The 135,497-nt window shown below is 37.5% G+C and overlaps 1 protein-coding gene and 1 pseudogene across 3 annotated transcripts; one reads left to right on the top strand and one right to left on the bottom strand.

The window, feature by feature from the left end:
* The first annotated feature begins 2,721 nt into the window (after window positions 1-2,721).
* LOC118851124 lies at window positions 2,722-8,753 on the top strand (annotated as a pseudogene).
* A 66,039-nt stretch (window positions 8,754-74,792) lies between these two features.
* On the bottom strand, window positions 74,793-121,257 carry AEBP2 (AE binding protein 2). Of its 3 annotated transcripts, XM_036760286.1 has the most exons (10): window positions 120,529-121,235; window positions 103,169-103,376; window positions 93,876-93,983; window positions 86,214-86,400; window positions 82,459-82,583; window positions 80,022-80,089; window positions 78,810-78,923; window positions 78,483-78,549; window positions 76,838-76,864; window positions 74,793-76,304 (listed from the first exon to the last, which is right to left on the bottom strand). In XM_036760286.1, exons 1-8 carry the CDS (start codon window positions 121,230-121,232, stop codon window positions 78,495-78,497), a joined length of 1,569 nt encoding a protein of 522 aa, XP_036616181.1. In that variant the 5' UTR covers window positions 121,233-121,235; the 3' UTR covers window positions 74,793-76,304; window positions 76,838-76,864; window positions 78,483-78,494. The 3 variants fall into 3 exon arrangements, with proteins under 3 accessions (XP_036616181.1, XP_036616182.1, XP_036616180.1); XM_036760287.1 differs by lacking the exon at window positions 78,483-78,549 and having other exon boundaries at window positions 120,529-121,257; XM_036760285.1 differs by having other exon boundaries at window positions 74,793-76,864; window positions 120,529-121,251.
* Between the last annotated feature and the right edge of the window lie 14,240 nt (window positions 121,258-135,497).

The raw sequence follows: 135,497 nt of genomic DNA on the forward strand, positions 1-135,497 counted from the left end.
ACGTTTGTAGGGAGTATAGAATCACACAAACTCACTGTCAGAAGCAACCTCAAAGGGCATTGAGAACAAGTGAAACCTGAGTAATTATTCCTCTATTACATCCTTAACAAGTAGGCAGGCAGATTTCACTTTAATGAGAAGGAACTTACTGCCTCCAAGGCAGTCCATTGTACTTATGAACAGGTCTAATTGTTGGGAAGTTTTTCCCTACATCAGGTTGACATATCTGTGCCTGTACAACTTCCACCTATGGCTCCTGGTTCTGCCCTGCAAGGCAAAGTAAAACAAGTCTCTTACACAACAACCTTTCAAATCCATGAAGATTGTGTACATTCTAAATCTCTTCTCCAGGCTAAATATTCTCCTCATTTTCTTTAATCAGTCATTATATGACAAGATCCCAAAGCCTTTCACCATTAGATATTCTCCAGCTTATCACTATCCTTCTTAAAATGTAGCTATCAGACCTGAATGCAGGACTCCAGATATAGTCTGATGAGAACAGAGTAGAATGAGACTATCGCCTTCCTTATTCTGGTTACTCTTTCACTAACACAGCCTAGATCTGTATCACCTTTTTTAGCTGCCATATCACATTGATGATTCATATTGAGCTAGCAGTCCACTAAAATCCCAAAATCTTTTCTCGGAACTGCTTACGAAGCCCAATCCTTTTAACTTGTACTTACAGAGTTGATTTTTTGAACCCAAGTATAATACTTTACACTTATTCCTCTGAAATTTCATCTTGCCTGTCAAAAGAGAGTATAGATCTAGAGATTGAAGGGCTCTCAGAAATTATCCAATCCAACCCTCTTGTTTTACAGATGAAGAAACTGAGGTCCATATAGGCTAAATACCTTGCCCCACATTGTATGCTTAATAAGGAAGTTTTAAGTATGGGTCCTGTCTCCAAATCTGGCACTCTCTCCCCTGTGCCACGATACTTCCCAAGATCTGTTTGCATCCTATCATTAAATCGTGTTAGCTATGCTCCCAGCTTTGTACTAAGTTTGGTAAGGATGTAATCTCTGGGGGCAGCTAGGTGGCACAGTGGGTAGAGCACCAGCCCTGGAGTCAGGAGGACCTGAGTTCAAATCTGGCCTCAGACACTTGACGCACTTACTAGCTGTGTGACCTTGGGCAAGTCACTTAACCACAGTTGCCCTGCCTCCACCCCTCAGAAACAAAAAATAAAATAAAATAAAAGTATGTAATCTCTGACTTCTTATAAGTCACTGACAAAAACTACAAGTGTGAACATGCTGCTCCCTCACTTAAGAAACATCAGTAGACTCCCAGAAAAAAAATACCTGTTCCTCTCTCTGGCTTTTAAAGTCCTTCATGATATGTTCCTAACTTGCTTTTCCCAAGTAAAACACATTACTCCCTGTCACACACTGTCTCTGGAGTCAGAGGACCTAAATTCAAACCTTGCTTCTGATGCTTACTACTATGTGACCCTGGGTAAGTTACTTAACTTTCCTAGGTTGCAACTTTTTCATCTGTAAATCGAAGGGATTAAACTAAATTTCTAACAGGTCAGTTTTTAATCAGAAGATCATATCCTATGACCTTATGATCATATGAACTTTGTGATCAAAAATGGCCTATCTGCTGTTGCCTGTATGTGACATTCTCCAGCCTCCAGTCCTTTCCTCCGTCTGTCTCCCAAACCTGGAACTCTCCTTTTTTCATGTCCACCTCACAAAAATTCTAGCTTCCTTCAAAGCATAGCTCAGGCACCACCTCTTACCAAATGCCTTTCCTGACTTCCCCAGTTGTTAGTGTTCTCTATTATGGATTTGGGATCTTTTGGATTTACCCAATTTATAGTTTTTGCTTATTTTTTTTGCTTCAGTAAATAAAGCATAGAAGAATGAGGATTTTTTTTGCAAATAGTTTCCATATGCCAACAATTCTGAAAGTAAATTAAACACTACAATCCATGAAAACAGCATATTTTGAACATAGTATTCCAGTTGTAAAAATTGTCCAAACATAACCCTCATGTTTACAGTAATTTAAAGATGTGTTTAATGGTATATATTCATTTAGTTTAAAGAATAAAGAAAGAAAAAAAGAGACAGCAGAAAATAAAAACAAAAGTTTGCAGAATGTGGAAGAGGTCTGGAATTGGATCATACATCTGTGTTTCCTTAAATACCTAATACCCTAATTCCAATGTGTTTAGACAGGTACACCATTCCAGCATGAAATCAACACATCTGGGCAACAGAGAATTTCAGTTTCTGCGGCTATAATCTTCTGCTTTTTCTGCACCAAAACTGTAGGAATTACAAGAATCCACATGGCTTATGCCAGACTGATTCAAAAGTCATTTATTCTAATGTCCTGGCATGAGAGCCAGGAGTTAGAGTTCCAGACATATGGATTTTTTGATTCTGGAACCACCTAACAAGAGTTTTCCTCCAGGCCTTCTCAATCATCCCAGTAACCATTAAACTTATTCAGAGAAGAACAAATTCTTCATTTATTCCTAGGGTGTTCATATTGATTTAAGAATTTGAAAACAGCTCATATGTTTCCATGCTCACACATCCAGTCCTCTTTCTGCCATCTTATAGCACCACCACCATGGTGTACATGAATGCCCTGGCAGACACCCTCAAAAGCTTCACCAATGGAGAGAAGTGAGGAAAATGCCAGGTTCTCATTAGGTCACACTTTAAAGCAATTATCTGGCTCTTAACTGTGATGATGAAGCATGGTTACATTGGCAAATTCGAAATCATTGATGGTCATAGAGCAGGAAAAATTGTCATGAACCTCCCAGGCAGATTAAACAAGTGTGATGTAATCAGGCCCAGATTTAATGTTCAATTAAAAGATCTGGGAAAATGGCAGAATAATGTGCTACCACCCTGTCACTTCAGGTTGCAACCCTAGCTGGCGCTGTGGAGTATGGGAAAGCAAAATGAAAACATACAGGGGGAAAACATCCCGCAATTCTTTTTCTAAGGGTATAAATATCCATACAAATAAAATGCTCCACTGGGGGAAAAATAGAATTTAAAAATAATTATCATCGTGGGAAGTCAATCCCTGCAATACAAATAACAACAGTAGCTATCATTTACACAGCACTTTGAGGTTTGTAAAGCTCTTTAAATATGTGAGTCCCAACCCCACACTAGCACAGGAAGGAGTCCTTCATCCTATACCACCTAGGCATCAGTAGAAAAGGGTAGTAGGAGTCTCCTTTCCTATTGCCAAAGTCATAGAGACCAAGCAGCCAGTGGGGCTGTCAACAGCCATTTATTAAGCACTTACTGTATGCCAGGCACTATCAAGTACTGGAGTTACCAAAAAAAAAAAAGGCAAAAACAATCTCTTCCCTCAAGGAATATACATTCTAATGGGAGAGATATAAGGTAAACAACCAGATATATAGAAACTATACACAAAGCAGGCAGAAGGTAGTCAGGAAAGACCTGTTCCTAACATCCCAAATTAGAACTCTGAACACATTTTCCCATAGAAACAATAGTTTCAATAGAAACAACTTCTAGGCGCCTGTGAAATTCTGCCCCTTTGAGTTCCCTACTCCCCTTTCAGAAAGTGGGTCAAGTAGCCAGAACAGACAACAAGACTGAACTAAAACCAAAAGGCTGCTGGTCACCTCGTCAAATGGAAAGAGAAAGCAAAATGAAACAAAAGAGTACAGAAAGACTATCTTAAATCCCTACCCACCACTGCTGGTCAATTGAGGCTGCATTCGCCTACATTCCTTTTGGCTATAATCCAAGGTTTCTTGTTAGTTCCCCCTTCAAAAGGAAGTAATATCTTATGTATATTTCAAGCTCTGCCAGTGAGTCAGTTTTTAACTGAAAGAGATCTGAAATAAAGTGAAATCCATTTCCTTCGATGAAGTCCACATGACATATTGTGAAATCACAGTTCTGAATCAAGTGAAATCTACGTCATTCTTAAAAGAAAGTCACATCCTCAATGTGTGATCCCCTGAGAATCCTCCCTGAACTTAACAGAGCCAAGTGACAATGGGGCAGATTTTTCTTAATCTTCTTTCCCTTTTTAAAAGGATGTCCATTGTTAACTAAGATACTGCCAAAGGCAGCAGAGCTAAGGAGGCCTCATTAAAAAGAGTAGGGGGGAAATAGAAAGTATCATTTCTTTAACAGATTGTGACTATCCACTGAAAATGTCTTTGAGTTGAGGTGGAGGAGATATTAGTGGGTACTATCCTATAATAAACCCCAATTTATGTCTTCCTTTGAAAAATTTACATAAGCAGGAAAGAATAAAGTCTGGAATTTTTTTCATTGACTTTGGTATCTTCTCCTTTTTTGAGAATTGATTCCTCAACACCCTCAAAATTGTGGTTGGATAGTTAACCTATAGAACATATTCATCAGCACATAAATCTTGACTAGGCACTATAACAGACGATTGAACTGGGCTCAAAATTTAACAGAGAAAACTGGGCTTGGTTGCCTTTGGGAAACTGCACAGTTGTTTTAGTGACCCCAAACTTCTCCCTGAAAACAAAGGTCCATCACTTTAACCCCTATATTGTTGTGGAATACTACTATAGTCTATGAAAAATTGATGTTGAAGATCACTGAAAGGGCAACAGAAAGGCATGTTGTGAGCGCACACAGACTGCGATGTATTACAAATGAGGAATTACTCAGGAGACACAGTATAAAGGATAGCACTGGAGAAATGAAATCCCAGAGAGGGAAAAGGATCACATAGCAAAAATAAGGGACAATTGATGAACAGCCTCAGTGCTCCATTAGTATTTTTACAATGTGAAGAGTTAGAAAAAGGGCCCCAGAATGTTAGGTCCCCATGGCACACTTAGGATAAGACACATGAGCTGCATAGGCCAGGCATGTGTGAATGGGTTACAATCTGTACTGGTAGAGAAAGTACCTGTATCAGTGCATTTGTGTAGGCCATGTATTATTATTGGGGAGATAATATTGGAATCATATAATGCTTGGACTAAAAAGGAGCTTAGAAATAATCCAGTTCCTTCACAGATCAGCCCAAGACAAATGGAAATGGTTTGACCATAGCAAGTTACTTATAGAACTCTGGTCTACTTACTGTAATAAGCTACTTGACTTTGATCAATATTAAACTCTAATTTGTTTTTTTTAAATGTGGACTATGATCAGAGTGAGCCAAAATGAACAAAATGTTGGAATATAACAGCCAAAGGAAAGGGCTAAAAATCCATGACAACATTTCCTGAACAATGTTATAATCATATGTTTTCTCCTTCACCGTCCCTCTATGGATTTATTAGTTGAACAGAATAAGGTAAATTCATGTGAAGCTATCATAGAGATAATTTTAGAAAATTTATGATGTAAGTGGTCCTGTTTTAAAAAAAATAAGGTCAAAGCATATCATTTGCTGATATGGTGTGCTTGAGGGGCAGAACTAAATGATTAATCCATCAGAATTTAAAACTTTGAAAAACCCATCTTGATTTTGGGTTTTTCAAGAAGAAGAAAAAATGCTTCTATTGCTGTGTCCTTCAAGAAAATAATTTGTGAGCTTCCTTCAGTGGGTTACAGTCTTCTGATTGCATTTGTTTCCGTAACAGACTCATTTCAGAAAGGAAGTCACAGGAAAAGTGGCACTTGTACTATTATTGAACTATCTATTTCCACTCAGAGTCTTACATTTTGCAATTCTTGGCTTGCTCATTAAAAGCAATCATGCTGAGAAGAAGAAACTGTAAGGACCACTTTAGGCTCCTTAGTGCTTCCTGGGCTATTTAGAAGCTGAGATGAAGGAATTTAAAGGCAGTTCTTGCTGGTATTATAGAAAACAGAGTTATAGAATCTTAGAATTGGAAGTAACCTGAAAATTATGTAGTTTAACCCTCTCATCACAAAGATAATCAAACTGAGGCCTAGAAAAGAGTAATAATCATATAACTAGCATTTATGTATATCTTAAATATATAATCTCATTTAAGTCTATAACAACTTTATAAAGTAAGAAAATCATGCCAATTTTACAGATGAGAAGATTGAATCTCAGAGGCAATACATGATTTTCTCATGGTATATGGCTAGTAACTGTCAGAGGAAGATTCAAACTCAAATCTTCCTAACTCTAAGTCTAATGGGGAGAGAAGAATGAAGTGGAATGGAGCAGAAAAGAGAAAAGAAAAGATGGGAAGGGGAGAAGAAGGAAGGCTGGTTAAAAAAAAAAACACTAGAGGTCAAATAAAGTGAGGTTAGTTATTCTGTGAGGGAACTGGATTATTTCTAAGCTCCTTTTTAGTCCAAGCATTATATAATTCCAATATTATCTCCTCAATAATAATAATGATAATAATAAAGAAAATCAAAGAAAGGATAGAGCCACTGCTTGAAGTGGATGGGACTATATTAACTGACAATAGAGAGAAGGCAGAGCTAATCAACTCTGATTTTGTTTGTTTTCCCTGCCAGTGAAAATGATCTTTTATCTTTAGGGAAAGATAGAGAGACATGAACTAGATGAAAATACAATTAGATGGAGTCAGAACAAACTGAATGACTAGACTCAAAGAGTAGACAGTCCTTAATAAATCATTGTTAGTATGGCAGAAGGTCTCTAGTCAAGTGCCCTAGAGATGGATCTGTGCTTGGCTCAGTGCTGTTTAACATTTTTATCAATGCCTTAGGTGAAGGAGTGGATGGTGTTCCCATCAGATTGGCAGACGACAATGTATTGTTATAAGTCAGGATTCAAAAACATTGACAGCCTAGAGCATTGTGCCAAAATTAACAAGATGAAACTCAATAAGGATAAATTTAAAATCATGCTTGGGTTTTAAAAAAATCCTCATAAATATAGAATAAAAAGTCATAGATAAATGACTTCATGTATATATTGGTCATTTTCCTCTTTGGGAAGGTATAGTATGGGATAGACATAATGTAAACAACCAGGCACACAGAAGCTAAACACAATGTATAGTATTATATGTATATTTATATATATACACATATTTTATATGTGTATATAACTACACATACCTATGTATACATATATGCAGGTATGTGGGTAGGTATAGTTATATATATACATATACATATACATTTTTACATATGTGTGTCTGTGCATCTTTTTACCTCCATAAGTATTTGTAGGATTTTATCACTTCTACCTAAGAATACAGTTATGCCTTCCACATTGAGACTTGTCCCATCATAATTTCAATAGATCCTGGGTCAGCATAAAAAATTAAATGGGAATTTTGGGAGATTTTTGCAAAATCCACAGATGACATTTGAAGGCCACCAGATGACACAGAGCCTATGACCAAATTTTGCAATAAGATACTGTAAACATACTGCAAAAGAAAAAGAAAAAATTCAGACTTCTGTGGTACAAAGGGAAGGCCAAAAAATTTTACACGGATTTTTACAAATCAAGGGGTGCCATGCCTCAAACTACCACCACCACCCCCACTTCCACCCTACCACCCCCCAGTCTCCCCACTCCCACCCCCACCTTGGTGATGTGGAAGGGATAACTGTATTGAAATGGCCTCCTTATTGGTCTCCCTGTCTTTATCAAGTCTCTGTCTTAATAGAGGAAAAATTAGGGGCCAGCCTTCAGCCAGCCAGGGAAGGTGGGAGGGTGGCCGGGAGTAAACCTTGGACCCAGGTACTCAGGTTAAGGGCAGGCTCCTGTTGCTGCTGCTGCTGCTGCTGCTGCTGCTGCTGGCACCAAGTCCCAGACTGCTGAAGAGCCTATGTGCTCAACAGATGAGTGACATACCTTGGCTTTCAGTGACAGGGAGGATGGAATTTAAATTCTCCTGTGCCACTGGAGGGGAATCCTGCCCTGCTCCCCAGACCCCCGAGCCCTATAGCTAGCCAGGAAGTCAGCAGGAGCACCAGCAAGCCCCAAGTCTTGGGAAGCTAGCCCCATCTCCAGGCTTTTGCAAACCCAGTGACGAGTAGGATATAATTTTTCCTCTGAGGACTGCTTTAGCTGTATCCCAGAAATTTTGCTTGATTGCAACTCCTGTGTTTTTGGATTCATCTGATTCATGATTTCGTATCTGATTGGTCTCCCATGCATGACTCTGCTGTTAATGGACATCTCCTTTCTCTAAAGATACTCATCAGTCAGGGATATGGTGTAAACCTCATTACAGCTGATAGTGTCTCCACTTCATGAAGCTTGCCTAGGGGGCCACTCGACTTGTGCCGGTGTTGTGTTGAAGCATGGGGCTCAGGTGGATGGAGTGACTGTTGATTGGCACATGCCTCTGTACCATGCCTGTGTTAACAGAAGCCAGGACTGTGTGAACGTACTGTTAGAACATGGAGTGAATCCCCACCCTGTGTGTGATCTTGCATCTCCCAATCTACTAAGCTGCCAAAAGAGATCACCTGGGGTGTATAGAATCCCTTGTATCTCATGGAGCAAATATAAATGAAAATATCAGACACACTGGCACTCCATTTTATGTGGCTTGTGAAAACCAGCAGACAGCCTGTGCCAAGAGGATCCTTGAATCAGGAGCAAATGCTAATCAAGGCAAAGAGCTGGATTCTCCTCTTCCTGTGGCAACCAGGAACTCCAGTTTGGACCTGGTTCATTTGCTGATAGACTTTGCAGCAGAGCCACACTTAAAGAATGCAGAAGGCAATGGGCCAGTGGATTTGGATCCCCCGAATATCACCCTAGCACAAGTATTCTCCCAGAAAGAAGGTGCTCCTGCTTTGTTCCAATCTAGGCCCTAATACACTTAGAAGCTTCTGTGCTGTATACACTGAGAGGAAATCCTTTTATTTCTATAAAAGACAGTTCTTCATGCCTCTTGCGGGGTGAAAGTATAACTGATTTAAATATTAACCTGAATTCATGTTCAGGTTACCAGTCACCAGTGCAGCTAGCTTCACTGGTGATTCCATACTTACACTCAGCCTGGGCATCCTGCATGGGCTGGGACCCCAGGCAGGTGGTACAATGGAGACCCTGAGGGTATCATAGCCTTAGGATGACCATGGGAGTGGGCAACTAGTTCTCCATGGTCATAGGTGGGGGAAGAATCATGCACTCCCAGATGTTGGTGCTTAGGACAAAACCCATGTCAAACTAGTCTCTTCCTCAAGGTCTTCATTACAGACAATAATTATGTACAAACATTAGTTTAATAGAATTCTGAGTAATAGACTGTCAGGTGACGATAGAGACAGGATGGTATAGTGAAATAAATGAGCAGGCACTTGGAGCCAAACATTCATAGGCTTAAATATTCAGAGCTAGGAAGAACTTGGAAAGCTCATCTAATCCAATCCCTTCATTTTACTTATGAGGAAACTAAGACTGAAATATATTAATGATCTGCTTAAGTCAAGAGACCTGCATTTAACCCTTGGCTCTTGAACATTTACTTGCTCTGTGACTTTGGGCCAATTATTTAATCTCTCTGAGCCTCAGTTTTCTATAAAATGGGAATAATACTTTCACTACTGACTTTGAAGGATTATTTTGTATGCCTTCAGACTTATAAAAAGTTGAGTATTCTAGGAACCGAAGTGAATTCTAAGAAGCCCAGTGGGAAAGGACTGTTCCTTCTCAGGATGAACCTGACCTAATAATGCCATTTCAACCCCTATCCCATGGTTATTTCTCTTACCCGAAAGTAGAGTAACAAGTTTAGCCACAGACAGAATTGTAAAGGGACCTGAATTTCTTCAGCATTTTCTTCATCCCCTCCACACCTCCATCTGCCTTTTCAACGCCTTTCTTTTTTCCCCTTTTGTCACCCTCTTCTGTCCGTTCTCCCTAGGTACTGGTGCCCAATCATTGTCTCCTGGCTGCCATGGGTCTAGCCATTGTAACACTCTACGTAGTCCTGCATTAGCAAATCTTGCTTGTTTTGCATCCCATTCCCTCAAAGCTCTGCTTTACAGCAGGGGTTCTTAACCTTTTTTGTGTGTTTGTTTCATGGACTTCTTGGATACTCTGGCAACGCTTCTTAAAAAAAAAAGTTTTTAAATACCTAAAATACGTAGAAACCAATTATATTGAAATAGTCATCAAAATATTTTTAAAAGAAATTTCATTAGTGCCTAGGTTAAGAACTCCTCATTTACAGGGTTTCAATTAACAAATCCAACAGACTAACTGATTTGTGCTAATGAGTCCATAATGTACTAATGAATTAATTTATTTTTCCCAGGTAAAATGCTTGCTTTACTAGCATTAAGTCTTCTTCATATAGTTATTAAATCTTGTTTCATTAAAAAAAAGGAAAAAAATCTAACCCTTAATCTTTCTCAAGTCTTATCCCTATAAAATCTCAATGCTTTCTCCATTTTACTATATCCTCCAGAAAGCTATCAAAATTATTTTTCTTAACTCACATCTGACCATGTACTCTCCTACTCAGTAAACTCCAATAGTTCTTCATTGGCTCTAGGATCAAATTAAACTCCTTTGTTTGGATTTTAAAACACACCCTTTACATCCTATCTCAGTGTGTGTGTGTGTGTGTGTGTGTGCGCGCGCGCCGTGTGTGCGCGCATACACGCGCACACACAAAAGGCATCAATAAAAATGTTTATTTTTTAAAATTTATTTTATTTTCAACTCATGGAACAAAACAAAACCTAACCTATCTTTCCAGTTCGTTGCACATTATTTAACTTTCCCATAGTCTACAATCTAGCCAGACTGGTCTTCTCTCTGTTCTTCACACATAGCATTCTCTCATTGCCATGTGCCTGCTACTCCCTTATAGCTAGCTGGAATGCATTCTTCATTTCCACCTCACAGAACAACAATTACCTTGCATTAATTTTATATTTAATCTCTAAATACTTAGATATGAACATTTGTTTCCCCTGATAGAATAGCAGTTCCTTAAAAGCATAAAGATTTCATTTTTTTTTTGTATCCTCATCGCTTAGCATAATGCCTGGTACTTCGTGGGTATTTAATAAATACTTGTTGATTGATTGATTGATAGGTAGAATTGCCCTCTTTTTGGTGCCTTGTCTCATCCCATTCCAACTGAGCTCATTCTCTATTAGAAAATAAGCTACATGAAGGCAAGAACATTTGTCATATCTAAATTTAGTATCATCTTCAATGCCTAACACAGTGCTTTGCATACAGTAATAATAAGTCATATTTGTATGGTACTTTTAGGATTATAAAGTGCTTTCTTCAAAATAATCCTGTATAAAGTACAAATATCATTATTCCCATATTACAGATAAGGAAACAGACTTAACAAGGTTAAGTATAGACAGTTCTCCCATTATGTGAATTCACATTACACAAATTGAACTTTATATAAAGAATTCTGAAAGGCATGGGAAAATTTAATGGAAACATGTACAAAGAAAGTTTGGGGAGAAATGTGCCCACAGTTTGTTCCCAGTTTTTGTGGATTTCACAAAGATGAAACCATCAAAGAAGTGAATAACAAGATTGAAAAATTAGCACAAGAATTGGAGCTAAAAGTAGATGAGAATGATGCGGTGAAGTCTCATGTTGAAGAACTGTCAAATGAGGATCTGATTGAGCTGCTAACTGCAAAGATTGCAAAAGAAAGGGAAGCTTTAGAAGCCGAGATCAAACCAAAAAGGTTCACAACAAAACAATTGGCAGGAGCATTTAATCATTTGAGTCAATTTTTTTTTCTTGTATTGAAAAGATGGCTCCAAATACTTCGAGATTTTTAAAAGCTCAATGACTAGTTGAGGATAATATTGCTTGCTATCAGCAGATGCAAGGAAAAAAAGAGAGTCACTGTCCAAATATCTCTCAATAGCTTTTTTTTAAAAAGTTATGCAGCCAAACACTAATGATAAAGACAAGGTACAGTGGGTGTGGAAGAGGCAACATACTGTACACTATGTTAATTTTACTGTACAGTACTATTCATACTTTATCATTAACTTTACCTTTCATTTCATAACTCTGTCTATTATCATGGTACAGCACTTAATGTCTGCAATTTAGTACATATTATGACTTGTGTAAAGGTGTTATTTTGTGTGTTCCTTTGTTATTCAGGCTAAGGATAGTGGGTAGGTAAGGGTACATTTGCATTGTGTAAAAATTGTTTTATGTAAAAATTTGTGGAATGGTCCACTTTCATAAAGCAAGAGCTCTGTAATTGGTAGAATGAATTGAAATTCAAACCCAAGACCTTCCCAAATCCAACTAGTCTAAAGGTTTAGCAAACATTTGCTAAATTAAAGATTTGGTCACTTCCATCTTACAGCATATATATATATATATATATATATATATATATATATATATATATATATATATATATATACATACATATGTAGATATATGTATGCATATATATGTGCATATATATATACCTACATACATATTCTATATAACTGGACAGTAATAATGAAGTTGATGCATGCATTGCCAGAGCTAGCTCAGTGCTTGGGAAGCTCCAAAGGAAAGTATGGGAGAGAAGAGGTGTTAGACCGACTACTAAACTGAAGGTTTACAGAGCTGTGGTGCTGACCTCATTGCTATATGCCTGTGAAACCTGGACAGTCTACCAGTGCCAGGAAACTGAATTGCTTCCATTTGAATTGTCTTAGGAAGATTCTGAAGATCACCTGGCAGGATAAAGTACCAGATGCTGAAGTCCATACTCAAACTAAACTGCCAAGCATTCAAACTCTGCTTCAGAGAGTGTAACTCTGCTTCAGAAAGCGTAACCCTGCTTCAGAGAGCACAACTCTGATGGACTGGCCATGTTGTTCGAATGCAAAACATATGCTTGCCAAAAAGACTATTTTATGGAGAACTCACACAAGGCAAGCGTTCACATGGTGGTCGGAAGAAGTGATACAAGGACATTCTCAAGGTCTTTCTCAAGAACTTTGGAATCGATTGTGTGACATGGTAGATACTGGCACAGGACCACTCACCATGGAGTTCCCACATCAGAGAAGGTGCTGTGCTCTATGAGCAAAGCAGAATTGAAACAGTTCAAAAGAAATGCAGGATGTGAAGATTTAGAATATCCACCCCAAATGTTCACATGGACTATTTGTGCCCAACCTGCGGTAGAGCATTCCAAGTTCATACTGGTACAATCAACCACAGTCAGACACATTGAAACTTGACTCTAGCAGAATGGTGTCATTTTGGTCCTCTTTGAGAACAAAAGACAACAACCAAAACTGGACAGTAAAGTTTTTATAGACTACTTTTAGTCAAATTTGTACATTCTTTAACACCTTATAAAAAACAAATATTCAAATGTTTATTGTGAATTCAAATCTTTCCTAATTCCAATTTTTTTAAAGCAGGTAGCTTATCTTAAATTATTAGCATAATTTGCATAACCCTCCACTTCAGAAGGCCTATGTAAACATCAATTTTGCTCTCCATAGTCCCTTCATGAGTTGTATTTGGGGAGATTTTTTGCCTCCCACTCAGTCTTTTTCACTTTAGACTCTGTCTTTCCATGTTAATCACTTACAGTAACCATAAAGGTCCCTTTCCCTTTCTTGGAAACGCATTTTACTTGCAACTTAGAGGTTTTGCCCTTAATGTGTCACACCACTGTTTATCACCAATGAGGAGGAAGTAAGGGTGAAAAAAAATATAAAACTGAACTGGAACCATGTGAAGTTTGAATTTCATTTTGTCTCAACAAAACATGACCTAATAGATAATGTATTAGAAAAATAGATCACTGTCTTTAAAAAAAAAACATGAATTTTTGTGAGTAAAAATGAATATGGGGAGCAGCTAGGTGGTGCAGTGAGTAGAGCACCAGCCCGGGGGTCAGGACCCAAGTTCAAATCCAACCTCAGACACTTGACATGTGTACTAGCTGTGTGACCTTGGGCAAGTCACTTAACCTCAATTGCCCTGCCTTCCCCCCTCCAAAAAAAACAAAAAAAATTAATATGAAACTTGTATTAACATTTTCATAATATATATATGAATTAATGGATAAAATATTTAATAAAACACACATTGGTTTTTGTTGAATATTTGAGGCAGTTTAAGATTACTCATGCTCAACTGAAAACATTACCAAGAACTCTTGGCTTCTATAAAGAAGAAAATACTTCCCACTACTAGCGAAAAATCAATAAAATGAGCACAATAACAGGTTTTTAAATCCATAGTTTCAGAAAACAAAAATTTATAAAGCAACAAACATATACATCCCTTTATAGGAGGTAAAACAATCAAATAAGACATTTTTCCCATCTTTGTAGAGTTTACAGTCTACTATGGTTGTGATATGTACATGTGACACTTGCTAGTACTTTTTTGGTAGAGACTTGCTTGTGTGGCTTAAGTACTGTCATGCTAAAGCAAATAGGAAAAAAATTACATCCCTGCAAGTGACATGGACAATATCTGAGCAATACACTCACCAGTGGGAGGACCACTCGAGGCCCCAGACCAGTGGCTATATGGGGTTTCTGTCACATGCATTGGTAGCCTCCCTAAAAACTGCATTATTATCCCTGTTGGTCAACAGAGGTAACTGATCCCCTATAGCAAAGCCCATGCATCCATAGCTCTCAGCAATATGGTTTTGCTTCCAATTTCTAGGTCTGGAATTAATCTCTGTGACAAAATATAATATTAATATAAAATAGTGAATCTAGTGTCTGTACCCAATTCATGATCTCCTACTCTATATGGTCTCTCCTTATTCAGATTCAGGGATTCAAAGGTTTAGCACACTCTGTTCATATAGTTTATTTTACATAAAGTGTCAGTCAGTTGGTCAATAAGCATTTACTATGTACCTACTATGTACCAGGTACTATGCTAAGTGCTAGGGATACAAAGAAAGCAAAAGATAATTCCTATTCTCAAGGAGCTCACAGTCTGATGGGGGAGAAAAACAAGGAAACAACTATGTACAAACAAGAGGTAGACAGGATAAACTGGAGAAAATCAACAGATGAAAGGGACTAGCATTGTGGGGAATCAGGAAAGACATCATGTAGAAGGTGGGGATTTAAAGGAAGGCAGGGAAGCCAGGAGTAGGAGATGAGGAGAGAGAGCATTCTAGGCATAGGGCACAGTCAGAGAAAATGCCCAGAGTCACGAAATAGACCATCTTGTACAAGGAACAGCAAGGAACGGTGTCCCCGGATTGAAGAGTAAATGGGGTTAAGGTGTCCATTTGGTGGATACTTGGGTCTCTAGCCCCAGCAGAAGTGACAGCAGGGACTGCAACCACCCTCACAGCAGCCAGGAAGTTCGAATCCAGGATCAGGAGAAGGAAAGCAAGAAGTGAATTCTGGATGCTTCAGCACATAGATCCAGGCCCCCTAGTCCAGTTACATGACTTCTTGTCTATTATAAGTGGGTTCTATATGCTACATACTCCTCCCCCCCGCAAAAAAAGGGGAGAGACATAATCACTCTCATGTGTCAAAATCATTAGAGGCCATTCTGCCAGTCACTCTCGATCACCATCATCGCAGAATAAAGGGAAAATAATAATTCAAAGAGATAAGGCAAGGCAGGCGCACAGACTGTATACACAATATATATATATATGTATATATATAATACAAAATAAGTGGCACAACAGACCGAGAGTTTCCCTGACACTCTTGCTTAATTAAAACAATTCTGTTCTCTCAAGGTTAAACTACTCCAGTTTCTGTAAGCTATTTCTTATAAACATGTATATACAGTTATATAATAAATGTGATCCTGAAAAGCTTCATGGAAATCCTATTGATTTATACATTCAGAGAATGTCCAAAAAAAGGAAATTATGTCATTCAGTAATCTTAATGATTACTTGTAATGATAGCTACTTCCCTTTCTAAAGAATTAGAAATCATCCTTTTTATTTGTTCTCAAATTTTGCCAGGAATAGAAGATAACCCCACAACCTCCATTCTAATGCCACAGAACAATTATACTGTGAAAGATTTTTCTTAATCGTTGCCTCAATATTTCTTCCATTCCTTCTTGCCCTCAATGGAGGTCTAGAAAATATCATCAGTCATAACCATATATTAAGACTTCATATTCAATAAAATCTCATTTAGGCTACTTGGGGTAAGCCAATATGAATCATTAACAAGTATAAATTATAACATGAAGAAAGAAAGATTTTTTATTACTTTTTAAGTGCCTAAACTGTCTACTTTTTTTAAATGTCAAGTAGAGTTCCTTTCCATTCTACTTTCATGTACAATATAATTCATGTGTAATCAACATATTAATCTTCTATGTAGAAACAATGCTATTCAAATGTTTGGAGAGTTTGTTCTATTAAGTAGGTTAAGCACTTCTCTTGCAATTTTATATGTACTCTTAATGGGCTCAGATGAGATCATAGATATAAAGTGTTTTGCAAATATCAATTGTGATCATAGTTTGTTTCTACCTTCACAGCATTTCTCACATACATCTTCTTCCATGCACATAGACAAAACACTGGCGAACATCCTCATCACTTCATGCTTGGAATTGCAACAGCCTGCCAAAGTGCTCTTTCTAATGCACATATCTGACCATGTCACTCCCTCACCCAATAAACTTCAGTGGCTCCCTATCACCACCAGGATCAAATGTAAAATCCTCTGTTTAGCATTTCAAAGCCCTTCACAACCTGGCTCCTTCCTACATTTCCAGTCTTCTTACACTTTACTCTCCTCCATGTTCTGTTTAATCCAGTGACACTGACATTCTTGCTCTTCCTTGAACCCAACTCTATGCCTTTTCATTGAATGCCCCCATGCCTAGACTGCTCTCACTCCTCATTTCCTCCTGACTACCTTGGCTTGCTTTTAAGACTCATCTCAAATCCCACATCCTGTAAGAGGCCTTTTCTAGTCCTCGACGCTGCTTGCTAGTGTGCCTTTCCTCTGAGATTTCTCTCTCTCCCTTTCCCTCTCTTTCTCTTTCTCTCTCTCTCTCAAGAGAGGGAGGGAGAGAATGTACATAGTTTTTTGCATTTGGCACTGTGAAGAGAGTGCAGGTCTTTGAGTAAAAGAGACTTAAATTCAAATCCTGCCTCAGATTCTGACTAGTTCTATGGCCCTGAGCAAGTCTCCTCGCCTCTCTCAGCTTTACTTTCCTCCTCTGTAAAATAGAGATAAAAATAGAACCTACCTCCTGGGGTTAGGGTGAAGATCAAATGAAATAACATATGCAAAGTGCTTTGCAAACTTTAAAGTGCTATAGAAATGCTGATTATTATTATCAGAATCATTATTATTGTATCCCTTACCAGAAAGTAAGTTTCTTGTGCCTTTCTTTGCACCCCAGGGGCTTAATCCAGTGACAAGCACATAATAAATGGTAGTGCACTGGCTGAATATCTAACCCCAAGGGCACTAAACCAAGCTGTCCATTTGTAACAGGGTCTGGGAAGGTGTAAGCAGAGCGCTAGGAAACTGCTTCCAGAAGAATCACCTTGAGGTGAGTAACTGAAGACAATAGGCCTTTTTGTGCCACCAGACCCAAAGAGTCTCCTTTTCCCCACATTGTTAGCCAACCAGAAGCAATTACTGAATATATCCATACATGCTCCAATAACTTCAAGGCATTTCCTTATACAATTCTCCTGAAAGCAACTTCCTAGACTCCTCTATGTGGAGAAAACCCAAATGAGCAGGCTGGTGGGGCCTGCAGATGCACCAGACCCCCATTACATTTTCTTTGTATCTTTCTTCATCAGAACAACTGGTTGCTGGTCACTCATTAGCTCTGCCTCCTGACTGCTATACCTGGTTCTAGCAACTGTAGTGTATACATTTATGTCCTACCATTAAATCGCCTAAGGATCAACCAATACTCAGCTCCTACCTACTTGGCAACTTCCTTTTCTGGCTGTTGCTGGCATGTGCTTTATCAAATCACCTTCACCAAAGTTCCTATTATGGAAATAATTTAATTAGAACAATGGAAAAAAAGCATATTAATGGAAAGCATCCGATCTATGACCCTCATTCAGTCCCCACTCCAACCCCAGAATGCAAGGAAAGCTGGACCCTGGAAGTTCAGTTCCCAGTTGCTCCCAGACACAGAAGGAATTGGGCAAAGGTTAATTCACATAGCAGCAATCACTCAGACCAAGGAGATATAGGCGAAAGTGTGCCCCAACATGTTCTCCCCCTCTCACTCCCCAAGTTAATACTTGTGGTTCTGCTGGGGAGTTTTACAGTAAATATCCCTTTGTAAAAGTTCATTGATGCTAATTTATTCCATAGAACTGAGGTACTAATCACTGGAAGTTAACAGTGAGGGGAACAACTAGGAATAGGGGCTGAAGCCAATAGCATTAGAGAAAACTCCCCCCTGTACCTCAGCGGCACCCTAGAACCAGTGTGTGCTGGTAAATTTTTAACTGCTCTTCAGAGGGTGGAGGAAAGTACACACAACACATTTTTCAGTCTAATCTGCAATATTAATATTTTTTCCATCACTTTAAGTCTAGACAATCAACAAAACAATAAATCAAGCCCTTATTTGTAGTGTTTGCTGATTTTCAAAGCATAAATGTTCATACTGAAAATTTAACCATTGGTTCTCCCAAGCTGTCTCCAACATAACCTAACCTAGAACCCTGAAGAAATGTTGCAGCCAGCCTCAGACCGGAATATAAAAACCAGAGTCTTGCTACATCTACACCTGTCCCTTTAGTACTTGCACAAAGTATTGGATTCCTCCCCCAAGGGAATGAGTGCTGCCAGCTAGCGTTGTCCCTCCTAAGGCAAAAGCCTGGAAGGAGACCCTGGTTTCTCTCTCTTGGTTCTTGCGGTGTTATCTTTGGAACACTTGCCCCCGTGTCTGTCATCACCCACCCAAGTATGCTCTGGCCCTGGGTCTGCTTGTCACCAAGCAGCAGCACAACCATTACATGATTATACTTAACCAATCTTTCACTCAGAAAGTTTTTCATTTCAACCCTTGTCAAACAGTCACAAATCCTAAGCTAGAAGAATCTAAATGAATGAATTAATTCTTCTAAATTCATATTAATGTACTAAAAAAAACTCTCAGTCTTTTTGAGACTAATTATTAGGATTTCAATTATTTTGGTTGTTCTCTTGGCATCTTCAAGTTTCCTCATAACCAAACACAGTATTCTAACAATGAATAGCCAAGGGGAAAAAATCAATTTACTTTCATGTGGAATTCCAGTTGAAACAAAGAAATGGCCAAGTAGTAGCTTAGAAATCAGTGGGAATTTGGTATGCCTCTGTCATGTAACTTTCCTTTTCCTGTGGATCCTACACATGAATTATTAGAGCAGATAATAGAGGCAGAGATTGTTAGCAAGGGGGCTTAACATTTGTCTAGTTCCTAAAATATGGCCAAAACCTTGAACTTCCAGCTTCAAGAACTACTCTGTATCAGTGTTGGTACTACAATGTGTGTGTGTATGTGTGTGTGTGTGGACAGATGGATGGATGGATAATGGATAGATGGATGGATGGGTGGATGGATATATATATAATATACACACATATACTTATATGTATATATGTGTGGAGAGACAGAGAGATAAAAGCATACACACACACATTTTAAAGCAGTAGATAACAGAGATTCACTGTCCCATATCTAATACTCCTTTTCGTTCTTTAAATATGGACTTGTTCATTTCTGTTAATGAACAAATGGATGAATTGATGAAAATGTATTTACATTTATTGTTTGTTTTGTGCAAAGTACTATGTTATGTTTGGGGATATAAATAGAAAAGTCAGATGTTCCTGGCTCTCAAGGAGCTTACATTCTAATGGAGAAGATAACACATAGAAGGTTTCAGCTGCAAATCAGATGGGAAAGTACCGGGTTCTCAGGGTAAAGTAGCAAATGGCAATGCCTCCGCTTTAACATCATTTCCACCAGTAAAATCATATCAGTTCCTGATGTGGTAGTGAGATTTTTTTCCGGTTCCATAATAGCTCTGGGTACAGTACCAAAGAAGCAATAGCCAGGCTGCATCTCCATAGGAGTTTCATCCTGGGGTGATGGCTATGGGAGATGACCTGGAATTAGAACAAGTGCTCTGGGGGTGCTGCCACTCCCAGAGTTCTTGGGTTTACCTGGTACCATCTATTGTGTTTGGTTAGTAGTCAGTAATGGTAACAGCAAAGAAGGTGGGTCCCGTCTCCACAGTGATTACTGGCCTCAGTAATGGCTGTGGGTCTAGAGTGGAAAACAATACCAATATTCTGCAAATGGAACCACTGTTTTCAAGTCTCTTGGATTTGGGGTCCTAGACTATCTCCACTGGGTGTGGTCCTGGGCTATCTCCGTTGGGTCACAGGGTTGGTGGTAGTTGAGATGGTATTGGTGGCTTGATCTGCCTGTCACATGTCACCTTCTATCTTTCCTTTCAAGGTGCCTTTGTTATTTGTCAAGTTCATAGTAAAAAAAAAAATTTAATGACTTTGTTGTATTCACCAAAAACACATCACCTACATATCCTGTCTTTATCTGAAGCCTTAAATAGGCTCTGCTATTTATGGCAGTCAAACATCCCAAGAATAAAAGTGATGTAGTTCTTACTTCTGAAGGTGACAGAACACCTAATTGCTATCTTTAGATTAATTCAAGATGATTCAGGTTAATTAAGACCACAAAATGTCTCAGTTTCATGCAAAAACTTCCTCAGGAAGGTCCGTATCTCTCCTAGAAGTGCCTTCTTGTACAGTCCCAGTTTCTCTTTCAGTTTAGAAATAACTGCCACTTTGAGTGCAATTTCATTTTGTTTCCAGCCAAAGTTGGTCTTTTGTTCCGCCCACATGAACAAGAGGAATAGACCATTTTCTTTAAATCTTCTTCACAAATCCTGTTATCAATTTCCCATTCAAGATGGCCTTGAGTCTTCTTGGTATAACACTATATGTGTATGTGTTTTCTCTCCAGTACACAGGGACTCTTTTGCTTTTCTCTTTGTATCCCAAGTATTAGGAGAGAGCTAAGCCTGTAATAAAAGCTTAATAAATGTTGTTTGATTGATGATTAAATTGAGTTTGCAAAATTGTCTCTTTTCTCAAGCATACATTACTGTCCTTCCTGTTGAAGTTGTTCCTCTCATTTCAGGATCCTCCTTCCTAGACCTTGTAACTCCTCCTCTCTTTCTATATCTCAAGAAACTCTTATCCAAGACTGACATCTTCTGTCAACAAGAAACCTCCTCCTTAGCTCCTACCCCATCAGTCTCTATCATGATTCAGGAAAATGGTTCCATACCATCATCAAGACATATACAAGTTGTCACTGACATAATCATGTCTTCAGGTGTGGATAAGAATAGCTTCACAATATATATTCGCATGCAAACACATACTTATTACAAACTGCCTGCCAGTGCTCATCTTGGAAATAATAGCCCTTCCCACCTCAGAAACAGCCTTTCAGTACCTGAGTATTTAAGTAATAGGCATATAGGAAGAATATTTAAGTAATAGAACAGAAGAAGAAGCAGCTTGGTGGCACAGTAGATAGAGTGCTGGGCCTGGAGTTGGGAAAATCTCAGTTCAAATCCGTGTTCAGACACTTGGCAGCTGTGGAACTCTGGGCAAGTCACTTAACATCTTTTTGCTTTGGTGTCTTCAACTGCAAAATAACAATGAAAATAACACCACCTACATCCCAGGGTTATTGTAAGGATTAAATAAGATAGATTTCTAAAGTACTTAGCAGCGTGCCTGGCACATAGTAGATGCTAGCTAGTTATTATGATTAACCATTATTATCAAATAGTACTGTTACTTTACAGTGTCCCCAAGGAATCACATTTAACTATTAGAAAGTGTCCTGAATCCCCAGTCAGATCTGGAATTCATCATAAATCTAAAAATGAGCCATTTATTTTTGATGGACTGCAGATTTCTGTTTACGCTTAGTTCCAAGGACAGAGACAAACTTGATTTGCTTAGTTCTCCTTCAGGCAACTTTGCTTCCAGAAGCCCCAAAACTTTGTTTTGGATAATGTTCAAAAACTTGGTCAAGTTTAATTCTTTTACTGTTAAGTCTGTGTCGTCTCCTCCCCACAGAGGTCACAAGCAAAAGAGTGCCCTATTCCAACCCCCTAGTCAGCCTTCCAAAAGCCAAAGACTAAAGAGCAGAAACTATTTTGATTCCAAGCAAATGAGGGGTGAGGGAGGTGGAGCTGACGTAAATGTGCAGAGATAACAATTTCTTCTTATTCTACAAAGAACAAATGATATGGTTGGGTCAAGCAAAAAGGGCTGAGATGGAAACAGTGCATATTAAGGAGAGTCCACAGCATGATAAAATGGAATAAGCAGGAAATTTTTTTTCATGCTGAGAGACTGTGGTTGATTGTTTTTTGAGCTTCCTAAGTAGTGCTTAGTGCGGGTGAAAGTAAAGAGCCAGGACTGGATGTGGTAACTACGTAAGCTCAGTCCTTAAAAAGAGCCTCCAATAGAAGCTGGCTGTTTGATTGGTGCCTTGTTTGGTTTGCCTCTGAGTCCTGGACTCTTTTACCATTCTCCTGTGTGTTCATGCTTGTCATGCTGTACTCCATCCCAAGGATATTGTACTGCAATGAAAAGGCAACATGAACTGTCTCATCTGGGGACTGTGAGGACTACTTCATGTTTCAAGAGTTCTTTTTAAAGTTCATATACACGTCGGTCTTGAGATAAAATGGATATACAATTTAGAAAATCTTTTTTTTTTTTGCCTTTTCTTCCACTGCCCCCAGAAAAAAAAAAATCTTGCAGCCAGATTTGTTTATAAGGATTCCATTCAAAGTGAGTGATTAGGTGACTCTTACTTTCAGATTTTATATTTGTATGAGGCCACATTTTCTTTAGAAGGGATATTTACAAGGATATATCCACCCAAAAAATTACAGCAGCACTTTTTATAGTACTAAGAATGAGAACCAAAAGAAATGCCCACCAATTAGGGAAAGACTAAACAAGCAGTGATACACGGATGTAATGAACTGTGCCATAAGAAATGGTGACTATGATGGCTACAGAGAAGCAAGGGTAGACTTGGATAAACTGACAAAAAGTAAAGTAAGCAGAACTAGGAAAACAATCTATACCCAATGACTGTACCAATGGAAATGGAAATAACAAAACAAACAAAATAACAAAACAAACAAAGCAAAAAAAATGGAAACAACAGAACAAACAAAATAGAAATTTTAATAAAAAATCTTCATTCCAAAGAAGAGATATGAGAAGATATTTTCCTACTCTTTATTCTTTATAGATGTGGGAGATTATGGGTATAAGACACTGCATATAATGTCAGACTTTTTAGATATGTTAATCTTGCAGAATTCTTTTCCCCCCATCCTCTCTTTTTTTCTTTTTTCTCTGTTTTTTAAGGTTTGGCTCTTTGAAAAGGGGGAAAACAAGCAGGAGGGGAAAAGATACATTAGGAATTATAGGAGCTATGAAACAAAATACAGTCATAAAAACTTACTTTTTAAAAAAACTTACTTTAAAAAAAATACAAAAAAATAGTGCAAAGGCTTAACCTATGGCTGTGCTAGAAAAGAGAAGATACTCAACAATTACTACTTTTAGGAATTCAGATTCTAGCCTTCGGTCATTTTGATTTACAAGTTACTTTGCTGCTTTAATTAGACAGTATTTTATGCCCGAACTTTTTGGTCACAGGGAAACAAATCTTTGTTTCTTAGCATTAGAATCATAAATATTCTTTCCTGAAGCATGGAAAATATGATTATTACACTTAAAACCATGTTTACTGCCCAGCAAACAGGCATGCACCAGGATCCTGGAACAGAAATCAAAAGCATTTCATTGCATCAATTGCCTGCAGCTGGAGTCCCCTTCCAGGCAAATGAGGAGGTGGAAAAATATGGAAGGACCTCAAGCTGCATTCTGCTGACACAAAGCAAGTTGGTTTGTGATTAGTTATTAAAATTATCGTGCATCACTCCACAAGTAAGCATAAGGCAAGGTCTTCTTCCGTGGGCCAAAGTCTATCACTAACTGGACCAGCAATCTCTCAAACGCTCAATGCCAACCCCTCCCTCCACTCCCACCCCCAAATAATTAATGGGCCTTTGTGTTCAAATAAAAGATGGAATGAAAAATACTGAGAGCTTGCGGTCCTCTGGGGATTATTGTCTCAAATGTTTGACAAGGAATTATTTCCATGCTTTCAGAGAAAAGTTATGAAGCCTAATGGTTACTCTGAATGTCATTTATACTGTTTTTACACTGAGCAGGCGAGTCTTGGTTTTCTTTTTTCTTCTGATTGTTTGCCCCTTTCATTTCTTTGTAAAACTCCTTCCTTCCTGAAGACAATAAATGACATGAGCTTCCTTATCATTCACTGGAGTCACAAAAATTGATTCAATGATAAAGGATTTGAAAGTTAAAAAAAATCATAGAGCCTCCATTTTCAGGACAGGAGTAGAAAGATTCTCCCAACAAATTGTTCTTTCCTCCAGATCCCTACAACTCTCTTTGCTAGACTTTGATTCACAAATACTTCAACCCTAATGCCAGGATATTCCAAGGAAGTGCCCAATTCAGGAAAAGAAACTGTACTTTTAATGATACTTTACAAAAGGAGTAGCTATGGGTACTAATTTTTGGTTGAGAAAATATGCTGGCCATATTCAAAAAGGATGTATAGGCTAAGGTTATGTCATGGGAAAGATATGGGGGTTTTTCTGTTAGTTTTTTTTTAAGAGTACCTCCCCTATCTCACCGAAGCTAGAAGTACAGGGGCTACTCACCAGCCTGGTCCTACTCTAATCAGAATGGGAGCTTTGACTGGCTCGATTTCCAACCCGAGCAGGTTCACCCATACCTAGGCAGCCTAGCGGCCACCCCACCTGATACACACATCTGTGGGCAAACCATAGTGATGACAGACTTCATATTGATAACAAATTGGCCTACCTACTACAGCTCAGAACTCCAGACGTTTACCAACCTCAGCCTTCCAGATAACACAGATTACAAGTATGCACCACTACACCTAACAAGAGATATGTTTTTAAGAGAAGTTGCTAGCATTTGGACCTTATTTTGTGGACTACCAAAACAAGTAAATCAGACAGAAAATATTAAGCCTTCTCCCAGATGATAATCACAACCACAGTGGTTATGGCTTATCTTTGCTCCCTCGTTGGATGATTAGGAAATTAGTTTCAATTATCAAATTGAGAGTCTTGTATTGGGGAAGTATAGATTGAATCAGATGGCCACTGAGATCTCTTCCAACTCTGAAATTCTATGATTCTGTGAATCAGTGGTGGTAGTGAAGAAAATTACAACCAGGTGCTTATGAAAGAGTTCCAGCCCCAGCTTTTTCTCAAGAGGCAAAGGAAAATTTTCTATCATTATTAACTGTCAGTTAGGCTTAGCAACTCTCTCTGTGAGAAAAGCCAGAAGTGTGCTTTTAAAAAAAAAAGTCTATTTTCAGCTTGTAATATCAAACTAAATATTGGGATGAGAGATCACCAAGTCAGTCCTGCTCTGATTGCCTTGGACCTAATCAATCCAAATAACTGCAGCGGTGACAGGTGCCCCTTAGCTGGGAAACAAAACCAAAAGCTACGCCTTTAATTCAGACACCACACAATAATAAAGTAACTCAGAAATAGCTAAGGACACAAGAGATGTATCTTTTGGTCTGCCAATTAAATTTTTCACTAACCAATATGCTAAAAATCATTTTATTCACACTGATTTTTTTTCTCTATCCATAAACAGCTAAATTTTCAACCTGAGCTATCCAAGGATTTGGGGGGGGGGGGCAGGAAGAGAGAACCTGAGCACGTTTCTCTGATAAAGGTCTTATTTCCAACATATAAGCAACCTATTCAAATTTATAAGAATAAGAGCTATTCCTCAACTGATAAGTGGTAAAAAAAAAAAAAGACTAGGAATAGTCAGTTTTCAAAGGAAGATGATCCATCCCAAGCTATCAACAGCTATGTGAAAAAATGCACCAAATCTCTAAGAATGTAAACTAAAGCAACTCTGAGGTTCCATGTCATACTTACCAGATTGGCAAAGTTGACAAAAGAGGAAAATGATAAATGTTGGGGAGGCTTTAAGAAAACAGGCACACATCAATGTACTATCAGTGGAGCTATGAATTGGTCCAATCGTTCTGGAAAGCAATTTGGAACTGTGGCCCAAAAGCCACTAAACTATGCATACCCCTTGACCCAATGATACCATCCCCAGACCTATATCCCCAAAAAGATCAAAGAAAGAGAAAAAGAACCAATATGTATAAAAATATTCATAGCAGCTTTTCTTATAGTAGCAAAGAACTGGAAACTAAGATGGTGGTCATCACTTGGGGAATGGCTAAGCGAATTATGGTATATGAATATAATGGGATTTTTGTGTGTGTGTGTGCCATAAGAAATGATAAAGTAGATAGTTTCAAAGAAACCTTGGAAGACTTATGTAAAATAATGTAGAATGAAATGGGCAGAACTAGGACAGTTTATAAAATAACACCATAAAGACAAACAACTTTGGAAAACTGAAGAACTCTGATCAGTGCAGTGACTAACCATGATTCCAAGAGACTGATGATGCTACCCACTTTCTGACAGAGAAATGATAATAGACTCAAGATGCGGAATGGGACATATATTTTTGGATATGCCTAATGTGAGAATTCATTTTTATTGACTATGCATATTTGTTACAAGTGAAAGTGGGAGAGAAAATAAAAGCTCGTTAATTGAAAAAAAGCACTAAAATTAAAAAGTGGTTTTGTTAATTAGAAATTAAACATTTAATTAAATAAATTAAAGACACAATTTTAGAGAAATGTATCTAAACAGTCCCTAATTTAGAGTTCTATCTTTCCTCACCAATTATCCTATTCCAATTCTGTTGTTCTTATGGCAGTGTTTAAATATATAACTTACTCTGGTTCTTCATTCAGTTACCCAGTGAGAAGGATTTCCTGTTACTGTCATACTGGTCAAAAGAGGCAGATGCTTGTAAAACACTTTGCAAACTTTGAAGCACTATATAACTTCTCATTATTATTATTATTATTCGATTATTTCAGTCTCACAGATTTTTGTTTTTCACTCAGGAAACTGACTCCTCCCCCTAGGGATATGCTGGAGCCAGCTCAAACCTGCTCAGAAAAGCTGATTGTTAAAACTTCAGCGTGAGCATTTATACCCCCTAGAAATTGACAAACACTACAAATCAGAGATTCACTTATCGTCTTGTTGATTTCTAGACCTGAGGAAGTAATGGAGAAAATGTTGGTAAACTTAAAAACATGTTCTGCGCACATTTTCCCCCACAGAGCAAGTGGTTAAACATTAACCAGCACACTCCCAGATAGAAGGGACTCTATCATCTTGACTGTCTCCTTTAGTGTACAAGTGATAACTCAGACCTCCAACAGCATGACTCACCCAAGATTATACAGGTAGTTTTTGACCAAACTGTGATTCAAAGACAGACTTGCCCAATGTGTTAAGAGCAATATCTAACCACCCACCTCTGAAAGTTCGTTCACTTTTTCCTTAAAAGATATTGAAACTATCCTTGAGACTTAGTCCCCTTGGCTCAGAGGACTAATGGCTTAAGCAGCTCACTTCACTTTCAAGTTGCGTGAGTAAAAAGAACCACAAGATTTTCAATCTGGATTTTAAGTCTAACTGGCCACTTACCATGGTAGTGAAATAAAAGTCAGAGGAGCCTCATTCAGCTGAATCAAATAGCTGCATCCTCAAAACATAACCCCTGCTATGGCTAAGTGACTCTCTTTTTGTTAACTATTGAATGACCTAATAATGTTTCATTTCATTCAAATATTAGCTACCAGGACCATATGAACAACCCACCCATTTACATGTCATAATCTCCACTTTGTTTTACCTTTATTGGTTGGGTAGATCTCTTTTGAGTGACCCAGGATCCCCAGGGAAAGGGTGCTGATGGTGATGATGGTGGTGGTTTGATTGTACTGATGTACATGGCACATGCTGCCTTCTGTTTCTCCTTAAAGGCATCTTGCTACTTCAGCTAGGCTGACTTGTCTACATATAGGTGGCCACTGCTGAGAATGATCCATTCGTTCTCCACAGGAATTGTTCCCTTAGTGATGGCTTCAGAGACTGGGCTGGAAGTAAAGCTGGTGGTCTGGGGGATACTAATATTTCCAACACTCTTGAGTTCAGTGTCCTGGATTGTCTCCTTCAAAGACCAAAAAGAGAAGGTCATCAAGGTGGTGGTGGTGATTTATTTAGCCTGGCCCATGCTTCCTCCTCTCTCTCCCTTCAAGGTGCCTTGCCGCGTCAGAGAAAATTAGAGACAAAACAAAAAACAAATAGCTAGAACATCTATCAGATCAAAAGCAAAACATACTAAGAGCAAAAAAACCCAAGTCTCTGCAAACCAAAGTAGATGACCTATAAGGTTCAGCAGGATAATTTGAGAATTACTGGCCTCTTCCAAAATAATGATAATGATGATCATGGTAATAATAGCTAGCATTTCTATAGCACCACATTTCAGGCATTCTGCTAAATTATTATTATTATCTTGTAAGACAGATAACACTAGCATACAGGATGACTGCTAGCACTTTCACTCTTGATCTGGTCAGACAGGAAAGACAGCTTCAGAGGAGTTAATAATCTTACTTTATTCTAGTCGAGTCTTCTCACAAGAGGGTTGCTATAATAGGAGCACAACTACAAGCATTCCCTAATCTCCCTTCTCACAGGGGCCAGCAAGAAGGGGAGGGCGGGGGAAATTACCCTATGTCTGGATGGGGTCTGGATGGGGTTGATCGTTCGAGGCAGGCACAGCTTGTGCATTCCCCTAAATCCCCTCAAGCCTCAATGGGGGCCAGCTGAGGCAAATACAGATTCCCCCCAAGCCTTGATGGGGACTGATCAAGACACACACAGCATTCCAGCTTGTGCATTCAACCCTAAAGGTTCCCCAACTCACTGACCAGTGCCCACCCGCTTTATAGGGCAACAGACAAAGAAGGCATATTGCCAGCAATAGCCTCACAAGTTTACATCACCTCATCCCTATATCTCACTGCATAGTTGCAGTAGATATTTACAATTTAAGCACAAATGTTCATATTATTTATCATTATATAATGCTGTGCAAGCATGGTGGAGATGTTCTGAACCATAATCGTGAGAACTCACATCTAATACCTGGGAACAAGAGATTGCTATGGCTATGGATCCTGGGGAACTGAACTCTAAGAAATAGTAACAAAAATCCACTTTACACACACTAAAATCCACCTTATATATCTCATTTGATTATTATTATCTCATTTGATCCTTGCAACAACCCTGAAAGATAGACGTCATTATTATCCCCATTTTACAGCTGAGGAAACTGAGCAAACAGAGGTTGAATGACTTGCCCACATGTAACCAGAGTGACCTTTGTTTTCTTTGAGTGACTCAGCTTACCTCATTAAGCCTCGCTGGACGCTGGGGCTTCACTTCTGGGGCAGGAAGCCCAGAAACCATGCCAGGAAGAAGAGAACTTCCTGTGTGATGAGTCATGGGGCTGGCTGAGGGGAGGTGTTGACTCCAGAGCCACGCCCTATCGGGTGTTAACCTAGTCTACGCTAGGGGGAGGGGCCAAGTCAAGAACCAATCTGCCCTGGTCATTCAGCAGGCGCTTGATGATGTCAAAAACTCTATAAGAGGGGAGAGGACAGCTTGAAGAGCTCTCTTTCCTTTTCCAGTTGGCGCGGCAGCGGTGGGGAGCATGACTCTGGGCCAGCCCTTGCTGTCAGGCCGAGCCCAGATGTTGGTAACTATGAATTGTATTGGGTCTGTCTGTTGACATTTGTAATTTGTTTGTATTTTGGTTTTGAGGTTTGTAGTGCTGGTTCTTTTCCCCTGAACTAAATGAATGTTCTGAACCTCAGGGTGCTGGTTTTTTCCCCTGAAGTATGTCTCTTGATGCTTGTGTGTATGCTCCCCTGAACTAACTGAATGCTAACTGAATGCTGGCGTTTTTCCCCTGAACTAAATGAATGTTGTCTGTATGCTAACTGAATGCTGGATTAAAGTAAGCTGGTCAACCCCTTCACCGTGCTTTCCTTGTTTAAGCAGATAAAAAGAACCTGTGCTTTCCCGGCATCCCGGCAGCCTCCTGGGTGCTGGCTGTGGCGGGGGGGGGGGGGGCGATCTTATGCCCCACAGAAGCTGCTAGCCGATTATTAAAACACCACAGTCACATAGCTAGTAATGGTCTGAGGCCACATTTGAACTCAGACCTACCTGACTCTAAGCCTAGCCCTCTATCCACTGTGGCATCTAGAAACAAAAATCCAGAATGCTATGCTTCAGGAAATCAAACGATAAAATGGCATGTATAGAACAACAGAGAGCAAAGTGAAAATTGATACAATCTACACATTTAACCAAAAATATCATTGCCAGTTCTGGAGGATCAACGCCAAGAGGAAGATTTTATCTAATCACATGTCACTGAACACTAGTTTAAAGCATACCTGATCACTCAATGGCAAGGAGAAATGAAGCAAAAGCCAGAACATTGTAAAATGCAAGGGAAATCATTATACCACACCCCAAATAACATTCTAAAAAAACTAACAGCTGTCTGTGAAAAAAGTGAATCTTCAAGAGTATCAGTGGCTTTTAATTATTCCTCTAAAGAATGGGCAGCCGAAAAGCATGTTTTAACCATTTCGTTGTTGAGGCTTTAGGTGTTGAAGAGCATGACCCCTGGCTGCTACAGGTGTGTATGTGTGTGCGTGTATACATAGGTGTGTATATGTGTATGTATATAATTATGTATACATATATGTGTGTGTATATATACATATACATGTATGACCATAACACATGTGGGTGTGGGTACGGGTGTACATGTGTGTATACATATACACATGTATGTGTGTGCACACATGTGTTGTACATATACACGTATATGCACATACGTGTATATACATTGTGTGCATGTATGTGTGCATATACTTATATGCATACACATGTGCTTATACATGTGTGTGTACATATATGCGTGTACGTGTGTGTGCCTATATGTGTATATACACATATACATGTGTGTGTGTTTTCATATATACACATGTGTGTATATGTGTTGGCACTACCATTAGAATGTAGATTTGAGAGCAGAAGTTGTTTCATTTGTGTATTTTTATCTTTGGGGCTTAGCACAGGACTTTGCACCTAGTAAATGCTCAACACATGCTTTTCAGTCGTGTCTGACTCTTCATGACCCCATTTGGGATTTTCTTGGCAAAGATACTGGAGTGATTTGCCATTTCCATCTCCAGATGAGGAAACTGAGGCAAACAGAGTTAGGTGGCTTGCCCAGGGTCACAGAGGTAGTAAGTGTCTGAGGTCAGATTTGAACTCAGGAAGTTGAGTCTTCCAGACTCCAGGCCCAGGACTCTTACCTACTGCACCACCCAGCTGCTCTAGGTTTTGCATATTATTAGGTCCTAAATAAATGCTTATCAAATTGAATTAGATAGAATATTTGAAGATCACCAAGAGAACATCTATGAACTAATCCTCGCTGAAGACAAGATAGGGGAAAGGAAAGAAATGAATTATTATTTTCTGAACTTATAAATGACAGTCAATCAAAACAAAGAAGTCAGACAGTGGGAGAAAGCTCCTAAAGCACACACTTATATTGGCTGCACAAAGAAAGTGTAAAAATATATGTGAGTGAAAGCAGGATCAAGAAATCTGGGTCTTGATTTAGGAGGAGGAAAGTGGGAGAGAGAGGAAATATTTCTCTCTTCCAGGGTAGAATCTGGGATCAGATCTTTTCAAGCAAAACCAATTGTAGGCAGCTAGGGCTGTTCAGTTGTTGTTTTTTTTAAGGGTCATATCCAAGTATCTGGGTCTGGGCTGAGCAGGGCATGGGAAGGAGAGAAGGCAATGCATGTGGGTAGAGACTGGAATAGGATTCCTTCAAGCAAAACAAGCTGTAGATACCTAGGGCTGTTTTGTTTTTTAAGGTAATAAAACAGGGCTTGATGAAAGAAAAAAGAAAACTAAAGAGGCTTAAACACTTAAAACAGAAAAGGATTGCAGAAGGATTAGAAAACAGAATTCAACAATTTGCTACATGCAAGAAACACACTGAGAATATAAAAGCATAGAGGCAAAATGGGGGGTTGGATTAAAATGTTATTAACTCAAAAAAATCAAGAATGAAACCATAATTTTAAATTAGGAATTATTTAATATAAAAGAGAGTTCAATTGGAAATGGGAATGAGTTAGTGAAAAGTGACAGCAAGGTATAAAAAAAGAAAATTACATGATTAAAAATCGTTTTCTTAAATCAACCAGAAAATTAAAAAATAAGCTTAGATCAGAATTGTACACTAGTTACCACAGTAAATTCCAAATGATAAGTGATTTGAATTTTAAAAGTCACTCTAGAAAAAAATTAAAAGACTATATCTTTCAAAACTGAGAGGACCTTTTTTTTTTCAAATCAAAGCAAAAGAATTTAATGAAATAAAATTTTTGTATCTTCCCCTACCATCTAGCACAATTCCTTGCATAAAAGTTATCATTTACTTTTGCTGAATTAATGAATGCTCTGCAAACAACCCAAATAAGAAATAAGCATTTGAAAGAGGAAGCAAGCAATTATATGCCTACCATGTGCTAAGCACAGTTGACAATTTAAAATCCCCAAACATAATTTATTGTGCTTAATGCATGAACCACATCTAGTAACTATGAGATTTAATATCTTTTATCTTAATTGGCTATGCTTTATATATGTTCTGACTGCTTCCACAAAGAATCATTTATAGTATGTAATTATGATGGGTTTTTTCTTTAAAAAAAAATTGGTTGTATGTGGCTTCACTAAATGAATTCCCAACCAAAAGAGTATTGCTTTCATGGGATTATAGATTTAGAACTCAAAAGCACCTTACAGGTCAACCAAGCCAACCTCCTCATTTTACAGATAAGGAAATCAAGACCCAAAGAGAGGGAGTGAACAGCCCAAAGTCACATAGGGAGTGAAAAGGGTAAGAGTTAAAAAATGGTCCTTTGCTTCCAAATTCCCAATTCTCTCCACTGTATTACACTGCCTGTTACGGGTTTAAATTGAATTTTACATGAACGTGTATGCATTCCTATAAGTAAAATAAAAAAATTATGAGGTGAAGAATGTTCCTAAATAATTTTCTTTCCTTAAGAAAATTTAACTGAATGCTATTCCAGGTTTCCATATAGTAGCTCGTTACAGACACATGGACGATTTTGCATTTGCTTTTCGGCTACTCCAAAGGCGCAACCTCTGTTTACAGTAGTATAAGTATTAATTTCATAGCCCCCAGTATTTATGTAATAGCTCAAATGTAACAATTAAAAAATAACTACCAGGTGCACATAAAGACTCCCCCTTCAAAAGTTTCCTCCAAAGTATGTGAACATACATCAATCATGACCAGGGAATACTTGAATTATTCCAGTGAAAATGAAAAAATTATGCTCACAAAAACACACACCTATATGCATGGATACATGCACTCACAAGTTGGTTCAAAAGCAAAACTCAGAAGAGCTTTGTAGGATCTCACATATTAAGTCAATCCGAAAGGAATGAGAAGTTTTCAAAATTAAAATTCTGAAGACTCAAAGAGAAGACATTTCAATGAGAAAGATAGAGAATAGTTATTGAAAGGGAACAGTGTAGATGCACAGGAAACTCAGCAAACAATTTACATTTTTAAAAGACATATCCAAGAGAATTCTGGGAAGATGGCAGAGTAGGTCAGAAAATTCCAAGCTCTCAAGATTTCCCCCCACAAAAGAGATGAAACAGTGTGTCACGGTGAATATTGAGCAGTAAAAATAAATAAACATGGGGCAGAACAGGGGTCCTCCTTGGACAATTGGAGAAGATCTGAAGAAAAGTCCCAGGACTAGGTTTGGTCTCTGTGAAGAGTAAGCACCTCCAGGCTAGGTCCTAGGCCCACTTAAACAACAAGCAGCAAGCCCTGGACTGGGCTGACCACAAGAACTTTTACCCCTCAGACAGGGAGGGGGGGTTGGGCATCTGAGCCTAGGAAGATAGAGGGAGCCTCTGCTAACAAGGAAAGCCAGACCCAGCTGGGCTGCAGAGATGGGAAGGGCGAAAAAGGAGGCAGCACACCCAGGTGAGTGCAGAAACAGTGGGGCAGGGACACCTCTGGCTGTGAGCACTTACAAGAGGCTGGAGGCCTTGGTTCCAGTTCCAGGCCAGAGGGGAGAACTGAAGTCGCTGAATCCGGAGGCACCATGCACCATACCCCATACCCCAGGACTAGAGGTGATTATAAAAAACTAAGCTACTACAAATTTTTTAAAATGCACAGGGAAAGGAGAAAGAATCTAACCATAAAGAGTTACTATAGAAATAAAGAAGACCAAGGTTCATCCTCAGAGGAGGATACTGAAGCAAAGAAACCCTCTCCTACCCTGAAGGGTAACATCAAATGGTCACCTGCTCAAAATGAATTCACAGAAGAATTTTAAAAAGACTTTAAAAATCAAATGAGATAGACTGAGGAAAAACTTTAAAAAAAAAAAAGAGCAATCCAAGAAAAACAAGATTATGAAGAGAAAGTCAACCAATTAGAAAAGGAGATCCAGAATCTTAAGGAAGAAAACAATTCAATTAAAATCAGAAAAGGCAAAGGGAAGCCAGTGAAGTTATAAGAGATCAAGAAATAATAAAACAAAATATAAAGAATAAAAAAATAGAAGAGAATGTGAAACATCTCATAGGAAAAACAGAACAGATCAAGAAAACATAAGAATAATCAAACTACCTGAAAGCTATGATCAAAAAAAGAATCTTAATACAATAATACAAGAAATAATTAGAGAAAATTGTCCTGAAGCTTTATAACAAGTGGGGACAGTACAAATAGAAAAAATCCACCAATCACCACCTGAAAGAAATCCTATGAGGAAAACCCATAGAAATATTATAGTCAAATTCTGAAACCTGCAGCTCAAGGATAAAATATTATGAGCAACAAGAAAAAAAAATTTAAATATGGTGGTTCCACCATTAGAATCACACAATACCTAGTGGTGGTGATACTAAAAGACCACAAGTTTCAGAACACTATATATCGAAGAACAAAAGAACTGAGATTCCAGCTGAAAATATCATACCCAGCAAAGCAAAGTATAATCCTGAATGGAAAAAAAAATGGACATTTAATGAACTGTCAGATTTTCAGGACTTTGTTAAAAAAAAAAAAACAAAAACAGAAAAACCTGAACTAAATAGATTTGACATATAAGAGCCAAGAGAAATATAAGGTATATACCAAAGACTAATTACAAGAGATTCAGTAAGAACAGACTATATGCCTTTTATGTATGTATGTAAAATGTAAAACATATGTCTAAGATTGTTATTGGTAATTGGGTAGTTCATAAGAAAGATTGGGGTAGACCTCAGCATGATATGACTTTAAAAAGGAAAACCATTTAGGAACAGCTAAAAAGAGTAACTATTTTCTACAAATGAAGTGTCAGAGGAAGAAACAACACAGAGGAATTAGATGGGAGAGGACAGCTGTTAGTTCTGGAAACTTACTTTCATTGGGAATGGGTTCAAGAGAGAACATATACATATATATCTAAAAGAGTATAAAAGTCTTCTAAATTCAGAAAGAAACAAAACATTAAGGGGACAGGGAGGGGAAAGAGGATAAGAGAGGGATCTCTAGAGGGGAGGGGAAAGGAATGGGTTAAAGGGAGGGTATAGAAGGGTGTTTAGATTAATGGGAATGGAAGGACAAAGGAGGGATCCTGGGGTAGGGGTGAGGGGTAGGTTAAGTAATAGGAGGGCAAGATAGCAGATAGAAGTAAGGTAGAGGAGTTAGGAGGGATAAGAAATAAGAGATATGCACAAACAGATTAGAAGTAGAATTTGTTAGGGAAAGTTTATGTCTACATGTGTATGTAAGTATATATATGTGTATATATATATACATATATATGTATATATACATCTATCTATATAGCTATATCTATATATTAATATATCTGTGCTTAATTATAGCCTCCTGGGGAGGGAAGGAAGAAAAAAAGGAACAAAGTAAGAAGTGCACAGCAGAGAACAAAAGAAAACTAACAAGGAAGCAAAGAAAAGATGGATAGCTCCCAGTACAATGCATGGTACTTATTATATAGGTTTTTTTAAAATGGAAATGTGTTATATATTTTGAATTCTCTCTTACGTTCTGCTGTGCACATGACATGCTTTTTTTCTTTTCTTATTTTGTATTTTTTTCAATATTTAAGCTTATAATTCCTTTTTCTTTTCTTATTGTGTATTTAAGTTTTAGTAACCAAAAAAGCAAAAAAAAAAAATTTTAAAGACGTATCCAGAAGATGGAAACAAAGGGAGGCAATAAAATATAATACAATAACAATATAAAGATTTAAGATTTGCAAAACACTTTATATACATTATTTCATCTTGTCCTTAACAATAATCCTGTAAGGAAGGTACTGTTATCCCATTCTACAGATATTAAAAACCAAGGCTCAGAAAGGTTAAGTAACCTGCCCGTAATCACGCAGCTACATGTCAAAGACAGGATTCAAGCCAGGGTTTTTTTGACTCCAAGGGTGGTACTCTCTATCTAGTACCTCTCGCTGCCTCTAATTCTATCTCTCTCTTCACTAGAAGATGAATACAAAAGTGTAGCACAATCAAGGAAGAAAGATAAAGCTAAACTATGAATGCTAATGCTCAGAATAAACTAAGGCTGGCAAGAAGAGCTAAAGACAACAAAAAGGGTTTTGTTGCTGTTAGCTATATTGAGAGGAAGAACAGGAATCAAAGACAGGCTAGGACCACAACCCAACGCCCATGGGATGGTGGTAACTGAAGACAGAACAAAGAGAAAGATGCTTACTTCTTATTTTGCTACTGTTTTAAGAATGGTCTTTGGCCCAGAAATATGACTAATAGGGAAGCTGGTTCCCAAAATAAGGAGATAATAAGAGAGAGAGTGACTAGTGGAAGTCAGAGTACAGATGAACCGTTTCCTTGAACACCAAAGGAACTAGCAGATATGAATGCAGCATCATAGGACTGGAATTCAACTGTTCTTCTGATTTTCAGAAAAGGGGAGATATGGATTCTTCACCTATAGGCCAGTGAGTTTGACACGGATTACTGGTGAGATTCTAGGATGTATTATTAAAGATTAAGTAATACCTTGGGAAAAGAAGGCACTGATCCAAGACAACTAGCATGGCTTCATCAATGACATGTCATGTCAGGCTAACTTCATTTTTTATATTTCATTTTTTTTATGGACTGTGGACTGATAGATTAGAAAAATGCTTGTAGCTATACTTTGCTTTGAATTTAGCAAAATATTTGATAAGGTCTCTCAAGCTATTGTGGAAAAGATAGAGAAGGATGGGCTAAAATACAGTAGAGATGGATTTGTAGATGGTTGAATAACCAAGCCCAAGAATAGTCATTAATGGTCCTATGTCAACTTGGAAGTCCCAGGGATTTGTGTTTGACTAGGTCTTATTCTACATTTATATAAATTATTTGTCTTTTTTTTTGAGGGGGGAAGGCAGGGCAATTGGGGTTAAGTGACTTGCCTAAGATCACACAGCTAGTAAGTGTGTCAAGTATTAGAGGTCAGATTTGAACTCAGGTCCTCCTGAATCCAAGGCTAATGCTCTACTCACTGCACCACCTAGCTGCCCCTATATAAATAATTTGGATAAAGGCATACACAATCAAGCCATCCAAATTTCAGATGATACAAAGCTGAGACAGTTAAGGTATTGCATGAAAGAATCAAAATTTTAAAATACTTTAAAATCCTAGACCATTGGACCAAATCCAGTAAGGTCAGATTGAATAAATATAGATAAGCCTTAAACTTGAGTTTAAAAAAATCAACTTCACAAGTACAACATGGAGGGAGACATGGCTAGACAGGAGTTTGTTTGAAAAAGATTTTAAGAATTTTAGTTGACTACAAGCTCGATATAAGCCAGGGTTATATGGCAGCCAAAAATAGTGTGATCGTAAGCTATATTAGTAAATACACAATCCCCTCTCTCCAGGGATGGATCATGTTATTATGGCTTTAGAGCTAGATGAAACCTTAGAGGCCATTGAGCTCACTCCTCTGATTCTTATGGAAGATGAAAGTAAGGCATTCATTTCAGAGATTAACTTGTCCAGGGTCACATAGCTTTTTTGTGTCTGAGGAAAACTTGAACCCAGAACTCTTGACTCCAAGGCTATAATTCTATACCATGCTGAATCATATATTTGGATATATCAGGTACATATTTGAAAACGATTATGTAAAACCAAATGATAATTATGTATTAAAATATATTTTATTATTTATAATAAAATATACTTCTACATAATATATATAAAATATATCCTATGTCACATATATGTGTATATATGAGGCAGTGTCCAAGAATAAGGAGGTAACAGTACCACATAAACAGCATTGTGTTCAGTTCAAGGTACCACAGTTTAGGAAGGAAACCAGAATGTTGAAGGGCCTTGAGTCTATGTTAAATGAAGAACAGTCAAAGGAACACAGAATATTTAACCTAAAGAGGATCACAGGGAATGTGACAGCTATCTTTAAGTGTTTGGCTGACTATCACATGGAAGGGGTTCTAGATTTAATCTATTTAGACAGAGGGCAGAGTAGAAGTTGCAAAGAAGCAAATTTAAGCTAGATGTAAGAAAAAATTTCCTAACAATTAATGTTAGCCAAAAGAGGAATGTGCTGCCAATGGCATTGTAGAGGGGTTCTTTTTGCAGTAATGAAACGGAGTAAGATGATTCTTCATGTCTCTTCCAACTCAGAAATCCACAAATTAGGTAACTTTTTAGCAAGCTATATGAGGAGTTGGTTGTAATACACAAACTTGGCGGGGACATATGGTATTAACCCTATAAATTGTGAATAGAAAGGTCTACAACAGGGACTCTTGAGTAACTTTGTGCATCATGGGGCCCCTCTGGTAGTCCAGTGAAGTCCATGGACTCCTTCTCAGAATAATTTTTTTAATTAAAATACAGAGGATCATAAAAGAATTAAGTTATATTGAAATGTTGTTTGCAAAATAGTTTTTTTGATGTGTGATACGATAATATGTGCTTCTTAACATACCAAATAATAAGACAATACATTTAAAATAAGGATAAATTAAAGGTAGATTTTATTTTTTAAATAAATATGAGTAGGAAGTTGTTTAATTTGAAAAAGAACATTAAACTTTGGGGTGATACTTGACAAGGTAACATATGTCATGTTGGACATCCAACTAATTTTGATTTTTTTGTGTTAATGGCTACAAGTGTTGAAAATCCTAATTCGTAAAGACATATTGTTACCAATAGAATTAGAGTTTCCATAGCTTGCTTTACAAAGTAAGAATAGGATTCCTTCAAGGAATACCAGAATTTCCTTAGTTTTTAAGTTAAATTCCAACCATAAAAAAGAGATAGCTAAGGTACTGCATGAAAGAATCAGGATTCAAAAATATCTTGACAGCTTAGAACATTGAGCCAAATACAGTAAGATCAAATTGAACAGGAATAGATAAGCCTTAAACTTGGGTTTAAAGAAAACAAAACTTCAAATGATCAAAAAATCAATAGTACCTTGGCTATCTTTTTTCTGTCCTAAAATCAATGAGTTCCTCTTTGGGTAGGTCAACATTTATGATACAGCTTACATCAAAAGGAAAAGGATTAAGAATCCATGGTTCAACTTTATTGCCATAAAAACAGAAATAGCTTTTGAAAGTTCCGAAGTGTTTCCAGATGTTCACAGAGTTCTCCTTTCAAAGAAATTCAGAGAATGTTGTATCTCAGCTCCTTCTTGGTGAAGCATTTGAAAGTTTGCAATACGTCATCTTCTATTCTTTTCTTTGTTATTGGCCACTTGGCCAAGGTATCACAAAATTTTTCAGTACCATTCATAATCATGAGCAGCATTTATCTCATTCACATCATAAAAAATATCTGCCAGGTAACCTAACCAATGGACAAAATATTTTCTTTCAAGGTATTCATTCCAAGAGTAGATTTTTTCCCCCATGAAAAGTAAACTTCCATCCTTAATTCATAAAAACACTTTAAGACTTGTTCCCTTAAAACCAGCAAACTTCTCTGTGCTAAACATTCCATATTCTGCTCTCATTTCTTGACAAAATATGTTTTAAATGTAACAATTCAAAGATCTGCTTCTATTAAAGATGATGACTTCGTGAATGTTGACAATTATTTCAAGGGTTTTTAGAAGAGTATTTGTTGCCAGTGTATATCTTTGTAAAAAGCAATGTGACCGGCCTCATTTCTCAAATATATAGAGAAGTGAGTCAAATTTACAAGAATAGAAGTCCCCAATTGATAAGTGGTCAAAAGATATAAACAGGCAATTTTCAGAAGAAACAAAAACTATGTATAGTAATATGAAAAAATGCTCTAAATCACCATTGATTAGAAAAATGCACATTAAAAGAACTCTGAAGCACTACCTCACACCCATCAGATTGGCTAACATGACAGAAAAGAAAAATGATAAATGTTGGAGGGGATAGATCAAAATTGGGATACTTAATGCACAGTTGGTATAGCTCTGAACTGATCCAACCATTCTGGAAAGCAATTTGGAACTATGTCCAAAGAGCTATCAAACTGTACATACCCTTTGACCCAGCAATACCATTACTAGGTCTGTATCCCAAAGAGATTTTAAAAAATTAAAAAGGAAAAGGACCTATTTGTACAAAAATACTTAGAGCGGCTCTTTTTGTGGTGACAAAGAGTTGGAAATTGAGGGGATGCCCATCAATTGGGGAATTGCTGAACAAGTTGTGGTATATGATTATAATGGAATACTATTGTGCTATAAGAAATGATGACCAGGATGACTTTAGAAAAACCTGGAAAGACTTACATGAATTGTTGAAGAGTGAAGTGAGCAGAGCCAGGAGAGCATTGTACACAGTAACAGCAAAACTGAACAATGATCAACTGTGAATAACTTAGCTATTCTCAGTAATAAAATAATCCAAGATAATTCCAAAGGACTCATGACGAAAAATGCTACCCACTACCAGAGAAAAAATTATGGAGTCTGAATGCAGATTGAAATACTCTATTTTTCACTTTCTTTATTTTTTTCATGGTTGGTTTTTTTTTGGCCTGTATTTTCTTTCACAACAAGACTAATATGAAAATATGTTTTGTGTGACTGCACATGCATAACCTATATCAGTGAAGGGGAAAGAGAAGGAGGGAGGGTTAGAACTTGGAATTCAAAATTTTAAAAATCTAATATTGAAAATTGTTTTACTTGCAATTGAGAAAAAATAAAATATTATTTTTTCAAAAAGCAATGTGACAACATCATAAGGAGCTTCTTTCTTCACTAGGGTAGCAAAACCATATGTGTGACCAAGCATCACAGGAGTTCTACCTGTGCAAGGATTGTGAAGCTTTTTCCTTCCAGTCAGTTTTGTTTGGGAAAAAAAAATAAAACCTTTACCATTTCCAAAACATAGTCAGCTTTTGTAACTTTCCAAACAGATTCATAAAATCAGAATTTTTTCTTTGATGGCATTAACCCCCATCTAGTGAATAAAAACAAAAAGCTAGCTATGTTGAGAAATGTCTGTAGTTTCCTCTAGTAGCATAAGGAAGGAGAATGGCAAGGCTGCTAATTCCTCAATGACCTGCTTCAAAATATCAAAAAAAAAAAAATATATATATATATATATCAGATATTCTAGAATATGTCACAGCATTTGACAATAGAACCACTTCCAATTTTTTTCCCATCTCAATCTATAAACCAGCTCAACCATTTCAAGTGCCTATGGCTTTTACTACAATCTTTCCAAGAGTGTAGGTTTGTTGTTTCTTTGGCAATCTGGTAAGCATCCTTAGATGATGATTCAAGAGAAGGTTTTTGTGAAGTGGCAAATCCAAGTTTTGAAAGCATTCCAACTTTTTTTGAATTGTGCTACCTTCACAAGGGAAAAAAAAAGAAATTTTAAGATGCATTTTCAGAATGGGCAGATGTAAGGTGTTCTTTCAGTTTTGCTGGCTTTATTCTTCCTATGTAAAATACAACCTTCATCATACTTCCTTTCCTTCAATGTTTCAACTTAAATTGGTTCTGAGAAAAAATAAAGTATATACATATAATAGAGATAAAATATTCGATTTAATTAGTTTTTTCAAAACTCAATGTTTTTGATTTTTAAGTAAATTGTTTGATAAATATACAAATAAATAATTATATGTTAATAAAATAAAGTATGAGATTTAAGAAAATCGTGTAACAATTAAATAAAATAAAGTAACACAGGCATTGTAATTGATCCAAACTTTTAACACTTTTCATGGTGTTTAACCCTCCAATAGATACTTTTATTACAGCAGAAACACATGAATCATGTCCTGTCTGGAATTCAGCTTAAATTATTGGGTATGGAGTCACATGGCTTTCTATGTTTTCCTAGAAATTATGGTTCTCATTTCTGATACTGTTCACAGTTTTCTCACAAATTTATTTTTTAAATAAACAGTATTTTCATGGAATGATAATAAACAAATATCATTTGTACAACATATTGAGTGTGCATGCCTTTATTTCAAAACAGGTTATACAAAAAGACAGCATAAAGACAAATTCAAATAAAAGGAAGAGCGGTATTGCCATGCAATCTATTAGCAATAATAAGAAATTACTTTAAATAGCACACTTCAACAGTTATCTAAATTGACAGATGTTTGAATTTACCTAGTTTATACTCATATCCCACAAGGGCACACTGCCTTACAGAGCTAAAAATTCTCATTTGAACTGCCAAGTTTCACAAAACTTTAAAAAACAATAAAAGTGATTCAACTCCTTTCATATATGAATCAACAAATAATTGGGAAAGAAACATAGATGACTGGGTCACCATTGTGAGAACACATAGCTTTCCTATTTGGTGGCTGAGGTACTAGGCCCAGAGGTACACCGTAGTTGGCCATCATCCACAAGCATTTGCAATGGAAGACTTCAATCAAATCCTATCTAGCAACAAGTGATAAGCCTTTTTTTTTAATGTAGTGATGAACATAAATGATACTTTTCAGATGTCTGCAACAATTGTAATCTGATGTGAAAATACCTCTCATTTCTACTGGGGACAAAGTCTTTTGTTGTCTATATTCATAATTGAGGAAATGCTAAATTTGCTAGAGATTAGTAAAAAATAAAGACATAACTTTTTCCCATACAAGTTCGCGAACTCCTCTATACCCAGGATCCCTTAGAGGTTTGTGAACTTCAGGTTAAGAACACTTGCTGTACACAGCAAGTCTTTTTAATATAAGCGTATTTTTATTCTGAATTTAGCAAATACCAAATAAAATGGGCTTTTCCATATAAAAAGCAGAACAGGAAAAAAAAGGGTGTACATGGAACTATAGATAACTATTATGTTCAGCTTATTTTTTTAAGTACATAATAAATTCAACCTGTAGCTTTCAAAGCAATCTTTCCTGTCTTCTTTTTGGCTTTTCTTTTGTTCTTTTCTTTGCATTTTTTTAAAAAAGATGCCTCAATGACCTTCCTTCCCTCCCTCTTTTCTTTTTTCCTTCCCTTCTTTCCTTCCTTCCTTTCCTTCCTTTTCTCCTACATTCCTTCCTTCCTTTCCTCTCCTTTCTTCCCTCTTTCCTGCCTTCCTTTCTTCCTTCCTTCCTTTCCCTATCACTACTACCCTTATTCCCTTTCTGTTTGCTAAACTCATTTCCGTGGCTGGGGTGGGGAGAGAGGGGGGCGGGGGGTGGGGGGAGGAAAGCCGCAGCAGGGAGAAAGGAAAGAAAAAGAAAGAAAAACAAAGTTCTAGTAACAAATATGGGCAGCTAGGTGGCACAGTATATAGAGCACCAGACCAGGTTTGGCATCAGGGAGACTTGAGTTCAAATCCTACCTCAGAAACTTCCTAGCTGGGTGACCCTGGGCAAGTCATTTAACTCTGATTCCCTCAGTTTCTTCATCTATAAAATGAACTAGAGAAAGAAATGACAAACCACTCCAGTATCTTTGCTAAGAAAACCCCAAATGGGGTCACAAAGAGTCAGACACGACTGAAAAGAATGAACAACAACAAAGTAACAAATATACAGTTACACAAAACAAACAAAACAAATCCCCACATTGACCACAGCCAAAAATGCATATTTTAATCTGCATCTAGAGTCTGTTATCTCTCCATAAAGAGATGGAGCAAATACAATTTATTAATTACCTAATATGTACCACTGTGCTAAGTACTAGGAATATAAAAAGAAGCAACGGACAATTCCTGCACTCAAGAAACTCACAATCTAATGGGCGAGACAACAAGCAAACAAATCATACAAACAAGCTGTATATGAGATAAATAGGAAATAATTAAGAGAAGGAAAGCATTAGAATTAAGAGGGGTTGGGAAATGTTCCAGCAGAAGAAAGGATTTTAGTTCAGACTTAAAGGAAGCCGGGAAGTCAAAAGATGAAGGTGAGGAGGGAGAGCGTCAATATCAGGGAAAGCCAGGGAAAATGCTAGAGCCAAGACATGGAGTGTCTTGTCCGTGGAACAGCAAAAAGGCCAGTGTCACTGGATGGAAGAGTATGTGGCCAGTAGTAAAATGTAAGAAAACTGGAAAGGCAGGAGGGGACAAAGTTATAAAGAGCTTCAAAACACCAAGCAAGGATTTTGTATTTAACCCTGGAGGTGACAGGGAGCCACTGGGTAACATGTAGAGGAGTAACAAAGTCAGAACTGTGCTTTAGGAAAACCACTCTGGTAGCTGAAAGGAGAATGCATCAGAGTGATACCTGAAGCACGCAGACCCACCAGCAGGCTACTGCAATAGTCAAGACAAGAAGTGATAAAGGCCTGGCCTTGGAGTGGTAACAGTGTCAAAGGAAAGAAAAGGGAATATTTGAGAGATGTGGCAAAGGTGAAATTGACCAGTCTTGGCAACAGATTGGATATGGGATGGGGGGTGGGGGGAGGGTAAGAGATATTTAGGAATCCAGGACAGCACCAAGGGTGCAAGCCTGGAGCAATGGGTATTCCCCTTGACAGTAATAAGGAAGGTAAGAGGGGGAAAGGGTTGGGAATGGGGCGGGGGGTGATGAAATAATTAATTCTATTTTGGACATGTTGAGTTTAACATGTCTACCTTAAGATGTCTGAAAGGCAGTTGGAAATGTGAGACTAGAAGTCAGCAGAGAGTTCAGAAAAGGTAGATTTGATAATCATGAGCATCGAAATGATAATTAAATCCACGTGAGTTGACAAGATAACCAAGTGAAGTAGTATAGGGGGAAAAGAAAAAAGGACCCAGGACAAAACCCTGAGGGACACCTACATTTAGAGGATATGATCTAAAAAAGGATCCAGTATGGGAGATGGAGAAGGAACAGTTTGTTAAGTAAAAGGAGAACCAGGAGAGAATTTCCTGTTTCCCAAAAACCCAGAGAGAAGGGAGTATCAAGTGTCAAAGACTTAGGGGCAGAAGAAGAAAATGAGGATTAAGAAAAGGACACGGATCATCATCAGTCCTCTGGAATCTTATGAATGGTACTTTTCATATAATGTAGAAACAACCCATAGATAGAATACAAATAATGAATCTCTTAGGGAAAGTCAATTATTTGCTTTTTTAAATGCTTTAAGAACATGGCATTGCTTTTTAAGACATTTTTCATTTTATGTTATCATCATTACTGAAACATAAATGAGTTAAGAGCTTCTGCCGTTTCTAAAAGCTCAGACTTCAGGTGAAAATATGCTATTATCTCTTGGTGGGGAAAGGGAGAAAATAAGCATTTAATAAGTGGAAAGAATAAGCACTTATTAAGTGCCTACTATATGCCAGGGGCTGTGCGAATGCTTTTTTGAATAATTTTATTAGTACCAATACTTACTAAAAATCTGTACCACTCCTATTCATAGTGATTTTCTATTATTCAACTCTTTTGGAAATGCTTAAAATGTTCCGCTGAGTGGTCCCCTATAACCCTCTGATAAAAATAGAAACTCCTATCATTTGAAGCCCTTTGTAATCAGGCTCCAGCCTAAATTCCTAATTTGATCACACTTTACTCCTTCTTCTGTTCACCATCTCTGCACGCCAGTGCCTCATACAAACTATTCCCCATGCTTCTCTAGTGAACTGTTATCTGTTGCAACACCAGCTCAACTCAATCTCCACCTGCTTCAAAAGGCCTTGCCTGATTTTGACAGTTGAGAGTCCATATTTCCCTCTCCCATCCAATCTCTATCACTTTGTATTTATTTTGGATATATCTTGTATCACCTTATCTTTAAGCCCAATAGAATGTAAGCTCTTCAAAGGCAAGCTTTGTCTAACTTTCATAATGCATACCCAGCACCTAGCATAATACTTAGCATGTAGTCAATGTTTAATAAATGTTTTTTACTGCTGAAATTTAACTAGTTAGGTCAATTTCCTAACAATTATTCATTTGGTGGAATATTTCATACCTCTTATAAAAGAATTTATCTCCTTCTGGTGACATAGTATTTCTTTTTTGCACATTATTTATTTTTCTTTGACATTTTAAAAAAATTTTATAATTTTTTTATTCCACTTTTTATTTTTGGAGGGGGGGGAAGGCAAGGCAATTGAGGTTAAGTGACTTGCCCAAGGTCACACAGCTAGTAAGTGTGTCAAGTGTCTGAGGCCAGATTTGAACTCAGGTCCTCCTGACTCCAGGGCCAGTGCTCTACTCACTGCACCACCTAACTGCCTCTATATTTTTAAAATTTTGAGGTCTGACTTCTCTCCCTCCCTTCCACCTTTCCTCTACCAATTTTGAAGGCAAGAAATGTAATATAAATTATATATGAGAAATTATACATGTGAAATATATGTAAAACATACTTCTATATTAGCCATTTTGAGGGAAAAAAGCAAGAAAAATAAAGTTTTAAAAAGTATGCTTCTATCTGCATTCAGTTCTTTCTCTGGAGGGGGACAGCATTTTTTCATCATAAGTCCTTCAGAATTGTCTTGCATCATTGTATTGATAACAACAGCTAAGTCATTCACAGTTGATCATTGTACACATTGCTGTTACTACGTACAATGTTCTCTTGGTTCTACTCATTTCACTTTGCATCAGTTCATATAAGTAATAAATCTTTCCAGGTTTTTCTGAAACCATCCTGCTCAGTTCTTATAGCACAACATAGTATTACATCACAATCATGTACTATAACTTGTTCAGCCATTTCCCAATTAATGGGCATCCCCTCAATTTCCAATTGCTTGTCATCACAAAAACAGCCACTATAAATATTTTTGCAAAAATAGGTCCTTTTCCTTTTTTTTTAAATCTCTTTGGGATACAGACCTAGTAATGGTATTGCTGGGTCAAAAGATATGCACAATTTGAGAAACCTTTGGGCATAGTTCCAAATTGCTCTTCAGAATGGTTAGATCAGTTCACAACTCTACCAACAGTGCATTAGTATCCCAATTTTGACCTATCCCCTCCAACATTTATCATTTTCCTTTTCTGTCATATTAGTCAATCTGATGGGTGTGAGGTGGTACCTCAGAGTAAAATTTTTGATGCTTTCCTAATTTGCTTATGGTATTACCCTTTACGTCTAATTCATGTACCCATTTTGACCTTATCTTAACATATAGGATGAGATGTTGATCTATATCTAGTTTCTGTCAAACTGCTTCCCAGTTTTTTCCAGCAATTTTTGTCATATGCTGAGTTCTTGTCCCAAAAGCTTGGATCTTGGATTTATCAAATGCTAGATTACTATGGTAATTTACTACTATGTATTCTGTACTTAATCTATTCCACTTATCTACCACTTTATTTCTTAGTCAGTAACAGATTGTCTTCATGATAACTGCTTTGTAATACAGTTTGAAGTCTGGTACTGCTAGGCCACCTTCCTTCACATTTTTTTTCCATTGATTCCCTTGTTATTTGTGACTTTTTGTTCTTCCAGATGAATTTTGTTATTATTTTTTCTAGCTCTGTAAAATTATTTTTTGATACTTTGATTGGCCTGGCACTGAATAAGTAAATTCATTTAGGAGAACTGTCATTTTTATCATATTGGCTTGGTCTGCCCATAAGCAATTAATATTTCTCCACTTGTTTAGATCTGATTTTTGTGTGTGTGTGAAAAGTATTTTGTAAATCTGCTCATATAGTTCCTGCATATATCTTGGCAGGCAGACTCATAAATATTTTATATTGTCTGCAGTTATTTTAAATGAAATTTCTCCTTCTATCTTGTTGCCAGATTTTGTTGGTAGAATATAGAAATGCTGATGACTTATATGGGTTTATTTTATCCTGCAACTTTTTTGAAGTGAATTGTTTCAATGAGTTTTTTAGTTGATTCTCTAAATATATCATCATATTGTTTGCAAATAGTAATAGTTTTGCTTCAATGACTGTTCTAATTGCTTCAATTTCTTTTTCTTCTCATTGCTATAGTTAGCATTTCAAGTACAACATTGAATAATAGTGGTGATAATGGGCATCCTTGCTTCACCCTTGATCTTACTGGGAAAGGTTTTAGCTTATTCCCATTATAGATAATGCTTGCTAATGGTTTTAGATAGATACTATCTATCATTCTGAAGGAAAGCTCCATTTATTCCTATGCTTTCTAGTGTTTTTAATAATACTGTATTTTGTTGAAACCTTATTTTGCATCTACTAATATAATCATATTACTTTTGTTGGTTTTGTTATTGATATGGTCAATTAAGCTGATAGTTTTCCTAACAGTGATCGAGCTCTGAATTTCTAATATAAAACCCACCTGGATTTATGATGTATAATCCTTGTGATCTCTTACAGTAATCTCCTTTTATTTACATTTTTGTATCAATTTTCATTAGGGAAATTATCTATAGTTTTGTTTTTACTCTTTAGGTATGAGCACCGTAATTGCATCATAAAAGGAATTTGGTTAGACTCTTTCTTTTCCTGTATTTCCAAATAGTTTATTTAGTATTGGAATTAATTGTTCTTTGAATGTTTGGTAGAATTCATTTGTGCATTTATTTGGTCCTAAGGATTTTTTTTTCATAAGGAGCTCATTTATAGCTTGTTCAATTTCTTTTTCAATAATAGGGTTATTTAAGTATTCTATTTCTTCTGTTAATCTAGACAATTTATATTTTTGTAAATATTCATTTCATTTAGATTGGCATATAATTGGGCAAAATAATTCCTAATAATTCCTTGAATTTCATCTTCATTGGTGGTGAAACCAGCTCCTAGTTTTATTGTTCAATGGTTAGCTTACTTTCTTACTTTCAATTTTATTAATCTTTCTTTTGATTTTTCAGGATTTCCTATTTTGTGTGTAATTGGGGGGTTAAAATCTTTTTCTAGTTTTTTAAATTGAATGCTGAATTCCTTGATTGGTGCTTTCTCTATTTTATTGATGTAAGTGTTTAGAGATAGAAATTTTACCCTAAGTAACTGTTTTGGCTGCACCCCATAAATTTTAGTATGTTGTCTTATTGTTCTCATTCTTTTTAATGAAATTATTTATTGTTTCTGTGATTTGTTCTTTGACCCAATCATTCTTTAGGATTATTTAGTTTCTAATTAATTTTTAATCTATGTTTCCACAGCTCTTTACTGACTATAACTGTCATTTCATTATGTTCTGAAAAGGAAGCATTTAAATTTCTGCTTTTCTGCTTTAGGTGGTGAGGTTTTTAAATGCCCTAAAGCATGGTCAGTTTTTGTGAGAGAGGCACATACAGCTGAAAAAAGAGTATATTCCTTTCTTTACATCTCACCTTTTTTTTCTGATTTTATGGTTAGATTTATTTAGTTCTGAGAGAGGAAAGTTGAGGTCTCCTACTAGAATCACTTTACTGTATATTTCCTCCTGTAGTTCATTTAACTTTTCCTTTAAGAAGATGGATGCTATGCCATTGGGTTCATATATGTTTAGTGTTGATATTATTTCATTATTTCATTCACTGAAATTTTGATACCTTTTAGCAAAACACAATTTCCTTGTTTAGCTCTTTTAATTAAGTGTATTTTTGCTGTTGCTTTGTCTGAAATCACAATTGCTACCCCTGTGCTTTTATTTTACTTCAGCTAAAGCATAATAGATTCTACTCCAGCATCTTATTTTTATTCTGTTTGTTTCTCTATTTCAAGTGTGTTTCTTGTAAATAACACATTGTTGGATTCTGGTTTCTAATTCATTCTATCTGCTTCTGTCTTATGTGTGAGTTCATCCTATTCACATTCACAGTTATAATTACTGTGTATTTCCCTCCATCCTATTTTCCCCATTTCTCTGTCGGTCTGTCTCTGTGGCTCTCTCTCTCTCTCTCTCTCTCTCCTGTTCCTCCTCCTCAAAAGACTGTTTTGCTTCTGACACTGCAACCCTTAATCCCTTCTGTTTGCCCTGTCCCCTTCTTTATCTCCTTCACCTTTTACTTCCCTGTAGGGTAAAATAGACTTCTATACCCAACTGAGTATATGTGTTATTCCCTCTTTGAGACAATTCCAATGAGAATAAGGTTCAAGTGTTACCCGTCGCTCCCTCCTTTACTGTCCACTAGAAAAGCTCTTCCTTATATACCTCTTTTATGTGAAATAATATTGTTTTTCCTTTCCCTTTCCCCTTTTTCCCAGTGCATTCTTCTCACCCCTTAATTTTATATTTTTGAAATCATTTCATTATAGACAACTCACACACATGCCTGTTTATGTATACTCCTTTTAATTGACCTAATAATATAAAGTTCTTAGGAGTTACATGTATTATCTTTCCATGTAGGAATGTAAACAGTTTAACCTTACTGTGTCTCTTATTTCTCTTTTATGCTTCTCCTGAGTGCTGTATTTGAAAGTCAGATTTTCTATCCAGCTCTGGTCTTTTCATCAGGAATGCTTGAAAGTCCTCTATTTTATTAAATATCCATTTTTTTTTCTTCTGAATGATTATACTCAGTTTTGCTAAATAGGTGATTCTTGGGTTTAATCCTAGCTCCTTTGCCTTCTGGACGATCACATTCCAAGCCCTCCAATCCTTTAAAGTGGAAACTGCTAAATTTTGTGTGATCCTAAATGTGGCTTCAAAATATTTGATTGTTTCTTTCTGGCTGCAAGCAATATTTTCTCCTTGACCTAGGAGCTCTGGAATGTAGCTACAATATTCCAATATTCCTGGGAGTTTTCATTTTAGGATCTCTGTCAAGGGGTGATCAGTGGAGTCTCTCAATTTCTATTTTACCCTCTGGTTCTAAAATATCAGGGCACTTTTCCTAGATCATTTCTTGAAATATGATGTCTAGGCTCTTTTTTCTTCCTCTCAGATAGTATAAAAATTCTTAAATTATTTCTCTTTTGAAGCATTTAGGTAATCAAGTGCCTTTGATCAGTCTGGTCTTTGTTTCTTTGATTAAATCAGGAGTCTTTGATGACCTGCTTCCCTCAAGGGAAAGCCTAATTTACATGGGTTTGAGTCCCATGTTTGTGAAGCCAGAAGCTTTTAGGTCATGTGGGTTTAAGTCGAATGTTGTGATGCCCTTTGACCCCGAACAGGGTATATAAACTCAAAGGGGCTCACTCATGGAAGGAGTATTGAGACTCTTGGCAAGCCTTTGTAACTGCCCCCAAGTTTTGCTAACTCAGACCCATTGCTTCCTCTCCAGTAACTATGAATTGTGATTTGGTCTGTTTATATTGTCTCTGTTGCTAATTTGTTTGTATTTGCTCTGAAGTTCAGGGTGCTGGCTTTTCCCCCTGAACTAAGTGAATGATGTATGTATGTTTTATTACAAAGTGAGATTGTTAACCCCTTAAGGGTGCTTTCCTTAGAAAAGCAGATCAAAGAACCTGTGCTGGCAGCTCTTGTTGCTGGTCTTTTTGGGTCTTACACCCCTATAGCAGCTGCTAGCCATGTGGTTGTTAAAACTCCCTTAGACAAGGGGTAAATACGATAGAGATACCCTAAGGAAAGAAAAAAAGACACAGCTCAAAAAGACTCTGTAGTAAGAAATCCCCTGGAGGAAGAAAAAGAATTTGGTGCAAAGAAAAAAGCCTCAGTAGAATACACCCCCACACCCCCAAAAAAATCCCCCTAGGCACAAAAGTGAAAGTGAACGTTTTTGCTGCTTTATAAACAACTAGGTGGTAAGAAAAAAGCCACAGCAGGAAGAAAGCCTCTGTAGAAAGAAAAACCTAAACACTTAGGAGAAAAAGGTGGCAAAGCAAGGTGTTGGGAAGGGAGAGAGTATCCTCTGCAAATTGCAGAAGACAAGGACATTAATGTGAAGTGAATAAAAAGCCCTTTCTCCCTTCTACTCCCCCTCAAGGAGAAGGTTTCAACTAGGCCTATTCCACCCAGAAGAAAGCAGCCTCAAATTTAACTCAAGATTAAAGAAAATGCTTCTCCCCTCTCTTTCAGATTACCAGAGTAGGGGATAGTTCCAAACTGCTCTCCAGAATTGCTGGATCACTTCACAATTCCACCAACAGTGCATTAGTGTCCCAGTTTTCCCACATCCTCTCCAACATTTATCATTTTCCTTTTTTGTCATGTTAGCCAATCTGACAGGTGTGAGATGGCACCTTAAAGTTGTTTGAATTTGCATTTCTCTACCCAAAAGTGATTTAGAGCACTTCATATTCCTGTAGATAGCCTTGATTTCTTCATCTGTAAGGCTATCTACAGGAATATGAAGTGTTCTAAATCACCTTACCGATCCAACAATTCTGGAAAGCAGTTTGGAACTATGCCCAAAGGGCAACCAAACTAAACAAGGTTCAAACAAAAGGGGTATACCCTTTGATCCAGAAATACCATGAGCAGGCCTGTATCCCAAAGAGAGCATAAAGACCAACATGTGCAAATATATTTACAGCAGCCCTTTTCATGAAAGCAAAATATTGAAAATTGAGAGGAGGCCCATCAATTGGGGAATGGCTGAACAAGCTGTGGTATATGAATGTAATGGAACACCATTGTGCAATAAGAAATGATAAACAGGCAAATTTCAGAAAAACCTGGAAAGACTTGTACAAATTGATGCAGAGTGAAATGAGCAGAACCAGAAAACACTGTACACAATATCAGCAACACTGTATGAAGATCAACTATAGATGACTCAGTTCTTCTCAGCAACAGAATGATCCAAGATGAGTACAAAGGATTCACAAAGGAAAATGCTATCCACATCTAGATAAAGAACTGATGGATTATGAATACAGATCAAAGCATATTTTTTACTTACTTTATTCTTTTTCATGGTTTTTATCCTTTTGATCTGTTTCTTCTTTCACAACCAAGACTAAAATGGAAATATGCTTTAAGTGATAGCACATGTATAAACTATATCAAATTGCCTACTCTTTTCAGAACAGGGGAGAGAAAAGAGGGAGCAAGAAAAGTTTGGAACTTAAAATCTTGTAAAAATGGATGCTAAAAATCATCTTGACATGTAATTGGAAAAAATTAAAAGTTATTTTGAAAAATTAAATATAAAAAATACATACGATAGTTTGAGATCTGATAGAGATAGACTACCTTCTTTCACATTTTTTTTCACTGATTATTGGATATCCTTGAGCTTTTGTCTTTCCAGATGAATTTTATTATTTTTTCTAGCTCTATAATATAATTTGTTGATAGTTTGATTGGTATGGCACTGAATAGATTAATTTAGGTAGAATTTCCCTTTTTATTACATTGGCTTGGCCTACCCATGAGAAATTAATAGTTTTCTAATTGTTTAGATCTGACTTTATTCATGTGAAAAGTATTTTATAGTTGTGTTCATATAGTTCATGGATTTGTCGTGGCAGATAGACTTCCAAGTATTTTATATTGTCTATACTTATTTTAAAAGGAATTTCTCTTTCTATCTTTTGCTGCTGGGCTTTTTTGGTAGAATTTGTAAATATGAATGACTTAAGTGGATTTATTTTGTATCCTGCAGCTTTACTAAAGTTGAAATTATTAACAAGTAGCTTTTTAAGTTGATTTTCTAAGATTTTCTAAGTATAACATGTCATCTACAAAGACTGATAATTTTGTCTCCTTGTTGCCTATTTCAATTCCATCATTTTTTTTTACTTCTCTTATTGCTATAGCTAACATTTCTAGTACAATATTAAATAATTGAGGTAATAATGGCCATCCTTGCTTCACTCCTAATTCTATTGGGAAGACTTCTAGCTTATTTCCATTACAGATGCTTGCTGGTAGTTTTAGATAAGTATTACTTATCATTTTAAGGTAAGCTCCATCTATTCCTATGCTCTCTAGCATTTTCAATAGGAATGGGTGTTGTATTTTGTCAAGGGTTTTTTTAATCATATGATTTCTGTTGGTTTTGTTATTGATACGGTCAATTATGCTGATAGTTTTCCTAATATTGAGCCAACTCTGCATTCCTGGTATAAATGCCACTTGGTCTTGGCTAGCATGACAAAACAGGAAAATTATAAATGCTGGAGATGTTGGAAAATTGGAATACTAATGCATTGTTGGTGGAGTTGTGAACTAATCCAACCATTTTGGAAAGCAATTTGGAACTATGCCCAAAGGGCTATAAAAATGTGCCTACCCTTTGACCCTGAAATACCACTTCTGGGGCCATATCCTAAAGAGATTATACAGATGGGAAAAGAACCCACATGTACAAAAATATTTATAGCACATATTTCTGTGGTGGCAAAGAACTGGAAATTGAGGGCATGCTCATCAATTGGGGAATGGGTGAACAAGTTGTGGTACGTGAATGTAATGGAATATTATTGCGCTATAAGAAATGATGAACAGATACACTTCAGAAAAACCTAGACTTATATGAACTGATGCTGAATAAGGGGAGCAGAATCAGGAGAACATTGTACACAGTTACAGCCACATTGTGCAATGACTAACTTTGATGGACTTGGATCTTCTCAACAATGCAAGTTTCTAAGACATCTCCAAAAGGCTCATGATGGAAAATGTGATCCATATCCAGAGAAATAATTACAGAGTCTGAATGGAGATAGGATATAATTTGCTCTCTTTTTCATATTGTTTCATTTCATCTTTCTCGTGGTTCATTCCATTGGTTATAATTCTTTACAACATGACTAATGTGAAAATGTTTAATGTGAATGTATCTGTAGAGCCTACATCAGATTGCATGCTGTCTTGGGGAGCAGGGAAGAGAGGGAGGGGGAGAAAATTTGACACTCAAAAGCTTGTGGAACTTAATGTTGTAAACTAAAAATAAATATTTTAAAAATAAAAATAAAAGGAATTTAGTGGGATTCCTTCTTCACCCATTTTTCCAAATAGCTTATATAGCATTGGGATTAATTTTTTCTTTAAAGGTTTAGTAGAATTCATTTGAACTGGGGCGGGGATGGCGGGTTCTTAAGCAGTTCATTGATGGCTTGTTCATTTTATTTTTCCAAGATTGTGTTATTTAAATGTTTTATTTCTTCTGTTAATTTGGGTAATTTATATTTTCATCGATATTCATCTATTTCATTTAGATTGTCAAATGCAAAATAGTTCCTAACAATTGTCATAATATCCTCTTTATTAGTAGTGAGTTCACATTTTTCATTTTTGACACTAGTAATTTGGTTTTCTTCTTTCCTTTTTTTAAATCAAATTAACCAATGGCTTATCTATTTTATTCATTTCTTGATAAAACTAGCTTCTAGTTTTATTAGTTCAATGGTTTTCATTCAATTTTATTAATTTCTCCTTTGATTATCAGGATTTCCAATTTGATGTTTAATTGGGGATTTTTAATTTACTCCTTTTCTATTTTAGTTGCATGTCCAATTCATTGATCTGCCTTTTCTCCATTTTATTGATGTTAATAGATATAGAGGGTGCATCCCATAAATTTTGGTATGTAGTCTCACTGTTGTCATTTTCTTTAATAAAAATATTACGTCTATAATTTGTTCTTTGACCCACTTTTTAGGATTAAATTGGGGGCAGAGCCAAGATCGCAGCATGAAAACAGGATTAGATTAATTTCTAATTAATTTTTAAACTCTCTTTACATTGCCCATTGTTTAATGTAATTTTTATTGCATTATGATCTGAAAAGGATGCATTTACTATTTCTGCCTTTCTGCATTTGGTTGTGAGATTTTGTCCTAATATATGGTCAATTTTTGTGTAGGTACCATGTACTATTAAGAAAAAGGCATATTCCTTTCTATTCACACTCAATTTTCTCCAGAGATCTATCATGTCATTTTTGTTTAGATTTATCTAATTCTGAGAGGTGAAAGTTGAGGTTCCCCCACTAGTATAGTTTTATTATCTATTTCCTCCTGTAACTCATTCAACTTCTTCAAAAGCTTTGATGCTATACTATTAGGTGCATATATGTTTAATACTGATATGACTTCATTGTCTATTGTACTTTTCAACAAGATATGGTTTCCTCCCTTACGTATTTTAATTAGATTTTTGCTTTATCTGAGAGCATGATTGCTACCCTAGCTTTCTTTGCTTCAGCTAAAGCAGAGGTTCCCAAATTTATCTGGCCTACCAGCCCCTTTTAAAAAATAAATCACTCGACACCCCCTTAGAAATCTACTTTCTTTAAGCCTTTAACAGGCTTTTAAAAATTTGCATCATTTCAAAAAAAATGACACATTTTAAATTTAATAATTTATTAATTAATAATTTATTGCAAATTTATGGGATTTTTCCTGCATTGACATTGATGATGCAATATTGCGTTATGTGACCATATAGCATCATATTGTAAACAAGTCATTACATCCACATATTCCTACTGATGCATGCTGAAACTTCCCACAATACATGACATGCTCACCTGCCAACACTTGCTGTCAGTGGACTTGATCACGGATGGGTTACAACTTGCATTTTGTGTATTTATTTGGAAAATAATGCAATCACTACACTGTTACACTACAGATTAAACACGTACAAACAATTTTTCAAAATCTCCTTTCCTTATGCTTCCACAGCCCCTTATTTTTATTCTACACCCCGCAATTGCACCCAAGGCTACTATTGCCCCTCTGAATCATTCCAGCAACCCCAGGGGGCAGCGCTGCCCACTTTGGAAACGCATTCCAAAACATAATAGATTCCACTCTAGCCCCTTACCTTTACCCTGCGTGTATCTTTCTGCTTCAAATGTGTTTCTTGTAAACAACATATTGTAGGATTCTGGTTTTCAACCCATTCTGCTATCCACTTCAATTTTATGGGTTGAGTTCAGCCCATTCACATTTATAGTTATAACTTTGTATTTCCCTCCATGCTATTTTTTGCCTCCTTATTCCCCTCTCTCACCCCCATCCTTTCCCTTTTCACAAGGGCTCTACTTCGGATCACCACCTGTTTCCCAATATACCCTCCCTTTTATCAGTCACCCCCACCCCACCTTTTATTATCCCTGTCCTTTTTTTACTTCAACATAGATTAAGATAGATTTCCATAGCCAACTTACTGTGGATGTTACTCCTGCTTTAGTTGGCTCAAAGTTTCATCTTTGCCCACCACTTCTTCCCCTCCATTATAAGTTTTTTCATTCCTCTTTCATGTGGGGTAATTTACCCCATTCAATCTCCCCCCTCCTTCCAGTTCTATTTTCTCACCTTTTTTTGTGGGGGGGAGGATACCATGCCAAAGTCACCTTATATTCACACCCTCTGTCTGCATATACTCTCTTGTAACTGCTCTTATAGTATGAAAAGTTGTTCTGAGTTACAAATGTTATCTTGCTATATAGTAATATAAAGTTTAATATTATTGAATTTCTTGTTTTCTCATTGTTTTGCCTTTTTATGTTTCCCTTGAGTTTTGGAGGTCAAAACTTTTATTTAGCTGTGGTCTTTTAATTAGAAATGCTTGAAAGTCCCCTATTTCATTAAACAATTGTTTTTCTCTAAAAATTTTTATTCAGTTTTGCTGGGTAGGCGATCTTTGACTGTAATCCTAACTCCTTTGCCTCACAGTATATCATATTCTAAATCCTCCAGTTCTTTAATGTGGAAGCTGCCAAATCCTGTGTAATCCTGACTGTAGCTCCACAATAATTGAATTATTTCTTTTTAGCTGCTTGCAACACTTTCTCCTTGATCTGTGAGTTCTGGAATTTGGCTATGATGTTCCCAAGAATTTTCATTTTGAGATCTCTTCCAGGCAGTGAGTGATTAGTGGATTCTTTTTAATTTCTATTTCAACCTCTAGTTCTAATATATTAGGGCAGTTTTCTTTGGGAATTTCTTGAAAGTTGTTGTCCAGGTGTGTTTTGTTTGTTTGTTTATCATGGCTTTCAGGCATTCCAATAATCCTTGTTATCTCTCCTGGATCTATTTTCTCGGTCAATTGTTTTTCCAATGAGAAATTTCACATTTTCTTCTAATTTTTTTATTTTTGATGTTGTTTTATCATATCATGATATCTCATTAGATGTCTCGTTAGTTTGCATTTGTACAATTCTAATTTTTAAGGAATTCTTTTCTTCAGTGAGCTTTTGTACTTCCTTTTCCATCCGGCCAACTCTTTTTAGAAAGTCATTTTCCTCTGTGAATCTTTGGATCTTTTCCCATACTAGTCTCTTTTTTCATACTTCTCTTGCACTATTCTCATTTCTCTTCCCATTCTTCTACTTCTCTAATTTGCTTATTAGAATCCTTTTTAAGCTCTTCCAGGAACTTTTTTGGGGGCCTGAGATCAAATTACATTTTTCTCTGTGGCTTCACATGTAGCTATTTTGATACTACTGTCCTGTTCTAACTTTATGCCTTGATCCTCCCTATAACCATAGTAACTTTCTATAGTCAAGCTTTTCTGATTTTGGCTCATTTTCTTTTCCTTTTTTTTGTGACTTAGTGTTTTCATGTGAGAGTTGGGCTCTGGTCCTGCACTGTTTCAAGCTTTCTGTGCTACGGCTCTGTATTTTACTTCTGGCCTTCACGAGGCTTCAGAGCTCAGTTCCTCGCTTTCTCTAGAGGGTAGGCTTCCCTTTTAGCATGTACTGGGGAGTGGGGTCTTCCTTTTGGCCTACCCTGGGAGCGGGATTTAGCTGCTGGCCCGCTACTGGGGTAGTAATGCCTTGCTGCTGGGTTACTATAGTAACAGAATCATTTTAGTGGCTGTCCCTGGAGGATAGATCTTGTTGCTGATCTGCCCCAGGTGTGGGGTCCTACTGCTGGGTTGCTATGGAAACAGAGCATCTCTGCTGGTAGGCTCCAGGAGCAGAGTCTCACTGTGGGCCAGCTCTGGGGTGGGGAGGCTTTACTACTGCTGTGCTGCAGACTGCTCATTTGCCTAGGGGTCTGCTAGCCTGTAGGAGGCCTGGAGCCCTGCTACAGACTCCGTGCTGTGAGACGGACTGATGCTGCTGCTCTCAGACTTCTCATCCCAATGAGACAGACCTTTGCTGCCATGCTGGTTCCCTGCTTAGACCAATCCTGAGGTGATTTTCTACTTGTTTGGAGGGGAATTTGGAAGGGCTTCAGAGGTAGGTTCTTATTGAAACAATAGACAATATATTTTGATTTGTCATTTTAGTGAGAGCTCTGTGGTAGGTTGGCTTCCGCATTCTGTCATCTTAGCTACAGAAGTACAATAAAATGTTTTTTAAAAGTAAGCAAAGTGAGTACATAGCATTTGGAAATGGCTGAAGAAAGTATTGCATGTGAATATGACAGCATGTTTTAAGACAGAGCTGTCCAACCTTAGGTTCTTATTGAAACAATAGACAATATATTTTGATTTGCCATTTTAGGGAGAGCTCTGCAGTAGGGTTGGCTTCATTTACTAAAGCATTTATGTAAATTTCTATGCTTGTAGGCAAGCCGCATAAATCACATTGTAGGCCTTATTTTGGACAGCCCTGCATTAAGAAACAACAAACATGACAAACTAAGGAAAACATGGGAATTTTTATATTAAGTAAAGACTGGAAAAGTTACAGGATTTGGAAACGGAGGACCTGAATTAGATTGCTGGATCTGTTGCTACCTGTGTGACCCTGACAAATCATTTAAGGATGGTTTCAGAAAAACCTGATGAGATTTGACTGAATTGATGCAAAATGAAGTGAGTAGAGCCAAGAAAAGAATTCATACAATAAAACTTTGAAAGACTTGAGAAATTTAACCAATTCAATGGAGCCATGACTCCAAAGAACCAGTCAAAAGGAGTGCTGCCTACCTTTTGACAAAGATGTGAGGGACTCAAGGCAAAACGAGACATACACTTTTGGATGCAGTCCATGTGGGAATATCTTCTCCTTCCGTACGAATTTTAGTTAAAAGGATTTTGATTGGTGGGGTCTCCGGTGGTGGGGGGTTCCCCAGTGAAGAGGGGAAATTGGGAGGAAAATAGGGAGTAACAATAGGGTTGCCAAATGAAATGAAAAGGTCATTGAAGGTTTTTGGTTTTATTTTTAAAACAACATAAAAGGAGGAAGGCCAAAAGGAATCAGTCAAGCAAGGAGGCTTCAAAAGTTACATGTTCATTTTATTATATATATACACTGGCAAGGCAATCAGGGTTAAATGACTTGCGCAAGGTTGCGCAGCTAGTAAGTATTAACTGTTTAATGCTGGATTTGAACTTAGGTTCTCCTGACTCCAGGGCCACAGTTCTATCCACTGTGCCACCTAGCTATCCCAATTTATTATATATTTAAAGGAAAAAATAAGTTGTAAGAGAGATTTGCAGTATCATGCAAAATCCTCTTTTTCTGTTCTACTTTGAATGTGAAAATATTCATTCTGTTTGGTGTTGATTACATTAATAATAAAATTTAGAGATTTAAGAAAATCATTAAAAATGAAATACAAGCTTCTTCTGGCTACACTCTTTTCTGCTACCCTTTTCTGCTGTACTCTTTTTAATCAGCCCCTATCTGCTGTGTCAGGAGGGTGAAATCCAACCACAGCACCAATGCTATGAACTGAACTTATGAGAGGATAAGGACTTTCCTTCCCCTCTATTCGCTCTTTTTAGCCCCATCTCTACAAAGGGAGTCTTGGGACTCATCACTTCTGTTCTATATTGTTTATCCTCCTCACTTTCAGGCACTGGAAGTGATCCATACAAAACCCAGGAATCTGAGCCACAGAGACCTTGGAGCAAGGATTATAAGCAGGGTAGTACAGCTAGCAAGCCTGTTATGTATGCCCTAACAAGCCAGGGTGCCTCCAGTCCAAGGTAATTTTGGAATTGGAACTGGGACTGTGCTCTATAGGAACCAAGTGCTAAACTATAAACCTAATCTCCTTCCCTTCAGCAGGGATTGAGGAAGAAGGGGGTGAGGGTTGGGGAACGATTATGCCTCCCACTTGTGATGGAAGTTCATTTGTCTATTTGTGATTATACCTTTGGAAGTAAACATTTCTGGGTAAAAAGCAAAATAAACAGATGAACAGAAAAATGAATAAAAGAGTGAATTTGAAATAATGTATCAATAAATTAATAAGTAAATGAATATAAAGGCATAGTTCTCTTTAGGGATATAATGAAATTCTCTTCCCCCAAAAATACTGATTCATATACATACAAGGGTCAGACTGTGTTCTGTTTTTAAAGGTAAGGTTTAAGGATTTGCGTTATCCTAATGCATACCCTAATGCAATATTATAACTATAGGCAAATTGATTGATTAATAATGGAAGACAACTGGAAAAAAAAGATCCAAAATTTTCTTTATATAGAAACTTTCATGTGACATCTTATGGGATATCATTACTTTAAACTTTAAAAAATATGGGGGGTGGCGCCAAGATGGCAGCTGGAAAGCAGGGACTTGCGTAAACTCTCACCCAGGTCGTTCCAAACACCTGTAAAAAATGGCTCTAGAGCTATAGAACTCATGAAATAACAGAGGGAAGCACGGCTCCAGCCCAGGAAAGCCTGGATGGTTGCTGGGAAAAGTCTATCACATGGAGCTGGGAGCGGAGCAGAACATAGCCCAGCGTGGGCCATGCCAGTACCAACCAAAACGGGAGCCAGAAGGAACAGGCCACAGGGCCCTGAATTATTGAGCTGTGGCAGTTACCAGACTTCTCAACCCACAAACACCAAAGACAACAGAGAAGGTTAGTGGGAAAAAACTGCTGGAAAGGAGTACACGCTCAGCCCCAGCCCCAGCCCTAGGGGTGTGGAAGTGGTGCAGCTCTGGGGCTGCTTCCAGAGCTCCAGCTGCAGTTGCTTCAGGTCCCAGGCCCACCCGGTGGGAGGAATTAAGCAGTCAATGGAGCTAGGATTAAAACCAAGAATCACCTATCCAGCAAAACTGAGTGCTCCAAGGCAAAATATGGATTTTCAAGAGGACTCACAAGCTTTCTCAGTGAAAAGGTAAACAAGAAAGAGAAATCATAAGGGAGTTACTAAAGTTGAACTGTTTTGTTTACATTCCTTCAAGGAAAGATGATGTGTGTAATTGAGACCTCAATATTAGGGTGGCTGAAAGGAATATATATATATATATATATATATATATATATATATATATATAAGAGGGAACAGGGTGAGTTGAATATGAAGGGATGATATCTAAAAAATAATAAAATAAAATTAAGGGATGAGAGAGGAATATATTGAGAGAGGGAGAGATAGAATGGGGTAAATTATGTCACATAAAAATGGCAAGAAAAAGCAGTTCATTGGAAGAGAAGAGGGGGCAGGTAAGGGGGAATGAGTGAATCTTGCTCTCATCAGATTTGACTTCAGGAAGGAATAACATACACATTCAGTTGGGTATCTTATCCCACAGGAAAGTAGGGGGAAGGGGATAAAAAAGGGGGGATGATAGAAGGGAGGGCAGATAGGGACAGGAGGTAATCAAAAGCAAACACTTTTGAAAAGGGACATGGTGAAGGGAGAAGGGAGAAAACCAAAGGGGGACAGGATAGGAGTGAGGGAAATATAGTTAGTCTTTCACAACATGACTATTTATGGGAGTGTTTTGCATAATGATACATATGTGGCCTATGTTGAATTGCTTGCCTTCTTAGGGAGAGTGGTTGGGGAGGGACAAGGGGAGAGAATTTGGAGCTCAAAGTTTTAAAAGCATACGCTCAAAAAAAAGTTGTTTTTGCATGCAACTGGGAAATAAGATATACAGGGAATGGGCCATAGAAATGTATCTTGCCCTACAAGAAAGTAAGGGGAAAAGGGATGAGGGGGAGTGGGGGGAAGGGTGATAGAAGGGAGGGCTGACTGGGGAATGGGGCAATCAAAATATATGCCATCTAGGAGTGGGGGGGAGGGTAGAAAGGGGGAGAAAATTTGTAACTCAAAATCTTGTGGAAATTGATGCTGAAAACTAAAAAATAAATAAAAAATCATTAAATCTAATAAAAAAGTGGGAAAAATGAAGTTCAATAAAATTAAACGACACTTCATAAAAAAAAATTTTGCTGTACAGTTCTGCCCCACACTACACTCAGAACTTTGAGTTTATTTGTCTGGGTGACTAAAATGTTTATTCCCATAAACTGGTTTATGTCAAAAGGATGAATATACTAAGTAACAGGGGTATTTCTTATTTATGGGAAATTTTCTCCCTCCATCTTCTTCAAATTTATTACAAGACATTCATGTGTTTCTTAATAAAAAAAATAGGTCTCTAAAGCATCTTAAGGTATTTCACACTATTTTATTTAAAAGATTCCTAAAATTTTTTATTTAGTGTAATAAAATGAGAAATACATGTGCAATCTAGAATTTAGGGGCAAGGTATGTAGAAAAAAACAAAAAAAGGGGTGTCCAAATTTGAAAATTGTATTAATTGGTCAGTCAGTAAATAAACATTAAGTTCCTTCTATGTGTCAAGCATTGTGCTAACTCTAAGTAAAAAAAGAGTGGGGGTAGCAGATGGTGAGCTTCACTTTCAACTAAACTAGCTGAAAGAGGGCAGAATATGCTTGTATCATATCTGCTTATCATTACAAATGTTCTACTCTGAATTTGGGAACAATGACATTCATAAACACTTAGGAACAAACTCTATAGACAAATACAAATAACTAACTGCGAAGCACTGATACAGAAACTGACCGTCAGACTTGGAATGAGGAAGACTAGGCCCATATCCTCTCTTTGACATATATCATCTGTGACTCTGACCAAGTTGTTTAATCTTAGTGCCTCAGACAACTCGGAGATACGGACCTACATCAATGGAGGGAGTTCCCACCTGGGAACTGGCCACACAAATGACATCACAGGTCCAAACCATAAAAAATGGATAAATACAAGTTATTCATTCTTTAGGTTGAGTTTAAGCATAAGGGATAGAGACTAGGATTGGGATTGCTTGTCATCTCTGAAATTTGAGAAAAGTCTAGAGAGGGCACCAAGGGATTAATAAGCACAGTCACAGAGTAAATGTGCATCCGAAGTGCAATGTGAACAGGTCTTTCTGTCTCTGAGGTCTGCTCATTAACCACAATGCCACACTGGATTTTAAAAACACAGTAACAAGATCACATTCAATCTAGCTCAGATTCAATCTGGCCTGCTTGTGAAAACAAGCGTCACAAAGGGTGGGATTTCTTAAGACAATACATTATGGCGAATCCTTAATAAACTTAATAAACTTCTTTTTCCTTGGCTGAGAAGGCTTGGGGGGAATTCTTTCGGCAGGACCCAGTGTCGGTATAACCTATGGTTCCCTACCACCATCATTTTTCTTTAACCACATCATTTTGGTTCCCTGAGACAAGGAATACTGCTAATTGCAAGTTCTTCTAAAAGCCAAGATTGGCAGGTATGTAAGCCTGCCCCTCTCCCAATCCCCTTCTCGCTCTCCAAGCATTTTGGAGGTACTTTTTGGGCCTGACTTCCCAGGTCCCAGTAGGTCAGACAACTGCTCCCTGTCTTGTACTCAGCCTGACACTCTCAGGTTCTCGGTCAAGAGGTCATGTTCCAGGCCATGGACCTGGACATACCTTCAGGAGGATAGAGGACAAGGCAAGACTCCCTATCCAGAAGTGCATGCCCAATTTTCTCAACTCTCAGTGCTAGGGAATGGGAAAACCCCAGGTACCCTTTTGTGTTATCCTCCTTGTGGAGGTAGGGACTTCCAGCCCCGCAAGCCCATAATGGGTCAATCCTCTTCAATCCTCAATTCACCTTTGGGTTTTCTTTTACAAAATTGGAAAATATTTAGTTTCTCTAAACAACTTAAAAAGAAAAAGCTGGTATTTTTTTTGCAACACTGTTTGGCCTCAGTATCACCTAGAAGGCCACACACAAATCATGGCCCATTGGGGGGACTTTACAATGTAATACTCTTTTGCAGCTAGAGAAAATGGAGAGAAATTTCCTACATAATGGCCTCTGTCAAGCTCTCTCAGAAGCCCATTCTCAGAAAAGACTAAGATGCTCATAGCTAGAACCGGCCCCAAAAAGGGGCAATGGTGGTCAACAGGCCATTTTGGATAATTCCCTACTTATGGCCTCCAGGGCTTCAGCCCCAGCCCCTCTTCCTCCTCCCAACCATCCCAGAGCACCCTTGTTTCCTGTGCTCCCCCTTCCTTGGCCATCCCCTCTTTCCCTTGGTCTCCCTTCCCATTTTTCCTCTAGCCCAAACCTCCTCTTCCGGCCTCCTTCACAGTCCTAATCTCCTACCCTGCATCTCCTCCCATGGCCCCTCCCCCTTGGCAACCCCTGGTCAGGTCCCTGCCAAGGGTCTTCTTGAGTTACCTCCCTCTGTGGCCCCTTCCCCTGAAGGGACCCCTGCTCAGGTTCTGGCCTCATGGTCTGCCCCTATTTCAGGCCCTGCAGTATGTACTACCATAGGCCCTAACTCAGGTTCCAACCTCGGGCCCTGCCGCCACAGCAGTACCTCGTCCCTGGTCCCTCTAAGGTGGTGCCCACTCAGGTCTCTGGGGTGCCTCCCCCTCTGACCCCTATCACTCCTCAGGTACCAGTTGATCTTCTCCTTTGCCAGCCGGATGCCCTGGCCTTGAAGTCTAATCTAGTTCAGCTGGCAACCTCCAGCCCCTCCCTCACCAGAAGGGGGACTTGCCAAGCTCCAGGCCCCACAGTGCCTTCAGGGCTTTTTCCCCTGGGGGAAGTGCCTGCCTCCCCTACTGGGACAAAGAGAGTTCATGCATGTTCCATTCTCCATTTCGGGATCTCATTCAAATTAAAGAAAAATTGGGGAGATACTCAGAAGATCTCACTAAGTTTACTGAGGGTTTTAGGGCTCTGTCCCTACAATTTCACCTTTCTTGGGGTGAACTGCGCATCCACCTGTTGTGTTACTGAGAAGAGGAGAATCTGGCAACATGCCCAAAAATCTGGGGATCGTTTGGCTAGCAATGACCCCATAAAATGCACCCCAGGAACAGCTGCTGCTCCCAATAGTGACGCAGGATGGAATTATCAAAAGCGTGAGGACAGAGGAAAAAGAGATCATATGATAATTTGCCTGTTAGAAGCCCTAAAGACAGCATTTCAAAAGCAAATAAATTTTGAAAAAATTAGGGAAATTACTCAGGGAGAAAAGAAAAACCCTGCCCTTTTCTAAGCCCAGCTAGTAGAAGCTATTAAGAAGTATACAAATTTGGATCCTGATTCTATAGAAGGGGCTGCAATCCTTAGCATGTATTTCATTAATCAGTCTGCCCCAAATATTGGGAGGAAACTGCAGAAATTGGCAATGGGACCCCAAACACCTCAATTACTAGACATGGCCTTTGCAATCTTTAACAACAGAGACCTGGTTGCAGTAAAGAGAATGCAGGGAAAGGGCTAGAGACAGAGAATATACTCAATTCTTGGCTGCTGCCAAGGCCAGGAAAAGACCCAAGGAGCGCCCCTCGAGGGCACCCCCTTGGAGGAAGCCCTGAGACTTGGGCAATGGGGAAACTTGCTTTCAATGCCACAAGGAGGGTCACTGGTCCAAGGAGTGCCCCTGTAGGGCGCCTGCCTGGAGGATGCCCCCAGGACCCACACTTCCAGCATGTGACCAGGAGAGACATTGGAAGAAGGTTGGAAAAGTGGTAGAGCCGCCTCCCAGCACCCTGTTCTCCAGTCTTCTCAAGACTCTGAAGGAGGGGAAAGCCTGGAGCTTGGCAGTGGTCCCACTTTCTCCACCTCTCACTGAGGCCTGGGCAAAATCAAGGCTGAAGTTTTTTTTAATTTTAATTTTTTAATTTAAAAAAAATTTTTGTTGTGGGGGGGCAGGTGGGGAAGACAGGTCAATTGGGGATAAGTGACTTGCCAAGGTCATACTCAGATTATTCTTAATTTCAATATGAATCTAATTTGCCTAGTAGCAATTGAAAGTCAGTGAAAAACATAATTTGTGCTTGTTCCTATACTTTTTTAGTACTGAGTAAAAAGGTATTTTGTGGGACAGCATTATGGTGAATTTTACTCCTGCCGATAATTCTTTTAAATTATATTATTTTTCATAGCAAGTAGTATTAAAAATATTGGGTATTATGAATTATAATTTTCAGTATAAATTTGACAAAATGACTTGAGGAACTTTAGTTCTAACTTCGCTGTTTACATATTTTCTGTTACTATGTTTTTTTTTTGCCAAGGAAAAAGACAAAGTTTATTAAGGATTCACCATAATGAGATGTCTTAAGAAATCCCACCCCTTGTGACACTTGTTTTCACAGGCCGGATTCAATCTGAGCTAGATTGAATCTGAGCACCTTCATGGAGGCAAGATGAGATTTAAATACACAAAGATTGTAGGAGGCATCTAGGGTGGTCCTGGGGTGATGGGAGGAGGGGTTTAGGGAGGGTCTTGAGGAGTCTAAGGAGGAGTTTGGTGGGACTTGGATGAAGTCAGACTCCAGGAACCCAGAGAATGGGATTAAGGGTGGGAAGTAGCCTGCATGGATATTGATAGTATCAAGGGTGGGAAGTAGCTGGACAATGAAGGGCAAGGCTAGATTTGGGCCTAAAGATAATGTGATTTAATCAATTATCAATCTCTCCCCAAATGCCATCTGATGGCCACATTGACATCTCTCCCATTGTTAGAAATCCCTCACTAAATTCTACCATTTCTATTGGTAATCATCTTATATTTGCCTATTTTTCTTCATCAAATCTTTTAAGAAACATTCCTCTGCTTCTCTTACCTGCAATGACTTCCAGCCATCTCCTAACTTAGAGATGTCCTAAACGCCAAACGTAATGGCCTTTTCTCAATCCTCATCACCCTAAATCTAATATTGTTAGCCAGCCTCTTCTCCTGAATAATCTCTGGGTTGTGCAGACACTATTCTCTCTGGATTCTTCTCCCCATCCAACTTACTCCTCAATCTCATTTGTAGGATCATCATACATTTCACATAAACTGCTGATACACACAAAGTCTCTGCCCTGGAAACTCTGATTTTCTCTGCAATCTCTTCATTGTTGACGTCATCAGCTCTTATGGCTGTAATTATTATCCTCATGCAGACAACTACCAGATCTATACATCCTTTCTCCTGAGCTCCAGTCCTGTATCACCAACTGGCTATTAAGACATTTCAAACTTGATATGCTACAAACATCTCAAATATAACCCAAACAACACTCATCTTTCCCCTCAAACCCACCTACCCATCTTCTAAATTTTACTGTCATAGTTGGAGGCATCATTACACTTCATCTCCCAAGTTCAAAACCTCAGTGTCACCCTAGACTCCTTAGTCTCTTAGCCTACATTTCCAATCACTTGCCAATTTTGTTGTTTCTACCTAACTAGCATTAGCATATATTCACTTCTCTCCACTCAACATCCCAGTAAGTTTAGACCTTCATTTCCTTTCACCTAATCTAACACAATAGCTTAATTAGTCTCCCTGTCTCCAGATTTTCCTCCACTCCAATTCATCTACCACAGCCATGAAAGTGATTTTTCTAACATGTAGGTTTGGTCACATCACTCCTTCCCCAATTCAATAAAATCCTACAGCTTTCCATTACCTGTAAAACCCAACATGAACTCCTACGACAATGAAAGTTCTTTACAACAAATTTATCTCCTGGTGCTCAGAGGAAAAGACACCTTCCACTGCATCTGCCTAATCTCTGGCCTTATCCTGGAAGGACCTTCCATCTGACTGTGGATGACCTTGCATTTGACTGCATGCCCTCCATCTCCTGCTGCACACAGGAAGAAGGTGGCACAAGGCAGGGATATAACTTACATCTGCATCTCTTCCAACTCTTGCTGCACCCAGGCCTCCAGGGAAGATTTTCCAACTGACTGCATTGTTTCCTATCTCCTGCTTTCAGACGCCCTGAGGGAAAGGGAAAAGCAAAGTCTTCCAAGTCCTGTTACATGCTTGACTTCCATGTCTTACCTGATACCCAACCTTCAGAGGGAAGAGAGGAGGAAAAACAACAGCCTTCCATTGACTGTGGGTCTTCTACCTTATCTACCTATCTTCTACTTTAACTCCAGCCTTTCCTGGGAAGAAGAGTGCTTTCACTTAATGATTAACATGCTAACACCTGGTCACACCCTACACATCTCAGTGACTCAAACTCCATTATCCATCCCCTACCACCTTTTCCTAATTGTCAACTTCCTCAATCTTCCCATCATAGAGACTCAACCAACCTAGCCACTGGAACTGTGCCCTCTGTCATACCTGATCCATAGGCAACAAGGTTCCCTTCATCTTAAGTTTCTTCCCTCCCTGCACTTTCTGGCCATCACCAAGACCTGGCTCTCAGCTGATGGGATAGTCTCTGTAGCTACTTTCCAGCACTGGCTGCATTCTCGTTCATTTCCACTTGGCTCATTAGTGAAGGCTGGGAAGCTGGAATGCTCCTTGATCCCCATTGCTAAGTTCAGATTCTTTTACCTCCATTACCCAGTAACCATTCCTCCTTTGAGGTTCATACAATCCACATCTTTCACTCAACCAAAATCCTGGTAGCTGTTATCTACAAACCTCCAGGACATCCCCTTTCCGTATCTGGCTCATAATCTTTCCTCCCCAACTCCTGAACTCTTACTACACTCTGTCAAACATCCTAACCTCAGTTCCTCAATTTACTTGCTTTCCTATGACCTACTATGACCAAACCTATTTCAGCAACACACAAAAACAGTCATATCCCTGATCTTGTCATCCCTCACCAGTGCACAATGTATGACCTCTGAGCTCTGAAAATAAACTCTGAAAAATCCCCTTTTCTGACTATAATAATCTATTGGCTTCCCAACTCTTAACTCTGCCTTCCCAAACCAAACCTTGCTGAAAAAAGGTGGTGAAAATCACCCAACCCTTCAGTGCTACTAAGTAATCCTTCTACTTCTCCTTTATCAATTCACTAATCCATTCCACAGCTGCTCTTCTAAACCTTTTCATTACTTCCTTAAACCTCAGTCACCTTTACTAGATGCTTATCCAGGTTCCAACTACCAAATATGGGGGTCCAACATGACTCTGACCTGTGCCGCCCTCTTTCTCCCTCTTTACTGTTCCATTTCTCATCAGCTCCCACGGATTTTAATTACAGTCTCTACATTGAATTCAAAATCCACTTATCCTTCCCTAACCTCTCTGACCCCTAGTTTTGTATCTCAGAAATCTTAAACTCAATATGTCCAAAAGTGACATATTGCTAAATCCTCCCACACCCCCAATAGTCAGTGAGTTACACCCCACTTTACACTGTGACTAGTCTTTTGTCCAGTCACACATGACACATAGACATGACATCCCTTATGCCAGGTCTGCTGTGTAATTCTTCACTGATGACATATTGTTGACTGCTGCTACACACCACCACCTTCTGCATAATCAACTACATTTAAATATTCAGACTTTTGTTTCATGGAATCTTTTATAAAAAGGTACTTTGGGGCCAAGATGGCGGCTGGTAAGCACGGACTAGAGTGAGCTCCGTACCGAGTCCCTCCAAAAACCTATAAAAATGGCTCTGAACCAATTCTAGAACGGCAGAACCCACAGAACAGCAGAGGGAAGCAGGGCTCCAGCCCAGGACAGCCTGGATGGTCTCTGGGTGAGGTCTACTCCACACGGAGCTGGGAGCTGGGAACGGAGTGGAGCAGAGCCCAGCCTGAGCGGCGTGGACGATCCAGACCAGAAGCCTGGCGGAGGGGGCCCTAGCGCCCTGAATATGTGAGCTGCGGCAGTTACCAGACCCCTCGACCCACAAACACCAAAGACTGCTGAGAAGGTTAGTGGGAAAAGCTGTGGGAGTGGAAGGAGTTCGCTGCCCCGGGGGCAGCGGAGGTGGGGCAGCTACAGCTGTTGTTACTTCCGGCTCCAGGCCCACCTGGTGGGAGGAATTAAGTGGCAGATCAGAGCAGGAGTGCAACAGCCTGCTGAAGATCTAAGCCCAGTCTGGACTGGGGGTCCTTGGGGAAGGAGGAGTGAGGCTCTGACAGAGCTGGCACCTCCCCCCCAAACGTAGAACATAGAACTCGTTAGTCTACAAGCAGTCATACCCCACTGAAAAACTCAAGGATCAAGTTAGTTGGTTGGGAATACGGCCAGGCAGCGAAAACGCACCCAGATTCAGTCTCAGACTTTGGATTCTTTCTTTGGTGACAAAGAAGACCAAAACATACAGCCTAAAGAAGACAACAAAGTCATAGAGCCTACAACAAAAGCCTCCAAGAAAAACATGAACTGGCCCCAGGCCATAGAAGAACTCAAAAAGGATTTGGAAAAGCAAGTTAGAGAAGTAGAGGAAAAATTGGGAAGAGAAATGAGAAGGATGCGAGAAAACCATGAAAAACAAGTCAATGACTTGCTAAAGGAGACCCAAAAAAATACTGAAAAATACACTGAAGAAAACACCTTAAAAAACAGACTAACTCAAATGGCAAAAGAGCTCCAAAAAGCCAATGAGGAGAAGAATGCCTTGAAAGGCAGAATTACCCAAATGGAAAAGGAGGTCCAAAAGACCACTGAAGAAAATACTACTTTAAAAATTAGATTGGAGCAAGTGGAAGCTAGTGACCTTATGAGAAATCAGGATATTATAAAACAGAACCAAAGGAATGAAAAAATGGAAGACAACGTGAAATATCTCCTTGGAAAAACCACTGACCTAGAAAATAGATCCAGGAGAGATAATTTAAAAATTATTGGACTACCTGAAAGCCATGATCAAAAAAAGAGCCTAGATACCATCTTTCAGGAAATTATCAAGGAGAACTGCCCTGATATTCTACAGCCACAGGGCAAAATAGAAATTGAAAGAATCCATCGATCGCCTCCTCAAATAGATCCCAAAAAGAAATCTCCTAGGAATATTGTTGCCAAATTCCAGAGCTTCCAGATCAAGGAGAAAATACTGCAAGCAGCCAGAAAGAAACAATTTGAGTATTGTGGAAACCCAATCAGAATAACCCAAGATCTGGCAGCTTCTACATTAAGAGATCGAAGGGCTTGGAATGCAATATTCCGGAGGTCAATGGAGCTAGGATTAAAACCTAGAATCACCTACCCAGCAAAACTGAGTATCATGGTCCAAGGCAAAATATGGACTTTCAATAAAATAGGACTTTCAAGCTTTCTCAGTGAAAAGACCAGAACTGAATAGAAAATTTGACTTTCAAACACAAGAATCAAGAGAAGCATGAAAAGGTAATCAAGAAACGGAAATTGCAAAGGACTTACTAAAGTTGAACTGTTTTGTTTACATTCCTACATGGAAAGATGATGAGTATGATTCATGAGACCTCAGTATTAGGGTAGTTGAAGGGAATATGCATATATGTGTATATATATATGTTTATGTATATATATAAGTGAATGTGTATGTATGTATATATCTATGTGTATATGTATGTATGTGTATGTATGTGTATATATATATGTGTGTTTATATGTGTATATATATATATGTAAAAGAGAGAGAGCAGACACAGGGTGAGTTGAAGATGAAGGGAAGATAGCTAAAAGAAATAAAATGAAATTAAGGGATGAGAGAGTAACATACTGAGAGAGGGAGATAGGGAGAGATAGAATGGGATGGATTATCTCGCATAAAGGTGGCAAGAGGAAGCAGTTCTATGGGAGGAGGGGAGAGGGCAGGTGAGGGGGGAATGAGTGAACCTTGCTCTCATCAGATTTGGCCGGAGGGGGAATACCATACATACTCAGTTGGGTATCTTACCCCACAGGAAAGAAGAGGGAGGAAGATAAAAAAAAAAAATAAAAGGTGGGGGGGGGGGGGATGATGGAGGGGAGGGCAGATGGGGGTGGAGGTAATCAAAACAAACACTTTGGAAAGGGGACAGGGTCAAGGGATAAAGCGGGATGGGTTGGGAAGGAGCAAAATGTAGTTAGCCTTTCACAACATGAGTATTGTGGAAGGGTTACACATAATAATACATGTGTGGCCTAGGTTGAATTGCTCAACTTCTTAGGGAGGGTGGGTGGGAAGGGAAGAGGGAAGAGAATTTGGAACTCAAAATTTTAAAATCAGATGTTAAAAAAAAAAAAAGTTTTTGCATGCAACTAGAAAATAAGATACACAGACAATGGGGCGTAGAAATTTATCCTGCCCTACAAGAAAGGAAGGGAAAAGGGGATGAGAGGGGAGGGGGGTGATAGAGGGGAGGGCTGACTGGGGAACAGGGCAACCAGAATATAAGCCATCTTGGAGTGGGGGGGAGGGTAGAAATGGGGAGAAAATTTGTAATTCAAAATGTTGTGAAAATCAATGCTGAAAACCAAATATGTTAAATAGATAAATTGCAAAAAAAAAAAAAAAAAAGGTACTTTGGGTCATAAAAAGTACTGCAACCATCTGTCAGAGGCCATGCAGTCTATTCTTCTTGTTGTACTCTGGGCCGAGATCATTACTGTCTATTTGCACTATCAGTTCAAAATTTATGTTGTGCTAAGAGATATCTACCTAACTACATGTAATCAGTCTGATCAGGCTTTCTTCCTCCACTTGGCTCTTCCTTTTTGGATAATTATGCCTAACTCTTAAGTCACCTTGGAGCTTACTTAGGTTCTGCAATATTTGAGGGCTAGATGAAATTTATATATAATATCTAAGAATGTATTCAACTTTATCTGATTTTTTAAATGAAATTATTTTAACTTTTTATGAAGAAATTATTGGACAAATATTGATGCATCTAAGATGTACAGAATGACAGACCAGTCTTTTCTTGAACCAAATATACAGGTTAAAGAAATTCAGATACTATTGGCTATATACTAGGTAGAGTAGAGCAAAATGGAGATGGCAATACTGAAGAAAATACCTAGAAATAACGTCAAATTGTTGATGGATACTAAAGTCAATACTAAAGCAATACTGAATAATGTTAGAAATATTACAGAAGTCGCTATGGTGAATTACTATTGCACCAACTGGAGTAACATGGAAAAATATACATACATAAATCCAACACTGATTCGGATGTGAAATCTCTACCAGTGTACCCTATTAAGAAAGCTTTCTCTTTTGCTAATTTTCTTTCCCCACTCTTACCTTCCAATGTCCTCTTTCAGGTATACTATAAATAGGTAATAATGTGAATCAAGATCTACCTAACAACAGCAGGGTATGGAAATGAGGAAAAATTAAGGGAGAGGGTACACATGATTAAGATAATTCAAATTGAGCATCTTAGCCCTGACAGCTAAGTGAGATGCATCAGAAAAGGATATGTGCTTTAAAAATCTGCAACTGCCATTTTGAAATTTCATTGAAATGTAACAACTTTCAAGCTAGATGTGATTTGCTTTGTTTTATTAGAAAAAATACTTAGGCAAGGGCTACAATCATCTGTCAATTATGAATGACTTACAAGGACATGAAGCAATAAAATAAAAATACAGATACAAATTATATATCCGATTATTGGCAATTTCATAACAAATTTAAGATAACAATGGAGATTGTAGGTTACTTTATAGGTACAGAATAAAGCAGTAGATGAAGTGCTCCAGCAAAAGAACAGAAACCAAAAGAAAAATCCAAAAAAAGAAATGTCACATTGCTACAGAGCTTATGTATAATATTCTAATTATCAAACAACCTTTCCAGAATGTCTTACATTAGTAGTGCTGTAATTGCACTTCATTTAATTTCATGACTCATTATTTCTAGAGAGCTTTTTAACCCACTGGAACCAAGAAGGCCTCTCATGTTTATTTTTTTTTAATTTTTTTTAAAAAATTATTTAAATGCAAAATGCACTGTGTATCATGAAAATTCACATCTTGGAACCAAAGGGTTAATTCTAAATTTGTCTCTTTAAAAAATTTAGTGTAAAAACTGCTGGTTTTTATATTTACTGTAGTAAAGTGAAAACTCCTCAATTAGGAGGATTTAATGCAGTTTGACTGCACATTACCACATACTTTACAATAAGTCCTTCCAACAGCAAGGAAATAATTGATTTCACGGTCACTGTCAGAAATGAGTGCCATAATTCTATTATGGTTACTGTTCATCCCTCAAAGACTTCTGGAAGGATGTTCAATGTATTTCATTCTTACAACAGATATTAACAGTAGTACATAGTCCCTTAAGTCTCCAAAAGACATTTATTGTTAAGGAAGGTGCTTTATTAACAATTCTTCTGGCAGCACTAGTGAATTACAATATCCTTCAATATTATTTCTACCATAATATATACATTTTAACTTTCATGCCTCTAGAAAAACATCTACAGTACATTTCATAATATAAAAATATATTACAAATCTGCTGAATTATTTACAAGCAACGTTCTATTATCTCTATGCAACATTTTTGTCTCCATACAAGACTAACAAGTTACACAATTTTCTATTTCTTTAAGTTTAAAAAAAATCCATATGGCTTCTTGCATAATAAAAGCAAGAAAGTGTTTTTTTTATTTTCCCCAAACTAACTTTGGTGCATAAAGAATTCAATTTCCAGATATGTAAAAAAAAAATAGTTTTTCTTACATCAAAAGAAAAATCAATTGCTTTTCTCATGAAAAAAATTGGTCTTAAAATGAAAACACCAAGAGTATTCAAAAATTTTGAAATAGAGGTTTTTCAAAAACCGTTAACAGATTCATTATATATGTAAATATCAACATACTGTACTCCTCCATGAGAAAGCCCTAATCCTGAAAAGGGAGTCACCAGACATACTGCAACACTCTTAACAGTTAAGTTTCAGCCCTAATTCGATAGATGAAATTTTTGGTTGATTGCAAATGACGTTCACTGTTTGCTTAAATACAAATTGAATACTTTTCTTATCAGAGTTCTGCAAAAGAACACAAATGGCAACCAATCACATCTATTAATCATAATTGACAATTAAAATTATCTCCTGATAATTTTTTGTCTTAATATCATAATTGAGTTTAAATCAATGAACACGGTAGAGACAAACATATTCTTAGAGTGCTTTTGAAATTTGTTAAGGGCACAAATTGTAGTAATTTTTTCAAATATAAACTACTGGAATCACTAAAGAAAAGCAGCTTAAAGCAGCAAGCATGCAAAGCTTTTAAGAAGTTGTTCCACTAAGTTGCCAGAAGAGTGGTTGCTCAGTCTCCCACTGTACCATTCCATGAAAATGTGGATATACAGTAATATATTAATACATTCCACAGAAGCATCTACTTCATTCACAGAATGTTTACACTAAGCATAAATATTATCTAAGTACTGGGGGAGGGAGGAGAAAAAAGGGGTTGACTCTAATGTGCAACTTTATTCCTAAACCCATTGTCAGTGACTAAGACTGTAGGTATCCCCCGTTTGTTTGCTTTATTTATTTATTATTATTTTTACCTCTTCAACCTCTTCTGTGGCATTGTTCTGGAAAAGAAAAAATATGTATTTTATTGTAAAGGTTTTTCAAAAACTACAAACAAATTTCATAATTATTTTAGAGCCAAGATCATACGCACACAATATTTCTTATTTTTGACTATTTACCTTCTGCTAAAATATCCTTGTCAGGTTTACCAATTCACCCTATATCTAAATTTCTTTATTATTCAGTATTTGTATTTTTTCCAATAGGATTTTTGTCTGAGATGACAAATAAGTGGTTCTGATGATGAAGAACAGTTATTTAGAAGGAATTCCTTTAATGTAGCTTGCATATCTATGCTGAGGCTTGTTTCATTAGACCAGTTTGTCAACTGTACTATAATAAGAAATTTTATATCTAACATCAATTAGATGACTTTTAAATGTTTTCCTCAATTCCTTAAAGGCTCTCTAATGATATAGAAACAATTATCAAAGAATTTTAGAATTGGATGGGAATTTAGAAGTAATTCAGTCTAATACCTAAACATGTACACATAATGAGGCCTAGGCAAACTACAAAGATGGTCCACAATTCCCAATTATAATAGCCTTCCCAACTGGAAAGCCTGTGTGAAAGTAGTGCTATACACTTTTTGATGGTTATTCAATGCTGAAGACCTTTATACAGACTGCAAGAAGCTAAGGAAGCACCACAACTGTATTGTCAGAATACATTTACTACATCAAAATAAAGTTATTTATTAGCAACTAAAGACTTATTCCCAACCACCACATAATAATCATGACAGGTATAAATAAAGTATAAAGTGATGGTCAAATTTTTAAATGCAGGGAATTGATGGAAGGAAGGAGTGAGGTTATCATGGGGTAGAGAATAAATCCAAACACAGGATACATGGACTCTATGCTCATACCTTATACCTTCAGGAATATACTGAACTAAACTGGGTATTTTACCACTCTAAACTCCTAATGTTAAAAAGAGGAGAAATTCAGGGCAATTACTTTGTTATATTAGGATTCAGTTATGAATAATGCTCAAACAAAATGAACTAGCACATTGTACATGAACATGCCGAAGCTCCACGCAAAAATCCTCAAATTTGATGAGGACTGAGATAGAAAATACTTCAATACACATTGGCAAATATAGATTACAAATCAAATTAACAAAAATATATAAAGTTCCTACTGTATACAATGCATTGTGCTAACTACTAGCCCTAGAGTTAATTTACCAAAAACTGGTTACATGAATAAAACTGTAATTTATGTTACACAAGAATTTAGTTTCCTTATCAGTATATCCCAAACTTCTTACAGCACTGGAGCATTTTTAAAAAATCTTTATTTGTATTCTGTGAATTATGATTTAAGCATAATACACCAATGCAAAAGCCGGATTAAAAAAAAACCTATTATGAATGTGACCATTTTAATATAACAAACTTAAATCGTGTGTCACTAGAGACATTTTTTAAAATCAAATTGTTTAAACTACCTAGACCACTTTCCTTCCCTCCCCCACAAAGCCTTACCAAAAAAATGGCAGTACTTACACGAAAAGTACTGGTTTCAAAGTAATACTACATGTATTACAACTGAACAGTAAATACTTAAAGATAAATTTGGACTTGAAAAAAATTGGCATACAAACCAGTATGTGATCTTAACAGAAGTGATCTTTCAGGATTCCACTGTATGTACTTCTTTTACTAGAATTTCTGTACACCAAGCACAAAAAAGTAAAATACACTTGGTAAATAAACACATTCCCTCTTTCTCAGTAACTAGATTTCAGTTCATGTAGGTAGCTTATTTAAGAATTTCTTAAAACCTCAGAACTTGCTGGGCACTAACCAAGATTGATATTCCTGCTCTAACAATTTGTTGCATTAATTTCAACATACAATGTATTTTTTAAAAAGCTTAGTGAGGCTTAATTATTAATGCTTTATAAAGGAAAAGTTCAAAATGAAATTACCTGTATATGTTTGGGTCCAAAAGCAAGGCAGTGTCTTTGGGGAGCTTTGATAAATGAACTACTTTAGTTTTTAGTTGATGTCGTTCACTTTCATTTACCCACACATCAGGCAAACTACAGGGAGAAAAACAAAACGTTTTGTTTTTTCAAAGATCTCACCCCTATGCTAAACGGTAAATGTACAATTAATAAAACCTTAAAGGACCGATCTGGCTTTAAATACATTGTTAGTGGAAATTATTAAAGGTGGTACTTCTTAATGGCACTTCTTTGATAATAACTATGCCATAGCTGATACTGATGCCAAGAGAATATTTCCTTTTTGAACCGAAAGATCTTAAGAGAATTTTGAAATTATAACTATAAAAGCCCCATAAAAGGCCTAGATGAATAGATTTGCATTCTTATCTTTATTAGCTGACATACTACTGCATTAAAAATTTTTTCATAGATTTACACAAACCAACTCAAATTCCACTACTATTGAAAAAATTAGTTTTAATTCTACCAACGATTTAATACACTCTTTTCAAAGCCAGCCTTCACTGGTGCCCCTGTCACACTATCAGCCTGCCTAACTACCTGCCCACCCTACACAAATAATTCTGTCAACTTCCTTGTCTTTCATTTTCTGACCTTCAGTGCTTCCCTGTAAATCATCTCACCTATCCCTCTCTGCCTGGTTGAACAGGAGGCACAGAGGCCAAACAACATAATATCTCATGTAGCCCAAAATCTTAGTAGAATTCTACCTATAAGTTTTAACTATGTCGATGTGTTCAACTGCTCAAAATCTATTTTAGGGCTTACATGGCCTACTTTCTGAAGCTACAAATATTGCCCAGGTGTTCAAAAGTAAACCCTTAAGAATATGGAGATGCAGCGAACTACTTGTGAAATGAAAAAAAAAAGTACTTGTTTGAGAACAAGGAACATTTAAATCTATAACATTAAGTAAGCTATTACAAGTAAAATCATCTTCTATTTCATCTCATTCATTCTATACATGAAGAATTTGAAGTGCTAAAAAAAACCCTCACTTCCCTCCACCCCCCCAAAAGTAACAATTTGGTACATGCAAAAGAAAACTAAATTAGAGCTTATGTATTGTTAACAATTGGTTAGAAGAAAAATATTAGGAAATTATGTTTTTATCATTACAATTCTATAATTAAAGATTTAGATACTAACCCAAACATAGTTAATACTTACATATCTTCTGGCATCCAATGAAGCAGCAGTTTTATCTTTCCAGAATCTTCTTTTCTCTTGGCTATTACCTATTAATGTTATTAAAAATGACAAAAAAATATGGAAAATGCACATTTTAAAATAAGGTAAATTTCATGAATTTCTCATGCCACATGAGAATTCCATGAGTTTCATTATGCCACAATCAACTTGAATAATTTTTTAAATGGTCTTCATACTGAATTAAGAAAGAGCAAACATTCAATGGAAAAAATTTGTGATGATGTACCACTGAATACTTTTTCTCGAAAATGCAATTAAAAGGTAAAACAATAATCAATGTGAAATGTGGAATCAATTTAGAAGTAGGTTTTTTTTTCAATTTCACCTCCAACTACCCTGTCTTCCTCCCTCCAAAATAAAAAAGAAATTTCGATCGACAACTTTAAAGGATGGTAGGTTACTAAGTCAAAAAGCCTGTAATTTCTTTATGGTTTTTTAAAAGTAATATTTTCGCTTGCAAGTCAACTTATTTTCTACATTATTCCTTGAGCCTGACTTTAGCATTAATTATCATCTAAGTCAATGATAAATAGCCTATGAGGAATGAGTAAGTCAAGATATGAAAATCTAAGATGATAGTACCTACCTAAAACTATCTATGCCATCAGATGGATCTAAGTATGTTCTATAATCATTGTCCTTTTACATACTAGACTGACCAAAGGTGACTTGAATTTAATAGGGTCCATGAATCATTTGAGTCAATCATTTTGAATGAAAATTAGAATTATATTCTAATCACCTAAACTATTAATCCAAATTCTAATTCTAGAAGGTACTATAAACTTAACACAATATACTATAATACAAGGTAATTAATCTTAGGCTAACATACTGAAAATTAAAGCTAGCCAAATAATACCTAAGATTCTGCTGACCTCTTCTGGAGAAGACAAAAAAGCATGTTCTTCAAGGCAGATGACTGAATATATTAGAATAGGTGTTTCTGATGAAAAAACTATCTTTTCTTAAAAACTTCAAAGTCTATAATACACCAAGACATTTTCTTTGGAAAATTTTAGTAAATTAAATTCACACTTAATCACCAAAAGGGTGATGTCAAGTAACTAGATACTGTTACATATTTTAAAAATTGCTTTTCTCCTCCTCACTTGAACAATTTTTTTCCATCAAGAACCATGTGCCTTAGCACATTATTAGGACAGTGAATTCTAACACTATCATAAAGTATTCAATCTCAACTCTGCTTCCCAAAGCAATACTTTCTTCCTGTCTTTTTGTCTCCATCACTTAGGGGACAACTCTCCATCATGTACCTGAAAGAATTAAACTCTATTTAACTGCTCCATCAGCTCACCTTCTTTTCTGATTCCTTTTTACTATTCCTGTTCCATTGAGAACAAATTTTATCTTTATTCAAAATCAACCTTCTTACTCTTATGATGGTATCAGATTTTCTCCAGTGGTAATCTATGGAGAATTCAATTCCCACTTCCATAAACTCCTTCAGAAAATGTATAGAAGGGTAGAATTGGGGTAGGGAATTGGGGAAATAGTCTTTCTCTATTCAGTGACAAACTCAACTTACAGTTTCCTTTATCTTTTTACACACTTCTCCTCCCTTCTCCTCCCACTCTTCTCCTACTGTGTAATAGAACTCATTTTTACCTTCATAAATGGTTTTAGCATAGGGAACACTTTTCCTGTATATCAGCAGCTAGTCAGTTAATATTTGTTATTATTATCTGGCTCTGGGTACCATATTTTAAAGGAATCGTTAAGAAGCCAGAGATGCCCAAAATAATAACCAGGATACGAGACAAGGAATACTGTGATGATTAGCAGAAGGAAACTGAAAATGTTCCAGAAACCTTATGAGAAATGATCAAGTTCTTCCAATACCTAAAAGACTTGTTCTGCTTGTCAAAGGAGAACAAAAGATGCTACAAGTAGAAAGTGGATTAGATTACATTTCAATATGAAGAAAAGCTATGTAACAATTAGAGAATTGCAAAAATGGAATAACAAGCCTCAAGATTCCATGTTTCCTATCTCTTGCAGCATAACCAAGGTTTATGATCTGGGTACGGAATGGGCCTGGGAAAATAAAATGTACATAAGAAACTCTTAAATCTTAGACCAGATTTATCTGGGTCCAACTGAAACCTATGCTAATTTCTCCACTGACTACTACACTACTGCCTTTCGCCAGAAATTACCTATTTACTTTTTAAATAAATTGCCCATAATATAGTTTCCAAGTAGAACTTCCAAGTAGAATCTCCTTGAGGATACAGAGCCTTTCATTTATAAAACGCCTACCATACTGCAAACATTTGATAAATCCATTGATGAGATAAAAAAATCATAGACAGTTTCCTTTGTTTTTAAATTCAACATTATGAGTAAAAAAAAACCACGCCAGAATACTTACAGTACTATGAAAAACAACACTGTGTCCCTTTCCTAAACTTTCTATATGGGCTGCGAGGTTAAAGCATATGGCTCGATGTCGTATTGCATCCAGTGTCTGTGCATCAAAGAAGTCATGGGGTCGTGCTTAAAAAGAAAAAAAATCATTTTTAAAAAATTTAACCTATAGTGCAACAATGTGTTCAAATGCAGCTACCTTGCACAAGAAACTTTCCCTAATGTCTGCCATTCCATAAAAAAATTAGAGACAAAGAAAAAAGGAAACCCACAAATATATGCTTCTACTTTCAACCTATAACTTATTTCTAATCTTTTTGCAATTTGCTGAAATGTCACAGAGCTTCAGTCACCCAAATCACCAATTTCCTACTAGACATTTTACATAGAATGTTGTAGACATCTCAAAATCATTATGTCCAAAACTCCTCCCCCAAAGCTTTCCCTCTTCAAAATTTCTGTCAAAGGTTAATAATCCCAGCATAAACCTCAACTCCTTACTCACCCTCACCTCCACTATATCCAGTTTGCTATCAAATTTTAACTACTTCTACCTATAAAGTGTCTTGACTCTAACCCCTTTTCTCCTCACAGCTACTACCATAGTATTCTTTCTCAAGAGAATAATCCAACAGCCTGCTAATTGATCTTCTTTCCTAAAGTCGCTTGCCACTCCCATCCACCCTATCACATGATGACAAAATAATTTTCCTTAAGCACAGTTCCGACCATCAACTTAACTTCCCATTGTCTCTAGGATAAACTATAGATCCCACCAACCTATCTATTCTAGCCCCACCACATTCTATGATCCAGTCACACTGGCCTTGGCTCTCTGTTCCTCACAAACACTCCATTTATCTTCTCCTTCCCCCTATGCCTAGTATATACTCCCTTAAAAATGCATCTTACGTACATTTTCTTAAAGATGCATCTTAAGTATCATTTTCTGTAAGATTTTGCTGACACATACACACAGCATCCATAATTGTATTTAAGTAGATACATAAATATGTTGCCTTCCCCGTTAGAACATAAGATCCTTAAGAGGGATCATGTTATTCACGACCTTTGCAAATAACAGAGCTTTAACACAAAGAAGGAACTTAAAGGTTTGATTTTAAACTGTAATAAGAATACTGAGGTTATTTTTAATGTCTGAAGATGAAAAAGTTTCTAAGTTAGATAAAAATAGTCTCCATTTAAAACTTTTAAATTGTTCAAGAGATATAAATGTATCTCTTCAGATTTCAAGGAATCAATAATAAACGATAATCCTAAAAAAAACATCTAAACTTTTATCAAATGGCTTTCCGATAGAGCTGTTCCCAAGAAATAGCAAATGATATGTTCAGTTACCAGAATTCAGGTCAGGTTTGGTTTTTGTTTTGTTTTGTTTTTTAACCAAACCTGAGGTGCATGATCAGGCAACTTTAGAAACTTATCTGCGAATAATGTAGAGGATTCATTAGTCTGACATGCCTAATGCTTAATGACATTACAGATTTATAAATTTCCTGAGACATAGCTGCTGCTAACCTGACTAAAAGGAGTTCAGCAGAATTGGCCCTAAAAGTCTTCCTGTCAATTCCAGGTCCTACCTCCAAGTGAGACATTTTAATATTCATACTGCCATTTTTAATACCCTGGGCCACCCAGTTCAGTACTCCCTTCAACTATCATGTATGTGTAGTATAAAGAATTGAATTTGGAATTATGACCAAGGTTCAAACACTGGCTGTCACTTAATGTGCATCTATCTATGTATCTATGTGCATCTAAGCAAGTCACTATACTTCTCTTAGCTTCAGTTTTATTTTATGTAAAATGAGGATGTTAGAGTAGATGACATCCAAGTCATTCCATGTAACAACATCCTGTCATTCACCAGCATCATTCTTCCTTAAAACTATTCTTCCATATTTACTGTGACATTGAGACTTCTAAGTCTCCCTCACTCTTTCTTATTTCCAATTATCATTATCATCGCAAAATAAAATCTGTAGAAAACTGAATTCACCTTCCATCTTAAACTCTTATTTCTCCAAACTTCTCTATTTCTGTTCAGGGCACAACCATTCAGTTACCCAAGCTCCTTTCATTCCTACACACCTAAAACCTTTGAATATATCTCCAAATCATCTCAGATCAATATCCCTTTCTCTTTACTCACAGTCAGCTCTCTGCAGTTCCTTATTCCTAGTCTCTCCCTTCTCTACTTAATCCTTCAGCTACAACTGCCAAAATTATCTTCGTAAAGCAAAAACTCTAACCAAGTCACCTATAAGCACTATCTTTAGGATAAAATATGAATTCCTCATACGTTAGTTATAGCCCTCCAAAATCTGGCTCCAAACAACTTTTCACTCTCTGCTTTTGTTCATTTGTACAATATTCCCACAATATATTCCATGCATTTTCAGAGCTTCAAAGCTGAGCTCATGCACCACATCCCCTGTGAGGACTTCACTGATCTGCCCAATTACTATACATGTTGCACCCCATCTCACAAATACATAGGACAGCTTATGTATTATACCCACAGCATAAAGGACATAATAGACACTAAAAAGTTTTGCTAAACCGAACGAAATTTCATTTATGTCATGTCGATGTGAATTAAGTGATGGACTTGGAAGTCTGCAGTCAAGTCCTACCTCTCACTCTTACTAGATGTGCAACTACTTCTGGGCCTCTCTACAAATTAACAAGGTTGTTAAAGACTTTTTTTCTTTGAAATATAAAACTTAAAAATCTTGCCCTCCTCCCGCCACTAAACGCTTGCCATCACTCACACATTCCTTCTCCCATTCATTTCAAAGCAACTTCCATCTTTGTTCACGCTATTTCCTTAATTATTAGAGTGATCCTACCCGAACCTTTAAGACATGTAACCCAGCCTTCTCTAATTCCTACCTATAATCAAAAAATTACCTTCCTCCTTTGTAGCAATTTGTCTATGCATCTCATTTCCTCATCAAAACTGTACGCTCCCTATAAGAACCATATCCTTTTCCCTTTAGTATTCTGCTCAACTCACTGCCTTAATGACATCACTTATTGGCAAAAAAGCTAAAGGAATGACATACTTCTTTCAGAATAAAAAAAAAATCCATCATGCATGAAATTTTCCTCATAGTAAGGAACATGGCTCAGGACAACTCCTTAACATGGACCCTGCACCTGATCTAACAGTAAATACCTACAATTCTATTCAAATGTACATTGACCATGAACCTAAGTATGTAACATGGTACTACTGTAATCAAGGAACTTACACATTCTACCTACACCAAAAGAAAGTTTTCTCTCCTCATAAGTGTCATTCATATTTATCTGCCTATGACTTAGGGGATATTTTATTAAACTCCTTACTGCATTAACAAGGAACCATCCTACTTCTCTAATGACAACAGGCACTAAATTTCACTGACTCTTAAGCAATCTGTATTTTCCTGCCAGATGCCTTCTACAAGTACAAATTTCACAAGGGCCAAATACACAAATTTAACAAAGACTTTTTAAAATCTTTCCTTTTGTAACTTGAGAGAACTCAAAGATGTTATTTTAAGTCTGATTAGGTAAAGACCATCAAGATACAAGGTAACTTTCACACGTCATCACAAATTAAAGTGCCAAATATTAAAACGATTATTTTTCATAAAATTTTTAAAAGAATATTACAATTTGTATCTTCTTTCCAAAGTAACATGTAAAAAAGTTTTAAAATATACTTTTCCTCTCGGATTAAATACTTACGTAACGAGCGCCGTCTTTTATTCTTTAACTTCCTCCGCTTGTTCATTCCAGCTTTAGAAGGAGATTCCTCTTTGGCCTTTGGCTGGCTGGCAACTTTTGAAGAATTCTGCTGACTAAAGTGTGTGGGTACATGACGAGCTAGCCCTCCCTGAGATGCAAAGCTGGCATTGCAACCACCAACAACACACTAAATTAAAAGAAAAAGATGTAATGAATTAAAAGGGAAAGCTTTTGACATCAGGAGGCTCCATATTTATTTTTTTTTAAAAAAAGCAATTACGCTTTCCACAACCAAAACTTGCTTATTTCAAAAAATTTTAAGTTCATATAATTATAAGAACAAAAAACTAGAAATTGCAGCTCATTTACCTTGATGTCATCATTTTTTATTGTTTTTTGTTTGATAGGGATTCATCAAAAGATCTTCCATGTATTACACAAAATACTTGAAGCAGCAGAAACTATTTATTTACAGATTACATTCAATTATCTCTACATCCTCACTGTCTGTTGATGGAAACTGCTAGGAAGCAGGCTCCAAAAACTGGAGGAAAAAGTTTTCTGTCATAGGTTCTAAAATTCTGCTATTGACTGTAATTCTAGCCCTAACAGAATTAAAAGCATTATAGTTGAAATCTAAATTCAATTTAGTAAACACTTAGTAACTATCTGTGATAAGGCACTGCCATTGTCCCTGACACTCATGAAACTTATGACAGAATCTATATATTCAAAACAGTCCACAACCCTTTGCACATACTATTAAAGTATGGCTTCTTCTGACATAAATCTCACAATAATTACTCTTTTGAATATCCCTTTAAGATTTACAAAGCACTTGTTACAATACTATTAGTTTGCTAGGGGTAATATTAAAATCCCACTTGATAGATGAGGAAACTAAAGCTCAGGGAGCGCATAAAATTGCAGAGTATGTTATACTTTACACATCAGACCGGGAAGAATTTAGGATCAAAAGAAATGGAGCATTATGAAATGTAAAATTGAAAAATTTTATTAAAAACATTTTCTCAGTAATAAAACCAATGTAAGCAAAATTAGAATGAAAACAGAAAATTGGAAAAAAGGTTTTACAATAAGTATCTCTGAGATAAAGGCCTCATTTCCCAAATAAGCTCTCTATATAATACAAGTCATTCCCCAATTGAAAAAAATGGCCAATGGAGAAGAACAGGCAGTTGTCAGATAAAGAAATCTAGTTAAATGAAAAATGTAAATCGCCACTGATTAGAGAAATGAAAATTAAAACATCATCTCATAGCTAGCAGAATGGCTAATATGACAGAAAAATAAAACTGACAAATGCTGGTGGGGATATGGAAAAATTGGGATACTAATCAATGCACTCCCAGTGTGAGTTGGGAACCAATCCAACCATTGTGAAGAGTAACTTAGAACTATGTCCAAAGGATTATGAAACTGTATGCCACTAAATAGGTCTGTATCCCAAAGAGATTTTTTTAAAAGGGAGGGTCAGAGGAAGGGTAGAGGGGGCAAAGAAGAGAACCTATTCTACTTTTGTGGTGGCTACGAATTAGAAATTGAGTGGGTACCTATGAATTTGGGAATAGCCAAACAAGTTGTGGTAGATCTGTTCCCAGTAATACAATGATCTAAGACAATCGCAAACAGCTCATAAATACTATCCAGCCTCCAGAGACAAAGAACTGATGGAGTATGAATACAGACTCACTTCTTTCACAAAATGACTAACATGGAAATCTTTTACATGTATAATAACCTACAACAGATTGCTTACCATCAAGGAAGGCAGAGGGTAAAAGGGATAGAATCTGGAACTTTTTAAAAATTGGGGAAAAATTTAAAAAGAAAGCACTTGCCTCAAGAAAAGGAATTCTTTCCTATGCATGTTACTAATTCTAATCCTTGTTTTCCTATCCCTCCTTTCCAGATTTTACTGAGAACAGTGGAGCTGGTCATAATTGAATATGTAGCATAATTTAGGCTGAGAAAGTGTTCTATGGAGGGTTAATAGTAAGAGCTAGACCAGAATCTCAAAAAATGCACCTAAAAAAGCTGGCACACAATTAAAGTATCCAAATTCAAATAACACACCATTTTAGGTATCTAAAAATATAACAAGTGATATGAACACTTTCTAAATTTAAGTTAAACATAATTATCTAAGAACCCTCAGGGAAGGAGCTATCAGTTTTCTTATATGGGATATCACCATATTAAAATATGCCCTGAACACAATAGCTAACATGGATATGCAAGTCAGATATGCTGAAGAGTAATGATTTTTTTCTGACTCCATTCAAATTTAATGATAAAAAGGGATGCCATTTTGTACATTATTTTGGGCCAGGCCTAGCTCAGGTCTATCTAGTACCTTGCAGCTAGAATGTAATGAGATGCACTGTTCAGGAATATAAAATGCAATAAAAACAATTTTACTTGTAAGAGGCCTGGAGTCAAAATTGATCTTTGACTCTGTGAAGCTGTGTTGACTCTGGGCAAATTACTTGATCTCTCTGTGTCTGTTTCCTCATCTAAATATGATGAGATATGAGATAAGCTCAACACAGTGGCTATCTTATAACAAGCATTTAAATACCTTTTAAAAATAACATTTAAGAACACAAAATAATAGTTCAACTCCTCTCTTAATCCTCCAAACTTTTATACCTTGCCCTCACCATAAAGGGTTGTCTTCTTTCATCAGAATGCAAGCTCCTTGAGTATAGGCTCTTTTGGCTTCTATTTGTATTCCCAAAGTTAACATAGTGCCTGTCATAAGGAAGCACTCATTAAATAATGACTCTTTCAGTCAATAATTTTCACACCCAAGCTTTATCTCTATGGATCCCTAATGCCATAGAATCCTTTCCTCTTCTCCCTTCACCACTATCATTCCTTTCCAACGGCTCCTTATCTAACTCAGACATCTCTAGATGCTATTATAGCACTCCTGATTACTGTGAAATTAATGTGTATCACTCTAGAATTTTTGGGCACCTAACCTCAATTGGGCCTTTCCTATTGCTGGGGAAAACCCTTCTACTCATTTCCCAAAATGCCAATTCTAAAGTAATGATACTCTCTCCACCCCCACTGCAGCCCCATTTTTATAGCGGATGACCTAAGCTCCTACCTATACTGTGAGTATGCCAACTTGTTCAGTTCCTTACTTTCATTCTTCAAAACATGATCACTTTCTCTCTTCCTCCTCCCCTTTGGAGATGATACCTATTTCTCTTTACTTTTTATCCTATTTAACATTACTGCTAAGTTAATAGCTACAGGCTCTATTTCAGACCCTCCTATTGCCTCTCACCTACCTACTCTTAACATCCCCTAATTGGTCTCCATTCTTGCAGTCCATCCCCTCCCCACCCCAATTCATACTGCACACAGCTGTCAAAACAATCTAAAGTTCAAGTTTGATCATGTCATTAAAGTTTCTGTGGTTTCCACTGCTTTTAGGAAAGTCTTTACTTTGTTATTTTAAGGGCCTCCACAACTTGGCTACTATGTACCATTTCCTGCCTCAGTAAATTAAAGCCATTTCTCTAACCTGAATGTATTCCCTGCTCATCTCCACCTCACAAAGCCTTCCTTTAGGGCTCAAATGAGGTACCATTTCCTCTATTAAGCAATACCTATAAGTTGCTAGTGTACTTTCCCTCAATTTTCAATGTACTAGTGGTATATATACCCCCCAGTAGAATGTTAAGTTTTCAATAATAGGCACCAGTTCATATGTAACTTTATATAATCTATACCAAGCACAGTACATTGCACAAAAGTATACACAAATCCTGTCCTTCTGATACCATAAGAAACTGGCTATTCACTTATCACATCCTTCTTTCTATCTTCCAAAATACTAATCAAATGGAACAGATCCTCCACACCTATGCTCCCAAATCTACCCAAGACTTTATGATCCCTACTAATATTTTAAGTTACAGAAGAAAGTACCATCACTTCTGTAGAGAATCACTATCAATGAGTAAATAGCAGAAATCCAGGTTAGCCAAGCCACAAAATTACGAAATAAGAGCTGTGATTTGTCTTATCTTTCAAGGACAATAATACTTGCAATTGCTGATATATACTGAAAAAACACTGAAAGGCAACTGAATCATCATGATTCCAGAGAACAGATCAAGCATGTCTATAAAAAGGCAACATCTTTCTTTAAACTGGAAAAAAAAATCAAGACCTCTCAAAAGTGGTATTACTAAGGGCACTATCATCACTGTACTGCTCCTCTTCCCTGGAGCCTACCCTGAGACTAACTACCATGGGTATATTAATCCCTAAATGACCAAGACTGCTTCAAGAAATGGATAAAATACACTGATGTAGAATTATGCTGTATATACATGTGTTCAATAAGACAAAGAATAACGTATGACATTTTTAGTGAATCTACTAGATACAGCACTAATTTAAAAAAAAAAAAATCAGACCAGGAAATAAATATGAAGATAACTTATACAGCTGTCATTTCCAGAGACTTAATGAGCCTGCAAAAGTCACATTCACAATTTCCTTGTACATATACAAAAAATGTTTGCCAATGCAGAACAAGCTTTTTCAGCATAGGCCCAAGGAATGATGGAACAAAAGCTTCCAAAATTGTTGCTAGTCTTCCCACATTGGGTCATTAGCCAGCTGCAGTGTTTTGGATTGTAAACTTCCTTAAACCCCATATTTCCTTTACAGATATTCTGTATCATCTCCCAGAAAACTTCTGTCACAAAGACCTTCAATGGAAGGTCTACTCCCCACCCTTCAAGTAAGCTCAAGAAATAAGTGACATGCCCCCAGTGCCACAAATACAAAGTGGCAGTCAGGACCTGAACTCAGGTCTTCTGAATGCAAATCCACTTTACCTTGTACAATGTCAGACTCATTTTAGGCCACCATAATCAATGAAAGAGTAAGATTGGGACTCTCCTTGCCAGGTCTTCCAATTTAAAACTCCACACAGCCTCTCTAATTTATGAGTCAAGAAACATGAGACAAGTATTTTCATTTGTAAACTATTGCTAATAAGTCTCAAGATTTTTTCCCACACTTTTGTTAGAGATTTGAGAATTGATCCTTCATTGTACTCAGTTTTTTACTACCATCACTGGCTTTCTGTACAATTTAATTCAACTGCTTATACAATTTCACTTTCATCTCTGCTTTGTTGGATCTTTTGTCAAGCTTTCTTTAAACGGTTTACCTGCTTCTCAGTATCTCTTATGGGGATACTATTCATGATAGATATTCCACAATCCTTCTGTAGCATTTTACAAAATGGTTTATTTTTTATGCTGGCATTGCTCTGGATTTCTATAGCTTTTCTTCTTGTCAAGTAAGTCAAGTATTTGCTAATAAAGGCACTTTTTAGGTTTCTTTGGTTTCCTTGTAGCGACTGATTTCCTATTATCAGTTTGGGAGAAAATTCCCTTTTTTCATTTTTTTTTGAACTTAAAAACGTGATTTGGTATTTTCATGTTATTTTTAATAATTTGCAAAATAATGGGAACCTTTTAACCATATGTTCTTAATCTCTGCTTACAGTTTAATTTTGTTCAGAAAAAAAGTTTCATTTCAGACTAGCAATGTATTCAAGGCAAGGAAATAAAGCTGGGGAAGAATACTCAAAATGATACAAAAATTTTAAATTATATTTTAACAGTGATGTAATAAGTGAGTAACAACTCATTACTGATGTAGGCTTTCCCAAACATGGTAGCAATGACTTGTTCACAAAAGAAAAAAAATGTATGCAAAACTAAAATAAAAATGAGGAAAAGATACTATGTACAACTGAAATAAATTCTATTTTAAAAGTTCCTATTAACAAAAATGGAACCTGGATAGAGAGAAAAGGAAAAGGAAATCAGTTGCTACAAGGATACCAAAGAGACCTAAAAAGTGCCTTTATTAGCAAATACTTGACTTACTTGACAAGAAAAAAAGCTATAGAAATCCAGAGCAATACCAGCATAAAAAATAAACCATTTTGTAAAATGCTACAGAAGGATTGTGGAATATCTATCATGAATAGTATCCCCATAAGAGATACTGAGAAGCAGGTAAACCATTTAAAGAAAGCTTGACAAAAGATCCAACAAAGCAGAGATGAAAGTGAAATTGTATAAGCAGTTGAATTAAATTGTACAGAAAGCCAGTGATGGTAGTAAAAAACTGAGTACAATGAAGGATCAATTCTCAAATCTCTTAACAAAAGTGTGGGAAAAAATCTTGAGACTTATTAGCAACAAAAGGTGACTCAGATAATTATGGGAATGATACTCATATTTGTCAAGAAATAGTACTCCCAAACCTCATTTGCTGACTATCAGAAGCATGGGTCAGTAGAACAGAACACCTATTTAAAGTCTTTCCCCCAATAAAGTGTTTCCATGAATTTGTCAAAAGTATGCAAAATTCCTTGAAAGATTATGAACACCCTCTGATTATTAATGAAAAGCATGAAATAAGGGAAATAAAAATTCATGTTCACCAAACATATTTATCACCACTGTAGAGTCAAAGGCAAAGCAGAATTAGCTGGCCAATGTTCTCCAAATGTTGTTGTTTGTGAACACTGTACTAATTATATAAAGCAAAGGAACTGTTACCTACTATTTTACAGAAGCCCTCTGTTCTATACACTCAGCCATGTAGCTGCCTAAAAAAGAAATTGACCCACACTGGAAATGCTAGTGAATAAATGTCAATTTCCCTATGGTAAGCAATTAGACACTAGAAAACTAGTGAACAATGTCTATTCACCTATGACATGGAGTTAAAGAGAACTTATCAGTATATGCCATCTTGGACACAGCAAAAGATCAAGATGGGTCTAGGGCTGAACAAGGAGAGCAGGCTAGACTGCCTTTAAACAATTAAGTTTGGCTTTGAATGAAGCCAAAACACTTCCCTAAAACAGAAGACCATCTTTTTAATAGTAATATTGGATGACCATGAACACTTCACTGAAGAAATGAATGCATAAAGAATCGCTTAGAGGCACAAGGTCACACGAAAGAGCTGTAATACCTTAAATACCAGGAGTTGTATAAAGGATGTCTATGACACAAAGGATGGTTGGCCATATGGCAAGAACAAGAAATGACATAAAGACCATGTGCTCCACTGGCATACCCACCACGTCAAAACAGGCAGAGGGGGGAAAAAGGTAAACATCCGATGGATCCCCTTCGGCAAAGTTATGGGGATATATAGACAAGAGTTCCGTTAGATAGGTATGTATGGCTTATTATTTCCACGTCTGCAACAAGTATTTCTACCACTGAGATCTATTTTAAGTATTCAAGTAAGAAGAATGCATGACATAACAAGAATGAACACTACAACTGGTAGACCTAAATTTGCCACTGTGTATCTGAGGCAAGCTCCTCAGATTGAGACTATGAAGAAAGTATAAACCTAGTTCTTCAAACTTCAATTATTCTACATCAAACCGTCCATTAATAAACAATACAGAGGCAGCTAGGTGGCAGAGTGGAGTCAGGAGTTCAAATCTGCCCGTAGACACTTAACACTTGCTAGCTGTGTGACCCTGGGCATGTCACCTAACCCCGATTGCCTCACACAACACGCCCCACCGCCAAACTACAAAATCATGTTGCAAAGTCTGTTTACCTTGAAAGGTTTGTCTCCACTGTGTGTCAGCATATGTCTTTGTAACCAACTTTGACTGGTTGAAGGAGTGTTGTATACTTTACAACCTTTCCACAGGCAAACAAATACCTGTCAAAAACAAAAGTTTCATTAATTCTCCTATAAATATTTCAACAGGCATTGTGACTTTGTTTCAGTTAAAAAGCAATTTATTTTCCAAAACTACTGAGTAAGCCATTTTTATATCCCATTCTCAGAGACCAAACTTTAAATATCAAGCAATGACTACAGCATTTAAACAAAGTATTTTTACTTTTAGTATCTGTAATTAATTAAATAATTAAATGATTGAAGGCACTATTTAGATGGCCTATATTTATTTGCTTCTTTCCCAAATATACTCATCACTGTTTTGAAAAAAAAAAAGAAATCAATGAAGGCAATAAGGTGAAAAAGGGGTTAACAAATTTATATTTATGTATACTCCTGACAAAATGAATTATCATTAATAGGCAACTATTAATTTGATTAGGTTTTAAAAGTTAACTTTCTCTGGATATAAATTAGCATGTCGACTTACTGCATATAAAACCAGCAAAATATTAATGGTCATTGTAAAGAAAACATTTGTAAAAATAAGAAGAAATGTTAAAACTGAAATAGATTTAATTCCATTTAAACAGCAAGTATTACAAATAAGTTTAATCATTTAACCACTTTAAGCAGATGGAGCAAATATTTTCCTGGCTTCAAAGATGTCTGAAAGCTTTAAGAAAAGCTGGTAACTGATTAAAACTATTACAAGCATATAGAGAAAGTCTACTATCAGTCTCACTAAAAATTATTTTCAATAATCTTGATTGTAGACTAAAGAATAAAAAGCAAAAATTGGTACTTCATATCTATAAAACTCTAAACAGTCTAATGTTGAAAATACTGATTTGCAGGAATTATTAGCATGGACAATTTTTATTCTTTGGCTATTAAAATAGATTCACATTCTTGGGTAAAAGCAACCTGGGTATGACTGGGTTGTTAATTGTCCAATAAACATTATGTAACAGAGAAAAACCTTACCATCCCATTTCAATCTTATAGTGAGACAAAAGTCACTGTGAAACTTAAAAATAAAAGAATGCTCTTCAACATCAGTAATGAAAGGGTGAATCCATTATAATTACTACCTTCAAAGGATAATTTATAAGTAATGTTCTTTTATCTAAAAGATGAATGCAATTATTATAGAGCCATACTTTGAAACACATAAATTTCTACATCAGTCTGTATAAGAACAGAATACAGGTAAAAAACACGGGACAAAGGGAACAAAATTTCAAACCAGACTTTTCAAATAAAGATAGGTAATGCCTAACAAGCAAACTTTCAAAAGTAATTATTTTTGCTCAAAACACTTTACTTTTAGAGAGACCTAAGAAATAACTTGATCAACTGGAGTTAAGACTGAGTTCCAATCCTGTCCAACAACAGATTTACTGGATCATACAGAGGTCAAGCAGGTGCAGGAATTAAAATTTCCCCAATAAAGTGCTCTCTATGGGTTTTGTGTCCAATTCACTTGTGTTTTCTGAAGTTTCTAGGAGAAAGATTTAATAGTTAAATCTGTTTAAATCTAAACAAGTACTAATGGAAGAACAAATTGGTTCCAATGAAACAATTTCACCTACTTCTGTTTAAAAAAAAAACCCAATGGAATACTGGATTCATGCAATAATCCACACAATGATGTGTTCATTTTCTTCTGTGTCTAATCCAAAAAGCAACAATGACATAGCTATGTACACATATTATATACATTAATGTATGTGCTCTGTGTGTGTTGTGTGAGAGATGTATACTCATTTTAATACATAAATGACACTACTAAAATTGGGTCAGGAAAACCCCATTAATTTTCTTACCCAATTTTTGGGAAGCAACTCACTATAAGAGTATGAGGGGGGAAAATAAGGAGAACTCACTGCTATATCGCTTGTCAAGTTTAGTCACAAACTTGTGACTAGCAACCTATTGACAATTCAGTAAGTGGCAATAAGAACCCTTCAATTCTACAGCACTACAGTCTTTTAGGGTGAAACTGACCTAACATTTTCAAATTGACTTCTTGCTTGTAAAATCAATTTGGAAGTAAAAACCCTAAATGACATACATGCTATTTGACTGTACTGTAAAAAAATCAACTGGCTTAGCTACATACAGATGAAAACATCCTGTTGATTCCTGGTCAGTTTTATGGTCACATATAGTAATATTTGCCCTTTCTTCTAGTCAAAGCTTCTGACTATGGGTAAGAGTTCCTTTTTAGAGTCTTCCCTATTAATAAAAGATGGTAAGTTCTAAAAACTTATGAAACCCTAATTCAAAGCCATTTTTTCTTTATTATTGAAGATTTTACATTAATGTATGTAGCCTGGTCTTCATAACCAAGATGGTGTTTTAGAATGGACAACTTCTGAATGTAAAGCCAATGTATATGAATTTAGTAGTACTTAATTCTAACAAAAAACTTCCTGAAAATATTAGGCCTCTTAATATAGTCTCTATTTGGTCTTCAAAAATACTTTAAAATGAGTTTGACCTAGGAGCTTAGAACACTATTTAAATATAGCTAGCATTTTCCATTTTTTTTTAAATTGTCTTAGATCAAAAAATTCATGATGGAAAACGTTATCCATATCCAGAGAAAGAACTATGGAGTCTGAATGGAGATCCAAGCATACTATTTTCTCTTTTTTGTTGTTTTTCTTTCTCACAGTTTTTCCATTTTGTTCTGATTCTTCTTTCCCCACATGACCATTGTGGATGTACATGTTTAGCCTATATTAGATTGTATGCAGTCTTGGAGAGGGAAGAGATGAGGAAAGAGGAAAAATTTGGACCTCCAAATTTTATAAAAGTGAATGCTGAACACTAAAATAATTTTAGATTACGGGAAAATATAGCTAGTCCCATATCAGAAATACTACTTCCCTATGGAGAAAATTTCTTATTTTTATAATTTATTAAAGTTTACAAAGCACTTTCTCATTCATGTACTATATATCACATGGGGTTAACAGCTCTGCTCTAATAAGTAGGTCAAAAAGTATTCTCATTTTCAGTTGATCCTCTACCTTAGTCTCTAAGTAACTGATTCTAAGATACTTCTTGGAGATAAATGATTTAGTTTCCTCCTGCTTTCCTTTCCCCTCAGGAGGACCCAGGCCCTGGCTCAGCCCCAGAAGCAATAGAGGATATTTCCTGCCCACCACTAGGCATAATGATAAAGTAAAGTCTGTCAAAAGATTCTTTTTCCTTGGCAAGGTGAAGGATTAAAGTTCTAAATGTGTATTTATGTATTACATCTATGTGTGTGTATATATATACCACTATATACACACATACTTGAAATCTTAAGAGGATCTATGAAAAAGAGTGAATGTGGCACAGTGGTGAACAAATATTTGCTAGTTGCTTACTACATGCCAGTCACTGTGATAAGCACTGGAAATACAAAGAAAGTTTTAAAAGAAAAAAAAAAACAGTACTTGCCCTCAAGAAGGGTACATTCTAAAGGGGAAGGAAACAGGTAAATAACTAGATACAGAAAAGATATATACAGAGTAGATGGAAATTCAAGGAGAAAAATACTAGCAGCTGAAAGACTAGAAAAAGTCTCTTGCAGAAAGATATGAATTGTCTTCAAGGAAACCAGGGAAAGCAAGAGGGGAGGTGATGGGCAAAAAGCATTTCAGGCATGGGAGACAACCAGTGAAAAGGCCCAAAAAACAGGATGAAAGGAACAGTCTGCTGCAGCAACTGAATTATAGAATATATGAACAATTTAGAACACAAGAAAGGTAGAGGGCGCGAGATTGTGAAGAGCTTTAAATGCAAGGGGACACTTGGCTGTATCTGCTACTGGAGATATTAATCAGAAGCCACTGGCAGTTAAATAACAAGGTGACACTAGACTTGAAGAGACATTCCGTTAGAAGGCTACTACTGCAAGAGTACAAGGCAAAGATAAGGGCCTAAATTAGAGTGCTAACCATATACATAGAGAAAGGGACAGATAGGAGATGCTGTGAAACAACCAACTTTGACAATGGACTGCATGTGTGGGGTATAGAAGGAGTTAAACATAACACCATTACCGGGGTGATGATGCTCTCTTCAACATTAATAAATGAGAAAATGGTAAAGTTTGGGGAGAAAATAGGTTGTTTTAAATATGCTAGGCTTGATATACCTATAGGACATCCAGTTCAAAGCTCTAGAGTCTAAAAGTATTTACTCTAGCATATACAAGCCTTGGGACCACATACAGGTTATAACTTCTCACTATCCCCAGGCAATTCTAAAATGATAAGTTACCAAGGATGTGAAAAGTTAAGACTTGCCCATAATGCTACAACTATTAAGTAAGAGTTTTAGCAATTGGAAAACATAAACTTAGTCCTGACAGCCTGATTTTATGAATGCAAAGATGACAAGCTAAATCTTAAGCAACATTGGATAAACCCAATAACGGAATGAGGCACTGACACTGAAAAGAACAGTATTTGGAATCAGCAAGCCCAGAAAGAAATCATAGCTTTAACATTTTACTAGCTAAGTGACCTTAAGTAATCCACTTACATGCTTTTGACCTTCATATTTGTATTTCTAAAAGGATATTAATAATTGCACACTCTCAGGAGGACACTGGGAGGAAAGTGCTTTGTAAACTGATAAGGACTATATAAATATGGGTATATAAATAAATATCCATAAGACTTTGGAAAAAGAAAGTTAAGGGAGAGAGAATCAAATAGTAAGTGCCTAAGGAATAGTGAAACAAAGATTTTAGTTCCTTTGAAGACTGTTTTGTACCAGAGTCTCTTCAGATTTAAAGTGCTCTAGAGAAAGTTATCTAGGAAGCTGCTATCTCCAAGTGTAAGGGCAAGCTTAGCATTCTTCTGAGAATTTCAGAAAACCTCATTTTTTTTTCTTTAAGCATAGGCTTGTTCCTTAGTAGTACCTTACCTTCAAGGATCTTCTCCAGAATGCCCAAGATGAAGAAGGCTGGTACAAAACTGGGAACCAAGGGCAGTCTTATTCTCCTTCACTTTGGTCAATTTCCTTGAACAAATGTACCAGTGTTTTTATTTGAAAGTGTGCATAATTTATGTGGGCCTGTGTGACATTACAAAAAGATGCACCCCTCTTTCATTGACACTGCACACTGTTAAGTATCTATGGGACATTTCTATGCAAGATTATTTTTAATATGACCAGCACACAAGAATTTAATGCTACCTAGCAGAGAATCTAACTGCATATCAGGAAATTGAATTAAAACTTCTAAAGCATTAAAATTTATCCACCAGCAACGTCAATGAAACAAACTACTTCACCACAACAATTTATAAAAGTGGAAAAAACATAACAATCCATTATTGCAGAAATTTCCTGACTACACAGCTAGATATCTATCCCTTATGTTGTATTAACACACTTTGCAGGAAAATTATGCAAAAATATATTGGGAAAGTAAAATTCCACGTAAAAGGGTTGAACTCAACTCTCTTTTGTTCTGAAAATTCTGATGGAAATAATAGCCTATTCCTCTGCAAGGTACAAGTGAGAAAATTATCAATTTTAAAGTACTATCATTTTTAGCAGAAATGAATTTGCTTCCAGTACATGTAGAGAGAAAGTGCAACTTTAATAGTACATTCCACATTACATGGAACACATCATGAATAATGGGGCAATTTCCTGCTTTAATTATAACCCAGTTACAAATGTAACATTTGTTGAATTCTAATGACACAAAATTAAATATTTTAATTTCTTACAAAAGATACTAATTTTTAAAGTTATGGAAGTATAACCGAAGACCTTGAGGGCCACTTCCTCAAAATAATTATATATCCAAACCCACCATGACTATTTCTCAAAGATTTAAAAGAGGCAGAATTCCTATCTCAACATTGGGTTGGCTGCTTCAAGTCTTCAGACACCATCCTACAAAAAAGAAAAATAAGAAACCAACCAAGGAAGAGAGTCTACAAAAGAATAAGTGAGAAAAGAAGCTTAAGACAAATTATCAAAAGGAGGAACCAAATGGATAACTTTTAATAATCAAGTTCCAAAGGAAAGAGTAAATAAAGGACTGTTTCTCAACAAGAGTGAAAACCTGCTTGTACGGCATTAACAACTCAGGAATACATAAGTGGACAGAAGGCACTTTAAAATCAGTCAAAACTCTTGCTAGTGTTTGAAACCCAGTCATGCACAGAAGCATGGACCCAAGAATTCAGTTCTGTTATGAAGACCATATTTCAGAAAAGACGATATAAAAGTAAAAGAATAAAAATTGTTTTAATGTAAAATTTTACAATATCACTTATGATTTTGGGGAGTGGTTGTACTTTTCCATTTACACTGTTGTAGTTATTGTGCTTACTGTTTTCTTGTGTCTGTCTACTTATTCTGCATCAGGACACAGATCTTTTCCATGCTTGTCTGTATTCATCATTTTTAGCATCTTACAACACAAATTCATGTATCATAATTTGATTCAGATTAGAAATAGCTAATTTCTAATGGGCTTCTATTTTGTTTCTGATTCTTTGCTATCACAAAAAGAATTGCTACAAATATTCTGCTATATAAAGGGATTACATATATATTTCTTCTTATCAATGACTTTCTTGGGGTATAAGCTCTTTGACAGTAGTGAAATCTCTGGGACAAAGGATATGAACATTTATTTGCATAAAAACAACAATGTTGCAAAATTATAATCAGGACTCTAAAGAAATTGTGAGAAGATAATATCCCACAGCTTTCCAGGTAGAGGTCAGTGGGTATTGGTATACTGCATAGGTTCAGACTTTTTTCAACTGATGAGCTTTGTTCATTTAATTTTTTTCCTTTTTCTTTAAAAAATGGGAGTGAGAAGGAATGGTAGGGAAAAAATTTGGTGGTGGTAATTTTATAAAATGTTAAAAAAAATTGGAGAACACAGTAAAAAATAAGAGATCTTTCATGAGAAAAGGGCAGGTAGGTGGCATACATAGTGGAGAGAGCACTAGGCCTGGATCCAAGTTCAAATCCAGCCTCAAACGCTAGCTGTGTGACCCTGGGTAACTATTTACTTTAGTTTCCTCATCTGTAAAATGGGGAAAATAATAGCACCTACCTCCCAGCGCTGTTGTGAGGATTAAATGATACAATATTTGTAAAGAGCACTTAGTACAGTGTTATATAAATGCTAGAATATAGGAATACATCGAAATACAATCATCTGTTTTTGAATTCTAGTGTAAGGATAAGTATATCAACAATTAGAATCAGGGGTCCTTTTGATTTTTTAAGATATTCTTCATTTGGCTTTGTTCATTTATCCCAGCCCATAAGCAGGCATGTATCTGACAGTAGTTAAAATAGAAGCCTAGCATAAGACACTGCTATCAGATGACAAACTGCGGCTCTCTGCTAGATACTAGTACTAGATTCTCAACACTAGTCAGCAAGCATACACAAATTATAAAGCTCAGACTGAGTTACAATATCTAGCCAATGAGGTTGGGTTTTGCCATTATTATGTGCCACAGATTCATTAGTGGACCTCCTAGAAATACAGACATTGAAAATTTTGAATCCAATTAAAATCTAATAATGTCTTAGAAGGGTAGGGTCTTTCATCTCTTTTGTATCCTCAATGTACAGACAGTGCCTGGAACATGTTTAGCACTTAGTATTTAATTACTGAGTCAAAGAACACATTAAGTCATTTCTTACAGATCCAAGAATAAAAATTCAAAGTTTTGCTTTTCTTAAAAAAATGAAACACATGCACATACACATGAAAAGAAAATATAAATTAAAGCAGTCTTGGAAGTAATCACTAAGGAACATGAGAAACATGACATAGCAAGCCAACTTCATCAACTAGCACTACTACTCCATCTAAATAGAAATAGAAGGCAGATAAGAGTACACTGGTAAATTATTTGCATTTAAAAAGTTTAAAGTTCTTTACACTCAGTATTCAACACAACTGACTCCCACACCCCCAGGCAGATAAAAAATGATTTAAATAAAAGTAGACCTACACTTGGGGTAAGGTCTATGGCTAACATAACTATTACTAGTAACAGGAGTTCCCCAACAATCTAGGATTGTTTCTAACTCAAAACATACATGGCTAGAATTTTTACATTGAACTTGTAATTTTCATGGTGGTAATGTCTGTCTTTATAAGGAAATCTTGTTACCTTGAAACTAAAAAAAAAAAAAAACCCAAAACCACCTTCTGCTACCAAAAGCACCATGCAAATTGACAATGATGACCAAAAGAGCTGGATGTTGGAGGGACTCTAGGAAGTCAGGCACACACTACTTAACTGTTGGCTGAACTACAAATAGGAACAACCATTCTGGATATCAGTGTAGAATTACTCAAGAAAAATAACTAAATTATTCATACCCATGGCCCAGGAATACTACTCCCATGTATATAATATAGGAAAGTCAAAGACAGTCACCCAATAAATACCAAAATAATCATAACATTTCTTGTAGTGGCTGATAAATGGTCAAATGGATGATGATTATTTGCAAAACGACTGAAAAATGACTACATGAAAATGATTATTTGTGTGCAGTAGAGAGTTCTCTATGAACTGACAGAGCAAAATAAGTAGTCTAAAGATCAATATACATAATGACTACAACAACAGAAATAAAGAGACCAGAGTCAAGCTCTGAGTATCTGAAAAAACCAAAGGAAGATTCCAAGAATAGATAGCAAGGAGTCTACCAGGAGGGAAATATTTTATATATTGTCGAATGTGATCATTGTGCTGGATGTTTTAGTTTTATGGCTGTTCTTTGTCACAGGGGTGTTCAGAAATCATTTAAGTCTCAAAAGCCATCAATAAAATATATTTTACACCTAAATAAGCCTGAAAAACAAAGAGCAAAATTAAGTGGTAGAATCTTACTTGAAAAAGGTAAAATGTAACACAGTAAGCAATACCAACAAAAACTGTTTTACTCTATTGTACTTAAAACGTTCAGAGAATTTTTCTCTCTGGCTTTTAAGCTATACTGATGAAGAAACTGGTGGGGAAAAAGATGTTCATATAATAATACAAGCATATTCCCACATGAAAAGAGAAATGACATAATAAAATAGAAACAAAAAATTGTAATATATAACCACAAAGTTATTCAAAAAGAAAAGCTAAGCAATTCCAAATTCTAAAATAATTCAAATATGGTGGAGAGGATGTGAAAGAAGAAAAAGGAATAAAACCAACCCCTCCTCGCTGACCATCTACATGAATGGAACGAATGTGATCTGCCAGATCTGGACTAGAATTGAAGCATGTCTGGCACTGGTCCCAACAACAGTTATAGGCAATGTTTTTGCTTGAAGAAGTAGTGCTTCCTTGTCCATTCATCATTGCAGGAGTTGAACGACCACTGGAAATTGTGCTGTCTACATCCATTATAGTACTGCTTATGCTGTAAAAGAAAAAGAAATATTTTTAGAAACACAAAAATGCTTCTGAGGAATTGCTATATCCTAACCATGACATTCTAAAACCTACTTTGAAATGACAAGTCAATAAGCACCTACAATAAGTACTACACTGGGGATAAAGGAAAAGGAAAACAGTGGCAAAAGACAGTCCCTGCCCTGGAGTTTATAATCTAATGGGAGAAACAATAAACAAGTATATTCAAATAAGCTACACATAGGATAAACAGTAAACAAGAGGGAAGGCACTAGAATTATTAAGTGTTGGGAAAGGTTTTCTGTAGAGCATGGGGTTTTTTAATTGGAACTGCCAGGGACTGCAGTAGGAAATGAAGAGGAGAACCATTCCATGCACTGGGGATACCCAGAGAAAATATCCAGAGGATAAAGAATTTCGTTTGTGAACATGGAGGCCAGTGTCCCTGGATCAAAGCATATGTGGCAGACAGTATGATGTAAGATTGGAAAGGTTTATAAAGGACTCTGAATGGAAAAAAGAGGATGTTGTATTTAATCATGGATAGGGAATCACTGGAGTTTTGAGTGGAGGAGTACCATGATCAAAGGGCAATCACTTTAGAAGCTGAATAAAAGACAGATTATGGTAGGGACTTATGGCAAGCAGAACCAACAGCAACTATTAACAGGGATAAGGTGATGAGGGCCTGTACCAGAGTAGTGTCAGTATTAGGAGAGAAAGGAGTATGAAGAGACGCTGGAAAGGTGAAACTGACAGGCCTTGACAAAACCTGGGATTTGGAGTTTTCAGGCCTGAGGTACTGGAGGGAGGGTGCTACCTTACAGAGCAACAGAGGAAAGGTAGGCTGGGTGGAGGAATATTTAGGTGCAAAGACTTGCATTTTGGGCAAACTGAGTTTAAAATAGCATAAAAGCTAAAGCAAGAGAGGTAGATCTGAGAATCATCATAGGGAAAAGTTAATTAAATCCATGAGAGCTGAGGAGATCACCAAAGTGGTATAGTTGGAGAAATGAAGAGGCCCCAAGACAGAATCTTGAGACATTAGAGGGAACAATTTGGAAGAGAATCCAGTAAAGCACTGATTATATAGGAAGGATTACCAGGAAGAAGTGTACTTAAAACCTAGACAAAAGTGAGTATCAAGGAGGAGAAGGGGAATCAGTAGTGTCAAAGGCTGCATAGAGGTCAAAGAGAATGAGGACTGAGAAGAGGCCATTGGATTTGGCAATTAAGACATCATTACTAATTTGAGAGGAATATCTATCATTAGAAGCCAGATTGTGAGGGGTTAAGAAAGTGAGAAGACTTAAGTGTGAGAATCTCTTGCAGATGGCCTTTTTAGGGAGTTTAGCCAAAAAGTATGGAAGAAACATATATAATATAGGATGATAGCTGGCAAATACGGAAGGATCAAATAAAGGGTTTTTCAGGATAGGGAAGAATGTAGGCAGTACAGAAAGAGCCAGTAGGAAGGGACAAATTGACAAAGCGTAAGGATGAAAAAAAGGGGCCATCATTAGGAGTAGACAGGATGAAATGGGATCATATGAAAAAGCAGAGGGGTTAGTCTTGGTAAGGAGAAAAAGTAGCAGAAGGCAACTGAGTGACAGATGGGGAAGGGGAGAAGAGAATGAGGAGTTTCTCATTTGAGAGGGTGGAAGAAGAATCATGGAAAGTTTAAGAAGGAATGAAAAGGTCTGGAACAACCACAATGAAGAGTGGGATAGTGATTTTGTTAGACAGGTATAAATACACTGCGTAGCAGCAGTGAGGGCCCAGTTGAGGTTGTATAACAGGTCTGTAACGGACCCAACCTGAAAGAGATACATGATTTTTCTCTCCCTTTTTCAACAGATGTGTAGGAGTGAAGGTAGCAAACAGTGGAAATGATACAAGGCTGAGGCTTGGCAGGGGATAACTGGCAAAATGATATGGAAACTAGGGACTGTAGAGGAGTACAATGTAACTAACCAACTATCACCAGGTAAGTGATTCCCATAATCTATTCACCAAGGTGTCAAGGGATTATGGAGGTCCCAGCAGGGGGAGAGATGAAAATGGATGAAAATTAATAGTTGATTCTGGAATTATTGAATGTGGAGTTGGTACTTGTGTACGATAGCAAGATCAAGGGTATAACCATCTTTTGTGTGTGGCTGAGGCAGGTGGTCAGGGTGTTGTGTTTGAGGTGAAGTTAACACATATGAGATCAGGAGTTAAGAGAAAAACTGTGAATCAAGTATTGAACTCATTGAGGAAGAAGGGGAATGACCTGTAGGTCTGTAGTCTATATATAACTACCAAGATTTTGAATGGGTGGTAGAGATAGATAAATAGCATAAACCTCAGGAAAAGTTACGGAGTGATGGAGGTAGGGTAAAAAAAAAAAAACCTAGAAACGGCAATTGAGAACAAGGAGTACTACAACTCCCCTCTTCAATCAGTAAGCAGAAGGGAATGCATGAACAGCCCATACTGGAAAGTGTAGCCAAGAATGCTGTGTCATCTCAATGGAGCCAGGTTTCAGTAATAGCTTATAGATGAAAAAAAGTTCTAGAGAAGATTTAGGACGAAGGGAAGTTTGTTGCCTACTCCACAGGGTACAGTGGAAGGGTTGGGTGGTGTTTGGTTGAAACTTGGAAGTGACAGTATTGAGGGGGATGGGAATAAGGAATTGGGTGGAAGGGGAATGGGATATGGACATTAGGATATGTAGGGTATATTGGGCATCATTTCTCTTCCCAACTGAGGTAGGACATTAGACTCAACGCAAGTGCTACAATAGGAAATAGGAGAAACCAGTTTCAGATGCGATATGGAGGATATGACCACATGTAAAAATGTTCATTCTCATTGACTGGAGGGTGCCACTACTCTTTCCAGTGTGAGATGGGAAGTACAAGTTCAGATGGTTAAGACAGGAGGCCCTGCTTCACTATTCCTCTTCCTTCCCAAGGGCAAAGCAGAGGAGGGTATACATTAGGCAGGAAAGAATACAGCAGAAAGACCTTTCATTCCCACCAACTATCCTCCTTCCTCTTTCTTCTAGGGACAGGAACAGGAGATGGAAGGCCTAAGATCAAAGGGAAGGTTACCCTTCTTTGCATCTGAGGTTCCCCACATCCTGGTTGGCACACTAGACCTGACATTGGACCTGCAAAAGCAGGCAACTTCTGCTGCCTTATGCTGGCACAGAAAGAAGTCACTGCTTTGGGATAGATGGTAGATAACTCCGCCCAACACTTGGCTGCCTTCCCTCATGAGACATACTGTGCCCAAAAGGATATGGAAAGCATGTGAGTCACAGGAGTATTTGGCCTTCTCTTCTACTAGGTTCAGATGTCTAACTTGGAAGCATCACCCAATAATTAAACCTGGAATACTTAATTACCTGATCTGTAGCTTATTCAAACCACCCCTCTACCCAAACACTGTGCCATCCCACAGAGCTACTAATGGTCAATTACATGTTCAGTTACATAAACAAACTGTAGAAAAATTTACAATTTGCCTGTGACCTGAAAAATAAACTGAGCTGTTTATTCCCTCTTTCTCTACTTTCTTTTACCTCACAAAAATGAATTTTTTGGTCTTTAAAATTCAGACCCATGGAAAGTTATGACCCATGTGATTATGGAGACAACTTCAGCAAATTTTGTTCCCTTTCCTGTTCCACAGAATGACCAACTTTTAACTATTTATACTTTTGGGTTAAGTCAATGCTTCCATATTATATACAAATTTTAACTGGATGTTTTGGTTTAGTTTTTTTTAACCAGTTGAGTCCTCTGGACCTCCCTCATAGTACTCTTTAATTACAAGTATGTATGTCTATGTCTTGATTGGTATGGTAGTATAAAAAAAGCTTAACTGTAGAATCAGGAAACTAGACAATAGGCTCTGGTTTTAAGTGGAGGCATAACTTCTGTTTATTTAACCTCTATAAGTCCCTGTTTCTTCCATCTATAAAATGAGGGTACAGAACTAGATCAAAATGACATGGTATGAACCTATGCCTCCCCCCTTAACTGTTATCTACTAAACCAAATACTTCATTGATATCCTAAGCAATAAGCAAAATACAGGCTCCCTAAGGAACTATCTTTGTATACTCACAACAAAAAAATGTAAAACAAACACATCCTTCAAAAACTATTCACATAAATATTAACTCCTTGTATCTGCAATTAGACAAATAAACAGTTTCCTTTAATTTCAGAGGAGTTTCAATTCAATAAGCTATCTGCTCCAGGTAACGTACTACACAAAGATTCAAAGAAAAAAATGAAAATAGTCCCTGTTCTCAGAGAGCTTATATTCTACTAGAAGGTAAACACTCTAGGTGAACACAAGCAATTAAATGCAAAATATTTAAAAAATAACTTGGAGGCAAAGAGAACAAGAGTGGGGGACCCTGCAGTAGAGTTTCTGCCACCGTAATGATGTACAACAATGAACTCAGGAAGGGAAGCCTCTTTCAGGTCTCTGCTCACCATAACGTAACAGTATGAAGAAGAGTTCAGGTAGCCCTGAGGAAGAACAAAGAAGGTATATTGGATTCTTTCCCAAGTAAAAGCTAGCCATTCTTTACTAGTCACAAAGAAAAAAAGCATTGGCAAGGTTAAGAGATCCATACTAATTACTCTAGCAGGGGTGGGGAACCTGTAGTCTTGAGCCCACATAGAACTTTCTAAGTCCTTGGCTGCCACCTTTGACTGAGTCCAAGTTTTACAGAACAAATCCTTATATTAAGGGGATGTGTTCTGTCAAGTCTAGAGATTCAGTTAAAGTGCCACACTTGAGGGCCTTGAAGCCACAGGTTCCCCACTCCTGAACTAGAAGAAAAGGCCTAGTGTAGAAAGTGACACTTGAACTGACTCCTTAGAGATTCCAAGAATCAAGGATGAGAAAAAGAATATTCCAGGCCTTGGGGGAGGAGAGGAGAATCAATCAGCCTGCATATTAAGGCACTGTGGTGCAATGTTATGTATTGGTGAAGAGCAAGTAGGCTGGTTTGGATGGAAGGAGAGGGAAAACAGGAAAGAATGTGTAATCACCCAGGAAAAAATAGGCTGGGAGTCAGAATATAAAGGACTAGAAAGGCCAAAATAGAGAGCTTGGTAACAGAGTCAAAAGGAAGCTGCCTATGCTTAAGGAATGACATGGACAAACCTGAATTTCAGGAATAAAAATTTTGAACAGCGTGAAGGATAAATAGGAGAGGGGGGAGATGCTAGAGACAGAATTAGGAGGATAGTAAAACAGTGCAAACAAGAAGTGGGGTGATTGTGGTATGATTAACTGAGAAAAAGGATGGATGTGAGAGATACTGCTGAGGTAGACCTGACAAGACTTGGCAGTGAGAATGATGAGACTGATGAGACTGACTCCCAAGTTTATAAACATGGGTGACTACAGGAATGGTGGTATAAATAAAGGAAGGTAGGAGGAAAAAGTTGGTTTAAGGAAATAACGAACTATTCTAAACATGTTTTATTTGACATATGTAGGAGATACTGAAGTGACAATGTTCAGTAATACTCAAGAAGAGCAGATGCGGATTATGTCATCTGCATAACATGGCTAGTATTGAAATATGTTTTGCATCACTTCGCAAACATAACTGGCATATCACGTGCCTTCTCAATGCATGGGGGAGGGCTAAAGGGAGAGACTAAAAGAAAATTTTAAAAAGAATGCTAAAAATGAGTTAACTTGTAAATGAATTTTAAAAAGCCACCTATAAAGAAGATAGCTGAACCAAAGGTGATGACGGAGAAAACGTAGATCCAAAATACAGTTCTGGGGTATAATGGGGAGGGGCAAATCATGTTCTGCGATAGCAAAGAATTGGAAAACAAAGACAGATGTTCATTGATTGGAGAATGGCTAAATAAATGGTGGTACACAAATGTAATGGGAGTATTACCATGCTATAAGAAATTATGTGAATACAAAGATGCATGGAAAGATCTCCATGAATAGTGAGTGAAATAAGCAGACCCAAAAAAACAACATACACAAGGCCAAAAATGTAAGGGGAAAGAATGATTCACAAATAATCAAAAGTTAAAGTAACAAAATTATAGATCAAGCATGACTTGGACATTCTCAATCCATCCTTTTCTGGAGGTGGAAGGTCCTCAACTGTTATGTTATTGGACTTTTTCAATGTATTGAACAGTATTTTTTCCTCCCTTCTATAAAACTTTTAAAATTTTTTTTTAATTTTAAAAAATAAAAAATGCAGGGGATATATGTAAAAAACAGGAGGTATAAATAAAAACTTACATTTAAGAAGGACTTAAGTCAGATATAATGAAGCCTCATTAATTCAAACAGAACTAGGTTGAGGTTAAATATATACTGAAAATACTGTACTGGATATTACAAAGGAAAAGAGGTAGGGAATTGTATTTTCAAAACTCAAAACTATTATAAAGGAGCTCAAAACCATCTAGTATTCCTTTTAAAGTTATATCAATAAGATCGATTGGATAAGGAAGAATCAGAAAAAACGGAACTCAATACCCAATGTTCAACAAGCCAGAAAACAAGATTTACATGACTTGCTGGAAAGCAATCTGGCAAAAATTAGGCTTAAAACCAACCAACATCTCACAAAAAGCGCACAAGACTGTTCCAAATCAATAATTAAAAAAAATCAAAACACCCTGCAAACTGGCAAAGATGACTAAAAAAAAAAATGAGAACTGACAACGCTGGAGGTGTTGAAAGAATATAGGAATGCTAGTGTATTGCTGGTGGAGTTGTAAAGTGGAACAACCATTTTGGAAAGCAATTTAGAGTCTTGCAAATAACCATATCCTTTCACCTATCAGGCTTACACCCCAAGTGGTCATTGATAAGAATTTCCCATATGTACTAAATACTTATGGCCATAATTCTTGTGATAGTAAAGAATTATTAGTAAAGTAGGTAGCCATCAATTGGGTAATAGCTAAGGACAATGTAATAAACGAATGCAATAATTATACGAATGGAATGTGAATATTGAGAAGCTTGTAAAAACCTGTATGTAGTGATACAGAATGAAACAGAGCCAAGAAAACACAAATGACTACAACAATGATAAACGTAAAGAAACAAAGTAATTAAGCATTTTGCAAAATTGCAAAGAGATGAGATGATACCCCCACACCCTACCCCTTTGCAGAAATGAGAGGTACACCTGTGTAGTTACACATATTTTTAGACTTTCAGTTTTATTGATCAAAACTTTAAAGTGTTATAGGGGATGGCTCTCTGCGTGTGAACACTGGGCAAAATTAAAAGTTTCATCAGTAAAAATTTTAAAAAATTTAGATGAGATTTTAGTCCTTGATCTAACATGGCTAAAAAAACCTTTTAATTTCTATTTTTATCTACTCTCATCCCTATGGATGAAGAATTTCCTATATAAAATCATGTGTGTTTAACAAGTCCAGATCAGCCAGTCAAATAACTAAGAGATGAGTGGCACTATGCTAAGCACTGGGAATACAAAGAATGGCAAAAGACAACGATCCCTGTCCTCAAAGAACTAACATTCTAATGGGGGATAGATACATCATGCAAACAACTATGCACAAATACATCCATGCCTATGTGCCAGGCACTGTGCTAAGCACTTTACTTATCTGATCTTCACAACAACCCTACCAGGCACGTAATTCAGTACTAGCATCTTTGGTGTGCTGAACCCTTTTCAGAATTGCTCTTTGGTGTCCACCTGGTAACTCTAAGCAGCTGGTTGAGGTAATGGACAGGCCTCAAACCTGTTTGTCAGTGAGCTGGGAGGATGTCTACCCCAACCATCACCTATGATGTCTTAGAAAATGAAAATGTCTTAGAAAATGTTCTTCATTAGAAAATGAAGAACAAAAAAACACGAAGGACAAACAATGTTTAGCAGGTACATACAACTGGGAAAACTTAGGCAGAAAGTAGTTAAGTGACTTGTCCAAGGTCAGTGACTTCACTTTTGTTTCTTTCAATTTACACTGTTGCAGTCATCATGCCTATTGTTCTCTTAGCTCGGTCTGCTTCATTCTGCATCACTACATGTAGGTTTTTCCAAGCTTCTCTATATTCATATTGTCCATTTCTTACAGTGTAGTAATCTCACATTCAGGTACCACCCTGTCTTTTACCCTTACTCAATATTAATTTACTTTGCTTCTAATTCTTTAGCTATTATCTGAGCCCATGACTCCAGGTCCAGAACTTTACTACGCATTGCTACCTAGCTACCAGATGGAGAGTAAATTGGAGGTAATCTCAAAGAGAAGGCTAACTAAGAGTAATGGGGTCTGAAAGACTTGAGATGGAACTTGAAGCAAGGACTGAGTATATCCCAGTTGTTAGAGATAGGCAGTGAAAAAGCACTGAGATAGGAAGATGGAGTGTCTTATTCTAGAATCAGCAAAGCCCATGTCACTGATCATAGTGTATAGGGGATTCAAATGTAAGAAGGAAAGTGGAAGAGTAGAAAGGGGCTAGGTTAGCACTTTTTATTTAGTCATAAAGGTAATAGGGAGCCACTGCAGTTTGCTGCAAAGAGTGGTGGTCAGACCTGGTTTTAAGAAGACCAATTTGACAGCTTGGCTACTACAATCTACGTATAATTGTGAGGTGATAGAAGGCCTACACCAGGGTGATAGCAGTGTCAAGAGAAATGAGGTAGGTGGTGGAGGGTAGAAGAAAATGTGGCAACTGAATAGATATGGGTAGGGTGAGAGGGTGAACTGAGATTTGAAGGAAGATAGGAGGATGAGATAGTTGAGGTCAGGAAAGTTGAAAGCCCAGAAAAAGAAACAGGATTTTTTCAGGTTCCAATAGCATTCAATAAGTTAGGGATCAAATATATCCCCAAACAAGCATGTTACACTCTCATTCCCAAACTTACAGTCCTTTCAACTTTTATTTAAATTCCATTTCAGGCAAACATGCTTTTAATCCACATTTTGTTCTGCATAAGAATGAGACACCCTTTTTGACCTGGCCAACACAAATGTTTTTGCTTTAACTAAATATGTTGTAAGAACTATCTCTTATGATGGAGCTGGAAAGGTGACAGAGAAAAAATGCTTGTTAACTGAAAAACTTTTTTAAAAAAGGTTCTGAATGTATCCCCTATTTTTGTGTAACAAAGGATTACATAAAACTGGCAAGATTTCATTACATTACCAGGACAGAATTATGGACAATGACCTAAAGTTAAATTAAAAAGCAATCTTCAAGGGATGTATTTACACTCTGAAATGGTATGCCAGCATTCATCTATGAAAAAGTACAACATTTGAGATGAAGGCAGTCATCATTTATTGGTAATACCTTGAATAGATTTAAGTGGTTCAACTTTTAAATACTAAAAATTCATTTTCATTCACTTATTAGTAGCTTTTTAAAGAACAATTTTACTTCCATGTGTAAGACACTCCCATGTATAAGATGCATCTTAATTTGGGGGCCGAAAATTTGAAAAAAAAAATGTATTACATCTGCTCATAGCTTTCAGGCATCTTTTGGGCAAGTCTGGTGCCTGTACGCATGCTTAGTCCGTTCTGTTTGATGAACATGAAGCACCAATTGTGTCCTCCTTTGAAATCAGTAACTTCTTTTTCATCAGCAACTCTTCTTGCCTCATGCTGAACCATCTTTGTGGACACAGGAATTCCAATTGCCCTTTGCTCTTCAATCCATATCTTCAATTCCCTCCCTGAATCAGGCCATTTTGCTGACTTGCCTCTCATGGCCTTCTGCTGTGGTGTTTTCAGTAGGGCTTCTTCTGGTGTTTTCTCAGTTGGAAGAGGACCAAACAAAAGTTCAGCAGCATGATTTCCATTCACTTTTGCAAACTGGATTACTTCTAACTTGAATTCAGTACTGTATACAAATCTTTTCTGAGCCATTTCTGGGCAGAACATGGCAAAAGGTAACCTAATGTACTGGTAACAAATGCGAAACAATGGGAGCAAAAACAAGCGTGAAAAAGCAGGAAATGCAAGTAAAAAAATCTACAATGACTGTAAAAGATGCACCCAGTTTTTAGACCCCAAATTTTTCAAAAAGGAGTGTCTTATACATGGGGAAATACGGTAGTTACTATAGCAACAGCCGTAATAGCATTATGTAGTACTATCTCCTTATCCTAGGGGGTTAATATTCCTATTTTACATGAGGAAATCTGTGTTTTTGTACACCTTTAAGAAATAAAAACTGATGAATCTGAATTTATTCATTCACTTAAAATAACAAATACATATGTATCATATTCTACCATATATTATTGCTTTCCCTCTTCTACAATCCAATTCAATGACTGGCAGAGATAACCTTGGGTTCTCAAAGACTATGCCAATAAAGCAGCTCTGACAGGATCCAGAAGTTCCTGGGATAGACCTAGAAACAACTTGTCAATTTTCCAGGGTAATACTGGAAAAATAGTTGACAACTATTTCCTGGCCCCAGGAATTCTTGAAGCCTGGACTGTCTTTATTAAAGGGTTCAGATCTGTACCCACGAATATGCTAGCCACATTAACAAACTCATTGAGTCTTTCCCCATAATAGATCATGAGCTCCTTGAATTGAAGACTCACATAATCCTAGTGCTTGAGCACACACAGGACCCATAATATATTATGGTGGCTTTGAATTCCAAACTAAAAAATTTGTAATTAGGTGACTTAGGCAAAAAGGGGCCTTAAGTGTCTACTTTGTGCCAGGCATTGCACTAACTTCTGTTCTTAAATGCAAATGTCAAAATGCATTAAATGCACAAATATCTACATATATATGTGTATATTTTTTATATATATTATTTTATATATATTTTTTATATATGTGTATATTTTTTTAAAAGAAAAAAATACATTTGAATATCACAATTATGGTGAGGTCAAACAGAGCTGAGTGGATATGTTTTATTTTACCTATCCTGTACTTAAGGGTCTGTAGAACTGATAATCAGAGGTAAGACAGGGATTTAGGCCACTAACAAATTTTTATCACCTTTTTCTTTCTTGTTGTCAACTTTAGATTCAAAGAGTCTAAAGAGTTATATATAGTAGGATAGAGAATAATTTAAGCCCATTGGTTCAAGAAAAGTTTCAGTCAAGTCATGGTCATTATAAATAAATAAATTTACAAAATAAATTTACAAAGTCAACCATGGAATGAACTCAGACTTTCTACCACCCTTTTCTCAATCTTTTGATCCCTCAACCAAAGAGGGTGCTTACTGATCTCTAAGGAGAGATCGGAGATAAAAGAGAACACCTTGGTTCCTCACCAATTACAGCCCAGAAACCGAATAAAACTTAATGCCCAATCCCTACCCCCATCTGATCTTACAGGCAGCAAGTCTAGTGGAAGCCTACATAGCCTTAAAATAAGGTCTCTCCCTCCTTTAAATATTTCATTAGCATTCTTAAATTATGTCTGGTGTGGTGTGGTCCCTGAATTAACCACACACACACACATACACAAATCGCATTTATTTACATCTAAATAGTAGGGCAATATGAACAGGAAAAATTTGTTAGCTCTCGTTATGTCTGTTAATTAACCAAAAACATTTCAAATATCTTTTAAACCAAAATTTGGCAACACTTGGCTCAATTCAGTGACCACCTGAGACTTGGAAAAGATCCTCAGAACTTCTATCGGATTCTGTATTTTGTCCACCATTTAGAAGGCAGTCCATGCCCTTTGTTTCTTTTTATTAGTCCAACTAACCACCTAAAATTTTCTCCATGATTCAAGATTTTCCTGCCATTTGGTTTAAGGCTGTTTGACATTAAGAGCCAAAAAAGGGACATAAATCACAGGCAACATAAACCCTGACCAGACATCTTTCTTACTATCACACTACCTAATCCAGACTCTCATGTTGTCTTTCCTAATTCCCTGACCAAAGGTGTTACACACTGCCATTTTCACTTTACTTCCTGGCTCAAGAATCTAAGAAATGGAATGTAACTATACCGCCTTAGCCTAGACAGCAACAAAGGTTGTCTATCAAGTTACCCCAAAAACATGTGTATCAAATCAAACCTGCCTTGGGCAGCTGGTTGATGTATGGATAGAGTGCTGGGCCCAGAATCAGGAAGACTTCTCTTTCTGAGTTCCAATCCAGTCTCAGATATTTACTAGCTATGTGACTCTGGCAAAGTCAGTTAACTCTGTTTGCCTCAGTTTCCTCATCTGCAAAATGATATGGAGAAGGCAAACCTCTCCGTTATCTTTGCCAAGGAAACCCCAATCCCCTCAACACAACAGAAAATGACTGAACATGCTACACTGCCTTCCCTACTCCTCTAAAGCTAACCAAAGCTTGCCATCCACATCCTTCCCTACACAGTGTAAGGGAAACAACCAAGCCTCTAACATTCTAAGAATTTTTATCTACACAACCAAATTGTAAATTTCATTACAGGAACTCCTGTGCTTCTTTTATGTCAATTATTAAATGCCAGTGCCTGGACCTAGGTTCAAGTTCAACATCTGACAGACACTAGCTATATACCAACGGACAAATCCTTTAATCTCTTGGTGTCATTCTGTAAAACTGAATTCCATACTAGGAGCTCCCCAGATGGATGAAGTCACAGGTTGGACCAAAAAAGAAAATCATCGTTTAGCAAATATGTGCTACTTGTTAGGAAAGGAACTAGATGTGAGGCTGGAGTGCAGCAAACACACTTGCACTCAAAGGTTTTTTTTCCTCCCTTATGTAAAATGGATAACAAAAGTCAGCATGTCTTTCATTTTTATCATTACGTCGGAAATACCAAACAGTTTTGCATCCATTAAAGAAACATGGTAAAAAGAAAAATTCATTCTGTGAGATTAAGATATTGCAAATGGCTTTTTCTGGCTTCAAGTTCCTCAGTTTACAACTTGATTTACCATTCCTAACAGCAATAAAACTTTATCTTGCTTCCTGTTTCTCAAATAGTAAAACTGAGTTAAGCCAATGTTAATTGATTTTGCCATCATCAGCATGTAGTAAGCTCCCTCAAGGCATTATCCTGAATACTGCAAAGATTTAAACAGAAATGGTCTCTACCCTTTATAAAGAGAATCTAAAACCAGAGAAAAATCTGTAAAAAACACAAACAGCATTTCAGTGTATTCAGAAAAATCCTACTTTGATGTCTTATCACGTCAGAGGTAATCCTGGGTTCTAAAAGACTGACAGAATCACAAGCTGAGGCAAGTTTTTAGCCTTTCAGTCCACGAAAAAAGAATGTCTAGAAAGAATACACATAACTTAAATAAATGGACAATAAATTAAAGTTTGGCATGCATGATGTTTTCACATGGACACCAGAAAATCTCTGAGATCTATGATTCAATGTTTGGGGGAATTTCCCACTAAGGAGCTTGTATTGAGATGGGAACCTTCTTTGCAAATTTTAGCTTTAAAAAGTTGCCCAAACACTAAGAATTTAAGTGACTTACCCACTGGCACAGAGCATGTCAAGGCAGAACTTAATTCCAGTTCTTCCTAACTGAAGCTATATCTCTATCCATTAAATCACACTGCTTATACCTCTACCCACAAAACCTGGAATTTTCTACCTTCTATTGGAATAATTGTCTTGGTTTTTATCACTTTATATAATGGCACACATTTCTGAAATGCTGAAAAAATGCAGGAAGTTATAAAATATTGCAAACATAGAGATTCATAAAATCTTCTCCACTTTCAACTGATGGGGGAAAAAATTCGGCATAAGTAGAGGAACTTCATTTTGCAGCTTTCAAGAAATATCTCCATCTCCTGGACCTTTAAGACACTGATACTAAAGATAGTCTTTGTCTTGTTATACTTGACACTTCAAAGTAAAAAAAGGGCTTCTGTTCCTTTGGCTAACTTAAAAGTACCATATTCTTATTTGCAGAAACCTTAATAGAATTGCAAGTAAATGGAGGTGAGGAGGAATGGGCAAAGGAAGGATGCTAGAAATATTCTCCACTGCTGAGGGTTAATTCATTCATGTAGTAAAACTGCCTAGGGGCAAGAAAATGAGGCTAGGATTTATATACCTCTGGAATTCTCTTAGGTGAGTAAAATTTAATTGGCTCCATCCCTCAATTATTTTTTTAAATGTATACAGAACTTCACCAAACATCTCCAATTCATCCTCAATCTCTTAAAATTCACCCTCATTTTATCACTCCCCTATTAAAAAAAAAATCAATAGCTCTATTTTATTCAAATCATTAACCTAAATTTTAAGGTCTACCACAAACTGGCCTCAAATTGCCTTTTAAGAAGTAAATTTTGTTCTGACACACCTGACCAAGTCAAACAAATTCAGGCAAATTACCCAAAGTACAATGGGTGAAAAGTTAAGGAAACAAAATAGAAGCTAGACTGCAACCAGTATTAACTGTACCATTACATCCTGATAGTTAAAAGGATGCAAGTTAGTATCAATGCTTTCAAACTATTTCAGACTTATTTAATTCCTCCTCCATAAGAGCCTTTCAAGCCTAACCACAGTAAGTTCATCATCTATGGCTCTAAATGGCATGTTGCTTGCTTCCCTTGCCAATCAATTATTTCTCTCTTGAATATACAAATCTTAAAATTTTCAAGTCCCAGTCAAATCATCCATGAAAATATTATCTGATCATTCCAGGCAACTTCCACAGTAAGTTTCTGATGAAAAGATTCTTTGAATAGTCTAAAAGGAGGCCAAACCTTGACAAAAACTGTGAACAGCATAAAAGGTTACATCTAATCAGGTTCCTTTCCTGCCTTGCCTCCCTTACCCCCCCAAAATTACTCCTATTAAGCCAAACTTACAAAACACCTTTGTTCTCCAGATTATTGTCATTAAATTTACAAGAAACATATTTTCCAAATTTAGGTCATAAACTCTTCCAAATCAACGAAAGTAACATCTAAGTTACGTCTCAAGGTAAGACAGTAAAAACTTTTCCCAAAAGGTACAACAAACTCAATTGAGTTACAGTGAAATAATGTATATTGTGGCTTCATTTTCATTTCAAGATTCTTTTCTTTAATGTTGGCAAGATGTTTTCTTTGCTGTATATAGCACAAATTTTTAAAATCAAGTGAAGCAAAGTTCCACTTTTTTTGAGTGATTATATGCCAGAAAATTCACGGCTTGAAAGCGTGGTTTCCAAAAACATTACTGTTTAAGGTTAATTATACTAGTCTTTAAAATGCTAGTACAGGCCAGCCAGAAAGTAGTTCCAAAAGATTAAATCCAAGCAAAACACAAGTGGGTACTATGTGTAATACATTGCAAATATCTTTGATTTTTCCTTTTATAAGATAATACTTACTTTTCCCACTTTTTAGAATTCATAAACCGAAATAAAAAAACCAACATTAAACTATTAGGACTTTATGGATGTGAAGTACAAGGCAATACCATGAGATAAATGCTATTTTTATCCCCATTTTACTGATGAAGAAACTGAGGTTGAGAGAAATTAAGTTAACTGGTGGAGGGGACTAGGGGGGTGTCACTCAACTGTTAAATGTCTGAAGTGGCATTCATTCTTCCAGATTCCCAAATCCAGCACTCAAACCACTACACCACACTGCCCTTAGTAAGTGATTAAATAAACAAAATGTTCTGATTACTGTAACCAGGCAGCATGTGGTCCAAAGGTAGAACACATTCATAAAATTCCCCAGTACTGAATTCTTAAGTCATACCTTGCATCCAGCAATCAATCTTCTAAGGATTTTAAAATATTCTTTAGTTATAAAACATGAACTACCCCCATGAACTACAAACATCCAAGTGTTACTACACTAATAACTAAACATTAAAAGAGCTGTCAAACAAGACTGGATGGCTTTATCAAAATACTGTAAAAGTTTCTCTAACAGAAACTATTTACTAAATATATTTGGACATTAAACAGGAAATTAATGATCAGTAAACATTTTTAATTCTTCCCCAGGCAGTTTTACACTACTTAATTTTAGTAATTATTAATGCTACCAATCTTATTTAACCCACTCATTCTTTACATACAGCTTTGGCTGCATCGCACTACCAATCTTATTTAAATCCTACTACAAATTAAAATCCAATTAACAGATTGTTAACCTGGAGAGCAGCATGCTAGGTCAGACATATGAAACGTAATCACAAGTTAACAAAAAAGTTCTTCCAAAAGCATTATCTCAAACCAGATAAAAATAGCAATGAAATCTATACTACTTATGGCACTTAAAAGTTTTCTGTGACTTGGGATACAAATATTACCAAAGGAGAAAATTCACAGGCAAGGCCTCCCCACCACATGGCAACAAGCCTTGTGCTTTATGTGTCAGCTGAAATCAAGACACTGTGTTTTAAAAGTTTCAAGGGAAAGATTTCATTAGCGGACTGCTGATATTTGGTACAAGTCAAAAATATCTGTTAAAATTTACCCTACAGCTCTGTGTCTTCCAAGGAGTTAGAAACAAAATTGCAAACCATCGCCCTCCCGCTTTTTTCCCTCCTAAAAGTAACTGAATGAGCATAATGGAATAAGAATCACATTTAACTTATTTCCTGGTCACTCAACCACGAAATCTTAAAAAGTTGTTTCTCCTACATTCCAGCAAAATAAGTAAATTTTTTTTAAAAGACGTTAGAATCTGGTCTGGTACCACGTTGTTTCGAGAATGAATTATTAAACTTTCTTTTCACTTCACTTGACTAAACAAAACCCAAACATCTTTCTAGGTTAAAAAATAAAAAAGGACTAAGGAGAACCGAGCTCTTCCCCAGCCTAGGAAGTTGTGTGGCTGTGGCAGCCGGGCTAGACCAGCCATGTTGGAAAACACTTGTCAATTACACTTCTGACAACTGTTCGTGAACATGGTTGAAGCTAACCTTGGGCGTGCTCGGACGGACCGCGGCCTCGGGCAGCCTCTGCGGGCGGCGGCTTTCCGAGTTAGGTCGGACTTTGGGTCTCTCTCGCTCCCTCTCCGGGACGGTGTGGAGGAGCCAGGAGAAAAAACGGGGCGGGGAAAGGAAAGGGAGGAAAAAAAAAAAAGGTTTGAGAGTTGGCCGCGGCGACGGCCGGAGGGGCGGGGTACTGAGGCCGCGGACCCATCTGAGACTTCCCTGGGAGGGCCTCCAGGGAGGGGCGCGGGGTGGCACTGACCTGTCCTCCGAGTCCATGCGGCTCAGAGGCTCCCCGTCCGAGGACACCTCCAGGCTGCCTCTCCTGCCCACCGAGGTAGCGCTGCTTCCGCCTCCCCCGGTCCCGTAGCCCTCGTCGCCGGCGCTGGAGACAACGCTGCTGCTGCTGCTGCCGCCGCCTCCACCGCCGCTGCCTCCTCCGCCGCCGCCGCCGCAGCCGCCCTGGCCGCCCCGCGGTCCCTTGGGCTCTTCCAGGCCCTCCTTGCCGTCTCCATCGCCGCTGCTGCTGCTGGCCGCGCCGGGGCTGAGGGAGCGGGTCTCGTCGCTGCTGCTGCCGCTGCCCACCAGGCTCTCGGCGCTGCTCTCCTCCTCGCCTCCCCCGCTGCTGCTGCTGCTCTCGTCCTCCTCCTCCTCTTCCTCCTCGTCCTCGTCTTCCCCGGCCTGGCTGGCGCTCTCAGGGCTCGGCTCAGACATCGTCTCCGCCTCGCCCCCGCCGCCGCCGCCGTCGCCGCCGCCCCCACCTCCGCCGTCGCCGTTCAGGAGCAGCTCCGCCACCGCCTGCGCTTCGGTCTCCTCTTCTTCCTCCTCCTCGTCTTCCTCTTCTTCCTCCTCCTCCCCGGAGGGCTCGGCCCGGCCCCGCGTCGCGGGATCGGGACTGCCGGGGGGCAGAGGACTCAGGCGGGAGAGCTCCTCCAGGTCGGCCATGTCGGTGATAGCGGCGGCCATGGCGCCTCCTCCCTCCCTCTTACCCTCCCTTCCAATCGCCCAAGCCTGGGCTGACGCTGACACCGCCCCCGACGCCGCCGCCGCAGAGGAGGAGGAGGGGCCGCGAGCGGCGTCATCGGGCGCGCGCGCACACACTCGTTCGAATAGTTGCAGGGCGATGGAGCGCTTGCGCGGGGCGAGGTGGGAGGGGGTGGTGCTAGTAAGGGAGGGAGACGGCTTGTATCTTTCACTCCAACCTAGTATCCTAGTATCCCATCTTCTTTGCTTCAGCCCATTTCGCTCCCAGTCATCCCTTGCGCTACTTAAAGAGTTTGATTTTCTCAAACTCAACCCAGCAGCCCTGGCCACGCACTCGAAATAGAGACTGGAGGGAATTGCTCTCCCAAGCACTTAGGGCACCTGTGAGCAAAGGCAGGAAAATAAATTCCCAGGTGGGCGAATGGAATGAGAGTAACAAGTTTACCTATGTAAAGAGCATCAGGCCTGAAATGCTTGGTTAAGAAATTTGAATTTTATTTTGTAACAGCATAGAGCTTTGAAGTGGCTACAACCGGCGAGGGAGAGGGGGAGGGGGAAGGGGAGGGTGATGCTTAGAGCCGTTATGCCGTAGGAAAAAAAAATTAGTCCTGCAGGGGTCTGTAGGATAGGTTGCAATGGGGAGATGAAGAGTGGCAGAAGGGAAAAGTGATAATCACAAAATGCAACATTTCGGCTGTAAGTAAAGAAGACATGACAAAATTCAAAGTAGTCTGGAATAGACTACAGATGGAAAGAATGTTTGAGGGAACTGAGGTTCAGAACTTAAGTACCTCACTCAGGGTCCAAGTCTCTCTTGTTATAGCATGAATGGAATGGGTCTTGGTGAATGCCTGGAAGTAGGCGTGAGGAAGAAGTCAAATGACTGCAAAGTTTGGGAATGATGAGAAATACTAAGGGAAACAGAAAAAACGTTTGTTTGGTAGGCAGGATGCCAGGCATTAGGGATAAACTATTGAAAACAATCTCTTCCCCAAGGAACTTGTCTTAAGGAGACAAGTGCATAGAAGGGCACTGAGCAGTTAGGCCTTATACAGAGCATTTGCTCTTCAAATGAAAAGGGAGTCTGAGGCTGAAGTGAGGAGGCAGTGCAGCCCAGGCAAGAGATTGCCTGTGCATGGAGACATGAATGAACAGAGAGACCACTTGGGCAGGATCTCATAGGGAGGATAAATTAACTTCCAATGAGGTTGAGAAAGGTGTTTTGCAGTGTTAAAAGCTAAAAAGTTTTGTCTTCTCAAAGCAATAAGAAGTGTCCGATGTGGACTGAGTGGGGAAGAGGAGACCAAAAATGCTTAAAGAAAATAATTTTGCAATGTAGAGGACTGACTAAAGTGGGGAGAAATTTAAGGATGAGACAAAGAGGCAGTTATAATAATCTAAACTAAGCAGGATTTATAGGAAGGATAATACTGGCGAGAGAATAGCCTTAAGCAAAACAAACATCCTGATCCTGAATGGGGAGATTAGACCTGAGTAGATGAAGCATTTATTAAACTCTATGTCCCACAGCACAGTGCTTAATTCAAGACAAAAGGAAAGCACTAAATGTAAGGGTGCCCATCAATTGAATAACTACTGAACAAATAAATCTAATGGATTATTTCATTGTAAAAAATGACAAAGGCAAGAGATTTCATACAATCCTACTGTTGTAGAACAGTAAGCAGAACTAGGAAACATTTTACGCAAAGACAAAAACATTGTAAAAATAAATGCTTTTGAAAAAATTTTAAGTACCCAGATAAAATACAGTGACTAACCAAGTATGCAGAAGACAGATGATAAAACATGTTACCTGCTGCCTCACAGAAAGAAGACTCAAGGTGCAGAAAGGGACATATGACCACAGTGCGGATTCAGTTAAGTTTCATTAGGCTTACTTGTTACAAGTAATGATTTTTCCTTTGTCTTTTTAATGGAAGGGTAGTATAGTGAGGGTCAGAGATGAGAGGCATTAGCAAATGATTCCAAAAAAAAGGAGGCCATGAAAACATTTTTTAATGCACACAAAGGAATAGAAGTTCAGAAGAAAAAAGCAAAACAATTTTTAAAGTAACACAGAATTATATGCTTCTTTTAAAAAGAGGTGTGAAATGGAGATTCAGTTTCACATATACTGTATATGGAAACTTTTTTTGGTGTTTAAATTCATTATAATTTTTTTCAAATGACTGATTCCAAGAATAATCTTGGAAAGTACTTTTGAGCCATGTGTTACATCTATCATACTATACCCTCCCCACTCTTTTTTTATCCTTTTTTTTTGGAGGAGGGGGGAAAGGCAGGGCAATTGGGGTTAAGTGACTTGCCCAAGATCACACAGCTAGTAAGCATGTGGCGTCTAAGGCCACATTTAAACTCAGGTCCTCCCGACTCCAGGGCTGGTGCTCTACTGCGCCACCTAGCTGCCCCTCTCCCCACTCTTTTGATTAGTGACACTGACCTCCTTGCCTGTTCCAACAAGACACTCCCATCTCTGAACTCCAGGTATTTTTTACTGAAAGTCCCCCCATGCTTGGAATTCTGTCCCTCCTCATCTCTGCTTTGGGCTTCTTTCTTCAAATCCCAGGCAAAATCCCACCTTTTTCAGGAAGCCTTTCCCGATTCACCTTAATTCTAGGGCCTTCCCTGTTTCATTATTTCCAATTTATCCCATATACAAAGTATTTGTATATAATTTTTTCTATATTGTTTTCCCCGTTAGGTTGTGAGATCCTTGAGAATAGGGACTGTCTTTTTACCTTTCTTTGCATCCCAAGTATTGAGTATATATATATATATAGTAGGCTCTTAAGAAGTGTTTTATCAATAGAATGAGTAGTTATTGGGAATTTAACTTTATAGCAATCAATTTAAGCTCAGAAGTTAGGAGTTAGAGCTGACTCATTACTTATTTTGCAACATTGAGCAAGTCACTTAACCTCTCTGAACCAATTTTCTCATCTGTAAAATGACAATAATTCTGGTTCTACTAGATTCATAGGGATATATATCATAAAGGTCAAATTAGATGTAGCATGACGCATGGTATGAAAATCAGCCTTTGTGATCATCTGTGGAGCAGTCATGGCAGGGAAGGTTATACCAGTTAGGGTAAACATTTTCAAACTTGTTTGCCACTATGCTTCCGCTGCCTTCTTCTACTGCTTCAGCCCTGTTCACCCATTGATGAATTTCTCCCAGAAATTCATTGAGGAATGGCCAAACCAGCCATGCTTCCTACTTCAGAGTTCTCTGCTATGCCCAGGTATCACTCTTGCAACTTCCTTCAGCTCACTTTATGGATTGTCTTCCCCCATTAGAAAGTAAGCTCCAAGAGGGCAGGGATTTATTTGTCTTTTTGAATATCTGTAATTGTATCCCCAGAGCTTAGCACTGTGCCTAGCACTTAATGAGTGTTTTTTATGTGACATAATTAACTAGCTCTTTTGATTAAAAAAAAACCCTAATTTTGATTTAAAAAACAATCATCCAAAAGAGAAGCGATAAAGGGCCAGAACTTAATGGTAGCAGTGTGAATAGAAGCAAAAGGATCAGATAAGAAAGATATCACATGGGGGTAGAAAGGACAAGATCTGGCAACCAATTAGAAAAGTAGACTGAAGAGGAGAAATCAAGCATAATGTTAAAGTTACGAAACTGCAAGACTGAAAGGACTCCTTTATCTGACTCCAAGGTCATTCCACCTTCTTCTCCCACTTAGCAATTCTTAATCTGTACTTACAATGTCCTTGCATCTCTCCCAGTTCTTTCCCAAGCCATTCCCCCTAAATGGTTGACATGCTTCTTCCTTCCCCGTCTTGGTTCCCTGAGTGGACCAGTTCAACTCTATGCTATTTTCCCTTAGCCTGTCATAGATTTTGCACTTTCAAGACAGTCTTGGATAATTCTATCAACTTGCCTTGCTTCCACCAGCTGCTGGAAAAAGTTGGAGAAAGTAACAAAACCAAGTTGACTGGGACCACTGCAAATTTGTTATTTAATCTCAACTGAGCCCTCTTTGCACCAAGACAACCCTCTTACATCTCTTAAATTGCTTCACTATTCCACTTAATTCATGAGCTCTTTTAAACTTTTTTAATGCTTCCTCAAACCTCTCTTGGCTCTCTCGGCCTCCTACCTTATTATCTGAGAACCTTGCCTATTGAACATTCTAGTTCTTCCTTCTCATCTCTCATTCTAAAGCCTTCTGCCACTAGCTCCTCCTCCACCTGTCTCACGTGAATAGGTGGGCCCTTCTTCCTGGCAAAGGCCGACTCCTCTAGTGTATCAGTGATCCCCTTCTGTCTTCTGCTGCTCCTGCTATCATCTCCACTCAGTAATATTTAACTTCTTTCCCCCTGTCCAATGACTGCTTCCCATGTCTAAATCTCTCCATGTTTAAAAAACCTTCACTTGCACAATCCATCTCTTCTGGCTAAAGTTACCAGTGATCCCCTGCAATTCCTTGATTACAGCCCTCTTCTTAATACTTTTTTCTCTAGGTTTTTGTAACATCGATCTCTCCTAGTTATCCTCCTTTCTGCCTGTCCACTCCTCAGTATCCGATGCTGAATGTTCATCCAGATCATGGTCACTAACATGTTTCCCCCAGGGATTCTCAGATCCAAGCCTAATCTCTTTCCTGACCTCTAATCTCAGACCTCCAACTACCTACTGGACATGTCTCATAGAGATTTTAAAATTCAACATGTCCAAAACTGAACTTACCATCTACCTTCCACCTTCCCTCCTACTCCTCTCCTTTACTTCTCCATTAATTTTGAGGGGACTATCATTTTCCCAGTCACTCAGACTCACAATTTATCTCATTGTGATCCTCTCCTCAGCTGCCAAGTCCCCGTCAGTTTTGGTTTCTTCACACACACACACACACACACACACACACACACACACCCCCTACGGGATTACTATGGCAATAAACTGCTGATTGGTTTCCCCCCGTCTCAAGTCTTTCCCCATTACAGGGCATTTTTCCATTTGGCTTTCAAATTGATCTTCCTAAAGCTTTCTTTGGATTCTCCTACCTGTCTATGGGCTCTTCAGTCTTCTTTGAAGAATCTTCATCCATTTTTTCACCTAACGATTTACCTACAGAGCTCATCAGCTCCAAGGATTCAATTCCACTCTTTGCAGCAGACTCTGAGATCTATTTATCTAGGCCTATACCTCTCCTACCCTCCAGTCTTAAATCTCCAAATGCCTGTAGGATAATTTAAATTGGATGTTCCCTGCATCCAATCAGTTGGCAGCTTTGGTCAATTCTACCTTCTTAACATTCTTGCATATATCCCACCCTTTTTTCTCCTCAGACACTGCCACCACCCTAGGGCAAGCTCTCAGTAACCCCAAGCCTGCTCTATTTGAAAAGCTCCCTCTCTCAAGTTTTCCCTACTCCAGCCTATCATTTCTTCAGTTACCAAAACTAAAAAAGCCCACCTCTCACCATCCAACCACACATACCTCTCCCCTCCTCCCCACACATGCACACTCAAACTCCAGTGACTCCCTATTTACCTCCATAAAGTCCTTTGTAAGCTGGCCTCTTCCTATCTTTTAAATCTTTTTTATACCTTATTCCCCTCTAGGTCACTGGAGGCAGTGATGCTCCCTCCATATTCTTCAAACACTCCATCTTCCATCTCTGCATTTTTTACCGACTTTCCCCATGCCTAGAATTCTCGCTGTCCTCATCTTCACCTCTTGGCTTCCTTCAAATCTCAGCTGAAGCCCCAATATTTGTCTGAAATCTTTCCCAGTCTCCTCGAATGCTAATTCCTTTCCTCCTGAGATTATCTCCAATTCATCCTGTATCACACATCTTGTTTATACATAGCTGTTGGCATGTTGTCTCCTCCATTAGTGTGTGCTCTCAGAGAGGAGGGACTTGTTTCTGCCTTTTTTCATATCCTCAATGCTTAGTACTGTGCCTGGCATATAGTAGGTACTTAATAAATGCTTGTTGATTTTTTCACTAACCTATCATTTCAGATCATTTGGAAGTGGAAGCTAAAATGCTAATAGTATAAGTCTCTGAAGGGTGCAGTTTCAAAATATTTGACCAGGATCCAAAGAGAATGGAGATCTCTATGAGCAGTGAGAGAATGTGTGGCAGCAATTATAAGGTCCAGAATCAATCATTTTAATATATTTCATCAACACAGGTTAATGTTTTTTATTTATATTCTCACAGCACTCTTTTGAAATGTTTGAGAAAACTGAGGCTGAGAAGGATCAAACATCTTTCAGCTAAGTGTCTGGGGTAGAATTTGAATTCAGATCTTCCTATTATTCATTTATATTCTTAAAAAAAAAAACTCCTTTGACATAGAGTGCCATTAGAAGTGGCACACTAATCTCCAGGTTGAAGATATAGAAGCATATTTTTCACTCAAAATATTGAGCAATAACTATTTCTCTAGTCTTATGTCCTTGCCAGACCTAACTAAGGAAAGTAACATTATCAGTACTTAATCAAAATTCTTAGACTATCCTCCACTAATACTTTTCCCCCTTTCTCTTTGGACTACATCTTTGACTTTTAAAAAAGTGTGTGAAAGGTCAAGAACAAACACAGGACAAAAAAAATTAAGGGTCGTAACCAGATTTTGAAAGAGAAATTCTCCATGTCTAGATAAAATCTTTGTCCTTCCCCTTTACCTGAAGGGATTACCATATTGACCCCAGGGAATAAGTCTCTGGATTACTTCCTTGACCTGTTTTTTTTTGGGGGGGGGGGCAGGTTTGAGGGGGAAGAGGGGAGGAGAAGGAAAGAACACTTGGAATGAGTTGTCTTAGAAGGATTAAGTGGTTTTAGGGAAGTGATTCTCCAAAATTAAGTGACTATTGTTCTGGATTGATGAAGAAAAAATAGTAGTTTTTACCTTATCTTCCGCTGTGTAATTTATCATCTTGAAATTTTCCTATGTTCAAGAATCTTGTTATAAATCCTACCTTAAAATATCTTGTCGGGAAGACCTGTCAGAGGGCACAGGGGACTCTGTCCATTTGGACATCTCTCAAGCAGAACAATGCTTAAATTTAGAATTATAACAAATTAATAGAAATTGTTTCTAGCAGACTTGTGCCTATAATGCAGAGTATTAACTTTTTTTAACATAAATAAGGAAGTGAAAGCTAAGTAACAGATGTCATTTATTTATGTAGTTTTATTCAGCAAATATTTATTAAGTGCCTACTGTGTGACAGACCAAGCTTTCTACAGACTTGTTTTCACTTCAGTTACTTTTCAGTTTTTTTTAATGCCCATAACCTTCCACCATCTTCCTCTGTAAAGTAATACATGAAGTTTGTGGGTCCCCAGAAGGTTACTCTATAGATCTCTTGTACATTTAAAATCATAGCTCCCAAGCCCCTCCTAATGGGTGTGCTTTTTATAGACCACGTCATTTTAAAACAAAACCCAACAGCATAGCAATTGTGACAAATATTATGAAGGTAGAACAGTGGGAGTTAGCAATCCAGTCAATATGCAGGTGAGTGAGAAGTCAAAAATATGTCAGAGAAATAAACAAGATAGGAAACAACAGGTTCAGGAGGAAAACCCAAGTTTTTGGAGATGTTGGGAAACCCAAGTGAAGACATCCATCAGACTGTTCAAGACATAGTACTGACATTTAAAGGAGCCATTAGAACTCTATAGTTTTGTCATCAGTATAGCTGCAATAAGTGAGCCCACGAGAGTGAATAAGATCACCAAGGGAAAAAAATATAAAAATAGAAGAAAGTGAGTAGGGAAGAAATTTAAGAGAGACCCAGACTTAAGGGATAGGCATTTTAAAAATCAATTAGCAGAGAAGACTGAGTAGCAGTCAGACAGATAAGAGAAAAATCTAGGAGAGAACAGTCTCATATAATACCAAGGAAAAGAGATTTTAAAGGAGGAAAGAGTGGTCAGTGGTATTACATGCTGCAAAAATATAACAATAACAATGAGAACTGAGACTGTAGTAATTAAGAAATTAATTAGTGTTTAAATGCTTTTGAAAATGTATTGGCTTTTTATTTTTAGTTGTATGCCTAAATCATTGATGTGTTCTTGTTTTGTCACTGAGAGTATTTAGAAGTATGTATTTTCCCAAAAAGGAAAACTGCTTTTACCATGTCCCAAATGTTTTGACATCTTTCAGGGTTGTAGTGAAGATAAAGTAAAATAATATTTGTAGGCCAACCCTAAAGCACTATAGAAATGCTGGATATTTTTGTTATTGGGGGGCAGCTAGGTGGCACAGTGGATGAAGTGCTGGGCCTGGAGGTAGGAAGACTCATCTGCCTGAATTCAAATCTGACCCCAGACACTTACCAGTTATGTGACCCTGGGCAAGTCATTTAACCCTGTTTGCCTCAATTCTTCATCTGTAAAACAAGCTGGAGAAGGAAAAGTTTTTTGGGTGAGTGTATCCCATTCATGTTCATATTTATGATTGTTAATTTTTTTGGGTGAGTGTATCCCATTCATGTTCATATTTATGATTGTTAATTGTGTCTCTTACACTTTTTATATTCCCCCCTTTCTGAAGGAAGTTTAGAAAGAGAAGGAATGTAATCAGCACTGGTACTTTATAATTGAAGCTTCTATATCCTTTGACCTGAGAATAGCACTATCAGTATCATACCCAAAGACATCAGAGAAAAAGGTAAAAGACTCATAAGAACAAAAATATTCATAGCAGCACTTTTTTTTGTAGCAAAAGAACTGGGGAAAGTGGATGCCCATCAATTACAGAATAATGAAGCAAATGATGGTCTATGAATGTAATGAAAATTATTAAGTTGTCAGAAATGATAGAAGTGGCAGATTAAGGCGACCTTGAAAGAATGCAGATGAACCAAAGCAGAGTAAATTGAGCAGAATCAGAAGAACAGTTTCACAATTGAGAGAGCACTGGGCCTGGAGTCAGGAAGACCTGAATTCAAATTCCTTCTCACATACATGCCAGTTGTATGACTCCAGGCAAGTCATTTAATCTATTTGCCTCACTTTCCTCATCTGAAAAAATGGTGATGATAATCCTCAGTGTTCTTGTGAGGATAAAATGGGGTATTTGTAAAGCAGTCTCTTGGGGAGAATAGGGCTGCGTAAATGGTTCCTTGAGCTGGAAAAAGTAGCATGGAGGAGCAAAAGACTAAACTTTGGTTTCTGCTATTACCAGGAGTTATTTGGACACTCTGAGTGAGTCTAATTCGAAGAAAGTTAGCGCTCCAGCAATCCCAAGTTTGCTTTCCTTGGAGGGTGGGGAAGGTGAGGAATTCATACCTTTAGGGTAGCTCCATGATGGTCTGTATGCATATCTGGGGTGAAAGTGGGACATATCACAGTGTTGGCATGGGTGAGAAGTTGCCTCTGTTACAACCACAAATTTATTTCCCTTCTGAAGGAAATCCAAACCACAGTATAATACTATGAGGGGGTAAATCTAGGACTCAGTGAAGATTTCTCTTATCCATGATATTCATTCTGACCTTGAGTACTTGTGTGAAGCTAGAGATTCTTTTTATGTACATCTTTGGAGAACTAGACACAAGTTATAATAGAGCTATTTTCAGAGAGATTCCACGGGGAACACCAGATTAGGGCAAAGCAGGTCAAAGAGTTATTATTTGGGAGGGCCTCCTCCCACATTGAACCCAGTCCATGTAAGTCCAGAATCAGGGCCTTAAAAGACACATCTGAATTAGCAGGATATGGGAGATGGAAGTAACAGACTAACTGGGTACAATTCTGGAGAGTAGGAAGGCAGCCTTTCCTCAGAAATCAGAACATTTCAGTGAAATAAGGAGGCAGGAGAAAAGCTTTACTTCACTTTCTCTGCCCAGGAGGTTTTTTGCTTAAAACTAGAGGCCATTTAGGGAAAATCTATCCAATGTAAAAACAAAACAAAACAAAAGTCATTTCTTGAAAAAAGGAGCAAGTGAAAATTTCCTTCACTTCCCCTTCTCAAGGCTCCGTGAATACCTGCTTGAGCTCTTTGCTTGCCTCAGTGTTTTTTTTGTTTTTTTTTTCTTTCTTTTTAAGTGGAAATTAATCTGGTGGCTTACACCTGTGCATTTTAAAAGGTCAGGAGAGTAAGCCTTTGGCAGTCTGGGACCTTTGCCTATGCCAGGTTTGGCAGCCAACCCAGCCTCAGTATACCAAGGATAGAGGGAGACACTGTTAGGACCAAGCCCATCTTTAGCCAGATGAGATTCATCAGGCATTGATTTCACATTTGGACCTAAACTTGGTGAGATCAATGCTACGTAGAAACCTAGCACTTTGCCCCAAAACAGAGGTGGTATAGAGGAAAATGTGCTGGTAAAATGGAGGGAATGTTTATGCCTTTGTTATTGCCACATCCTTGAAATAAATATCCCTTTATAAAAGTGAATTGGTGTTAAATAGAACTGTGGCACTAGTCACTGGCAACTAACAGTGGTGGGAACACACCAGTACATGCTCAGCAAGTAGCATTAAAGAAGAGACACCCCAACCATTGAGGGTATCTCTGAAGGGAAGGTTCTACAGCTTTCCCACTGGGATGAGGATGAACTTAAATATGTCTCTTTTACAAGGACAGTAACCTGAACTAGAGGAAAGGGATCCAGGTGCTTTTAATATGGATGGTGCTACCCATAACAATTCTCTTTTTCTGTTCCTTACATGACTTAAAATAATTAAGTTCAAATGCCTTGGTAACCTTGTTTTCTTGCAGGAAGTAAATTGAAGGCCCGTAGGGAAAGAGAACAAGAACCAGAGAGACCCTCTGTGTGAGGCAAACATAAACCATTGGGAGTCATAATTATTGAGAAGTCTCTGAGATTGAACTTGGCACCATGTTAGTGTAGCTTTTTTGGGTGCTTATTAATGGCTGTGGTTTATATGTCAAGTGAACAAATAGTAAATACTTAATAAATGCTTGGTTTTTTCCTTCCCTTCTTCCTTCCTTCCCTTTCTATTTTCTTTCCTCCTTTCTTCCCTACTTCTTTTTCTTCTTTCTTCCCTTCCTTTCTTTCTCCTCTCCTTCTTTCCTTCCTTCCTTCCTTCCTGGCTGTTTTTAAATCATAAAAGCTATAGTTATAGTTGACTCAATTTTGTTTAATTAGCACCCAGAGGAAATAGGCTTAATATGATTGAGTAGGTATCTATAACTGAGCTGACATGGCCAGAAGAGTGCCATGGAGTATGTGGTGAAATGATAAGGGAGAGTATTTTGCTTTAGCCTGCAAAGAAATCTAGAAGAACTCTTCATAAGGAAATTTTTTTGTTGTTTTAATGAAGTATGCAGATAACTGATGTTCCAGATTTCCTGAGATGGATTAAAAATATTTTGTCCCATTGTCCATATGACCTACTAAAATGTATTGAAAATTCCAGTAATTCAGCATATAATAGCTGAATGGATCAAGTTAGTAAGTATTGTATTAAACCTGTATGTCAAAGAATATCAAAAGCCTAGATTTCTGCCAAGATGGCTGATATTTTGCTTCAAGTACAGCTTTCCCCTCACATTTCAAAACATCAAGAATTTTACTGTATAAATTAAAAGAATAACAACCACAAAAAGAACAAGGTGGAAAGATACCCCTTAAGATGGTTCTGACAGTAAAGGAGCAGACAGCTGCAACACTGTCAGCCTTCCTATGCAATGAACTCCCCCTCTGGGCTCCATATGGCAGTGACTCCCCCGAGACTACAGGAACAGAAAGCTGGTGGGATTATCAGCAGGTGTAGTAGAGCCCCACCAAGAACCTCAAATAACCAAATTGGTCTGCTTATTCCAAAAGTATTTCTGTAAAACTTTCAAAGCTATTTGTCAGTGCTATGAAAATGTCTATCAACTCTCTTCCTCCTTTTTGACAAGGAAGTGGTTCATCTTTCCATAACTGCCTCATCACAGTGGGCCATATATTCTGTTAATATTGAACATATTTATAATATGGTACTTTCCAAATCTATCAAGATCCATTTCACAATTCCAAAAGTGCATTTTAGGAATGATATTTTGTATATGTTCTTCATGTTTAACTTTGGTTTCAGGATGCCAGTAAGTCTCTTGACACATACAATCATAGCTTTATCATAATTATGTGAAAGTTCTTATCTTTCTGAAGGAATTGACATTGAATTAGTCAAGTCACTGTCCAACAATCATTCTTTTATATTTCGTGCTCTGTGGATAAGTAAATAAAATAAGTGCTTTATATATTTGAATGAAATATTAGGATATAAGCTTATCTTCCCTGGTCTTACTGAAGGAATCCTCAGGACAACTCTAGTAGCAGAAACAGAAGACACTGACTATATGTACCTCATCCTGTTCCCTCATTGATTTTATTCCCTCTGCTAAAGTCTCTATATTTTGAAAGTTATTCATTCCATATAGCTTGGATATTATAAATATTGGTATGGTAATGATGAGGGCACAGTCTCTGGGAACCCCCTCGAATCTGGAATACAGTCTCTGGGAGCTCCCTTGAACTCTCCTTGAATCTTCCAACTAGATCTGGCCTTCCCCTAAGGTCATAAGCCTTACACTATTATTAGGCCCAAATCTCTACCTAGCCTCACCCTTTATCCCTTGATACTATCAATATCCATGCTTTCAGCTACTTCCCACCCTTAATCCCATTCTCTTGGTTCCTGGACTCTGACCTCATCCCATCCTCTAGTCACCCCAGACCACCCCTCAATCCCTCCTACAATCTTTGTGTATGTAATCTCCCTCTTGCCTCCATGAAGATGCTCAGATCTGGCCAGCTTGTGAAAACAAAGGGTGGGATTTCTTAAGACAGCTCTTTATGGTGAATCCCTAATAAACTTTGTCTTTTTCCTTGGCTGAGAAGGCTTGAGTCGAATTCTTTCGGCAGGACCTGGTGTGTCAGTATTTTGGGGTCACGAGCACCCCTAGAAACCTATGATTCCCTACCATCATCACTTTGCTTTAACCTCTTCAGTAGCATCTATTAAAAAGTCATTCTTGAATTATTATGGCTTAATATCATATCTGGGGAATAGTTCAGTCTGTGATAATGCCTCAGTTTATTGGTTGAATTCTCAAATATATTTTGAGGTCTATATTTATATTATGGGGGATTTGTTGTCTGTTGGTTCATGAAAGATAGGAAACTTATGTTGTATAATTCTAGCCGTATCAGGTCATGCCTTGCTGTGTTCCAATAGGTGCTAAACTTTTGTAGCCTGGGATTTGAAGTGTTGCATAGTTTTTAGTGTGTCTATGCGTACTCTGATTTGATCACTCATTACAGGACTTCTTACCTGGTCCTGAAATGCCATTATAACCCCCTCTGTTCCTATATGAAAATAAATGCTCATGATTCAGCAAAAATTTTTTGATGCATTTTGTTGACATGATATTGGCTGAATTTATGTAGATTTTGCCCATCAGGGCTTTTTGATTCCATTTTTTGGATCTGAGCCATTTCATAGGCTCCATCTGGAAGTACACCACTTTCAATTACATTTGACAAATCCAATGTTGACAGCCTTTATTATTGCTTGATGAAACGATCTTTTGTTGTTTAGTCATTTCAGTCTTGTTCAACTTTTTGTGACCCCATTTTGAGTTTTCTTGGCAAAGATAGTAGAGTGGCTTACCATTTCCCTCTCTAGCTCATTTTACAGATGAAGAAACTAAAGCAAGTAGGCTTAAGTATCTTGGCCAGGGTCACACAGGTTAGTAAGTGTCTGAGGTCACATTTGAACTCAGGTCTTCCTAACTCCACGCCTCGTGCTTTATCCATTTTGCCACCTAACTGCCTATAAGTAATATCTACTTGTTTCAAATGTATTTCTGTTGGGCTCTGATTGTTAATCATATGATCTGAGAATGCTTATCAGTCTTCTTTTTCCATGCCATCAAGGTATATCCAGTGACTGCTAAGATATTTTGGTCCAACTCTCTCTTTAAAAAAGTCTTCCATTTGGACATAAAATGTTTCATTGTTTTCACTTTACTTGGGTCTTTATATATTTGTAGTACGTGAAGAGTTGAAGAATGAGAGACTGAGTTAAAGGCTCTATGATAGTAAAGGCAGTGTAGATATTATGTCTTTGTTTAGATATACATAGCTTGTGGATGTAAGACTTTCTAGATTAAAAAGTAGACAAGGATTGAAAGCAACACAGCAGATAACAATTAATGCTGTAGGACTAATCATTCAATACACATTTATTAAACTTTTAGAACATGCCAAGCATTATGTTAA

This window comes from Trichosurus vulpecula, chromosome 5, assembly GCF_011100635.1.
Source record: "Trichosurus vulpecula isolate mTriVul1 chromosome 5, mTriVul1.pri, whole genome shotgun sequence".
Taxonomy (NCBI): Eukaryota; Metazoa; Chordata; class Mammalia; order Diprotodontia; family Phalangeridae; genus Trichosurus; species Trichosurus vulpecula.

Bases quoted from the DNA above. Each gene is read 5' to 3' on its own strand.
- AEBP2 (XM_036760287.1), bottom strand. From the start codon at position 121,232: ATGGCCGCCGCTATCACCGACATGGCCGACCTGGAGGAGCTCTCCCGC. The intron at 86,401-93,875 runs GTAAACAGACTT...CTTTTAATTTAG, and splicing joins GTGGAGACAAACCTTTCAAG to TGTGTTGTTGGTGGTTGCAA. The intron at 82,584-86,213 runs GTAAGTATTTAA...TTTCTTTTTAAG, and splicing joins TAAAAGACGGCGCTCGTTAC to CACGACCCCATGACTTCTTT.